The following is a 115,417-nucleotide window of genomic DNA, read 5'->3' as shown; positions in this document are numbered from 1 at the left end:
AAAACATTAAACAACCCTTTTGCAATTATGTAAGCACATAATGTAATCTGGAAACTGCTGCCCTGGTTAAAAAAACAACAAGGCAACGGATCTCAGCTGGGATTCTGTCTATAATGGAGTCCAATGGAAATTTTTGAGTGACCTCAGACTTTTGACCGTTAGTGTACATACACATCATCTTGATGGAGAGCTTTTATCCTCTTTTCCCATGCTTTCTCAAGATTATTGGCTAATTTCTATCTGAACAGCATTTCAGTCTTCAACCATCATCCATATTTATTAAATCAATCTCTGCTTCTAGCTTAACAAAAAACACACTGTTCACAATAAAAAGGACAGTAGAAAACAAAATGGAACTCATTTTCAATATCATTCAAACAACACATGGGACCGATCTGTTTATCTTCTTCTACATTAATATTTCATCCTGTTTCAACAGTCAAAGGTAAAACACCAGACACATAGAGTGTCTATGTTGTATACAACTATATATTATATTATATACTGTTATATACAGCATAGTTCTTTGTGCCATATTCTGGTTTTATCACCACAAAAATACGCAATTTTGGCTTAGCACATTTATCGTCAGCCCACTGCTTTTGGTCTTTAGCAAGCACAGATTCTATAAACAAACCAATATCAGTTTTTCATATTAAAAAAACATCTCATCAAACCCACAATTACAAAACAGTTTGCGTATATCTTTAGACCCAGGACCAAGAATGTGTTTATCCTAGAGAAATATTTTCCTCGTCAACCTGTTTGCGTCCATATCTAGTAAACGATTCCATAACTGGGCCACACCCACTGTATCTTCAATCGAGCCTCACATGATTCCCATCCCATGTCTCCCACTATTACCAATGTTGGAACACATTTCTTCACAACCAGGAAATATGTTACGGCACTATTTTACACAAATTCACAATTAGATGTATTTGTAACATAATTAGTCAAAGGGAGATCACCTGTGCTTAGTCAAGGGGGTTCAATTGAATGTAAATACACTGGGTCAGTATCTGGAACCTTTCTTTAGTCAGTACACAAGTGAGTGCAGAAAAGATCCAAGTCATTAACAAATAAAAAGTCACCAGGACACCTATGAAAATTCGGAATCTGGACACTGCAAATTCCCCCTGTTCTTCTTTTTTTAAGTTAAAAAAGAAAAACAGGGAGAAACCAGATGGTTACTATGGCATAGGGTTGTTTCTGAAATATATCTAAAAAATCTAAATATTGTTCCTTTTTAAAGTGTTTGCACTGGCTGTTGCATTTTTGTCGTCAGATTTTTACTCAGATCCCTGTATTATTTGTTTTTTACTCCTTGAACCACATTAAATCCCACTCTAGAGGAAGTTATAGTTAAAGTTTAGTGCAGTTGAGTGCAGGTGATGGAGACCGTAGGTACAAGAATATGACATGACCGCAGTGAGTATTTGATGATGCTACTGATTTCAATGAAATGCTTCTTTATTTTCCTCTGCTCCAGATAACACTCCCACTGAAATATTAGCAGTGTCCACCAATGCTAGTGACTTTCACCTGTCAAAAGAGGAGAGTGGGTACAACCTCATCATGCAGGATGAATCCAAAAACAGCACCAGTTTTGCCCTCCTGCAGCTGGAAAAAGTCTCCACTTAATGATAAAAAGCATTTAATGACATAAACAATCTGTTCACTTTTCTAATATTGATATAATGAAGCACCTTGCTTGGTAATGGCACACATTTAAATATAGTTAAACCTGTTAAGGTTAGAGATGCACACTTCTTTAAAGCTATATATCTATCTAAAGATCCCGGATTGGATCTCCAGCAGGAAAGTGAAAGATCAGCATTAGTTTGATGAACAGATGAAATGTATAATGAGAAAAGTTTAAAACCTTAGTCAAAGTATGTCCTTTTTAATATGTGAATTTGTTAACGTGTTTTTTTCTTTTCTAAAAAATAATCTGTAAAGTGTTGTAAAATGTGCTATGTGAATAAATGTAATTATAGTTAGTTATTTTAGAAGTACTATGTTCATGAGTCCTGTAGGATATTTTTGTTAAAATAAAATAAGAGGCCTTGGAGTTCATGAGATGACCTCAGCTTCTCTGGGTTAGGAGAGGCCATCTGGTCTTTCAATGTGATAAGCTATAATAAAGGGAGTGCATTTTGGCACCAGGTGAAGCAGACCCAACAATGTAGCCATGTGTGCAATAAGTTTAGCAAGAAATGGGGAATAAGATTCAATGCATGGGATGACCTCGCTCTAACAACCTCTGTGCCTGGAGAAAGATAAAACCCAGCACTTGTCTCAGTAATGTGAACAGTCATAAAGCGATTTGTAGCATATGTATATGTGATAAACAAAACTAAAGTTTAAAACATCCAAGTTATCATCATAACTTATCTGCAGCGTGTCCTGTGTATTGATTTCCTGATCTGCCAGCCAACAAACACTTACAACTTAAAGGGGGGAGGTGAAGTGACCAATTGGATCAAATAGAATCTGGCCACTGGGTTAGACCACGACCTGGTCTACGGTCATATTTTTAAACTTTTAGTACTTCCATTTGTTTTGCTGGATTTGGTTAAAAAATGACTACTGTTTCATGATTTCTAGACATTTTTTGGAAAGTGACTAGCTGTTTTATAATCTAACATGATCTGATTCCAATCCATAACTTTAATGAATTACTCCAAACCCATTTCTTTTCCCAACCAAAAAAACAAACAAACATTGTTACATAAGACCATACAGTGCACAACACAGTTTGTGGTCACAGATGATAATCCTGGCAGGATTTTAAATAATGTAAACACATAACAATTTAAATTAAACTGCAGTGTGTATTTCTCCCCTTGTTTTGTTATGTATGTATGTGTGTATGTATGTATGTATGTATGTATGTATGTATGTATGTATGTATGTATGTATGTATGTATGTATGTATGCATGCATGTATGTATGTATGGTATGCATGTATGTATTCTTGCGGGTACAGCAGTGAAAGGTGTGCATGTATTAACATTGTTGTTGCTCTCCTGACATGTTCTCTACTCAAGATTCAAGATTTCTTTATTTGTCATTCCACAGTACACTTTAGTCCAAAATACTTGCAAAGTTCACAGCACAGAAACACAGAAAAAAATTAAAACACCGTAGAAAAGTCAAGCTATTAGTTTTATACACGAAAATAAATAAATGCTTGAATGGGTGTGCAGAGCATGCACAGTGATAGATATAAATTTACCAAGTCTAAAAGAAACTGGAGAATATGTATATCTAGATATGTGCAATTGGGAGTATAAATACCCATATTTAAAATGGTGCATTAGTGAATAAGGTGCAGTAAGAACGGGCACTATGGTGCATTTAAACAAATAATTATGTACATGAATAGTAGTCAGATTGATTGGTCTGATTGATTGGTATATATATATATATATATATACACATATACATATATATTTATAGATTAGTCCTGGTATAATTTTCAGCAGGATTAGTCTTTGGGTAGGTGTGCAAAATTGGGTGCACTTCGGTACTTCCTCCATGTGCCAGTGGGGGCGCTGTCGGGCGCGTTTCGACAGACTGATCATATGACTGGCTGGCTGCGTCCCACTTCCCTTCCTCACTGGGAAAAACGCCACATCTGACTGACAGGGAGGGAGAAACACACACAACCACACAGGGGAGTGATACCACCGACGTAAAGATGTTGGCACTAATGAACCGGCTTCTGGACTGGTTCAAGTCTCTGTTTTGGAAGGAGGAGATGGAGCTGACGCTGGTCGGTCTCCAGTACTCGGGGAAAACAACATTTGTAAACGTGATCGCTGTAAGTCTTCAGCTGCTAGCCACCTTGTTGCAGTAGTGCTAATACTATTAGCGCTAATAATGGGATAAGAGTTACCAAGCTAACTAGGTCTTTGCTACACTGTCTGGTTTTTGGGTCAAAAAACGATGTGAAGTTACTCAGTTTGGACCGCAGCACCCATAAAAACAACCCTGAAACTGAGTCAGGTTGGTGGACTTGTGTCAAAAAGTCAGCTGAGCTAACTAGTTTGCTGCTGGTAGGTTCCATAGACTTTAGGCTACATAAAGAGGAGGTCCTCGTCGGCTAGTGTCGTACTGTTATGATTGTTTAGCATGCTAAACCCAAGCGTAGCGTTCATTCGAAACTTAAATCTGATCACTTCCAAACTGTGGGGTCATTTTACACTGAAAGCTGTCATTCACCAGGACGTTAACATAAAAATATGTTGACCATTACAACAACTGATCACACACAACCAATTTAACATAACAGCACACTGTGTACGTTTTGTACAGGTGTCCTGCAACAGGTGGAAACTGACCACTCCAAATAAGAATTGTTAAAATTATAGGAGCCTTTCATAAAGAGGTAAAACTAGAGCTAGCTCTCTGAAAATGGATGCAAATGGGGGCAGTTATGTTGTTTTTAAACTTGCATGAAATGTTTGGATATATTTACAAAATAAGTTGGTGTATAAAGTTGGCCATATACCTAGATGGCCAGTGGCATAAACATGTAGGCTATATAAGTTAAAATAAACGGAAGTTGAAGCTTTTTGCTGTAACCATCAGCTTCAGATGCAAATTGTGATAAAATAACACATACAGATTGCATCTTTGCTGTGACCTCCTGTGGCTGGAGTTTTTTTTTTTTTATTGTTGCATTTTTCTCTTGTGCAACTTTGTGTAACTATGTAGGGATTACCTAAAATGGGCAGTTTCTGGTGAAGCAGTTTTTCATTGGCAAATCACTAGACAGCAACTGAGTTTTCAGCAGCATATTGTGAAAAGCAAGTTTCATGGCTGTGTTTGGAGTTGTTCACCAGTTTGTGGTTGTCATAACTCTGATGGCTTTCACAACAGTTTGCACACATGGCTCTCTTCCATCAGCTCTTGCTGACAACCAATCAGATTCCTTATGAGACTGTTACAGTCTGTCCTGTTTTGTCCTGTTATGTTGATCTGTGCAATTTCTCTTTGTTTCACACATGTGTTGAAGTGGTTCTTTTAAAAACCTTTTAACTTGATTGACAGGGTTTTAGGCTTGGGTTTAGGCCTGCCTGATTTGGCGAAAAATAGGATATCAGGATTCTCTGCCACATTTTTTTTCTCACAAGGCGTAATGTGTATTGTAATTAATTGTAGCACTTTGAGATTTCTTTTTGAAATGTAAAGGGCATTATAAATAAAATGTATTATTATTATTATTGTACATGTACATGTCATGACAAAACAAAACAAATTGGCAGTACCAACCAAACATAGATTCATTTGGCACCTATAGCACATTGCTCATCACCATAAGCCTGCACACATAGAGACTTAAAGAAATAAAGAAAATAAAGTACATACTGGCCATTTAAGTACAGTAGGCTACCAAATATAGTGACAAGTAACACATTGGACTAAATATGGCCCTGATACAAGCTCTATCTGAACTCCTTGAACATGTCTTTACATAATCAAAACATGTTGATGTCAATTTAAAATGCTTTCGGTAAATGAATTGAAAAAAAAAAAAATCAGTCATTTATAAATTAAATCATGAACAGGGGTGAATCGAGATCGCGATTTTTTTATAACCATTTATCATACTGGTCTACTTGGGTTTATTGTGATACATATGTCCACTAGAAACACTTAATTGTTTCATTGATTAGCCAATTGATAGCAAAAAGAAACACTGCCAACAATTTTGTTAGTCAGTTATGTTTTCTATAAAAAAGGCAAACATTTAATGGTTTCCGCCTCTCATTTGTGAGGATTTTCTATGTTTCATATAATTATAAAGTGTACTATTACTACCCATGCTGATGTAAGGATGTGTTAAGCAGAAAGCAAATCAACAGTGCACTATTTATTGTGCCTTCACGTATGAAAGAAGACACTGTCTTTACAATGAAGTTCAGAATTTGTCAAACTGAATTAGTGTGCTGTTGGCATCAGGTGAGAGGGCTGGTGTTTGAGAAGGAAGTTGGGTTTGGAACATAACCCAGATTCTTTACACACTGAAGAGATGAAAAAATGCCCTGCCAGCCAGCGACACAAAAGACTGAGTAAATAGCTGTGTTGGAGGCGGTTCCTCCTTTTTCAGTCATAAGACCGCTGCACTCATTTCCACTTAGTTTCATCAGCTGACTCCGGCAAGTCATGTGCTGTGAAATTGTAGTCTTGCAAAGGAGGGCGGGCAGAAGGAAGAGACAGGGCCTGTGGGTTTTGTTGTTAAAGGGAAATGCTGCTGATTCTGAATGCTGAATTAGATTTCCCTCCTTACTTCAGTCTGCAATATTGAAAACATGTAGATACATAGTGTTTGGCTTGTTTATCATTTTGGTTTAAAATTATGAATTCTTTGTTTTTTTCTAGTCCATTTCTATTATTAAAAGCCAGTTATTTCATGGAACCAGGATACTATGCATCCTGATAAAGTTCCCTTGGCCTTTGGAATTAAAATAGCCCGACATCATCACATACCCATCACGTAGGTGATGATGTCGGGCTATTTCAATTCCAAAGGCCAAGGGAACTTTATCTGGATGCATCGTATCCTGGATCCATGAAATAACAGCCCTTTAAAAATAAAAAATGTGCCTGCCTCTATGGGAATTCAACATAGGGGTGTGTATATGTATGCCCCCCTGTATTTTAAGGAAGAACATTTTTTTCACAATACATTATTTGTTCATAAACAAAATTGGTGTCCTCAAAGGTTGAAATTTTCAGATTTCTTTTATTTAGGCATTAAGATCAATTTCCAAAAGAGCTTTTTTTAATTCCTCTTTTTAGTCAACTTGAGCATCGGTGTGTAAACTTATGCACGCCACTGTATGTATGTATGTATGTATGTATGTATGTATGTATGTATGTATGTATGTGTATGTATAATATTACACTTCAATCCAAGCTACAAATAGGATTTAAAATTGTAAAAGTATAAAAGATCCCATGCAGCATGTCATATTTATAATACATTTGATCAAACAATTACACATAGCTGCCCTTTTTTTTCCTAATAGTTTCCTTTCCTGTCAACAATCAAAAGTCAGACAGTTTCATAATAAATTACTTATACTAGTTGTATACTTCCTTTCAGTCTGGGCATTTCAGTGAAGACATGATTCCTACAGTTGGGTTCAATATGAGAAAGGTCACCAAAGGAAACGTCACTATCAAGGTATTTTAATTCTTTTGCTCTTATTACACTGTAACTGTAATTAATGAAATGAAAGCAGCACACAGGTTTTAAAAGGAGGCAACAATAATTGAAACAGGAATATCATACAATTCTGCAGATCTGGGATATAGGAGGGCAGCCCAGGTTCAGGAGCATGTGGGAGCGGTACTGTCGTGGAGTTAATTCAATTGTGTGAGTATCTGTTTCAATTTTCAAGTTTGTCTGAAAAACAAATGGGAGGAAATTTAACAAGCACTTGGTGATGAACTGGATGCACTGGAAATGTATGTAAAACACATCTAACTAAGACTTTCGGTGTTGCTCATTTTTAGGTACATGGTTGACGCAGCAGATCAAGAAAAGGTGGAGGCATCCAGAAACGAGCTTCATAATTTATTAGACAAACCTCAGTTGCAAGGAATTCCTGTAAGTCTTCTCCTGAAATCAATTTCAAGATCTGTGTCATTTCTGCGGAAGTCATGCAAAACTATGTGTGGGTTCTGTCAATTGTTAGTTTCTGCAGTTGCAGAGTTCAGTTGTAATGACATTTTTTTTTTTTGTAGGTTTTGGTACTCGGTAACAAAAGGGATCTTCCTAGTGCTCTAGATGAAAAGCAGCTCATTGAGAAAATGTAAGTATGAAAATTTGTGCAAAGTCCTTAAAGGGATATTTCACTGTTGGAAAGATTCATATTTCTTTAAATTTTAGTCACTTATGTAGTAGAAATGTGAAAATGTGTTTTTGGCTCATGTGGATGAAAGATACCAAATCCCAGAATGCACTTGCTTCATTGCTCAATCTACTCCCAAGCCACAGCTACCATTTACATACATACTGTACAGTACAGTACAGACATACTGACAGTGAGGCATTTAACTCAAGTGGGTTTTCCTTGTCATTTAAACATACACAAAACAATGTTTCACTGTGGCTCAAGTGGTGTTACACATTTTAAAATATAAAAAAACGACATTATACAAAAACAACATACAAAACGGCTACATTTACTGCACACACATTATAGGATCTGTAAAGTTCAGCTAACGCAATGGTAGCATTAGCGCTTGGAATGATGTAAACGTAGCCGTGAATATGCGTGGAATGTAGAATGGTAGCTGTAGTTGGATATAAGCACCACATTTCAGCACCGGTCCGTGTCCGTGTGGTAGTTTGAATGCACATAATTGCTGTAACTGATTACTACTGAAAAGAGAGAGCCTGTTAGCGTTAGCGTGTCAGATGGCTGACACTTGGCTGGCTTCGGCTTGTTTCAGGTAAAGAGTCCAACCCCCTATAGGCGAGTTGAAAACATGCGGAACTAGCTGGCTTGTAGTCCACAGCCGCTGGGCAAAAATGCTAGTTTTTTTCCCCCAGACACACAAGACAGAGTTCTCTCGTCTCAGGGGGACATTGGGGAAGGATGCACGGTCGTTCAAAAATACCACCTGGTTTCTACTGATACACAGCTTAAGGCTAAACAGTGAATAATCCCTTTAACATATTTATTTATATTAATTCAATTATAGTCCATTTCTATCATGCACAGACTTTTTGTCATGAAAATGTCCCTATCTATTACATCTTTTTCAGAAGTATAGAGAAAAAATGTAGGATTTAATATTAGAGTATTATTTTATACAGTCTTGTCTATCCATAATACAATTTTATTCCTATATATTTTATATAATCCTACATCAGTTGACGCTAAACATTTTTTTTTTTTTGTTAAAGCGTGACTTTCATTTATTTTTCGTTAAAACTAGACCTGTGTCAAGTTGTAGTCCACTGTAAGGAACTGTGGAGCTAGAACAACGAGAGTAAGTTTTGGCATCGAAAATAAAATTTGGCATTGAAAAAGGAAACACAATTGTGTGAAAAAGTTCCACTGATTTGAAAAACACAGGCTAAGGATATTTATTTGCATCCTGTGTTAGGGTCACCCCTGACCCTGAAGCTAGGCTTTGTAGCGGGTTGTGACTCCATACCACTGAAGTTCTTGCCTTAGTATGCATATTCATTAAATCAATTAAATCACGCTTTCCTTGCAGTTCTTGAAAAAGAACGGTCAGTGTAAAACAAACAAATTAAAAGAGTGACATGAAGAACAACTGAGAAGGTTGTCATTAAAAAATGCAAACAATATCAACATCAAATTGTATGCTTGGGTTTTATTTTTCATTGCCCGTTTCTTTATTTAATGTCACTGTTCTACAGGGAACTGGCTCCCTCTGCTGTCAAGTTAGAAACATGTGTTGAGAGTTGTGCTCATCCCTTAAACTATACCGCACAAGCACAACAAGATGAGTAAGATTGATCACCAGCATTAATGCCTTCTTTTCATATTTATTTGTTCATGCACCTTTTTCCCCTTCAAAGGAATCTGGCAGCTATTCAGGACAGAGAGATATGCTGCTACTCGATTTCCTGCAAAGAGAAAGACAACATTGGTGAGTTGCATGGCTCTATAGACTAAATGGAGCTCAAACTGTACAAAAAATGTATGCAAACCATATCGTGTGTTGCTACTGAGTTAGAAAGGCCTGAATCATTAACCGATTCTCAGACTGACGCAGCGTGTTTCCTTGATTCCAGACATCACACTTCAGTGGCTCATCCAGCACTCAAAATCCAGGAGGAGCTAAAGATGTAGGAGTTGTTTTCCAGCTGTTTTTGCCACTTTACTGTCATGCCACCCCCCCCCCCATCACTCTGCAATGATATAGAGTTGCATCTTCATCTCACAAGCTGCTCGGTTCTGCTTGTGACACATTTCCCCCCTTTTCACCTTGTGGTTCTTTCACAAACCCTCAGAATGCACTACTAAAAATGTGATTCTGATACCAAGTTTCATGATTTTTTCTTTCCTTTGGCATTATTCGTCCTGTAAAGCTGTACTTAAACTTAGTCGGAATCACATTTTGGATCTACATTTAGGCATTACCTGGTTGATCATGCCCAGTGGTTTAGAACACTAATCTTGGGTATCCAACTACACCCTCTTGAAGGAGGGTTGATTCTGTCCAACAGGCCTCATGTAACGAGCAATCTTCTTTACACAGTCAGCTGTGATGCCTGGAGATTACTGATGTGGACATGTATTGTTTTTGATGACTGTCACCCTCTGCTTGACAAGGTTTTCTTCTTTCAAGGACATGTCTATTGTTTTAGAAAACTCTGCATTTAAGCAAGTCCATTGATGCAGGTCTGTACAAATATCAAGCTAGTATGATTTTTACCGATGTGAGATGTGGGTGTATGAATATATGATTCTATTTAAAGTCTGAATGTGCTAAAAGTAAAGCTGTACGGGGTTGTGTGGTTCATATTGGCCTTTGTTTGTAAGTAGCCTCAGTGGAATGATGTGTCCGCGCTGCTTCGAAGCTGAGAGAGTGGCAGAATATAAGTGCCTTGTGCAATGTCTCTCACCTCTGAAGCAAAGCAGCATGCAAGGGGTGTCTACCTGGGAAGAGTAAAACAACACGTCTTCAATGTATTTAAGAATAAAAAGGCATGCTTTTTAATTTTGACATTGTACTGTTATTTGTACACCCAATGTTGTACCACAAAATGGGTGTATGAAGAAAGGATTGGCATGGTGCTGCAGAGCTATTCTTTCTTCTTGTTGCATGAGTTTTGAGAACAGCAAACCGTTTGTTCTAATCATTGTAAGTACAGTTTTAATGTATCCATATGGTCATATTTACAGTCATGTTGAAGTTGGTTGGTATGTTGGATCTATGCAGGATTACCTAACTTTACCTACCACTAATCGGTGCAACAAAGCTTACAGGAAAGTCAATACACACACCTGCACACTCCTGACAAGGTCTTATCAGCCAAAGTGAAAACACCTGTGCAGGTGTACCATGGCTCTTTAAAAAAAATCAGTAATCCTGATGTAATTTTTAACTGCATTTCTTACCAAAATGTAATTACACATTGTGTAGCCAGGTCCATTTTAATGACATGGTGATGCGTGTGTTTGAGATCTAACGACTTCACATATAGTGCTGTGCCTTTATAACTCCAATCTGCACAATGATAAATGTAGGGGTGTGCAGAAACATATTTGTTCACATTATTGCATCGATTCAAGCTTTACCAATTCAAAATCAATTCATAGAATTAAAAAATATATATTCATATTTTTTTTTTTTTTTTTAAATCATTTTGTAATGGCATTCATACTATTAATAGCTAGGCTGGATATTTATTGCAGATATTTGTAATTCAAATCTTCTTAGTCAACATTTCACTTCACATTGACACATTTTAAGGAACACACATATAAACATACAAAAACAGAAAGTGCCAGAGGATCAGAACATATCCGTTCACAAAAATGTTAAAGGGTACACGGATTCAGGGTTTAATAGCTTTCTTGTTTAAAGAATATAGGATTGATGTAAAGCTAATTTGGTTTATGATTAGAAAATGTTGATTCATGAATGTGAGTTTTTGAAGGTAATAAGATCAAATTGATGACAAATATTAATTTGCTTTGGTAGTGGGAAAAAATAACAAACAATATATTTTAATAGACATGAATCAAAAGGAACCATTTGACAAAGTTTTTTTCACTTGCATATGTTTGTAGAAATAGCTTGGAGGGATTAAAACGATAAATAATTTGACTTTCTTAACCTTATTTAGAAACATGCTCAGAACTGTGAGCACCATGTTAACTTCCAGCCCAGGTCTGACGTAGGCTTAGGATATTAGGAAACAGAATATGAACACAGACAATTTATTTTTGAAATAAAACACGTATCTCACAATTATTAATTATCTTTTTACAGTGGTAACAGGTCCCGACCACCACCAGTAACAAAAAGACCCAGTAGTAAAGTAAATTCACACAATACTGAGCTTATGAGAAGCACGAGAATTGACTGCATCTCACTAAAAAATATTGCTCTGGTGGTTTAGGTATGCCATGAAGTTCATGGCAACAACGCACAACTATAATTGGAGCTTCACACCTTACCCAACCATCACTTGCTATGTGCCCCTGAACGTCTCACTCCTGTGGCTGTTTTCTATTGGTGTAGAAGTTGATTCAGAATAATAAGACACGTCGGACCGGACTGCCACGAAAACGTAACCAGGAGATAGACAGCTCGGCGACCAATCGCAAGTCAAGCCTACTTCATTCTATTGCATGACGACACAAGAGTAAACCCAATCACAGCTCAGAATCTAGTAGGGGCTGGTCTGTTGACAGGAAGCGTGTAGGGCGGAATCACCACTATCTCTGTGCTTTTGTAGTTTAGCCTGACAAACATGATTTCACATTCATTCCTCGGACGTATATGGACCTAAAGTATGCGTTTTAAGACCGAGTCGTGGCAAAAATGCAATGGAGGTCAATAGTAGTTGGTCTGGTTGTATTGAGACTCTCCCTCAGCTGTGTGCTGTGGCTAGCTTTCGGACTCGGACCTAACGTTAGCTGGGGGTTCAACTTCCCACTCGGTTTCAGTTTACACAAATTAGACTTGTTATTCAGGGACGAAAAAGGGATCAATCCGAAGGGTAACTCGTGGTCTCAACGAATACACGGTCACATACATGAAGAGGCGGCGACCACCTGCGAAAATGTTGGAGAGGAGTCAACCAAGAGATCCTACCTGAGCTTCTTCGACGGCAACAAGGACGAGTACGTCCGGAGATACAGCTCCTTCCCGGACACGCTGAAAGCAAAAATGAAGGACATGGCCAAAGAAATGTTTTATTTCGGGTATGACAATTACATGAAATATGCCTTTCCCGAGGACGAGCTGAATCCCATTGACTGTAAAGGGAGGGGACCAGACGTGCTAAACCCGTGAGTCATAAGCTGTCCTGACTGTCTGCATCGACAGGTTAATGTTTTCTTTAATAAAAGTGTGTTAATGTTTGTGCTGTCAATGGTGGTGGTTTCAGCCGAGTGGCACCCTGACTTGGCAGTGACGACGGTTACATTTTAACTGTTCTCTGCACAGTGTAACATTACTATTTGCATGTACTTTGCAGCAGCTGTAGTAATCCTACTGATCTCAGTGCTGCCTAATGTTCAAACACCTTTTGCATCGAACAGTACATCTTCCGATCAAATCAAGGAACTGTTTAACGTCTTCATCGCTTAATTCATTTGAAATCAGGATTAAACCTTATAGAAAATGAAATTAAAGAAGGTAGAGAAAAGGTGCGGCAACTAACGATTATTTTATTATCAATAATTCTGATCTATATTTAATCCGTTCATTGTTTAGTCTATGAACGAGCCCTAGGTGACATTTTATAATTGCTTTTTTGGCACAACCAAAAGACCAAATCCTAAAGATAATCTGTTTATTATCACAAAAGTCTAAGAAAATCAGCACATTTTCAAATTTAAAAAGCAGGTAAATAAGACGTTTTTGTTAAAAAAGAAGACTTAAAATCAATTGAGGGATTAATTAACTAATAAATACAACTAATTATGGTTGATTCTTTGTTGATGAACTACTTTGTTAATTGAGCTCTCTCTGCACTTAAAAATATCACACTTAACCAAGGACAAAAAGAGAGAAGAAATCCAGCAAGCTTAAAAAATTTTACATGCCCAAATACCCAGTTTTTTAATGTTACTGTCAGGGGAGTCAAATCCACAGACACTTTACACCTTATTCAGTGTGCAAAAGCAGAGACTAGCTGAAACACCTGCATGTTCTTGCCCTGTGTTGAACATTGAAACAGAAAGACTCAAATTACTGTACAATAAGCCATCTAATGAGTAGTTTCACTCCCCATACTGTTATCTTAGACCTTCAGAGTAAACTGGTGTTCAGTTTGTATACAATACAGTATATACACAGTCATTGTGCAGTGTCTGTAACAAACACAAAGTAAAAGACATCTGAGGTTATGTTAAATAGGCTAGCAGTTTAACAGAACCAAATTTTAAATGACATATAAACAAGCCGGTCTGTATACACTTCTACAGTCCGGTTCATTCAAATTCCAGAAAAACATTTTCTGCTCAGCCATCATGGTAACTGGCCATGCAGGATGTAGACAAGTAACCAAACTCTTCTTTAGATGCAGCAGTGTACAGCAGTTGTGAGGGGTTTGGGGTTTACTAGAACACATGTTCAGTTAAATGTGTATTGGCATGTGCCTGACAAATAAAACATTTCTTACTATCTGCAGAGTCAACAGTGTTATCCACCAACATTCCTCTCAGTCACATAATGTGTAACAGGTTTTGTCTTCAGTGTGAATGAAGACAAACCCAAATCCAACTCGGTGAGCAAATTCCAATTGTGCTCTCGCGAGATCTCTGGATTTCCAGGGTAAAAAGACAATAGGTAAATCATCAGAAAATGTAGCATTAACTATTTTGATGATTCACGTTTCAAACAAATTCTTATAAGTCTTCTCATATTTAATAAAAAGCTTGAGAGATATTTGGGTTTGAACAGAACCCTCTAGTTAGTAGGGAGTTGTAATTTACAAATGACATGTTTTTTAATATGGCATTTCTGTTCTCTCCATCCCGTCGGCTAAGATAAGACTTTGCATACACATCTGAACGCTACGTTGTTGGATTTAAAAGATGCTCTGTTTTTGGTGTGTTTGAGTCTGTTTCACTGCTTTCATTTCAGTTCAAACATCAACATTAACGATGTCTTGGGGAACTACTCCCTTACGCTGATCGACACCTTAGACACCCTACTGGTAAGTTATACTGTGTCTTTATGTTAAACCACGTCCTGCAAAATCAGCAGTTTTTCTTTCTTACTAATCAGTGGTTAGTATTGCCATTTTGCATTAACTTTAAATACGAGATGGAAAGAAGCTTAATCCAGTCTGTGAGGTAGAAAATGGGAGTTTAACATCACCTGTTTTGCAAAAAACTGTTATTTTGTACTACTTGTCCCATAAAAGGTGCAGTGGTTAGCACTTCCTGAGTAGTTGTCTGTTTTTCTGCCACAGTCAAAAAATCCCTTGACATGGAATCGAGACGGAGCCAAGTTTCTAAACTCAACTTGTTACTGTATCAGCCCTAAACCTGATGGATCAGGGGCTCTCCTAAGTCAAATTCACATGCACTAGACTCCTTTTTGACTTGATGGCTCAAATTATTAATCAGAGGTTCTTTACAACAGTTGCCATCTATAATGATTAGAATAGAATTTTAACAAAGCACCTGGAAGCCATTTAGTAGTTATGCACCCAAATAGGCTTGTTAACACTGTGGTTACATAATGTGGTGTTTCTCTACAGGTGCTTGGCAATGTGACAGAATTCCACAAAGCTGTCAAGCTGGTTATAGATACTGTATCTTTTGACAAGGACTCAACAGTGCAAGTTTTTGAGGCAAACATCAGGTACAAATGTTGCTACTATTTTCATTCTGCTATAGTCGTAGATAAGAAAAAAACTGACCAGCTTGCTGAAGATACAAATCTTTCAACCAATAACACGTACAGCCATTGTGAAAGCAATAATATTGAATTTGATCATTGTAGGATTACTTCTGTAGCCACCTTATTGGACTTTTAAATTATTTCAGCAATTGTTTTATTTGTGACCATTTTAATTTGTCTGGCTGTTACCGTGAAAACCATAATGACAATCGATGTGACACGTACACAGATATCATGATATCAATACCAGACAAAAAGCTTGTAAGATTGTAATGATCTGTTCACGTAATGCTTCTGTGTGGAACCCCAGTGTCATATTTCTTTTTCCTGTAAAGGATCCTGGGCAGCCTTATCTCATCTCACATCCTGCTGACGGACCCGAAACATCCATTTGGCAAGGTCGGCTTTGACGATTACGATAACGAGCTGCTTCACATGGCTCATGACTTGGCTGTTCGCTTACTCCCGGCCTTTGAGAATACCAGCACAGGCATTCCTTACCCCCGGGTGAGTGAGACTGTTAAAAACTAGAGCTACTAATTTTATTGCTATTTTTACAAGATACATGCTCACAGACACCTCACTTCGTCAAAAGATCCTGTGAGGGGAAGTGGAATGACTTCATACATACGATACTGTAAAGACTGTCGTGTCACACAGCGTCTTCATTGGTTTGTAAAATGCAGGTGAATCTGAAGACTGGCGTTCCTCCTGATAGTATCAACGAGACTTGTACTGCAGGAGCTGGGTCCTTGCTGGTGGAGTTTGGGATTTTGAGCCGCTTGATTGGAGATTCCACATTTGAGTGGGTAGCCAGGCGAGCCGTCAGAGCTCTGTGGAACCTGAGGAGCAACGAAACGGGTCTTTTAGGTAAGTACAGCTGTGTATGTTGTCACGTAAATCCAAAAACCTATTTTTTTTTCTTCTTTTGTTTGGTTCTTTTTTAAGCCTTTATCCAGCATGGTTAAGTCTACAACATGTAAATATGGTGCCTACAATATCATATAACTTAAAGCATTTTTATGTGATTTCTATCTGTAATTCTTTAGGGAATGTAGTGAATATCCAAACAGGCCAGTGGGTTAGCAAGCAGAGCGGTCTGGGAGCCGGTATGGATTCCTTCTATGAGTATTTGCTGAAATCATACTTACTTTTTGGTGAAAAAGAGGACTACAGGATGTTCCAAGCTGCTTATGAGAGCATTCACAACCACATTAGGAGAGGGTGAGTCTTTAACTGCAAAAACATGACGCTGTGTACATTTGGGTGGGAGTGGTGCTTCACATCAGGTGGCATCTGAAATGGAACTCTCTCTGCTGTGTGAAGGAATCTCTGTCTAGGAATGGCCAAAACGAGCAAAATTAATGAAACTGCTTACAGGTTGTTTTTTTGAGAGATTTGGAATATGAATTCTGAGAGTTTAGGATGTCATGAGATGTCTGATGGGACATCTGTAATCACACAGTCACACAGAAACGTAACACTTTCCTCTTCCTTAGAAATCCCTGATATTTAGCACTTGGGCAGGTCAACAGCAGACGAATGACAGGGGCACTGTGGTTGCTTTAGTATTTGAATATACAGTACATACATTGTATTAGGATGTTGATACACGTACATACAATTTTTGTGAACCCTCTTCTGCCTCTGTGTTTTTCCAGGAGAGAGTCATGTAATGAAGGAGAGGGTGACCCACCTCTGTATGTTAATGTGAACATGTTCAGTGGTGAAATAATGAACACCTGGATCGACTCCCTTCAAGCCTTCTTTCCGGGGCTGCAGGTTAGTTCATGCACTTTCAGCTATGACAGGTCTTATATATAAGTGTAAAATATAGGGATGGACAGATACTGGTTAGTCAAGGCCGATATTGATACCAATTATTAGTAGTTGTTGAAACCGATAAACGATATTTGGAACCGATATGCATGTACAGTGAAAATGTAAATCTTTAAATCCAAATTAAGATATTGGAATGTCACAAACTCCAACAAAAAAACTTTGTTTAAATGCTTTAAGCAAGTATTTAATAAATTGGAAACTTTCAACGTAATATACATATTAAAGATGCTCTAAGCAATGTCACGCAATATTTAAGGCTATGTTTGTTGTCACATACAGCAAACATCTCCTCACTATCTGCAAGCTGCCTGTCCCCAGAACACACTGTAAAAAAAGGCAATCTTTGTAGACAGCCCAGGGTCTACAAACCGTGGGTAGGGGTTGGGGTTAGTGCGCAGAAGCACAGGAGGGAGGGGAGGGGATGAGGAGGAAGTAGGGGCAAGCTAGTCTTGTTTTGTTTGAAAATACTTCGAACTTCAACAAGATGTAACGTCACCCAATATCGCTTAGGGCACCTTTTAAAGGATAGTCATATATTGTAGTGGGTGGGACATAAAGTCAGACTTAGCGGTGAGTGAAACCGAAGCAGAGGGACAAATACAAATAATCTGCAAACTGCCAAACTGTTGTGTTGAGCTAAAGTAAAGTGTTGCCACTCTGTGTAAAAGGTGCTGAATGGTGATGTAGATAATGCAATTTGCCTGCACGCCTTCTACTATGCCATCTGGAAGCGCTTTGGGGCTTTGCCAGAGAGATACAACTGGCAGCTGAAGGCTCCTGATGTGCTCTTCTACCCTCTAAGACCCGAGCTGGTGGAGTCAACCTATCTGCTGTACCAGGTACGGACTTGTTGTTGTAACACAGCACTGGTGGTGGTGGTGGTGGTGGTATATTATCTTTATCTCCAAAGTTGTTTTTCTTTACTTCCCACAGGCGACCAAAAATCCTTTTTATTTGCATGTTGGAATGGATATTCTTCAGAGCCTTGAGAAAAATGCCAAAGTCAGGTATGGATTATGTAATATATGCCTTTTTTTTTCTACGGTGCTTTGATACTTTGAGCTGAACTGAGCTGTGTCGTTTGCAGATGTGGGTATGCCACTCTCCACCATGTCGTGGAAAAATCCAAAGAGGATCGCATGGAGAGTTTCTTCCTCAGTGAGACATGCAAATACCTTTACCTGGTAAGTTACAGTCTGAGTATGCCAGAGATGGAGCTGGTCTTTATGGTTAAAGAATGACATGAGAGCATACTGTGATGCTAGATATGTTGTAAAGTTTTGATAATTGTAGTAAGAGCTTTTGCAATATATATATATATATACATTATTATTTATTAAAACTCTTATAAGATTTTGGAGGTGTCACCCAGCCATTGTCAGAATACATTTAGCCCAACTTTTGGCTCAGCTGTCATATAAACAAAAATGTCTCTCTTGTATTGCAGCTGTTCGATGAGGACAACCCACTTCACAAATCCGACAACAAGTACATCTTCACTACGGAGGGCCATGTTGTGCCTATAGACAAGCGCTTCAGGGAGAAACAGTGGAATGACTTGTTTCCTTGTGAAGAAGGAGTGCTGGCAGAGCAAGAACCAAACAAGCGGCCACCACTGAGCAACACCAGCAATGTGAGGCCATCCTCCTCGCCCGCCCATCTCACTTATCACCGTTTTTAATGTGATGAGTAACTTACATCGTGATAGCATTCTGATTTCTTCATTTTCTCTCTCTAACAGTGCAACAGGATCCCAGAGGAGCGACGGTACACTCTGCCGTTAAAGAGTATCTACATGAAACAGATTGATGACATGGTGGGACTTTTCTGAGAATGAGGATGCATGTGGTGACATTGAGATGAACAAGCCTTCTGTACACGCCCCTCAGGTGCAGATGCACTGAGGTTAAAAAGGATCATCGTTGGTCAAAATCCTCGTCCCTTCTGCTCCGCTGCTCAGGGTCCAGACGGGAAACTGACACTAAAGGAAACCTGAGAAAGCAGATTGATCACTTGCTGTATTACTCAAAAGACTGCGCGTGGGTACTTTTGCTTTGGTGGGTGAGTATGCGGTCAACAAAGGTGAAGAACCTATGTGCTGGAAAATGAGGAGTCATTTCAAATGCTTCATTTTATGCCTAGTGACGAATTGAGATTGGGGAAGGGGATCTTAGAATTGCTGGTGTGTTTTTGTCCATTAAGGTGTTGGTTCAAGTGTGAGTGTGTATACATTGTGTATGTGTGATTGCGTGTGTGTTTGTATGCATAATTGAAAATTACTGCTGATCTGTGAATCATATTGTTTTTTTGGGAACAGTGCCATCTAGCCACACATATGTACAATGTAGATCCCATAAAAAGTGCTCACCTCTTAAACTTTCTCTCTAAACATAATTAGTGCCTCTTTCCAGTTGATTCACTTGATTAGGTCTGCACTTTTAAAAAAGGGCTGCACATTATCATACTGACAGTGAGAGAGAGGCTCAGGAGGACTCGCTGTTTTAAAGTGCCTTTTTAGTTTCTTGGTTTATCTGGATGTGTTGAAGTATTTGTCAAGAATTAGTTTGAGGCAACAAAGTTGATATTTGCACAATAGATGTCATTCCATATGTATGTTCAGTTTACACTGATTATGACATTAAGATCCTTTTTGTTTTTAAACATGACAAACAAGCCATAAAATGTATTTTTTAATGTTCATGAGCAAAAACTTTCTGTCAGACGTATTTAGTAAACAGACTCTTGTTCAGAGTAGATGGAAGTAGCCATTTGTGTTTCTGTTTCTCTGTCACATATTTGCACAGCATCATTACTTATTCATTGTCATTTGGGGAGATCTCAGGGTTGAAAGAAAAATCAATTAATGCTTTCATAAAAAAAATAAAACTTCCTTGAAATGTTGTTGCCTGAAATGTCTTAGGATAGTCTTAGTTACTTATATTGCAAATTTACAAACTTGGTTATCTGAGTTAAAAGAATAACGGCACTGAAGTACAGCCATACTGTGAATATTCATTATTGCTCCACGCAAACAGAACATGTGATGTCCTCTTAACTGGGATGTTTGATTCATGTACAGTACTACAAAGAAATCTCTACCGGATTGGTTTGATCTTATACCAAACATCCTGAGTGTCTGTAACACAGCAAAGAGCTTCAGGCTGCATGATTCGATTATGTCACAGCATCGGCATCTTCTTTGGCTTTGGGACACAGCTGTTCATATTCTCAAGTGTTCTTTTTTTTTAACCGCTCTAGGCCATAGCTGACGTCGCCTCAACCATTTTGTCTTAAATTATCTTCAAAGAAAAGTGACATTTTAGGAATTTTGCTTATTCACCGTCTTGCTGAGAGTTAGACTAAAAGGTTGATGCCACTTAAAACCGTTTTGGTGCCTGTTTCACAAATGTGATTTGTTAGCACAGCTTTCATGCAGATCTTTTATGCAAATGTCTCTCGCGCAGAAATTGCAGATAAATAAATCAAGTACTGCAGGACTCTGGCATGCTAATGGCTGGTCAGAAGTATGGTGTTAGGTTTGATTAGCACACATCCAAAATAATTGGATAGGAATTGACCTCTAAATGGGCTCCTGTATGGTAAATATGACGCTAACCCCAGCAGTCGGTTAGTTTATCTTAGCACAAAGACAGGAAATGGGGAAACAGCTATCTTAACTACGTACAAGATGTAGGGTGTTAATTTGTGAGCTTAAGAGATGCTACTAGGTGGTTTTTGGTACTTGGACAAAGCCAAGCTAGCTGTTAACCGCTGTTTCCAGTTTTTTGTGCTGGAAGCTAAGCCACAGCTTTCACCAGCAGCTGGCTGTAGCCTAAAATTTACCGTACAGGCATAAAACTAGTATGGATCTAGTCATTTAACCTTGGGCAAGAAAGCAAATAAGCGTATATCCCAAAAACTATTCTTCCGTTCTATCTGATCTTTTTTACCTTTTAAATAAAGTTAAAGGATGTTAACATTTTAAAGGAGTGTTTTTAGATTTGTGTTGCTAGAAAAGAAACAGACATTGAATAAATGACAGATTATGAACAAGACATTGCTGTGTTATTTTTTATTTGTGAAAGTGGGAAAGTACTCTGTTTTCTATAAGCTTTAATAGGTTAAGTCAAGGTTTACAATTGTTTACTGTACACGATACTTGGCTCACAGGCCTGTATACTTTACACAAGTATTTTTTATTTATTTATTTTTTATTGAAGTATATTACATCTATCACTTAACAGTGTTACAGATCCACATGGTATCATCACCCTTCATGAACCTTTGAATAAAAAATTGTTTAATTGTGGACTTAACTAAACAGGTCATTTTAACTATTTCACGTTCTATGCACTGATGAGGAGTTACTGGTGCATATCTCTCCAATAGATGATTTCAATAGACTCAAGAGAAAAGGTACCTAAACTAAAATTCAACTCATCTGAAATCTGCACAAGGATTTTCTGACTGAAGAGCTGTCTTCTGGACTTGGCCCAAAGTCTTGTCAAAGCTACAACTTCATTTGAACACAACAAATACATTTTTTACTTTTTTGCATTCGCCAATTTTTGGGGATAGTGACGGGTTTAGTTTTCATCCTCAGTCCTCAGTTTGAATTCAGAGAGGATTTGTGGAATGTGTAAGGGCTACAACATCACCCTGTAAAAAAGAAAAGAAACAAAAGTGACTCTGCTTATTAGCTGTGTATTAGTACCATTACAATACTGTGCAAACTTGTTCTCACCTTCATTGGGTTTCTCAGCATGACTTTTAAAAGAGACCACAATCTTTCAGGTTTTCTTTGATTATGATGTCGGTTACAGCGTCAAACACAAACTTCACGTTCTCTGTGTCTGTGGCACAGGTCATGTGAGAGTAGATTTCTTTGATGTCTCGGCGCAGGTTCAGGTCTAAGAACTGCAATTTGATGTAGTTACCAGCATCCTCATAAGTATTGGGACCTTAATGAAAATAAGATAAACAGGCACATTTAATGAGTTGGTCCCTTTTTAAAGTCTTTCAATAGGCTGCAATTTGTGTTTTGATAAACCTCACCATCGTATTCAGGGAAGCACATGCTGAGATGAGCTTTCTTGATCTTCTCAGTGAACACATCTTTCTTGTTGAGGAAGAGTACAATGGAGGTGGTGGCAAAGTAGCGGTGGTTGCAGATACTGTTGAACAAGTGCAGACTTTCATGCATTCGATTCTGAAAGAAAAGATATGTGTTTTTACCAAATCCCAATAAAGAGCCTTTCAAATGAACCAGCCGATTGTCCACAAAAAAGAAAATACACACAAAGTATAAAACATGAAGTGTGAACTATTACTGCCATCATACCACTTCATCATCCTCCACCAGCACCATGTCGTAGGCGCTCAGAGCAGCAATGAAGATGATACAAGTGACACCTTCAAAACAATGAATCCACTTCTTCCTCTCTGACCTCTGGCCACCCACATCAAACATTCTGCATGGAAACAGAAGCATGTTATCTGTATGATTGCAATCCAGCAAAGTGGAAAGCACTGATGAGGAGTTACTGGTGCCATCCTCTTCAGAAATACTGCACTGACTAACCTGAAATTGAGATCTTTCAAACCAAATGTAGTCTCGATGATGCCAGTTGTTTTCACTCTTGATCGCAGCACATCCTGCTCAGTGGGCACATAGCCTGGTTGGATCAGCCGCTCCAAGTCATTCAGGTAGCTGAGGGGAAATCAAATTCCTTCAACAACAAACACTAACATGTTCATTTTATAATTCAGCTTGGCTGATTTCTTACTATCCAGCTGAGTCATTGAGTTGGTACTCTGAGGCCCTTTCAAAGCACGCCTGAATGCCAGAGTCCTTCCATAGGCGCAAAATGATGTCTGACATCTCTTTAGGCATGGTTCCTTCCTCAATGGTGTCTGCAAGATGCATGAGTTTTCTGGCATCGTCCTGCAGGGTGGATGGAAGAGGACAGGGACACATACAATTGATGTTTAATAGTCTGCTAGAAATCCTAAAATCAACTCACCCGAATCCCAATAAAGTGTATCTCAGCTGTTACCTGCTGATCAGCATGGCCATAGTTCATATTTAATGTGGTCATGGCCTTCACTATGGCCATGATGGACTGCAGGGTGTTGCTGTAGATGATGACAATGAACTCCATGGATTCTTCAAGTGAGTAGCCATCTTGGTGAATAATTCTGATGAGAAAATACAGCATTAGTGTGTGACTTACAGTCAGTTAGAGAAAAAATTAGAGATCTCTTTGGCGCAGGAGTCAAATATCTTACTTCATCTGTTTGACGATGGTGCTTTTGCCAGATTCTCCAGCGCCTATATAAAGGTAAAAAAAACGTATTAAACGTAATTTTTCACATCAAATAATAAAACTATGCTTTTATTCCAAACTTGATCAAAACATTTATGAGGATTTGGAAGAAATTTGACTTCTTCTTAACCATAGTTTTCTGCTTTTATTTATGTTTTGGATTATATTAATGTGAGAGGAGAATGACATTAACTGCAGGTTCATCAGCCAGAGGATCCCAGCAAGTCATAATACTTCTTACTTCAGGTCTTATCTTATTCGATGCTTAGGTAAGGCAAAGTTCTTCCTGCTGCTGACCCACATTGTCACGAGGAGATGATTAAGCTGAGTGCAAAACTAAATCTGTAAGAAGCTGATAGATATTTAAAACAATACATGCCAGACTCAACCAATCTTGCAAATGATTTTGCTTTTAAATCCAACATTCTTATTCACAATATGGCCTGCAGGTTTTTTGATATATGGAACTTGTTGGTCCTTGAATTAAATTGCTAAAGTGACCATACTAAATTGCTCCTCACAATCCACAATTTACAAAATGCTGATATATTTGTGTTATTGCCTTTTGAATGCTGCAGCCACAAGCCCTGTTAGGGTTGGGTCAGGTGTATCTGTGTCCTTCAGGGTTAAGCCCTTTGTTTTGGAGGACCTGTTTTAGGATTAACAAGGGATTGGGTTGAGTGATTATTAAAGTGTCTAAGCAATTCACTGACACAGGTTATTAAGCCTTTCCTTTACGCAAACATGTTGTTTGTTTTCACACAGTTCAATTAGTCAATGTTAAGCAGTAAACATTTAAAGGCGATTCAGATCAATATTGTCTATCCATAACATAAAGTCAACAAGAAATGTCTGTGTGAATAACGTCAAGTCTTTGGAAGATTAAACCAAACTTTTTACACAAGACTAAGTAATACCCCAGCTCCAACTGTGTACCATAGACAGGTAACTGTTAACTCTTACTTTTGCAGGCTCAAGGGGTAAAAATATTTCCATCATGTAGCCTTATGGGGCCCTTAAATATGTGTTACCATGATGATAAAGTTTCCTGTTATAGCATCCAACTTGACTGTCTTTACCTAGCAGCAGCAGCTTGACAGTTCTTGCATCCCTTTCGGCATCCTCCTTCAGCTTCTTCTCCAGCCCTCTGGAGTGTTTCTCCTCGGCGCTCGCTCCAGCCCCCATTCTACTTTTCCCGGTTTTGGCCCCTCTGCTCAAAGCAAAGTGTCAGAAAAAAATGGGAGATGGTCCTAGCTGATTGCCTACTTTCTAACCAGTGCCGTCAACTATGCAGCTGATGCGTCACCTGCCTGCGGAAACAACTAGAGAAGGTTTGAGAATTTTCCTGTCTTAGGAGAGGATTTCGCATCCTCTGCCCATCTGACAGAGGAGGGCCAATGGAGCACAAGGACAGGAGTGTTTTAGGGCCGAGCCAAAGGTGTGAGGAGAGGCAGACATATATCAGTGTAGGAGTGATCTAACCTTTAGGGGGACTTTGCTGTGCTCAGCGGAAGATGAACATCGGCTCAAGTGCTTATCTCTCCATGACTTCTCTGGTTCTTTTAAAAGAGAAGTATGTAAAGATCAATAACTTGGTGTGTTGAGTGTGTCTATAGCTGGGTAACCAGATTTATCTCACATCAGGACCAAAATAAAAATGAAACCCGATGTCTTGAATGTATGCTGTTTTCAAGGAAGTCCAATAAAGGAATTAAAACAACTCTATTCCATACAGTACAACAACCAGCAAATATGGGTGACTGAAATAAATAACCAGATCTCCCCCCCACCTCATAGTCCAAACATAAAGAAAGGCCAACTGACATTTCTTGTAGGATACTGCAGACTGAAGGGTGAGCTCCGAAGTGCTTAAAGAGCTTTGCAGTTTCACCTGACAGATCTCATTGACCTCAATCTCAAGATGGTTAAGAATCCTAATCTACTCACTTTTAATCAGGTGTGCCAGGATGTACGTTATGCGTATGTACGAGCAATGTACAGAATTTCCCTAATTGGTTGTCTCTTTTTCTGTTGTAAAGCACTTGTGTGAATAAAGTTTACAATGATCACTTTAACTTTACAGAGCTCTTTTGTGGAGTCAACATTGCTCAAGCTCCAGATTCACTACTGCGAAGGACAACACTGCTACAATCAGCGGTGGTGGAACCTAACCAAGTACACTAACTCAAAGTACTTGTAACCTTTCTTGAATATATATGTCATATTTATGTCACTTTGTATTTAAATAAATATCGTCCATTTTATCCACTGCATTTATTTGACAGCTGTAGTTACCCCTGACTTTACAAATAGAAAACAGACGATAAGCTTAGAAAATGTGATAAAATAATTTAACAATGTATAAAATTATTAACACAAATACTCCACCTTAATCAACAACAATAGTTTATATTATTGCATAAAGTATAATCTAGTATGTGCAATAGTAGATCTCTCAAAGTGGACATTATTCTGCATTGTATACTTTTATCTTTGATAATTAAGTACATTTAGCTTGTAATACTTGCAAACTTTTATTTACAGTGGGTAACATTTTCAATGCAGACATTTTACTTGTGAGGGAGAATTTTACAGTGTGGTTTTGATATTTCTACTTAAGTAAAGGATTTGTATGCTTCCCCTTACGGAATGCGTATGCTACGGATCACATACATATTACACAACAGAGCCTGCAGACTATGTGCTCACCAATGGCAAACAGAACAAAGCCTCTGTTATTATAAAATATAGAGCTTTAATTTATTAGTCAGCAACATTGATGAGGAAGAAAAGATAGTAATTTTTGTACAGGTCATTACAACAACATCAACTGTGCATTATATCATACATTACTTTACCTCAAAGACCCAGAGCAAAATCTGCCAAACAGAGAAAAATTAAACAGATGCATGTTTGAAATATATGCACATTTTTGAGAATAGAGAAAAAAAGAAAGAAAAATAGAGACTAAGAGACATACACAGAGAGAGAGAGAGAGAGAGAGAGAGAGAGATTTAAAAAAAAAAATTCTGTACTTTCAGCATCTTTCTTTCTTGCACTGATAATATTTCCATATTCCCACAACGAGAAAGACATTCACTGACACCCACAGCAACATAGCATTTTAGACAAATAACATATACATTACACTGTACATGCCATGCACAATGAAAAGCCACCTCCTGAAGAGTTTGGTACATGTTCTCTTCAGGTATGGTGGTGATCAGCTTGGTAGTAGTTGTACTTGTGACATTGTGACATTTCTTTTCCCCACTGTATGGAAGTTTTATATTAAGTCTGTGGCAAACAGAGCAGCATGACACAGCATTGGACTAACAAAAAGTACAGCAGCTGTGGAAGCTGATACAAAAAGTACTCAATTCCAAAGCACTGCAATCAGCAACTTTATTATTGTGATCTAATAAAAGTCTGGATCTATTAAATGATAAATATTTACTTAGTGAAACCAATGTTTAGCATGAAACTGGCAGGAATGGATTCATTGAGAGCTAAAAACAAACCCCAGCCTTAAATCAATGAATATACTGCATATGCCACAGATACTTGTGAAGTGTTTACTGTTTTATCAAGATTACCAATTTGGTAACAGAAGGTGCTTATTTTGATATCACAAACTGTCACAAACTCACACATAGCTGCCTGCTGGAATTTCTTATCTCAAAAGAAAAAAGAGAAGACAATGTTATATTTTCAGCTTTTTTTGTCATTAAAAGACCCTTTCTCCCCAGCAAAAAACAGCTTATCAAAAAGATCACGTTTGTTAAGAATACAACATTGAGATGTGATATTCACATATAAACAAAAACAAACACTTGGCAGCTGCTGATTTTGGAAGAATTTGGGTGGGTGATGTAGCATCATTGCTTGAGGCCAGGCTGGACCACTAACATGAAAAGGAGAGACGTTTCACCTGCCAAAAGGGCCTTTCATTAAGATGCAACATGTTGTCACAGCCACAGTCTGTGGGCATTTCTTTCATCCTTGTGTGTCCCAAGAAATGCGATCATCATTCTGGCAACAGCTTGTATCTTTCAGTAAAAAACAAAAACAAAAAAACTGTTCCGGTGCTGAGTTCTGGGGAAGAAGTTAAGGAAAGTTCGAGAATTTCACTGAAGCAGCGACTCGACTTCCAGCTTGGACACTGAATACTGCCAGCAGTCACGGGATCCAACATGGTCGCCTGTGACAGTTAAATACATGTTCATCGATCGTCTTCCATGCGTGGATACTCCCAAAGTCCTGGGTTGTTGTTGCTGTTTCACAAAAACACCCAACATAGAGATGTTTTCAACATAATAATACATTTTAATAAACAATAACACTAACAATAATATAATAATAACAATATTTGCACAAATTTATCTATTCACAAAAAAAACATGTTTTCTAAATAGGTACAAAGAATCACTTTTTACAACCTACAATAAATATTGTGTATTTTTTCCAACAGTCACATAGAAACTGTTTGATGCTGTTGCTTTTGGTTGCAGTCTGTTATGATAATTAGATTTTTCTAACTGGAGTCATTCCCCTAAATGGAGGGTTTACAGTGTTGAGGAGGTGGTGTGAAAAGGTAGAACGGGGGAATATGATGAGGTGTATGTCTAGCTCCTCATGTCTCAGCTGGAGTTGTTTGCTCATCATGATGCCTACGGTTGCGAGGCTTCTTCTGTTCTTTCAGCTCCTTCAGGCTTTTGGCTTTGTTGTCACTGAGGATGCCGTCTCCAAGCTGCCAGTAATCCTGGCAGTACTGGTTGATCAGGCCCATCTCCGGCTGGCTAAGGATGGTCAGCAGGTCCTTATACTGACCAGCACTGGGAGTCCAGGCACTAGACTGGAGAGGAGGGAGGGCCGGGCTGCCTGTTTCCACCAACACGTTGTTGACCGTGCGACTGGAAAGGACTACAAGCTGCAGTTTGACAAGCGTGTGTTTGAAGTTTTTCTCGGTGGATGTGCACTGGTAGATGCCGCTGTCGGAGGACTGCAGTGAGCGGATCAGAAGACCTTGCTCTGTTTTTAGAATGCGGCCCTCTGAGCGAATCTGGAATGACGGACAATAAAGAGGACAATTAGGAAACATTTTTAAGATCTTACATGTGAAATTTAAGGACTTTATTAATTAATTCTTTTAAAACATAACTGTAACTGCTTTACAGTGAAAGTTTTGCTCACCTCTTTTTTCCTGTCACTGTTTTCCTTCTGCAGGTGCCACTTGAGAGACACATGCGGAGACCTGGCCTGACACTCCAAGAATGTAGTGCTGCCCTCTACACCATACTGAACCGTCTCCAGAGTGTTCTTGTTGGCTATAAAACAATACATATTTGATGCATATTCCTAAAAAATATGATGGTTAGCACTCAAGGAGGTAGGCAAGAAATACATTGGAATGACCAGCAAGAGTTAACATAATAGTTCAATATTATTCCTATTTCCATTTTAGTGGCATCTTTGGTTCCCAAATTGTCTGTATACTCTACAAAAGTTGTCCTGATACTCACTGTTAGAGTTATAACCTCTGCATTGGCGTATCGGGTTGCCATACTTTACATCCTGCCGACGGCTCCGTCTAGAGGGTTCAGATCAACAATCAAAAATAAAAAGCTTAACTTCAACATATTTTGAAAAAATTCCATGCCTGTGTATACAGTAAACTATATATATACTTAATCCTCACCTCTTCTGTGAGGATGAGTATCTGGAGCAGGATTTGCCGTCCCAGGCACAGTACGGGTCTCTGGCCAGACAGCAGTCAGCGCAGACCTCCCCGTACACATCACAGCGATGGAGAGCCAGGTGGGTCACCCCCAAAACTGATCCTACATACAGTTGTTGCTATTTGTAAAAAAAAAAAAGAAGATCAGAAAAGATCAGAAAAAATAATAACATAAAAAGATTTCTGAATACTACTTTATTATACAGTTCTGTAATGTCTTGATGATTTTGAGATATTACATTTCCTTAAAAGAACATAGACATTTATTATTTCATTTATTGTATCATTGGAAACATTTTCTAGGCCATATGTGTCTGGATAATTTCAAGATGTTTGCATATTTGGCTGTGCACTGACTTAAAAAATCCCGCCCTACTTCAATCTACAATTTGAACAACATTTTCCATAAAAAAGGCACCAAATTACATTGTACTTTTTAGGACCCCTACGGTTTATAGTTATCACTTCCTTTCTATGAAATGGTAAGACAACAATGGGAACTGTAAAGTTAAGCCAACCAAAATGTGTATAATTTTCTCAATGGAATCAATGACTGTACACAGGTATTTTTTCAGATGTCTGATTGTTGTGCTACTGTTTTCTTTAACTACTTGGTCTGAGCCACTTACCCGTTTTGATGAAATCTTCATGGTGGTTATTGCTGTGGGAACCTGCAGTGACAGAGTTAACAAAGCTTAAAATTATTACATTTACTCTTAGACAACAATCACAGTGTATATAAATGATGCGCGCGCGCGCACACACACACACACACACACACACACACACACACACACACACACACACACACACACACACACACACACACACACACAGGACAGAGACAGAAGAAGTAGTAAAGAGAATTAGGTCAGATAACTGACCTTGAAGACCTCCACTTCCTCTAAGACCAGCTCCTCTGTCTGCAAGTCGTCTCTAGGCAAGACAATTACTTTCTGGACTGTCCCCCGATCTACAAAACACAAGAGTGAAGCAACTTTAATCCCAAAACTCTTGACGTTTTGAGCCATCGACCCAAGCTTTGGCTGAACTCATTTCATCCATCCACCTATGTCTTATCTGTATTCTTTAAGAGAAAACTGCTTTGAGAATTTCCCCATAGGGGAACAATAAACAGAATTCAAAATGAAGAGACATAAGCAGATCCTTGTGTGTAAAGCTGCCAGACAGAGCCATGGCTTTATGTCCACAATAAACTTCAAACTTGACTATAATATTGCTGGACAATCATCCCATGTCAACTAAGGCTTTGGAGCACTGACCTGTGCCCAGGAAGAGCACCTCGTAGCTCCCGTCAGCAGCTGCCACTTGGTCGACTGCAATGGTGGTGAACTCATAGTCCACGTTGGTTCTGACCACCAGGGGGCGCTTGTGCACTGGGTATACAGCATTGTACATGGTGGGGTGGTTCCTCATGAAGTTGATAACCTCATCTGGGTAATCCTTTGTGGATTTCATGTTTGGGGTGAAAGTGCCTCCAGGACACTGTTGACAAAAAAAATAGATCTAACCGTGAAACCAGCAATTTACCAAATTCCTTTTGCAGTAAAAACATGTTCTTATAAAAAAGGATGACACACAATTTAGTTTGTAATGGGAGGAGTTGTGTATTCAGGATCGTTTCTTGTTTATAACTCACAGTGCCAGGTCGTGGGTAGGGAATCTTCCCTGTGTACGCCACCCACTGGTAGTTGGGCCCCTCCTTGTGGGCAAAAGGCCCGTTGAAGACCATACGGATGTCAGCCATGGAGTAGACGCACACTGCCGAGCCTTTAAACACGGCTCTGGAGGAGGGCAGGAGAAAAAAGGGTGAACACACAGAGACAGCAGCTAGAGGATTTGGATAAACTCTCTCCCTGAGATAATTACTTCAGGTTATCTTTGCGGCTGGTAGAATCTACTTCCTTCCCACGTACTCAGCCGGCCTCTCACAGGAACGCGCTAAAACATTATGACGCACAAACACACCCTCAAACTGACTCAACTAGAGTCAAGCTGTCTGACACACTGACATACAAACACCCACGTTCTGCAGAGAATCGCCAGAGCCCAGGCTCTCGCCGCTGTGTGGTGGGTGTACTATGTTTATAACTCCTGTCACGGGCCTCTATCATTAGCAACCCATGTGTTTTTATCAGCTAGGTTTAAACATGCCTAATGTCTAAGGATAGGATGGGAACAATAACAACAATTATAAGTATTGGTTTCTCAAATACATTAATCAAGACATGTTTATTATGACTTGGCGCACACCTCTCCCTGCATGTGCGCAGTCAGAATCTCAATTTTCATGTCTGGTTGGTTTCCTTGTATATGAATTCTGTGTGTTCAATGACAACTTGCTATCAGACCTATGAGAAACTATAGGCTCAGTCAGTCTCTCAGAGGAGCGCGCTCCCCCTCTGGGCTCCAGATTCACAGCCTGTGTTGTCTTTGTAGCCTGATTCTGACAGGCCCTATGCAACACAATTTTAATATCAGAGAGAGAGAATGACACTTTCAGGCTGACTGAAAGTGAACAAGAAACTGCAGGAGGGAAACCAAAATACACCTTCTATGAAAGTTAGAAAGTTTGAGAGACCTGTCAGTCACTCACCCTGAAACTGAGAAGACTCCATAGATGACAGGATTCTTTGTGTCTTGAGTTGGCTGGATATACACATCCCCTAAAAGATAAAGACATCAATTATAGTAATTAGTCACAGTCATAAACCATAATAAGCAGTGGTGGAAGAAATACTCAGGTCCTTAAGGGAAAATGCATTTAATCAGAAACAAAAAAAACTGAAAATACTCCTTTACAAGTAATCCTACCAGCCCTGCATTCAATGGACATTTTGGGTAATCTTTCCTGTTTTTGAGAAATATTGGTTGATTTGACCTTGTTGGGCCTCAAACAATTATTCAAATGATCTGTAAAGGTTTAAAGGGGAAATCACTATGAATTGTGTTTAACTAAGTTTTGTGTTCAATAAGCTTTTTATAGGTTTTGAATGTAAAATCTGGATCTGCAAAGTTAATACAGCTATCAAATACATTTCAGGGTTTCTTTTGGGATTTTTTTTGCAGTGGGGGCAGGTCTACCCTGCATATTGTCTCAATAAATTGCAAAGGGTGGCCGTCTGTCGGGACTTCTACGGTGGAATATTTTGGTAGGTTTGAGCCTACCCAAGGCATTCTGCCCATGCTCAAAATCCCATAATCTTGTAAATATTATCAGTTAAATTTCGCCAATGATGAATACAGACAGCTGGTCTACAAAAGCGCGATATCTGCCATGATGAATGGTCACACAAAGAGAACACGGTGTAAGTAAATATTAGTGAATATTAGTGTCCATGTCTCGTATCGAATCATTCCAAGGCTTTATTAGTTCCCAGATTCCACCTGGTTTCAACCCAAAGTAATTGTAATTGTGACATATGGAGACTTTTTTTTGCTTCCTTGGAGGGGGCGTTAAGGCAGACTTCCTCATGAATTGCGGTTTCCAGAGCCTCAATGAGATCCTGATTCCAAACTCTTCCAATGCTGAAACTACAGTTCCTTAGTCTCAGCAGGGAATATAAGTGAAATAGAGATCTCTGGTGAAACATGACGTTAATGGGAGCCATATGCATCCAATGACTGTGGGGCGAGGCAGTTGTGAACCCTGCATATCCTCTTGATGGCTTAATGAGAGAAAAGTGCAAGGAAAAACAATAAGGAAGAAAACTGGAATAAATTTCAAGTAGACAGGTTGAGTAGAATAACACTTCACCCGCAGTTGAAAACATAGAGTCCATTTAATGATATGCATCAACAGGAAACTAGTTTGTTTTAAATGGTCTTGAAAAGACAAGGACAACAATTACCTGTAGTCAAAAGTCTTTAGAAAACACCAATTACAATAAAGAGGCATGAAATCCTATCTTCTCTCTTTTATAACCTCAGATCTTTCCATTATTATCCGTGAAGCTAAAAGCAAGACATTAATCTGCCACTCCACAGTTTAACAATGTAGAGCTGTCCGCTCAGATTCATCTATCAAATATCACCTGAATGAATGTGAGAAGCAGCATGTGAAAGAGCAAAATGTTAAGCCACAATTATTCATGTGAAATTGAGGGAGATATGTATAACAACACATGTCTTGATCCTTGATCTAGTCTGCACAAAATAAACACAATGGAGCTTAAATTCACATGGCTTGTGCCAAAACATCATCTCTGACTCTGCAAAGTTGCAAAATAAACATACTCCTTTGATCACAAGTTTGAATAGTGTAATACCGTACATGCCATGATGGGAAAACGGCAGGTAATGGCTGCACACTAAAGCAAAAATTAACTTTTGGCAGACAAAGTAGAAATTCATAACCCATCTGACGCCAGTTTGACAGACCTGGCTGCACAATGAATGCTGTGAAAGAGAAAAGAAATAAATCAACAGAGAAATAGAACAAGTTGCGTCAATGAAACTTTTGTTTCTGATGTGTTATAAGAAAGATTCCTTGAGGCGCTCTTAGCGTCACATTAGCAGAGAAACATCTCTGATTTGCTGTAAGAATAAAAAGAACACAAAGAGAGGGAAAAGACGTTTTAAAAGTAAAAATAAGAGAAAGTCTGTTTCACTCAGTGAATAGTCACTGGATGTAGGAGGGACTGTCAAATGACTACATATAATATATCATTAGCTCCGTGATACCCACTCTAAAGGATGTGCAGCTAAAATATGTTGTTGAAATGTTCACTTAGAATAATTACAGAGAAAACTGAAAAACAAACAAAAAGCAAAAAAAGACCTATGTCTTCACGTACAGTAAAGAGTTTTGAGGATTTGTAAACTACAGTAAAAGAAAAAAATAACTCAATGAACAACCAAAGATCCCCTCCATAATTACATCTCAGAAAAGGCAATAAAACTTTATCGCCCACGCATTCATTCTCATTTTTGTCTGGCAGACATTTTCATCTCTCTTGCATGTATGTGTCTCTTCCCATCCGTCTTTATATTCCTCCTCTCCCTCGGTACAACACTGAATGCTTTCTCTTCTGTTACCCCGACTGAGCTTTGCCATCTGAATCTACTCCACTCTCTCCCCCGAGTCTTCATCCAACCACTCCGATGCCTCTGCTGGGCTCCATCAGGACCAGAAGGACTGGAGACAGAATACACATCTACCAGACTGTCTGTGGTTGTGGGGAGACTGACCAGAAAGCTGTGGGATGTTACACTGTACCTCCCAATGACCTCACCACAACTGAGACTACAACTGACCTGCTGTGCTGTGGAGAGATGACTAAAAAATGCAGCTACATTGACAGAAGAGCGCTTTTCTGCCACTAACAGAGTGCTCTTGATGCAGAACATACATTTGCAACACATCACAGCAGGAATAAGAGATGCTACTCTACATTTAGCTCATTGCTGCGCTTGAAGGGTGAATTATTTAATACTGTCACAATATGTGGGCAAAATCTGAATGAGAGACATATGTGTATCTCTCTATCTATCTATCTATCTATCTATCTATCTATCTATCTATCTATCTATCTATCTATCTATCTATCTATCTATCTATCTATCTATCTATCTGTCTATCTGTCTATCTATAACAGTTTAATAGGCTTAATACAAAAAGAACAATGTGCAAATTCTGTAAAAATCAAACAAGTATGCTAATTCGGTGAGGGGTTGAGGGATGGCCCTATATGATTGACTATGTATTTAATCATAAAGAGCCTTTCTCAGAGAGCGATTCAAATAGTGAGTACAATGGATGGAAGGGATCACTTGCTGTGTCAGGAGCTTTCTTTTTGCCATCCAGTACGTGCCTGCTGCTTAGTTGCATCTACAAACTAGTTGCATCTGTGGTTTCCCTTTCCATTTGAAACGCAAGTATCCGTACCATGCGGCCAGGTTAAAAGACAAGATGCTTTCCAGATTCTTGTGCAACAACAATATTCTGGCTCACCCTGAACTCATCAAGTGTCCTGAGTTGGAATTACCTCTCTATAGCTTAAAAAAAAAAAATCTGATTTACATTTTTGAGACAGAAAACATTTTTTTCTTTGATTTAGAAAAGTTGAATTATATTGTCTTAATTATAATGTCTTTTTATCATTAAATTGGATTTTATTCCCCGCAAAAGCACATTTCCCCACTAAAACTGACAAAAAACAGTGAAAAAAGTATTGAAAGATTTGCTGCTCATCCCACCAGTCATAATTTTAAGGATACTACAAATCCCTTGTTAATCCTGTCAGTCATGTGAATGACGCACAGGCCGGGACAATCCACGGGGGTTGAACTGAGGACAGCAGCTCATTACTTTGATTACTCTGTATGCGTGTGTGTATTTGCTTTTCAATCTCTTGTTTTTTTTATTTCTTTAAGTACAAATTCTCCGCAAAACGTGTTGCTGGTGCCCAAAAGCAGAACAGTCACAGTCTGGTGACGGTGTTACCTTTCAGGATGTTGCTGTGTTGATGTTCAAAGGAATAGAAATGTCAAGCTTACCATGCGAGTCAGTGATACCTTAATCTAAAGCTGCAGCTTCCCTGGGATTCTTCCCAGCATTGCTGTTCATAAGCAGACACATGCTGCTGTAAATGCTGCCTTGCCAGGTGTGTGTTCTTCCAGTACAGTGAGCTTTTGGCTCACACACTGCAGCAAAGCTCTGAGTAGACGCTAATGCTGAAGGCCTTAAAACTGTAACAACATGGTAAAAGTATGCAAAGCAAATGGAGGGCAAAATGTGAAGAGAACTGTACAAATGAGGACATTTGTTGATACTGAATCTGTCAACGAGAGGTCCATCTGGAGATCCTTGATTTAAGTTAAATTTACATGGTCACGTAAGATTTCTCACTTTCCATCTGCCACATATTCATTATGTGCTTCACACCAACTCTAAGCTGATGCATTAAATGTTCCCTGAGTTGTGGAATATGGTCTGTAAAAAGTATTTCATTTAAAATTTGGTTTTGCAGTTAAGTTTTAGGTCAAGAACACTGACTAAATGATGTGTGGTGGACACAGGACACACCTGGCGGTGAGGGGCCGGGGTGTATACATGAGATGAAAGAGAGACTTTGAAAGGGTCAGCAATGAAGGGAGATAATTTAACAGGCAAATGGCAAATTATACTCACTTAGTTCATCAAAGTGTGTCTCGATGCCGTCAGCTCCAGGAACTGAGCAGATGAGTCGAGCTTTCAGGAACGTGCTCCATTTGTTGACCAGACAGCAGTGTCCACCATCATCATTCTGTAGGGAAAAGACAGTAGTCATCCAGCCACCTCTACAGAAAGAGTCTGACGAATGTCTGACTTGCAGCTGTTTGAAACAACCGTCCAAACTGCACTAGGTCTGATGTTATTGGGCGTGTGTGAATAAAGATCAGCTCTGTGTTTCAGCTTGGCCCATCTGCACAGGAGGTCGGCCAACTTCTATTACTGAGGTACCGATTCAAGGCCTTGGGGAGATGATTCATGGGCTGGAACTTAACACATTTTACAGAGTTCAAATGAGTTACAGAGCTGGAAGATATACATTTGGTGTCTTTTAAAAAAAAAAAATCTACCGTAACATCATGTAGGGAAGTCTTTTTGAAGTTTTGTGTGGTAAAAAAGGGTATCCTGTTTCAATATTTTCCAGTAACAGATGGAAATGTTTTACATTGTTATTATTAACCATTCTAATAAGGATGGCAATGTTTGGTGATCTTTTAGAGCCATAAGCAAGTCTAACTTTTATTAGACTGGAGTGCCTTGGTAGCCAAGCGGTTATAGCGCATCTCACATAACCGCAACGTAGCTGGTTTGACTCCAGTCCGGGAACTTTCTTGCATGTCAAACCCCCCTTTCTCCCCTGTTTCTTATCTAGCCCTTCACTGCCAAACTGTCCAATATAGGCTAAAATGGCACAAACTAAATCCTTATAAAAACATCTACTTGATGGATTAGCACCAAATTTTGTACAAATATTCTTGGTTCTCAGACAATGAGACCAAATGACTTTGGTAATCCACTGATGTTTCCTCTAGCGTCGGCATGAGGTTGACATTTTCCTGTTTTATTGAAATAACAAGTCCGATGGACTGTTGTAAAATTTGGCACAGAAATTCATGGTCCCCAAATGAAGAGTTGTAAAAATCTTGAATCCCCTTATCTTTCATCTAGTGCCAACATCAGGTCAAAAATGTCTGTTTGCCCAACACTGGATTATGGCCTAAACTACAACGGTAAACATGGTCAACACTACATCTTCTAAAGATCCCTGCTTAAGCGTTGTTATTGTGAGCATGGTAGCATGCTGATGAAGCCCGAGTCTAGAGTCCCAAGCATGGCTGTAGAGTCTTGTTTAATACATTTATTGTAAATTGCATTCTTGAGGGATGCATCTGGCAAACACGTGGAATGTATTGAGATACATTTTTCTGAAGTCCATGTACACATGGTTTGGAAGTTTTGGATGCTGTGCAATTATTTGTCCGTCTTCAGTGAAAATCAAATCTCCGGGCCAAAGCACTACATTACTGAGAAAGCACAGCTCTGGCTTTGTATGGATGTATATGCATGTATACAGATGTGGACTAAATTAAACTCGGCTGCGCAAACATTTCGTGCAAGGAATCAAAATAACTTTGCTTTCCAAAACTAAGCTGTTGAGGCAAACAGCAAATATTTCGTTTTCTGACTGGTAATTGGAGTGTGTTACGATTTCGTGCTCAGCAATTACTGATGATCATGGGGAACTTTCTTTATGGGCCTCTAAAAGACTAGGAAACAGGCAACATGCTATAACTAACCATTACAGAGACATATAAACCTTTCAGTTGTGATGACCAACATGAGGTTTGCTGACTGGTGTGATAACTCACCAGGCAGATCCGCCCTATCCTGGACTGGGTCATGGGACTCTGACCCATCTCAGAGGCTTTCTCGCGGAAAAAGAAGTAGAGCTTGTCATCATTCTTCTCAGCGCTGTCTGGTATAAGGTGTGCATGGACAAATGTCGGATCTGTAGAAAATAGAGAGAAAACAATTCAGACCAGCTTTAATGTGATGATCCTCAGCTAGGGCTTTGGTGTGAATATAATAAGTTATCTATTAAAGTAATCAAAGTTGTATATCAACGTCAACCTCTGTCCAATTTTATCTATCTGGATGAGTTCACATCTTTTAAAGTCTGTTTAAAAACAATACTTACATGCCCATATGTACACTACAACAATTTTTGGGTAGCTGCAATAATTCCTTCTGCACATACTGATCCCGTCCTTCCATTCTTCCATTGCTGATTACAGAGTACGAAATTCTTGTTCAGTTCAAAAAAGTACTCTAAAGTTCAGCTGAAGCTAATATGAGGCAGTCTGCCTCAGATATATCAAATTCATGTCCTCCAAAGTTAGTCTTTTTAGCGTTGATATTCACTCATAAATAGTGTTTTCACTAAAAAGTACATTTGTTCATTTCACACAGAATAAGGCCTGTGGATTGTGTCCCCTATCACTAACTTGAATGGCCTTTATGATCAGAAGAAATTATTGTAGCAATATAATATAGCATTCAATTACTATTGTATTAAGTTAGAAAGTGAACCTATCCTTTAACTGTCCCTGAAAGCAGTAGACTCTGAAGAGAAATACTATGAGACAGTCATCCATGAAAACACGTGAGGCATAATTACTGTTTCGGAGCACATTTAAGCCTTAGCCTCACTAACATATGACAGTGAACATGTCATAGTATGTATAAAGGACCCACAGAGAAACTAGATGAGCCGGATGTCTATAGAGAATGATTGCTGCTGTAACCTAAATAATAGTAGCCCGGAGCCCAGAATAGCACTTTAACTGTCCTAAACCCACCCCTTTATTTCTTCCTAGTGACAATGCTTAATATGGAATCACAGCGCAGTCCCACTGGCTGAGTTACTGGGTCAGAGCTGGGTGCCCCTCCCCACTGTGACTGACCAGGGTCCCAAATGAGGACAAACCAAAACCAGAAGGAGGGAGGGTAACCAGGAACCATGTAATGGGGGGAGGGGGAATATCCGAGGGATTCCACGTGGCTGATTAGCAGGACTCAGGTGTCCCAATTCAGTGTGCCACTACCATGGGACTGTTGTCAGGGAAACAGGGTCAGAGGAAAATTTCGGAGCCAGCTACTCTGGGGGAGACCGTGTTTGATTTGGCAACATCAACTGAATGCTCCCGACCAGCATTTATAATGCTGTGACAATCGTGGTTCTTTAGAGAGCGGAGCCTACTGTGACTCATTATTGACATTCAGTCATTTCTCCTTGCTACTACACTACTGACCTTGCGGTCAGGCTCTGTAGGCACGTGGTCAACAATTAGCGTAGTGCATTTTAGGCTTTGAGTCAATGATCATGTGGTCATGTGGAGCAGGCTGGAGAGATCAACAATCTCTTTCCTAGACGACGCAGCTCTAGGAACAGATGATGTGCAGGGCGATGTTGAAGCTATGAGACGTTGCATGAAACATTACAGTAGGATAGTACAGGAGCTGGGGAATTAATAAAAAAAAAAAAAAAAAACGTCTGGAAAGAGATGAGTGAAAGAAATATGGATGGCTGTAGAACAAGCCATGAGTTTAGAACTTACCGTTTAACCATCTGGAGTTGTACTGATCCGTCCTCATGGCTGTCTGCTTCCCCAGTGTACGGAAGATAGCTGAGTCCGTTCCCATGAAATCAATGTAGACTCCTGAATACAGCTCTCCATCTGTCAGTCACAGAGAAAGAAGCAAGAGTGTGTGCAGAGGTGAAATCATGACAGATGAACATTTTTCAAGTTAATGTACGGAGAACAATTCTCTCTCTACCACGTCTGATTGAAACTTCATTAAAATAGCCTAATCCCTCGCGGTTTCATCAAAATCCGAATAGTGGCACATACAATACTGCAGCTGTGTCCATTCAAATTTATAAGTATTTACTTTGAATGATGATGATTATGTTGCCTTTAAAACCCACAGGACAGTGCTAAAATACATCATACTTTGGAAATCTGATCAAACCTGGTGAGGCAGTGCCAGAAATGTCATGTCTGAGTTAAAAATGTTGACCTCCCAGTTATATTGCAATCATTCCTATATCACGCGCATATGGTTATTCAGTGTAATTCCAAATGTAGTTTAATAAAATGACAGCTGGATTTACACAATTTCATCACGTCTGACATTGGACCTCAGTGTGGTATGCTAATTATTTTCTTGGTGGTACAGGTGTGTTCAGGTCTGCTGGAATTGAGCTTACATTTCACGTGTGACCTTTTTCTTTCTTCTTGCGCTCACACTCGCTCACACGCTCACACACACACACACACACACACACACACACACACACACACACACACACACACACACACACACACACACACACACACACACACACACACACACACACACACACACACACACACACACACACAGGGCAGGAGGTCATTGATCAACAGCCATGTCTGACCACCTGTTAGCTGCTCACAACAAGAGACCACCCACTGGCATGAGCACACACATCATTCTAAACAAGGGAACATTTGCTGTACTGCCAAAAAACATCTGGTTGCAGATTCCTAAATGTGAGGATTTGCTGATTTCTTCTTCCTTTTCTCCTGTAAAGTGTGTGTCTTTGGGTTTTTGGACTGATAAGCAAAAACATACCATATACATATCATTTTCATTTCATATACAAAATGATTAAATGATTAATGGAGAAATGGGCAGATTAATTATGTATAATGAAATAGGTTTCAGCCCCAAACTGAACATTGATGCAATCTGATGCACAATAAGAACATTTAGTCTCCCATAATCAGAAGAGTTTATTAACTTTGAACAGACTAAGAAGTAAATAATCAAAAACTGAAAGTTTATTTTAACTCAATAATGTAGAGTTTTACAGAATTCATGCAATCCTTTTAAAGCATGTACAGACTAAAACCAAAGACTATTCTGCTATATTGCAAAAAAAATCTTGGTTTTCCACAGAAAGCTATTCAAAGCTGCCTATACACGTTGGATGGAGGAAAAAACAAAACAAGGAGGCACTTACTGATCAAAGCTGAGACGCTGTTCAGTTTGGGGTCATAAGGACATTTTCCTTTCCCAGAATCCACTTTACCAGGTTCAAGTCGGAAAATGTATTCCTATGGATGGTAAATAATCACATCATCAATAATTTTGTCGTTTTCCTGTCTCATTTGATAACAGATTTAATGTGTTTAAGGAATCATTTGTTTTTGTTTGTGTGTGTGTGTGTTTGTGGGAGGGGGGGGGGGGGGGGGGGGGGGGGGGGGGTATTCTTTTAATGCAGCAGGTGAAAGGCACTTTGAAGTATACTTAGATGTTAAAAGAAGTTTTTAATAGCATCAATCTAATAATGTGAATTACAATGACGAGGTGCGAGCTGTGACCCTACGGGGGCTGAAAAACAGACTCTCTCACAGTATTATGGGATCTGCTGAGGGGAACAAAAAGCATACAAAGCCAGTTATCTGTGAGATGAAGAGGTGGCGGAAAATGCTGAGAGCAATCCAAAACTCTTCCACCATGCTTCTGATGTTAGTGGCTCAAACAAGAATTCATTATTTCACAGTGCAAGAGGACATCTTGAACATCTGTGTCAACACTGGTTATGTGTCTACATGGATTATTTGTCAGGTATTTCAAAAGCTGGCTAATGATGTCTGACGGGTAGGAAATATATAAGGAAAAGCTGAAATAATGCCAAAACTGCAAGTTGTTTATACCCGGTCTTGGATATGCGTTTAAGTAACAAGATAAAACATGATTTAAAAATATGTGCGTAGAAATAAAAAAATCAATAAATCAAGTTCTTTGTTGGAATTGTTTTGATATGGGTAGAAAATGTTGCGTTTATTGTTGGAGCCAATCGCTCATTGTAACAATCTGATGATGTTTTTAGGACCTTTAAAGGCTCCAGTGGCATGAGAACAGTACATTTACAAAGCATTCTTTTGTGTCCGGTGCTGTTAGAGGGAAGCAAGTTTTCTATATTTACAAATAAATATATTCAAATTAATATTTTGGTATATTTTTTGCGATTCAGCAGTTTGGCTAGCTGTTTCTGTTGCGTCAAGATCTGTAAAAAAAATCTGTTATCCCTACTACTCCAACTGAGGCTGAAAAAGTATTCCAGGTGGGCACCAAACTTAAGCCTTTACAAAACTTCCTTCAGCCCACCTTCGCCTCCAAAGGCTCTGATGTAGTGCTGTAGTCTGCTGCCCGACTTGTTCTCCCTCCAGATTGGGGTGCCTGTAGGTAGTGGAACCCCTAAAACAGAGACATGGCACAGTGGGCCATCTCATTACGACATTGGACACCTCGGAACAAAGTGAATGTAACTTGATGATTACCATGACACATACAGAAGAGGAAAATAGTGCAAAAACGAAGGACCGGGAAAAACATGTAGACTTGACTCCACAAAGTGGAGGTCAAAGTAGATTGAAGAGAGCCTGGTGGGTGACATTCATTATTTAGTAATCATGTTGGATTAGACTTAGTGTCAACCAAACACAGCTGCAAACTCCATGCATAAACCATGCAGTGCCAGGAAAGAAAAGGAAAAGAAAATGCAAGAAAATGAGACACCAACAATTGAAAAATACACATTACATCTAGCAGGATCAGATACAGTGGAAAGAATGGAACAAGATTATAAGCATCTTTTAACACAAAACTAAGTCTAGCTTAGATTTTTTTGTAGTCTTTTCTCAAAATGCATGGGTTTTTTCTTGTAGAACTCGACAGGTTGACACAAACTCTGAAACACTCTGAAAGGAGCTCTGAAAAGCAATAAAAAAACAGAGAGGGATGCAGTTAAAAGGAGAAAAAGTTTGCAGCTAAGGGAAAAGGTTTGCAGTTAACGGAGGACTGTAAATGTGTAAAGCCCTCCATGTGAAAAGCGGAAGAATTTCGGAAACAACTGGTTTCTGTTTACATCTACTCTTGCTGGAGAAAATCTTTACAGTGTGAAGTAACATAGCATTTGGGCCTTCAGGGAGAAGTTGAATGACAAGAGGCTGGACTGACCTTTACATTGAAATCTGAACTCTCTCTTTGAACAGTGAGACTAAACAGGCAGAGTGGTAAATGTAAGTGTGCAGACTGTAGCCCGGGCTGGCAGCTGCTGCAGATCTGCGAGGCCGTTGTGCTGGAGTGAGGGAGGGATGGATGGATGGAGGGATGGACGGCGGGAGGATGGGGTGAACTACAAGTCTGATGATGGATGAGCGGCTCCATCAGTAATGAAGGCCTTTCAGAGGCTCTCAGCCAGATAGAAAGACAGGCCACAGGCTCTGCTGTGTATAAACTTGTAAGGGGGTACCACGGATGGATAGAAAGGGTATTTGCTACATATACTGTCAACATGCTATTCCCAGTGGCAAGAGAAGATTGGTGCCTCAGCGTTAGGACTGGTCCTGAGTTTTTTTTTTCTTTGAATCTCCCTACTGTGAAACAGCACAAATCAATGAAAAGTAAGAGGCACAATATGCTGGAAGCGAAGCAGAACCCATGAAATCGAGGAGCAAGAGCAGAAGGAGGTTCTCTGACCCAGATACGTTTCTTAAAAGAAGCAGAGAGTAAAGGTCAAAATGTCTCCACGGCTGCCTGGATGCGCCTTTGGTTACCTGTGACCGGCGTCCTCGGTCCACATAGGTGCAGATGGGGTTGTACGCGCCTGTACCACACACATACAGGTGGGTCCGGTTCCACGGCTCAATCAGACGGATGAAGTTTCCACATTCTCCCTGTGGGAGAGCAAAAACAAAACGGAAGGAGAAAAGGATTAGAGACTTGGGTTAAAAAAAACAAGTCCGATCATTAAAGTGCCATTGAAAAAAAGAGTTACATTATACACAATGTCCCACTGATGTTTTATAACCCCTCTGCCTGGCTTAAAACCATTGCATCTTTCATTTTCGCTGTTGGCTGGCTTTTGTTTGGCAGATCTGTTCCCTGGCTCTGTGTGTCGGCCTGGCCCAGGCTTCACATCAGACCACACCATCATAGGGAATAGTTTCCAAACACCATATAACTGTGTGGCAGAAACCAAGAAAAGCAGTGCCTCTCAGCTGTGACGAGTGCTTGCTATGGGGATTGAGTGTAGATACAGTTCAATGTTCTGTCAGACTTGAACTGAAAAACCTTTAGGTTTGACCAAACGATTTTTTTTTTAGAAGAGACTTATGAGCTTTAATCTCAACACTGATGTGGTTTATTTCTAATTTTAAATATCTAAGAGGTAAGAATCTAGACAACACTTTTTTTTGGAGTAAACAGCTCTGTGCTTTCGAGGTCTGCAGATTCCTAATCTCTATTTGTCCAACCAGCTGCCTGCCTTCCTGGTCTCAATCCACCCAAATCAAAACTTCCAACTACAGAAATGTAGAAGCTGGTGATATCTCTTCAGATTTTTCTGTCTTGTCTGCTGCTAGTGACAGCTGGTGAAAAAGACAGGATGGCATAAACCAAGGGTAAAAAAAATATTGTATGTAGGATGGGGGTTGAGCCATTTTGGCAGATCTTAGCAACACAACAGATGCACAAGTCAGAGGTTTGAGAGGATGTGTTTTTGTGCGTGTGTGTGTTTACGCATGTGGACCTGTGTGTATTATTCAGCGCACAGTTGTGCTCCCCCACAGACAGCACAGTAGGGATGATTGCCTTTGACCTCCTGCCTGAACAGACATCCTGCTCTGAATTGCTTTTGAATTGTCATCATCTGTCATTCCCTAAAGAGCGGGCCAGGATTGCCAAGATGTCTCCTGGTAGCCAATTTTATTTCTTATTTTAGTTACGAAATTTCAAACCCACCACACACACACACACACACAAACACACACACACACACAGACACACACGCACGCACACACACACACACACACACACAAACACACACACACACACACACACAAAGACGCACAAACACAAAATGTAGCCAGAGGCGGTGAGTGGCACGGGTCACCAAACACGCATAAATGAACATTCCAGTTAGATAAACATCAGCCTGCGCTCTCTACCAGCAGGGGAGAGCAGGGTTATTAGCCAGAGCCTCATCACCCTGCCACCGTTCGCCCCTAAGATGGTTGAGACGAGTGTGTACGTGTGTGTTTTCGGGGCAGAAACAAAATCAAAAGAGAAGGATCTGCTTTTAATATGAATTCAAATGATGCCTTTTTTTCTTGTGGGGGCTGCACCGGCTGTGGCTGTGTTTGAACGTGTAAATCGTATTAACACTTCAGACAGGCCTATACCTTCCGGTGGCTGATTTATTTTGTCTGCCTGCCTGGACAACACAGGGTAAACGTAATTATTGTGCAAAAATAAAATTAGATTATGTGAAAAAAATGAATTTGAAAATCTCTAATAAGTATACAATATGTAAGGGGGTGCATGGAATATGTTTTCAGCTCTCAGCGGAAACGAGTGAAGGTCGCAACTTCCAAGTTCCTGCTGGAGCTTAATTGGTGGCAGCTGTATGCAATCAGCAATCAGGGAGGCAGAGACAGTCGATAAGAGCTTCACAACGTGTCACACGCTGGACGTAGCTTTAAAGTGTCCTCCACGGACCCCAGTGCTACATTCAAATATTTAATGTCGCCAAAAAGACACACTGAAACCACACTTGTGATTTTTACACAAATGGATTACCAGATGATGTTTAGTGATGAGTGTGTGTGCAGCAGGTCAAAAGGGAAGGTGAAGGTTTAGAGCTGTGCTTGTTCCTGCTGGTACATTTGGGGTTAATGATCACAGCATGATCGGTGCAAATTACAGCTGAAACTCCTGATTGCCTTTTTTATTCATTAATCTGTCCAAGTTTTTTTTGTGATTAATCATTTAGTCCATAAAATGTTAAAAAAACGTTTTTTTAAAAGTGAGCACAATCTCCAAGAGCCCCTTGTGACATTTTTACAATGTTCTTTTTCTCCGACCAGCAGTCTAAAATCTCAAATACAACTACTTAACAATAATATACAAGAAAATAGAACCAGTAAATCCTTATATTTGAGGCATTTTTGCTTAATAAACATCAGAATTATTGTTAGTGGACTGATTAATTAAAAAAACGTATTATGTATTGTATTATTATCATGCAACTTAAATACTTACATTGGTGTCTTTCCCTGACAGGACACATTCAGTCTTCCTCTGGAGGGCAACAGGCCAGTGGATCTGACAAGGAAACATCAACAAGTTGGTTAGATGTAAACCGGAGAGCACGGCCAGGATTTTTGTCAGTGGGACATTTCTTACTATGAGCGGCTCCTTGTTGATGTCATGCAGGTCCAGAGAGAGGATATAATCTTTGCTGCCCACATACATGCGGTCGTGGTCCTCATCCATGCGAAGGATCCGATAGTCGGTTGAGTTCAGCAAAAATGAGAAGTGGTGAGCGGTGCCGGTAGACTTTAACTCTATAAAGAGGGAAACAATTTGAGGAATACATTTTTAGCTGTGTAGTAGAAAAACGTTTAAAAAAAAAACAATCGGAAATCACAAACCACAGACATGGTCACAAGAGAAGTGTGTAGGCTGCTCATTTTTGGCACAGAGAGGCCCTTTGGTTTGCCAAAGTCATTTCATTCTTTCTGTACTTAGAGGTGATCTTCTCTCTATTTCCTTTACAAATCTAAACCACACGCGCCTACACAAACGGTATGCAAATACTGATGTCATTATAGTATGCTAATGGTGTGCCAAATCTTCCCTTAGACTCTCTTAAATTAGTTTCCAGAAGCTGTTTGTTCTCTTTTTCCATCCAGTACTACAATTACATCCTGCCATTATGGGGTGATGGACAGTCTAAATCTGGTTATGGCAGGTCTGACAAAAACAAGATGCATACAGTAAATCTCACAAAAGCCAGAACTGAATGGCAACTGGCAAACAATAAACTGATGTATGGCAGCATTAAGGTGTCAAGAAAACATGGCCATTATTTTGGCCAGTGCTGTTTTTTTTACACTGCATAACTCTATGCTTCATTGCCATTGGTATCCACAATATGGCTTCCATTAGAAAAAGCCACATCGCAGATAATGCTCAGAACCTGGCAGTCTGACCCTGTCTTTCCTTCAAAATTTTAAGTGGAAATGATGGCCTTCACTATAATCTCCTCTTGTTAATTCTTATTTCCATCTGCAGCAGAGAAGGTGCCGTCCACTCCAGGGCTTAGTCCCACAGCATATCATACATTACATTGCTGCATCCTTTCTTCCATACCACTGTTAAAACTATTCTAACATTAAACTTTTCTCAAACGGCTTACATACTGCTCAGGGCAGATCACTGGAGTGTGAGTTTAAGTTACACTCGGGGTGTGAGGGGAGATAAGTGGAGATCCGGTGTATGGAAAGCAGCTTTTTCTCCCTGTCCTCCCATTACCTCCCGAGCTGTTAGAGAATCTGATAGGAGGTCTCTCTGTTTCTCTTGCGCTTATTCAAAACTAACCTTGGGAAAATGGATCCTGCATGTGCTGTTCCATTTGCAGAGACAACTAGAGGACCACATAGTGGACCTGTTCATATTCCACTTTAATAAGACCAGACAAACGCCCCTACTGTTCTCCTTAGCCAAGTCTGAGACTCTCTGATGCTGAGAAAGACTCCCTAAAACAGCTTTTCTTGACTAGGAGGAAGCAGAATGTCTTATTACTTTACTGGGAATAAAATGCAACATGATGTTTTCCACCTGCACAAGACATTTTAAAATACTGACATGAATCCTTTGCCAGAAAGCTTCTCAGCTGCTGGTGTTCTGAGCTCTTTCAGGAACTGTGAAATTCTGTAGTCACGCTGCAGCATCACAGCACGCAATGGGTTGGATAAAGTAGTAAATAGGAATAGACATGGCTGTCACCCGTGAAATTGTTGTAAGATGCCTACAAACACACACCCATGCTTTAATTCTCACCTCCCCTCTCATGGACACTGAATTATAGGAGGCCTTGGTGTTTTTTGGACATTAAGGGGAAACACATGTGGTGATATGAATATATCAGTGTATTGTTTTAGAGAATTCTGTACAACCAATACAAATTAATGATTCAAAGCCATGGGAAGCCATAGTCCATCATTCCAATGCAGGATTTATATTGCTCATAATTGCCTACACTAAACAATGCTTACATGCATGCAGGATTACTGTTCATAATCTTATGTCATTAATATTAGCTGCAATGTTTACAGTTCAATTTCTTTGTACCATGTAAATGTGCTGTATTTATATAGCGCTTTTCCAGTCTTAACAACTGTAGCTTTTACATCTACAGGAAACATTCACCATTCACACACTGTGGCCGGGGCTGCCGTACAAGGTGCCACCTGCTCATCAGATAAACATTCACACACATTCACACTCCGATGCGCAGCACCGGGGGCAACTCGGGGTTCAGTGTCTTGCCCAAGGACACTTCGACAATGACTGCAGGGGCGGGGATCAAACCACCAACCTTCCGATTGGCAGGCAACCGCTCTACCACTGAGCCACAGCCGCCCCATGTCAGATCTATATTACGTTACTGCTGCTAGTTTACAAGAAATGCATTCAACTGGTAAAACACGGGGTTGCTTGTATTGTGAAGAAATGCACAAAAATGAAATGTACTGTATTTGCCATGGAGGTTAACACTACAGTCTGCCTTAGTAGCAAACCGCCTTGTGGGGTGTTGCAAAATTAACTAGAACTGAAATTTTAAGGATTATAACTTTAGTTGATACTGATTTCAACCATATCACCCAGCCCTATATCAGAGGAGCACATGCATAAGTAGCCTACAGTAAAATAGGAAACGGGTGCAGGCGGTGACAGCAACATGATGATGAATCACAGCCACACTGAATGTCCTATGTTAAACTTCTATACTTGTGCAAAAACAGCGCACACACACACACACACACACACACACACACACACACACACACACACACACACACACACACACACACACACACACACACACACACTTCTTGTCTGTTTGTCAACCACACACACACACACACTCGGCCAGCTAGCTGCTCTGACAGGCCCAGCGCTTCAACTATACGGGAGCTTCAGGGACACCAGATGTCCCCAGCTGACATCCCACATTTATCACCTCTGCACTCAGAATCGCACTCAGGGGCATCTGAATGGGAGCCTGCTGGCTGTTACAAGTTTGACAGTGGTTAGGTCACCGAAACGTTCAATGAGAGTGGAGAGACAGAAAGACAAGACAGGCTAGACAGGCAGACAGATGACCTACTGCATTACGAATAAACATTCATCAAATCACATTATCAGTTAGCAGTGACTGGCTTTGAATGTCTGACAGCCTGTTAGCTTTCTCTCTCTCGTCTTTTGGAGCAGACCTAATTTCATTCTGGCAAAGATGACTTGAATGATCCACATTTCATTAAAAAAATAAACCCTGGCAGAAATCGAGGGCCAAACTCAACACTTTATACTCTAAAGCTAACAAACACATAGTAAAATAAATATTTTTTATATTTGGGAAATGATACTGTAGTAGTGATATTACCTGATTAAACCTTTCTTGGCAACACAATACAACAATAATAATAATTTAGTTTAAACTATGTGAAACACTTTTATACTAAAATACTTATCTTGTTCCTATAAATTTGAATAACAATTATGTATTATATATGCATATTTGTGGTTTGTCTAACTGTTAATCATTCAACAACCACATAAAAACACACTTTTCTTACCAAATTTGTCTAAATCTAACTGCTATAGACAGACCACTGATACATGATGAAAAAGAAAATGTTTGGCTGTGTTTGAAAAAAATTTGGCCTAGATCAAAAGGAAATACATCTTTTCATAGAGATCTGTTTATCTCTCATGATTGATGACTAATTGTAATGTACTATCACTCTAAAGAGCAAAGACTGGCCAAAGTGTAAAAACATTCAGTGGGTGATGTGTGTATACACATGCTTAGCTTCATCACAGCTCCCTTTTTTATATGCAGCACCATACTTTAACATTATAAAATTGCATTGTATGAGAGGATAATGCATGGGACTCATTCCAAAGCACATTAAAAGCCTTCATAAATTGCATCTCCCTTTAGCTGAAATAAAATGAGTCTATTATAGTTACACTGTACATTAACTCTATTCGTTTTACTATTTTAATCTGTGATGATAAAGTGGCAGTCTTGCACTCAGGGGAAATGCCACATCTTTGCGAGATGAGACATGCTAAAACACATTTTCTTTGAAATATTGCCTGTGGCGAGATAAGGAGTAAGGCATAACAGTCCACCTCAAAGCGCTCATATGCTCTATTGTCAGCACACACTGATGTTCTCAGAAACATTCCTGTGTGTTGCAGCTCAGCCTAATTTGGGCATGCCTCTGTAGCCAAGAAAAATTTTACAAAGCGAAACACAGCCTTGACATGGCGTTAAACGGTTGAATTTACAACCAGCTGGTGAATTCAGCAATGATAGGCTACAAGTGTCTGTCTCCAAAGACCACATGATCTGGTGTAAAGCAATGAGTTTTTCAGCAAAAAGGTCTTTCTAATTACTGCCATACACAGCCATAATTATCTTCTCTGTCTTTTTTTCTGTGCTTGTGGAATTGCCTTTGTTTTGTTGAAGTTCTTTAATGTTGGGTAAAACCCAATCTCTTCCTACCACTGCCCAAGAATATGAACGACATCTGCTGGTAATCTGAGCTTGTAGTCTGTCCACCTGTCGATGTGATCTGCCACTGCTTTTAATGCCATTATCAGCCTTGCAGATCTTTGCTTTTCCGTCATTGTGTGTGTGTATGTGTGTGTGTGTGTGATACGGGTAAAGAGAAGGGGGTTCTAAGAAAACAGGCTGCAGAAAAACCCACATACCTGCCCAGGCATCCCAGGCATGTTGTCTGAATTTCTCAATCTACTCATGTTCACATTCTCATAAAGTAGAGGTGTGGCCCCACCTTGCTGCAGCTTGTCTGCAGCCATGCGTACAGTAATGTTTCCCTAATTAGATTTTCTTCATCAAGTGAGGGACACACACAGCTTCCATATCAGCACTGTCCTCAACAGAATAAAGAATAAAATAACCTCAACAATTAACCTCATAGTTCAAGTAATGCCTTGATTATTTGTCCATGGCAAATGCAGAGGTAACATGATGTTATATTATTGCAAAACTTCTTAAGGAAGTTGGGATGGATAGTTAGGTCAGGAAAGCGCATGACTTTGACATAGTTGACTACGGTCTCATATCCTTCTATCAGTCAAACCTAGTTTCTTTTAACCATGATAGCAATGTTGTCTAAATCTTGAAGAAATAGTTCAACATTTTGGTAAACATGCTTATTTCACTTATTTTTGCTAAGACTTTGACTAAAAGATACCACTCTCATGTCTGTGCATTACGTATGGAGCTAAATTAACGTAATGATTTGAAGCAGGGAGAAACAAATAGCCTTGATCTCTTCCTAAGTAAAAAATACACCTACCATCCCCTCTAAAGCTCACCAATTAACTAATTGTTAACTATTGTATATCATGTGTGTAATCTGTATGTGTGTGCTTTAGAGGTGCTAGTAGGCACATTTTTTTAAACTTTGTACAGAGGCAGGCCAGCTGTTTCTGGCTCCTGTTATACTAAGCTAAGCCAATAGCTTCTATCTCCATGCCATAACGCACAGACAGAGTGGTATTGATCTTCTCATCTAACTCTTGGCAAGAAAGTCAATAAGCAGATTTTCCTAACATATCAAAGTGTTACTTTGACCATAATCAAAATACTTGTCTATACCATATCCAAGAATGTATAGGTGTCTAAACCCAAGTAGACCTTACCTTGGATTTTCAGGTATGAGGACTTTTGGATCCATCTGTGTATTGTGAATGCATACAATCAAGGATCAAAAGTTTGGGTGTGGTTACTGCAAATCCCAAGTGCCTACTGAGTGTCTGATGTTAGTGTATCTTTGTAGGTGTAAGCACACAGGACGGAGAGGTCATTGCAGATATCAGAGAGGCTGAAAAGCACTGGGAAGCCTTATCAGCTCAACCTGTCACAGCTATGTGTTTGCCTCCGTTCAGCAACTCATAATCAGCCTCTCACCACCCACTGGGGCCAGGACTATTGACTGAGAACACATGTCACTGGAGCTGATTGCTGCTTACCTGTGCCTGTCAAGGACAAATAATTGGCACCAGATTACGTCTTATCTCTAAGCTTCCGGATGCTGTCACTCAGATGCTCTTCACGCTCATTTGCCACCGACTCACTCTGTGTGTGTGTGTGTGTGTGTGTGTTTTTTTTACATAGAAATAGAAGTAGAGCCCTCTGATCCTCACATCAAATCAGGGACACCTGTCTTCCACAGCACAACTCAAGAAGAGAGAAAGATTGATTTAAGTAGTGAGTTTGCTTCCTGAGTGGCAATGAGAGATTATAAAAAATCTATTTTTGCTGTTTTAGATGACAGGAAAGGTTAATTAAAGCATGAGGGAGCAGAGCAGGAATTCTTCAACTGACAGGAAAGGTCATTTACTTTCTCTTTCTGACTGTGTGTGTTATACTGCATTTATTCATCAAAAGTGAATACAGTGGGATTACATGCAAAGAGGGGTAATACAAGGCACGCAATTCCAAATCTGACACCAATTACACAAAAGGATGGACTATAATAAATAATTATTATTGCTATTAATAATATTTAGTAATAATATTAATTATTTTAACAGTCACTACATTTTTTTTAACTCGGGTACTAACTCGGGTAAGCTTACATTTGCTTTGAATGTTGATCAGTGTACATTGTCCCCTTTTCAAATAAACAAATAAATGAAAATAAATATTTTGTCCATGTTTCTTTAGTACATTTAGTAAAGACCCAGCCAAACCAATGCAGTGTGGCTGCTAAAAGCCTGCAATGTCTCATATATTAACTACCACTTCTTCTCCCCTAACACACACACTGCCACAGACAGCTGCCCCCCACAGCCCTGCAGGGCCGTAGGTGAAAGGTTAAAGGACAGGAGGGGTTTGGGGTGAAAGCTTTTCTCTGGCCTCCTTACACACTTCAGCATAATCCGGATTATCTCTGGGGGGGTCAGGCTGGATGCCTGCTGCATCCTGGGTCAGGAGGGAGGATGGTGGTCATGATACTGGGAATACTGGGGTGGGATAGTTTGAGTAGAGGAGGACAGCAAGGAGAGATTGGGAAACATACACCTCATAAGTCATGTTTGATGGGGGGAAGGACACTGTTGTAAGTGTTAAAAGAAATAGAAAGTACAATTACTTGAGATGCAGTGCTGTACTGTCTTTGCTTCCCAGAGTGAGAAAAACCTTTCATCTAGTTTTTTTATTCATGTTTTCTGCTTGGTTACACATAAAGAAGTATAGTGGGATACATTCAAGCAGCATGATACCATTACATTTCACAGATTAAAAAACTTGAGGTGGCAAGAAAAATTGCAAATCCATATTCATGCCGATCAGTAAGTATTATGAAGCCAAGCCTTTCAGAAAACAGAGTGCAGGTCTGTCTACCCTTACAACACTAATCTCTGGATTTTGAAGATCATCAAACACTGGTTGGTTTCTTACTTTGTTTATGAAATGCCCTATCCCAAGGCTCTGTCTGACCCAAGGCTGCTCACTGCACAAGTATTTGTGAGTTTGGGATGGGGTGACGCAGATGCTGCAAGCCGCTGTAATGATGATGAAGCTGTGTTTGTTGTTGTAGCTGTGCTGTCGCTTGCAGCAGGCTGGTCGGGGCAGCAGCAGTGGTCAGCAGTGACAACACAGGCCAGAAGGATTATGGAAAGGGCTGAATAATGGGACAGCGCTGGTGTGAATGAGTGAAAGACCCTTCCCTCCCTGGCTAACCTCTGACCTGGTACTCAGAACAAATACTCTCCCTCTTTTTCAGCTGCACCAACACACACCCAGATGCATATGATCTCAGATGGGTCTGTTCATTCTTATATATGGATTTCTCCTAATCCTCTATTCAATTAAAATTTGCATAGCTCATAAGCCAAAGACGTCAAAATATCAGTTCTCAGCCCACTGATTTTAACCAGAACTGAACAAAGAATAATTTTAAGCATGCCCTCTTGCTTCCTCGTGAATCAAGGTCACGGCCAGTGTGTTGCTAGCTGGGGGCAATAAGAGGGGGTAATTAGGAGGTAAATTTAGAGAGACCATTAGCAGCAAGTGTTGATTCATGGTCCACTGGGGACAACAGCCACCTCTACCCTCTTTGGGTGTTCCACTCTCCAGTCCAGGACTGAGACTCCGCTATATTCCCTGAGGTCATTTTTCACCCACAACAGCAAATGGCGTGGTAGAGGAGTGAAAATGGAGGGAGGAGTCCCGAGGGGAAAGGAGCCTGACAGCGAACCTAAGAACTTTCATTTATCAATGCAGGCAGCAGAGAGCCATGGAAACTCTGAGTCAAACTCTCAGAGAGCTCCTCTGTGCAGCCAACACAGAGAGGCTGAGATCCCCTTTACTGCTGCTGAAGGGGCAAAAACACAGCTCACAAAGGCCCAGAGAGGCTCTCCAATGTGTATTATAATCATGAGTTGGACAGAGGACAAAACACCCTGATTGCGTGCCCAAATAGACAACAACACTGATTGAGAGCTCAGCTGCCAGCTTAGGTAGAGGGCATGAGTAAAAAGAGAGGAGAGAGTAGCTTTAAAAAGTCATGATTACCCCAGAGAAGAGAAGGGCGGCAGAAATAATGAGGAAGCCAGATTTGGCGATCAAGCCCTAACATATTGTATATACAGACTGTGAAATTCACATGGTAATCAGACTGCATATACCATCATTTAAAAATTTCACAACATGCATTATAGGGCAAATGAGCAAACAACACTATTCTATAAGACACACAAGATGATTGCTATTGACTCTATATTTTTGTAAATGCAATAGAGAGCAGCAGAGTTTGGAGCTAGTAGGTCAGAAGAAATTGTTCAGATCCAGCCTGTTAAAAGTGATGATGATAATAAAGGGAAGTGTTGAGGACTCTTTGGCCTTTGGAAAGAACCGTGACCTGGTGGTTATGCTTCAGATGCTCTGAAAACCTTTTTCCTGATGGAATGTGGACAAATAGTCCAATGCTTGGTGGGAGGAGGTGTGATAGTTGTGCTAGTTGAATGCTGATTTAGCATTTATGGTGGACTCCCTGGACAGAATATCTTGCTAGCAAATGCCCCAACACCAGCCATGGGCATTATGACCCCAAGAAAAGAGAGTTATGATATGTTGTTATAAAACTACAAAGCATGCAGAGGGAGGCAGTCAAGGTGGATGGACAAAATGTTGGACTTTGACACAAGAGAATGCTGTTCTTTTCGGGTTTTTTCTAGACAGTCAATGTCTTTAAACCATGACCAAGATTTTTACCTCAGTCTAACCGGGTCTTTTTTTTGTGCCTAAACTTTACCAACCCCTAACCATGGCACTATCAGATTAGAAAACCCAACAGTAATTTGGAATGCACCAATAAATATCGTCCCAATCAAGAAGCATGTTTGTGCTGTTCGGATGATCATGCAAAAAAAGCTTGTTTTTTTGAATGAGTTGCAGTATGAGTGCACTTCCTATTCCAGACAGTGATGCAGCTCATTAGGATAATCTCTGCGGTCCATTATAAGGGTGAAGATGGAGTGGAGGACACTATAGGTAAGTAGGGACACCACTGTGCTTTTATGTGTAATTATTCAATCTTCCAAGCAGTCCAGATAAGGTCTGATTCGGAGTTGTGACTCCAGTTAAAACCCATGCTCTTTTTCATTTAACAATATGTTTTTGCATTTTTCAATCAACCATTTCTTTGGATGGTTTTCAATTTAAAGCAGGTGATAGCCAATGTCAGATAACCAATATGCTGCTTCCTCTAATTGAATAAATAAAACAGAATTATCTCTTAGTGAGATCAACAATCATTCATCACTTTCCGGTCCTGCATCAACCTCTTCAGATTGTTTGAGCATTTCCGCCAGACCTGCACACCATCCACAACATTGCACGGATTCTTTAAAGATGTTGTCACGCATGCAGCTCTTCCAAAAACTTAGCATCCCCATCTAGCTCAAATCTCCCTCTCTATTCCTGGTTAATGCCTTTTTATTTAATCAGCAAGGTTCCTCTGACACCTTTTCTTTTCCTCAGCTTGTCTGGTCCTGCCAGCATCCACTAGCCCCTGTCTGCATACCAACCTATTGAGATAGCAAACACATTTATTTATTTTACACCCAGCATGCCACAGGTGGAAGAAGCAGGGGGATGGGGGAAATGCGTAAATAATGTGTTTAGTGATGATGTATTTTTCTATGACTGTCAGGCTTGTGATTCACACATTAAAAGTATTTAGCTCCAGCATGAAGAAAGAGATGGATATGAAAGAGTCACATCTAATGAGATTTAACAGTTATGCTTCCATCGACATGTGCAAGTTTTACGAAAATTTCTCAAAAGTTGATTAAATAATATGTATGTGGTTATGTGGTTCCATCTGCTAATGTGCAAAATTACTCAAGAGCATGTGACACAATGACATATTCAAACACGGAGCAATACGGCTGACATTTCATTGCCGTTTCCCAGCTAAGATGGCTTTTATGTTATTTTAATGAATGACTTTGTCTCATCTGTCCACACACACACACACCATGTGGCGATTTTCTGCTACCCTGGAGACCGCGACAGGAGGACAAGCAACAAAGGCCACTGTCTACAGCTGAATTTAGGATGTTTTGTAGTATATGTCTTCAACTAACAGGACACATGGAGAGTCAGGAGAGAGACAATTTTTTTTTCTTAGACAAGGGACCAAATGCTTTTTTGGAAACATGCATTAAAACAATTGGATGGAAACACAGTCAATAAACTTAGCTGGCTCATTGGATTAAGTGTGCCGATGGAAAATGTGGTATCCTTTGTTAAACGTGCTGCATTGCTCAAGGCATGCTGTGTATTTATCCAATATTGGCCGTGAAATGAGATGAACAATTAAGGTTTGTGATGCGAATATAAACCTGCCCTCAATCCCAAATGGCCAGCCAGGTCAGCTAGTTGAGCTTCGGGGTCACCAGCATCTGTGGAGTTATCATACTACAAGCTACTAATGGGCAAGTGCCAGAAGCCCATCTGCCTCTGCACGGTTGACATAATACCGCCTGCTCTGCTGCTGCATACATCCACTTGACCCAACGTGGCTGCTAGACAAAGGCAGGGTCACCCCCAACCAGGTATGCGTCAGTACAGATCCAGGGCCGGGTCTCATGCACTAATGCAATATGACAGGCAGGAGACAACCAAATAATGTTTAACAATCAGGCGGCTGGTTGTTGAACAGTGTGGCAAGATCCTCAGATGGGGTGTTGGAGTCTGAGCCTGCAGTGAAGATTTTCTTATTTGTCTGACAGGCTTTGTGCTCAGTTAACAGAGAGTGGGAGTTTTGCCACAAAGACTTAGGCGGGCATGCATAAAACCAGCTGTACGTTGGTTAGTGCACAACTTTAATAAAGACAGAGCTACAAAGTTGAAGTTCTCTCACAGGAAAAAATAAAGTTCCTTAAATTCTATATATTGACGATTATTCGATGGATTCCCATGACATTTGGTCCTGACATTCATGGTCCCAAGAGGATGAATCGTAAGAAACTTTGGTTGATACCACCTCCGGGTCAAAGTTTTCACTTACCCTGTGATAAATCTATACATCTACTAGATGGATTAGCAAAGCATTTTGTGCAGACAGTTAAGATTCACAAATGAACACAACGTGAGGTTCACATTTGTGGGTTTTAGAGAAATGGCCCAAGAACTACCCCCACATTTCCTTCACACATTCATGTTCCCTTCAGGAAGAATTGTAATTACTTTGTGTATCCCTTAACTTTCCTTCTAGCCCCATCATTAGGTAAAAATGTTGATTATTTGGCTTATGACATAGTAAAATAACAAAATATAAATATTTAGTTGGGTCTCTGCCACTTACAAGAACATAGAAGGTCAAGATTCGTCCAAACACACTCCATAAAGAGAAGTTATTTTTAAACTAATCAAACATAACATTCATCTAGTAATCCATACCATTAGTGCACTGGTGAACCAACAGATCAATATGGCATTGACCTCAGCAATAATTCTGAAGGTAATCACACTCCAAGCACAAACTCTGCCTTTCCAGTCTCTTAAGCTTTGCAACCACAAGCTTGCCTAAGAAAAATAAATGTACAGCAACATACTCAGATGCTTCGTAAATATATTCTCAAAAAAAACTAACAGATATTCCCTGACAGGCTATCACACGTAACTCCTGAGCTGTTATTACTTGGGAAAAGCCCAGAAATACTATTATGTTTTTTTCCGTGGCCTGGGTGAGAGCAGCTTTAGCTCCATAAATGTGATATGTTATTTGCTAGTGTTTCCCTTGAGCCCAACACAGCCCCACATGCTTACAATAAGTATCGTCTATCACTTATTCCTTCAAAAGGACAAGCAGCCGCTTTATCTGTATGTCTTTGAGTCTGCCCTTTAGTAATTTCTTAGTTGCATAATGATTTTCATGGTCAAGCGTGCAAGAACTGCATCCCTGCCTCTTTTCATCAAAACTCTCTTTTGTATGTGCCTCCTTTAACAGTAACTGATTATATTTTGGTACATTTACAGGCATGCCATGTGATACCAATACACAAACAAAAAGACCCATGCACACACACACAAACACACAGATGTTTTATCTAAACATTCGATGAAACACAACAGGAAAATTGTGTGAGGGCTATGGGAAAAAAACAAACGTAGGGAGACCAACTGGTGAGAATAAGCTGAGTGGATGCTGTGAGTGACACAGAGTCCAGGTTAACTTGTTCATTTGCTGTGTGTCTGTCTATCTTTCTGTTTGGCATAAATGGAAGCAGAGGAGGGGAAAAAACAAAGTGGGGATGACAAGGGCATTCATCTTTTCTAAGTGGAAAAGTGGCTGTACGATGCGAGATGATGGAAGTGGGAATGGAGGGAGTTGGAGCAAAATGAGAAGGGGCTGAAGTGGGGTAAGACATGGCCGAAAGGAATCCAGACAGTAGGAATGCTATTGAACATTGTTATGGAAATAGTTGGGTTTGGGAACATATTCTATTGCAGAATTGGTTAGCACTGTGACCTCACAGCAACAATGTCCCATGTTCGAACCCTTGTCTGCGTGTTTTCTCCGGGTGCTCTGGTTTGCCCCACCAATAAAAACATTTTTCGCTCCCTCTCTACCAGGCTGATGTGTGGTGAACAGCTGCCCTGCATCATCCAGCTGGGTGCTACACATTGGTGGTGGTAGAGAGTAGTGGTTTGGGTGTCTATGATAAAGCGCTTATGTAATGAATAATAATAATAATAATAATAATAATAATTAATTTGTGTTATTATTATTATTATATTCAAACTGTAATGACTGCAGTTGAAATTCTTGTTGCAATGATGCATTTATCTTCAAGCTTTTGCAAGATGCCAAATATTTAATGGGCTGCTTTTACTTTTGCAATTCCTCATCATGTGCCACATGTCTTGCTTCTAGGTCAGATGGTCTCTGTGATAATTTGACAAGGCAATAGCTAGGATTATCAGAGGTGTAAAGGTAGACAAACATTACACAGTTGCAGAAAACAGCAAACAGGTGCAGTATTTAAATCCAATCTCACAGGGCAGCAGTCAACTTAGACTACCATCCGCATTGGAGTTTGTTCAAGTATCCCCTAAAAAGGAAGCACTGACATTAGTACCAGAAGAATGTATGCATATCTTGGTCTTTACCAGCAGGAATGGCATGCATCACTCAAAAATGAGGGGGCTTCACAGAAAAAAACAATTACAGACTAAAACTTCAATTTACATTCCAATAGGTTAAATATGTGCTTTGAAAGCAAAACAATGTCATTCAAGATAAAACATGTTGGCAGCCATTACAACTTAAATGGATAATGTGAATTGTCTGCTAAACGCGGGCCCCGTTCTCTCATCGCAGCCTGCAATTAAAGCAAAGCCACCGAAGGTCAGGCTGACTGACAGGCTGACAGACCTATAGATTACTGTCTGTCTGTGTAATCCCTGGCCTTTTTACTCCCTACGTTGAGTGACGCTCTCACCCCTCCCATTTAAAAAAAAAACAGCGCCTGTTGAGTTTGGTGCTTTCATGTTTGATGGACAGATGGGACATCCTACTCCGTGACCCTGCCACCTTCTTCTCACCCGTGACAATAGGGGTCGGTGAGTGTGACTGCTTAGGGGCAGTTGGGAGAGGATATTTCAATGGTTGTAGTTAGCAAGAAATTCATATCTACATAAGTATATGTTTCCCCAATTTGAATTGTGGCGTTGAACAGTGAGGTTTGGCAGTCAAAGGAGACACAAGTTGCAAAACTGTGAAGGCTTGAAAAAAAAGCAGGAAAAGAGTAAAAAAGCAAATACAAGATAACCTGTCTGCCCTGAACAAATCACATCAAGGCCTCTGGTTCTAGTAAATCCTTAATGTCAATACTACTCAGCAATTACTACACACCAAGCATGAAATGGGCAACTGAGATTGTCCCCTGTTCACATTAGTAGCTATGCACCTATAAACCTACAAACATTGAATCAGAAAATGGCAGTGATTTCTCTGGCATGTTATTGTTGGCAGTTCTGCTCGGTGAGATTTAGTATGCACACAAATGGAGAGAGATAAGAAATGTTGAAATTACCTTTCCAACAGTTGAACAGTCATGATGCAACACATTCAAAACCATAGCGGTAGTGTCTTATAACAATATTTTTACAGTAGGATCCAGTAAGTCATGAAAGCAACATGTCTGAACTTCCAAGTGGAAGATGCACAGACAATTTTGACAAGTACCTGTTTTGATTAGAGAAGGAGAGAGATGACAAGATTTAAAGAAAAAACACAGAGTAGGACAAGAGTCTCATCCACTAGGAGGTAACATGCACAACAGAGGGAAATCAAAGTCACAGTCCCTCCTTCCATCCTCACATGGAGTGTTGAAGGAGGCCAGTGATTGCACGGACACATGGAGGCTAAAAACCCTCTTATCTTACACATCATACCTTCTCATGAATCTGTGCAACCAAAACCAGACTGACTGATCCACAACAGGAAGAGAGAGACACTTTTTTTGTTTATGATTGGCATTTCTCGCTCTCTCTCACACACCCTTCTTCTATCTTCGTTATCTCTTTTTCAATCATCCGATGTGAACAGAAGACAAGTTTTCTTCTGCTTGGGGCTTGTTTGTTTGTAGCTTGTACCTTTTACAGCAGTCTGGTTATAATCATCTGAAGCACTATTGTATCATTCTCAATATTCCCACAAAAAAAAGTTGGGAGTGCTGACACATTGTCTCTCAGTTATCCCACAATCAGGTCCTTTAATAAAAAAAAAATCCAGTGTAATGGCTTTTATTTAAACTGAAGTACAGCAACAGGAAAGTGTCAAGGACTGCCCATCTCATGTTACAAAACGGTGGTCCGATGATGGCATTTCTCTGGTAGACCAACCCAGAGGTTATCTCCACAGCTGCTCGCTTATCTTTATAGTTTATGTCGTTTTGTGGATTAATGAGGAAAATATATCTATGTTTATTAAATAAATGTATGATATTCAGCGAGATAACCTTTACAAACCACTGCTGGGTTCAATAGTTTTAAAGGAACAATCTAATTTTTGGAGAAACATATTGTCTATCTTATCTAGAGCTGAATTATCAAAGACTGAATCACACACAGCAATGTGGGAACTTGACACAAAACCAGATGCAACAGAACCTATACAGCTTTCCAACAACTCCACACTGTATTAATTTGTTGTACCTAAAGTATATATGTATACAACAATGAAACATTTAAGTTTCATGAGCAGTTACATGTAGGGTTGGGCGATTGGACAAATATATCAGCTATTGGCGATTAGATGAGTACATCAGTTTTTTTCGAGGCAAAATGTGTCACTTTACTTCGCCGGTTGTTTGGGCTGACAGAGGCCGGAAAATGTTAACACACCACCCAACCTTAGTTTAGAAGTACAGCTTACTATTAGCAAAAACACCTGATGTGACTAAAAATGCTGTGATGCTGGGGGCATGAATGTATTGTTAAACTACAACAGCACAAGTACAATTTGTAAAAAGCTAATGTAAGGATGTTAAACTTGAGCAATCATCACTACAGTTTTTATATAAAATATCTTTGCAACTACTGAAACCATATGGCTTTTACATTGTTACAGAGACAAATCCTGTTAAACAACACAGCACACAGTGCGGTGTAGTTCCTGTTGTTTTCATGATCTAATTTGCTCAAAATGCATTGCAATAGTTTGTTGCTAATTAATCATGCATGGAGGGTTTAAGAGGACAGAGTAATTTGGCCATGGTGGTGAAAAGGTAAATTTCACGCTGTGCACCATTTTTTATGCGAGTGACATGCGAGTATAATCAAAAGCCACAAACTAATGAATTCAAGGCTTTTTATTCTTTCTAAATGCGATTACACTTGAACAAAGCATCATTTAGGTTGGAGATCTTCCTAATGCCAAAAGGAACTTTTTGTTTCCTCTATGTGATTCTCAGCTGATTCGATCACATTAAAACTCAATCTGTCAGCCGTGGTAAAAGTTTGTGTCTCAGTGTTTGTGCCAGGAGGTGCTGCTTCCTATAAGCCCTCAAAGGGGCCGTCTGTGGTTTTCCATCATTGTAGTGCAGCGGAGCACATGGTCCAGAGGAGAACATCAATTCATCTAACATGAAATCCAACAGAACATGAAAGCCCAGGATCACAGCCAAGCTTTGAGCAATGACTGTTTCAGTATTTGTGCCAAGAGGAGGAAAAGTGAGAGACGAGAATGATGAGAGACAGACAGAGAGAGCGAACAAAGGGAGGAAGAGGATGGACAGAGATGCTTTGAGTGTTAAGGCTGCGCAAGTGTTGTATGCCACTCCCCCTCCGCTTCCCCAGGGACATGACTGAAGTAAATGAATGATGGACCCAGCCCACATAAACGCCCCTTTTCTATTGAGACCAAGCAGTCCATTCACGGGGATGAGTGAGGCGTCGACACCAACAACAACAAAAACAACAGCAACATAGGAGGCCCTTGCTCCTATTTCTCATCCACACATATGTATGCAGTCACACAGATACACACACATGGCACAGATACCATTGACAACACTGCCAACATACCATTAGGGACACCTAGAAAGAGTTCCTGAGAACAGGGCTGACTAACAAAGCGTGAAGGCAAAGAGGAGTGAACGGGGCAGGTCTGGAAAAAATCTTGGCATCTCGTCAATGCAACCACCACAATGATCAGGGATGCGAGGCCATTCTCTCCTTTCCACAATCAGCACATTATCAGGAAGCCCATCAGTGCATGGACCCAGAAAATAAGGCCCGGAAACTTCATGTTCCACCACATTCTGCCCATTCCTCCTCAGCTAGGCTCTTCTGTGGGATGGGCTCAGGGGGTTCTCGCCCACACAGGGGTGATCTCATTCAGAGGTCTGACCTTCAAACTCAGGCATTACTTGCCTGAAGCCACACCAGCTAATAGAACATGTGGAACATAAATCTGATTGAAGTGAGATCAATCTGAAAAGCAAGGCGTTGCTATTTACAAAGCATTTACATCTCAAACCTTGAACGTGGGTTTTGTAATGATGTTAGCATCTGACTGAGTGTTCAGTTTCGCAAATTATGCATCCTGCAGAGAGAAGGTATGTAGAGTGTGTGAAAGCCGGAGAGGGCTAAAGCTAAGAGATGAATTACAGCTCTGACAAGAGCAGGAGGAGAAAGAGGAACGCTCTGGCTTTTTAAATCCAATAGTGAGACACCACTACTGCAGCCGCCCACAGGATCATGGTCAGGCTCAACCACAGGCCTAATTTCTTCCATAATCACATAGACAGCTACTTGGTCTTCCTCCAACATACATTGTACACACAGAGAGGCTTGATAGCCTATTAGTCTAAATCTCCCAAACCTGAAACATTTCACAAGGTTGCGGGTGTTTGAGTTTGCCCAGCTTCTGCCTAAAAAGTACTCTAACCTTTCATTTTTGAAAGGAAGCAATTCCCACAAAACTTTGCCAAAGTGGCACAGAACAAGCTTCTTTTATAATACAAATGCTCTGCAAATGAAATATTTGTACTTTGGCTCCACATCATTTTGTAATGTCAATGAATAGATATGTGGTTCAGAATGCACTTTGGGCTTTAGTCCAAATCTTCCCAGGTGCCAAGAACACTTCTTCTAAGACAATATGCATGACAATAAGATTAATTTAAGTGTACAGTCAGCACTTTTTATTGACTCGAACATCAAACCTTGCAAGGCGAGGTTGTTGCTGGGGAATTGGCACGGAGTTGAGTGGTCCGATGCAGTCTCCAGCTGAGGTAAACCATCTCAACCGACACTCATACACCGCTAATGGGAAGCAGACACACAATTTGTCCTGAGTATGCCTTTGCGCACCCACACTCCTCTCCTCATTCTCACATCCCTCCATCTATCCACGCTCTGGCTGAGATAGCAAACCTGACACTGATGCCCTGTAGTCCATTAGCACTCTCAGAGAGCCACGTCGGAGTCTGCTCTATTGCTCCCTTCACATTTTCCTCCACTCACCTTATCTTCCTGACAGACTCTTACACTCCTTATCTGACTCTCTCTGTCTTTCTGCCTCTCTGTCTCTTAACCTTCCTCCTTTCCTCCTGGATGATGTCTGAGCTGGAACAAGACATGCTCCTTGAGTTCAACTTGTCAGTTTGGGTCCATATGGAGGAGAACTCATGTCAAATTCAGATAACATTAATGTAATGGGGCTGCCGAAAAATCTCCTTAAGGCCATAACACACCAATCCGATTATCGGCCGTTGCCAAGTCTTGTGAAGTCAGTGACTCAAGTCTGTTCAGTGTGTTCCGTGCTGTGGTCAGCTGGAGGAGCCATTTGCCTTCATTTGGGCTAATGTGATATGTTGAATTAGGTGGCGGGCAATCAGACTCAATGACCAATATGATTGGTGGAATGCTAACCCAGAATTCCCATCCGATTTGTTGCATGTTGCATGGCCTATTTCTCGCTGCAAGTGTTTTATAACATATAATATTTTCATGAAAAAATATGAGATCAAATTCCAAATGAGCCGCCATGATGGTCTGGCTGTGAAATTCCAGAGAAGCCAGACCCACGTAACACGTTCTTCCAATCAGCTGCCAGTAATTTTTGGGGCGACAATACAGATTAGCTCAACCTGCTGTTATGGAAACAAATTATGTCTTGCGCACACGCAGAATGTACGCGCAAGTCAAGATCGCTTTGATGTGTTCTAAGGCACTTTTTTGAGCAACTCTGAGAGACTGTTCAGTCCAACTTCCTTTTCTGCCGACGGTCGGCTGTCGGGTTGGTGTGTGAGAACCTTTAGACACAACAGCTGCACAGATATCCCTCCTCCAGCCTGTCTCCTCTAACGTAACGTCGGACACACCTGTTATCACTGATATGATGGCCAAACAGTTGCCTTTTCCCACAGTGTGAACTCTCTACCTCCAACATTTACTCCCTGTCTAGTCTATATCCACAACCCTCCAATTGCTCTGTTGCCACCGGAATTCTTCTGCATGTCCTTCTTTTTGGCCGGATGTCTGTTGACTTACATTTTCTTTGTGATGGAATTTTAAACTCTGGTGGATTTATGAGGACTATGGTTAACTGCTCCTTAGATCTCTGCAGGACAAATCGAGACGGCTAGACTATCTGTCCAATCTTAGTTTTCTGTTGCGAGACTAAAACAATCTTTAAATGTACACATGTTCCACTATAACAAGCTCTTCCCGAGGCTATTTTGCATCATCACCGTGGCTCTGTCCGGCAATTAGCACTGCCCATGATGACTGTAATGGGTTTAAAGACATGCCAATAAACCAGAGCACGTTTCTTTCCCATCCTGGAATGCTGTGTGGACCAGCCAGACCCTCTTTTGACAAACCACTTTGAGAAACAATGAATACACTATCAAAAAAAGTGACCGACAAAGCAACTTATCAACTTATTGTTTTTGCAAAAACTCAAATTTTGCAGTGCTCTATGAGAATACTACTATACTATAAATGTATTAGGGTTGCAACAAGTGAGTATTCAATTATTAATTATTCTATTAAATATTTGTTAACAAGTTGATCTGCGGTCCACATATGTGTTAAAGCAACTGAATATAAACTCACAATACACAAGACGTTTTGTTCACAATATTCACCATATAAATGAGGTCAATGGCACTGCAGTAACCTGATCCCACCACTGACAGACAAATGATAATGAATGATAGCTGTCTCAGTAAACAAGTGGAGAGGTGCCCTTGACCCGCTGTCTCCTCAATTCCAGTCCGGGCTACTCGCAGATTGCTCCCACACTTTGGTCACATCTGGAGAGCACGGCCCGTTGGCCTTTACACAGACAATCCAATCCTTCAGGTATTTACTCAATAAACTCTCCAACCTTACCCAACACTTTCACCAGACAAGACTGCAGCCTTATACGTCTATTGTTTTAGCAAAGTTGTTTTCTCGTTTGTCTTAAACAAGCCTTGAAGCCTCCAAAAGGATTTACTTCAGGATTTCCTGAGAGCAGACAAGACAGCAGACATCAGGGGAAATAAGCACAATGCTGTGATTACATCCCGCCTCTCCTCTTTGGAAAACATAATTTGAACCCGATTTGGTTTGTGAAGAGTGACAGGTAGGAGCTGCTATGGCAACCAAACCAAAGCAGTGTCATATAAAGCTCTTTAGAGAAAGCTCTGCAAGCATGTGAGCGCATGCATGCACACAAACAATGCAGACATAACACATGGACTTGACATGAACATTACGACTCTTTCTCTGTCACTTTGAATCTTGAGAGATAAAAGTAAGAAAGTAAAAGCCATTGCTCGCTCTCTAACTCTGGCTTTAACCACAAATGTTGTCCTCTTCCCCCCCCTCATCCCCCTCATGCTCCTCGTCTGCAGGTGGTGAGGTTAATCACAGCCTGCATAATAATCTGCCTCTAATAATGATTAAAATCACACCTTTAGAAATATGGGCTCTGTAAAGTGCTCTGAAGCCAGAAATAAAACAATTACAATGAGTCCATTAATCACTTAAACTACACCAGCAAATCAAGTTCCTCAAACATGACAAATCGGTCTGATGTACCACTGTGGCTTTTGCCTATTGTCTGCCACATTTCAATCTAAAAACACTGGCTGCAGCAGGAAACCAAGAGACACAAACACCCACCAAGTTGTGTACACACACACACACACACGCGCGCGCGCACGCACGCACGCACGCACGCACGCACGCACGCACGCACAAACACACGTGTGGCTGTCTTTCACCTCCTGCTGAGTGTTGCTCCCCTTTACACGGCAGACAGAACTGTAAGTGCTATTTATCAAACCTGCCAAAGCATCCCCTATGAAACAGTCACTATCATTTACAAAAAGAAGAACATAAAACATAAAACTATCAACATGAATGTTTTCAAAGTAACTGGCCTGATCAACATTGTTAGGGGAATGAGGGTAGTTGGAGCACCTTCAAGGCATGGACATTAAACTCTGTATTCACTAGAATTTTCATTCAAAAATTTCTAGTCCTTTGATCAAAAGTTTAAGGTGCAACTCCGCGTACATGATAAGGACTAGGTCCAGCAGTTCAGTTAGATCCATGCTATCAGCAAGTTCAAAATTTAGTTATGCAAGATAATAATAGCAAATAAAATCTAATGATTGTAGTCCAGAAACCTGATGAAACATTCAGCAGTTTAAATTGGTGTATTTTTAGATTCTGCATCAATGTCAGATGTAATCAGCAACTACGGCAAAGTGTTTTATTCTCCAGTTGAAATGATGAACCCGCTTGTTCTCTGTAACAACACTGACTCATGCTCATGGATACTGTAGTAGTATTATTTCTGATAAACAAAGTTGAAACAATTTAAATTGACAGCCATACTTTATGATAAACGGTATGATGTGACCTTTATTTTGGTACATTATCCAGATGTACTACAGTGTAGAGGAACATTGATGTTGTTATTAAATTAAAAAAAAGTTGAAATGCAAACAGTGAAATATGTGAATGTAGAGAAGTTAAGGAGTTACAACTGTTACAACAGTTACAACAGTTAACCTCATGTTGTCTTTTGGCAGCTCCCATTATTACATTACAGTATGCCATTTTTACTACACTCTTAAAAAAGGTTAAAGTTTCAGCTCCAGTCCTGAACCAAACGTCAAACTACCTTGAGCATTAAAAATATACAGCCATTGTGCTTCACAGCATCTCACCGAAGAAGACAAGCTTTTCCTGAGGAGGCTAGATGAGTGGATCTGCTTCGCAGTACAAATAATTAAATCTATGATTAAAATGCCTAAAGACTGGAATAATAAATAGCAGAGTAATTACGGTTTCATTTGGATGTTGTGCATTTTTATCACCACAGGCGGAGATTCCAGCATTAATAAGTGCTTAGGCAAGGGCTCTGCTTGTCAGCTCTGAGGAAACATTCAAATTGCAGCAAACTGTTTTCAATCTAGAGCTTTTCAACGGGAGCAGTGATTTGTAAGTGTATTTCTCTCTGTGACAACATTACAGGGTAGGGAGCCAGCAATTTATTGAGTGAAAATTACTCAAAAGAGCTATACAATATTGACACATTTTTTCCTTTCAAGCCTGCAATCGTAGTTAGCACTGCACTTACTTCACGCTAGGCTAGCTTGTATGCAGAACTTTTCTGTGCATATATATACCCACTCCACCTTTTTGTATTCCCCTGCCTTCTCACCGTTGTGCCTTCATCTCAAGGAAGGTCTGGACACTTTAGAGAGCCTGCCGCCTTTTGAGTGTAATAAAACAGTGTTCTCCTGCGGTGGGCGGCCTATGAGGTGCTCTCCTCTCTTACCTCACACTGCCAACCTCTCATCAACAAGCAAATAGAGAGGGGGTGAGTGTAGAGTAAAGGCAGAGAAGGAGGACGACGAGGCAGAGGGAGATAAAAAAAAGAGAAGGAAACAGACAGAAAGGACACTATATTTAGCACTGGAGCTGTCACCTTCTGTTTTTCTCTCCTGAATAATCATAGTTTGACAGCATGTATCCTGCAAAGCAGAGGTTGCTGGGATGCACTACCCCCCTCCCCTCTTCGTCCCCCACCAGCAGCATCTCTAGAGAGAAAGTAGCAAGTATTGTAATAATTGCAGCAGGCTCGCGTGCCACAGACACTACACATCACTCTTTGGAAAAATTTTCAGTGCCCTGACATTTTCTAATAGAGATAATAGGGAAGCGAGGCAGCATTGGACTACTTTGCCAACAGGTACAATGTTGCATAATGTGACGCATACCAAGAGAGCAAACTGCATCAAGTACTGTATGCATGAGCAGCAACGTGACCAAAAGACTGCCATCCATAATTTCTAAGAATCCGAATGAATGTAGGAGAGGGACAGTAAAAGACTGTGACAATCTTGTTACCCTCATATACCGCGGATGATTATCTGCTGGGAAAGAAGTAAACAAGCACAGCTGGTAGGATGTGAATTAGTTAATGCTGAGTGTGAGTGGTTTGAATGGAGCAAAATGGACTTAAACAAGGCCTAAAAGCTTGTTTGCATTTGTGGAAAAACTATCAAACCAGTGTTGCTGTTGGTATCTGCTTGTTTCTCAGAAATAAACATTGAAAGCAATGTTGCTTCTGCACGTTATTTATTTCCTAAAACTTTAACTTGTTACACTACTTTTCTTTCATGGCCCCAACATTGCTTGTTGTTGTTAGTTGTCTCTTTATTTTTCAAACTCCTGAACATTAAAAAAAAAAATTAACACATTAACAAAAACAAAATTCTCATTTAAACCATTATGTGTGAGATAAATCCACAAACAATATGTCTCTTTTCTACTCTGTTGACCACTTCTATATTCTACATTATATTATATGATATTATACATTAAAATATTCATTAGGCATAGCAAAACCATGAGCCCTTAAGACTGTGAATAATTATTATTATCATTGCATATTAAAAATAAATGAATCATTACATTGAGGCAATCTGCTAAGGATATTCCACTGTGCAATGCATGTTGCATAATGTTAAACATCTCTGATGATGCATGCAATATAATGCACTGTAATGTGTAATGTGAGTAATGAATGACATTACTTTTGTAGCTAAAAAGCAGGAGGGTTTCTGGGTTATGAGAATAAACAAATCCTAATGCAGCTGCAACCTTATGTAGCCAATTACAGTAGCTGGTTACACACACCTTTGTTTGAAGGAGACAGATCAAGGCAATTAGGAGATGGGTGTCTAAATGACTTAAGGTGATTTTGTATGTTTCTTTTTCTACAGCTGTGGGATTGTTGCAGGCGAAGAACTTTTCTGTCATGTTTGTCTGAACACCACTGGCCAGACTAAAGATCAATCCAGGGTAGCCAGGGGTCAGATGGTTGCAGACAGGTTAGCTTTGGATAAGCCAAGTCTCAGCATCCAATTGATTGCTGAGACTTGGTTGAAGCAAAGCCTGGCTGAGGCACTTTGCTCTGTCTCCAGTGTCACAATTATAAATATAATACGGAGTGAGGAGGCTTGGCAAGGTACAAGGAAAAACATTGCTTTGGTATCCACAATCTGAAGAAAGGTGTAATATCTCATGATAAGACAAAGGTGATTATGACTAAAATACGTTCTCTTTCACCAGTGAAGGCAAAATGACACCAGCAGTACAGACCATCAACATAGAGACACGTCACGTGGATGTAACTTGAGGAAGACAAAGGGCATTTCTCATGTACTATATACACACATAAATCTGCCTATAGAACATAATATATGGAAGATGAAGTCTATTGTTGTATGAATCAAGCTGTAAAGTTCAAACTCAGTAGCAGCTCCTAATTATTCAGAGAGGCGGAGGACATCTCGCAATTTCTGATCTTAACCCTGAAAGCAGTCGGGGGAGATGTGCCGATAGTGAAGTCTTTGTTCAGGCGCAAGAATCATCGATGCATTACGTGGGACAAAAAGACTGCCGGAGAAAGTGCAGAGGAAGGAGTAACCTTAAGATTGTCCCTGAAAATTACAGCACTGCCTGGCTTTGTCTGTCTTTCTTCCGAGAGCTAACCTTGCACCCAGGTGTTCCACAAGGACCAAAGAGGCCAAAGAAAAACAAAGTTAAACACTTTCAAATGGGCCAGAGGATTAGCGTAACAAGCTATTACTTGTTAATATGGTGCCATTCTCCCACAGTTTGAGGGCAGTTAACCTCTGGTGTGACTGGCTTCTGTTTGCAGGGTCACAACCTCGCAAAGCTCCACGCACTAAAATAGCATGTGATTATAGACCTTGTTTAAAAGTAAATATAGGAGTTCCCAGCAGCTGATCTAAGCCAGCCTCGTTCAGTCTTTTATGAGAGATAGTACACCTGTGACCTCTTGTTTATGTGATATAATCCATACATCTAACAACTAGGTTATTTGCTAATGTTATTTACATGACCTCAACTACACTTTTGAATTAATCAAATAATTTATTTTAAAAACTTACAGGAGCAAAATACAGCATGCTGTTCAATTGTACTTTTTTGGAAAAGAAATGTTTAATTTCAGTGATTCATTGCAGCCCTGTGTTGTGTTGTGTGTGTTTGTGTGTGTGTGTGTGTGTGTGTGTGTGTGTGTGTGTGTGTGTGTGTGTGTGTGTGTCTCAGATTGGTGATCTATCCTACGTGCTTTGAATGGACATTCCTAGGGTCTTAGTGTCTGTTTGCTTCCTTGGTCCTTATCACAGTTATTAACTCAGCTTGCACAACATACACTCAATAGCTACTTTGGAAACCTCTGATCAAATAATCAGCATAGGTTGCTTAAGGTATACCTTAGTTTTAAGTAATCTGATGGTAATGTGGTGGTATCTTGTATTTATTTTTTATTTTGGGATGCTTCGGACATGGAGCTTAAATGTTGAACAAGAATTAACATACTACAAGTTCATCAAATTCACCAGAATATTCCATTTTGTTTCTTGAACAAAGAAATGATTAAATAATTCATATTAATAGAAAAAGAAGTGTGCAGGATTTTCTTCAGGAATTAAACTTAAGATGCTATGTCACTGTGATGATACATGTGATCTGGTTTGTTCAGATCCTTAAGCTTTCAGTTATGCAGACTTCCAGGAAAACTATACAAACAGTAAGAAATAGACACAACTGAAACGTAGTGATTAATAAAAGTGCATGGAGAATGGAAATTCAAGGCAAGTGTTTATAGCAGATGGTCACACTGAAAAGCAGAAATAATACTGTATACTCTATATTTCATACAAAATATTATCAATTTTGTTAAGATATGTGTGTTTATCTTATGCATGTGTATAACCCGTTGGCTGTTGCTTTGACAGAGTGCAACAATTTGAAAAGCAAAGACAAAGTCTTTTGGATTGCAGCCAAAATCAGCAACATCGTCTCCACCAACAATATGAAATGTAAATAATCAGTGGGAAGTGATACTGTGTAACCTTTGTGGATAAACATGTGAAGATAGGTCACAGACAGAAGCAAACTCAACAACAGTGGGGGGGGGGAAACGGTTCTATCAGCTGCTACAGTTACTACAAACAATAATACTACATGTGTGGCTCATCTCCTTGTTTTGTTTTATAATAAAAATGGAAATTCCATTTAAAAATCAGCTTGGATGATGTTATCAGAAGGAGCTTATTACAACAGATCTGTATGCCAACACTAAACGTATATCATGAAACCTAAAGCCAATTATTTAGTTAAGTACACTGGCATATAAAAAATGAAGAAAAACACATTACGGAGCTATTCCCAGCAGTACGGTGCAAAACCAATACAATTAGGGAATGAACAGCTAAGGGGGCATTTCCAGTCTCCAGCTATCTGACGTTGCTCTGTGAAGCATAAAGTATCTTCCAAAACTAATTAAAAACAAAAATGGAAGTCAATTAAAAGAAGTAGAAAATAAATGAACTCCAGTTCATCAGCGGAGGGTGAAATCCAACTTGATTAGAGACAGAGAAATAGACATGGGATGGTGAGAGAGGTAAGCAAAATATCTGAAAAAAGGGATAAACTGGGAAAGGGTAAATCTTTATTTACAAAGCCCTTTAATTCAAAGCTTTAAATAGTATTGCAAAAGAGCAACAAACGTATTAAAGCAAATAAGTCACGTCTTAAAATTTAGAAAAATGAATGATCATAGATGTTGAAAGAAAAATAAAACAGGATTTTCCACAACTCCACAATTCAATGCCATGATTAGCAGAGAAACCATCAGTTCCCATTTAGTGTTGAAACTGGACACAGAGTCCAGATCTGAAATGTGGTGACCTCATGACAGATACTTATCAAAGTCTTCTTCAGAGGCAGAGGTCCTATAAAACCTTAAGAGCTTTACATGGACATGATGGCTAAGCCGGTGCTGGAATGACAAAGCACAAGAGACTGCACCGCTGAGACCTATTTTAACAGGACAGTTCAACACACACAGGGTCTCATGTGGCACTGGCAAACATTCATAACATGCTGGATCTGCGCCCTGAGTGTGTGCCCGGCCAAGTGTTAAATCTGACTTGATTTAAGAAGGGAGCTGAGGTCGCACAAAGGCCTGTTTGGGGAACTAATGGCAGCCAGGCGGTTAAATGAAGACATATTCTTTGGTCCTGAATAGTCAGGATAATCAGCAGCACATCTCCTCATCCCTCTCATCACGCCTCTCTCACACCGACACACAATCAAACTCTCTGTTAGGCAGTAAAGGAATACACAGGCCTGCCAAGCTCTGAATTCAGCTAGTGCCAATAGTTTACCCACAACAAAACCAAGACCTAAAAGACTGATGACAGAAGCGACCAGAAGCGGTGATGTAAATGTGTGTAGAAAAACACAGAACTTAACAGTGGGTCACAGACACAGCAAGTATTCTGAGTGTCTTACCTTTGAAGGACAGGAAGATCCTGGGAGCAGAGAGGGGCTCATTGGAGGCGGGCAGCGCCCCAGATGATAAGGCCAGCAGGGCCAGTAGCCAGCACAGTTTGTCCCACAACATTGTCCCTCTGTTTGTTAACAGAGGAGAAGGAGAGTCCAGGAGCTGAGGGACAGAGAAGGATGAGCGTCAGACAATAAGCCTGCACTCCCATTTCACAAACCAACTGCAGCAACCAATTCTCAGTCACTGAGCTGCATAGTGTAGTCTTTTTGGTCCTGAATTCATGCACTGACAACACAGAACATCAAGCAGAGGATAAGACACATCTGTCATGTAGCCTTCCACATATGGCCTTTTATGTACAGCCTTCTATGTCTGAGGTGCATTGGCTGTTGGTCTTATTAAGGACACTTAAAATCTTGCCCAGGTAATTTTAATAGGATGTGCAATATTGACCAAGTAACTTAACCCAAAACCACAAAACCTGAGGGTTGACAGAGTCTGGAAAGAAACTCTGCTGGTTCAGCACAGATGAATCTCTCATTGTAATGTTCCTTTCCTAACCGCCCACATTTATTCTAGCGTGCGTTTGCTTCTGTGTGCTGTGAGGGCAACAGTGTGAACGGACGTCTCCTTTCAGCTGGGAGAGCCAGAAGGAGCCCGCACCTCGCCACTCAATGCCGATCCTCACTTTAATACATACGGAAACAAAACGTGTGAATGCGGAAAAAGCATGGTCAAGAAATAGTATCACTATAACACATTAAGAGCTTAATTTCACCAGCACTAGCCCACAGGGAGTTGGTCGTTAAGCCTGGCGAGCAATATCACAAAGCGCATCAACATGCTGTTTCTAGCCACAAAGGGAGCTGAAGTTAATAATATCCACCACAAAAGGATCTGAAGACGCTCCAAGTTATCAGCGTGCGTACAAAAAAAACAAAACGTGTGGGCACGTACAAGGAATTGATTGTGACTGTGTGTTTTGGAGACAATAAAACAATTATAGCGAGCGTGTTTTGCTGTAATTATCCATGCATGGCACTGATCTACTCGTAGACGTGGATCTGAGTCTGAGGTCGAACTGTCAGTTAAGGGTATAAGATCAAGTTCCACACTGAGCCCTGAAAGCGCAACTCCAAAGCAGACCGTAAACGAAAATAAAGCGTGACTGGGCTTTGAGTTATGAGGATATGAACATGAACCTCGTGTCATTTATAACAGGATTTTATAATTGTAAAACGTAGCGCTGAGGACCAGTTACATAAACTTGATCACTGAATATCAGATTATAAAGATACAATACCACAAAAAAAACTTTCAACACACACACACACACACACACACACACACACACACACGCACACACACACACACACACACAGCACTTTGCTCTAGCGTAATTCATAATTTTGAATTTGGTATTTGTTTGAGTAGAACTAGTACTACTCATGCTGCTCATTTAAAACTACCTCCCACGCGCCAGAGAAGACACACCAAACATGATAACGGCAACTTGACATAGCACAAACTTAAAATACTCTAAGCCTATTCCAAATATTTAGGACAAAATTATTTGACAAAACTTTTAAAATAAATACATACACATACATATATATATATATATATATATATATATGTATATTTTCATTAGAGCCCTCATCTTGCTCGACTCCACCAAATGCCTTCCAACAGATTTATAAGCACATTTGTATCAATACAAATAACGGATTCGACTTGCAAAACAACAACACTTGTATTATAACCTACCTTCTAGTGCCTTCCAGTAAATATAGTGATAAAGCTGGTCAACATTTAAAACCATCCAGCCCAGATCCTTTGAGCTCTTCTATCCCCGCACGCAGCAGTCTCAGTGTATCCGCCGCAGATCCTGCACGATTATCCCCAGAGCCAAACAAAAGCTTAGATTTAAATTAACTTGACGCGGCCGCCTTAACTTAAAGTGATCTCTAAATCGCACCAACAGATTCTTTTTTTTTTTCCACAAAAGGAGGTTAGAAACAAAGAGTTGTTCCTGGAGAAGGGTGGCAGAGAGGAGCGCAGCGACGCTCAAGTGTGTGAGTGCAGGAAAGCGTCTTCTGCAGGTGGATACACTCACTGAGGTCTCCCGGCAGTGGACACACCCATGGGGGAGGAAACCTACCTTAGCATCCCTGCGCTCCGCCCCGCCCCAACATTTAGCACCAAACAATGCTGCCCTGCATTTTCACACACTCAAGCAAGGCTGCAGGTAAACTGGTAAATGATTAAGAACACACTACAGGCTACATGGGGTAAAGGGCAGGAGGAGATGTCACCTTCCCTTCAACATTAGGGGGGGTTGTCCAAAATGTTCTGCTAAAATCCATCCCTTAAAAAAAAGAAAAGATTTATTTCTACCTCTGTCAGTCTGACTGTGTGTGTGTGTTTGTCTGTCTGCAGAATTACAGTAAAACTACTCTCCCAAATTTCATGAAACTTGTTGGAAGGGTGTAACATGGGCCAAAGACCAAGAATTCCGATCCGATTTATGGAGCGGATACACAAATTATTTTGTATGCACATTAGTGGCGTGACTTTTCCTCTAGGTGGGGCTACGGCTAGAGTGTATTTTCCCCATCTTTGTTATGTTTACGTGCTACAGACACTTTACGTTTAGACGGTGAGTTTAAGTTTGTGTGATTAATTCTCATGTTTTAGTATTCTGCTGACTTTAACCTACTGTCTTTTACATGTTGTAGCAAGCTCAGTTTTAAAGCTAGAGTGAAGGTATCGGTATCATGTCATGCTAGCTTGTCAGAAAGGGGGCTAAATAAAGGAAACACTGGTTCTTAAAGCTGTGGAAATATATTCAGGCAAATATGGTTGAGGTTTCATAGTTGCATGTCATAGAAGACTGGACTAATGTAGCTCAGCGTAAAATCTTTCAGGGAGACCTAACTTTTAATCGGTGCACTCCTAAATCCATTCAGATGTTATTCTAATAAATGTACTTTTTGCAGCGTATAACTGTTGGATATATGCAACTAGTTTCTCCTGATTTAAATATAGCTAAAGAAGAAAGGAAGACTTAATTTTACCAATGCTCTCTTCCTAAATGGAATCAGTTGGTAGAGGTGTTCACCTTCCTGCTTAACCAATCAAAATTGAACACAAATTGTAAGGGCCAATCAGAGAGTCCCGATCCTGCTTTAAAATCTGTTACTCCCTTTGCTATCAGCTGTCGTTGCAGGCAAAGAGTGCTACCCTCCACATTCCATTGGGGGTCTGATGGAATATGGTCTATATAGATATGCGAAATAATCGTATCTCAAGAGAGTCTAATCGCCAAAGATTTTGCACATTTTATTGAGCTGTACAATAAACCTTATTTGCAAATCTGCAAACACGTCTCTCCTTAATGAATTGGCTTTGGCGAAGGTCTGTGCTCTCTGACTGCTCTTTTAGTTTAAATCTATTTTTAATTACTTAAAAAGTGTCCTCCGTGTCTTCCCACTGACCCTCATCATATCATAATTTTCCATTTATTCAGATTTGAAATGTGGGTTTTTATATTTTTCCTATAAAGTATGGGCACACAGTTGCATTAATCTACTTCTGCACTTATATGTCAGTGTGATCTGTTCCCCTAAGGTTGATTCACAGAATTGACAAAAAAACCTAAAAGCCTTTATGATTCAAGTATGCAGTTTGTTTTAACTTTCCATTAGCAAATATCTTTGTCACCAAAAGGTCACAAAAATATCAAGGTTAATATAAAGATAGATTAAGATAAAATAAGTAAAGAAACACATTTTTTTGGATCTCTCAAATAGTGAAACATTTTCAATTACAATTTGCAAAATCACTGTAACACATGGCCACTTGGGTTAATGTGAAGTAGGCTTTATTTTTCCTAAGAAAAGCAATATTTAGTTGTGACAAATTCACAGCAACCTGTGTCCAAACTGCATGAAAGAACAAGGTCTTAAACACTGAACTCAGATGTTTCAGTTTTATTGGTGATGCTTTTTTAAAAGGGTGAGATGTCTTTTTTTAATCTCCAGAGGAAGCTTGAGTATCGAAATAGGACTGATGTCATTTAACAATTTGGTAAGCCTGCGATGGCCAGGTACTGATTTTTATTCGCTGACTTGTGCCAACATCGAGTTGTGCTGAGGAGCTCTCAGATGCCAGGGCTGAGCCAAACAACTGCTCAGTTGGTATTGTCAGTCTTGTAGTATGAAAATGTTTATTTCTTTAATGAGACATTTATCACTTACTGTCTAGGAGAAGGAAGAATACCAGAGCCAACAATAATTCCAGATGACAAGAAACATTTTATATTTGTTGCAAACAGCTGCTGCATAACTCTGTTCAGCACAAGAGGAATCTGGCTGTGTGTTCACATAAGAAACCGCTGAAAAGTGGCCAGATGGAGATAAGGTAGATTTATTCCAACACCTCGATGACCTGACAGAGGATCACTAGCTCTCGCCTCAGATAGGCATCAGATATTCATGGGCAAATGGAGCCTTAAATCTTTTAATCTCACTCGATCCCTCCCCTGATCACACTGGCTTATTTTGCTTCTTATCCAGTCAATGCACAACACAGCTGCCGCCCATGTGTGCGTGCCTATTATTGCATAAATGATAAATACAGTAGCATAGGTTTCATGCATGTTGTGTGGATGTTACTATTGCAGGAATGTATATAATCAAATTGGAATTTGGAGAATACGATCACTGTCTTTCATTAAATTATGGCTGTGGAGCTGGTCCCTTTGTGTCGGTTCACAGGAAGTGTAATGTTACAGTGAAACAAAACCAAACCTGCAAAACTGACCGGGTGGTTATTTCCATAAAACTTACTTGGAGTGCTGCATTTGAAGTAACCAGTTTGATGATGAATGACTTTACATGTTTATTTGATCATTTATTTTGTCAAACAGGTGAATACTTTGCTTCTTTTGCTACGCTTTTGTGTCATGTAGAATAAATTGGATTCATGACAAAGAGACATGTTAAACACGTTTATCTAAATAGGAACAAAAAGATACCAGATCCCTGGCTGTGACTTTGAGTTTTCTGTCCTTTGAAATATGTCCCTTGAAATATATGGAAAGATAATCATAACATTAGTGTATGCAAAAGGGGCTTCACGGGGTGACTCCAGGCTTTGATGCTCATAGCCGAGAAAGGAAAAGAGCTCAGCATCAGCATTTGCCATTTAAAGTGTTGAATTTCTCTCTGGAAAACAATAACCCCCACGCTGACAAGCTCACACACACACACACACACACACACAAGGTGGAAGATATTGATACGTTTCAATCCATCTGAATCTCGGACGATGTGTAAAAATCATTAGAGTCTCTTAACGTATGGAGGTGGGCGTGTCTAAAATGTAGTCTGAGCACAATACACTACACAGCCAAATAAATAACAACTTTCAAAAATATGTGGAACACAACTCCCAATCCCTCAGGACACACCAAGAATAAATCTGTCAAACAATAAAATCTCTTTCCCTAAACTTCACATATCAGCAGTTTAAACAATCTCCAATCCAAATGTGTGTGGCCCAGCCAAGTTAAATTGTTTCAGTACCAATATTCACTTTGTTTCCCAGCTTTATCTATTGTTATTTCTCTGTTTTCTTTTGTGTCCTCCCTCCTCTGTCTCGTTGCCAACATCTGCATGTTGTTCCCTATATTTCTTTTTAATCAACAATATTGTTCCCATCTTCAGGCCTCTGGTGGCCTCACCATCTGTCACTTGCGTGAGACAAGAGGAAAGCAATTATTGAATCCTGGCTTTGAGGAGCTGCAGCCTTCATAAAAGTCTCTCATGCTTTCCAGTTTTTCCTCTAGTGTTGCCTTCTCTAGCAAGATATCTGTGGAGGACAATGTGAAAGATAATGTTGAAACCAAAGATCATCATTGGGGGCCAGACCACAGAGGCAACACATTCTGCGAAAAAGTGACGTCTTTTGGTTCTGCGGAGAAGATGCCAGGTTTCTAAATCTCAGTTTGAATACTGCTGGTGGGATCCTTAATCCTTCTTTCTCTTCAGGAGTTTAATGTTGGTTACAGATATTACGTCACTTTACTTAGAATGCTTCGCTTTTACCAGGCAGAATAAACCTGCCAGTTTTAGGTTTTGACTCCAGGTTGAACATATTTGAAAAGGTTGTATTTTTCCCGGAGGACATGAATGCAACGTTGCATATCATTCTCACTCATTCTCTGAGGATTGCTCATGAGAAGCACTGCAACTCTACACAAGGCAACAATGCACTGCCTTAACATTTACTCACTGCATCAACTATGGGTGGGAATATTTCGCACCTCACAATTAGATTCTAAACCGATTATCAATGCACCTCAATGCAACAGTTTTTTGTTGTTGTGCGTGATTTATAAAAAATATACATATAGTTTGTTAGATTTTGACACATGCAGTATTTGTCACGCACAAGTTTTAATGAAATGTTTTGTCTGAGGTTTTTATCTTGTAGTCATTCCATGCTTAAGCCTTCAACATGCTTGTGAAAGTCACCTTCTCTCACAGTAATCTTCCATGTCAGAGGCTCAGTCATATTTAAAAGTTCTTGGAACATGAAACATGAGGTGGTCAGATGTAATGCGGTAAAGTAGATGAACAGCCTAAATGTGTCTTATTAAATCATGTACTGTATGTATTTATATATTCAAATATATTCAAAATCTTTTTTCTTCTTCTTCCTTTTGGCCATTTTTGTGCACTCACACATTTTTCCTGCACTCTTGCCTAAACTCTAGTCTAGTCTTGTCTATTACACCATCCTCTTTCAGTCACTCTGTTTTCTGATATGTACATGTGGTACAGGTGCCAGAGGGGAATACAAATCTAGGAGTTTCATTACATTCAATGAATTTTCCTCTAACCTTTTGCCTTCAATGACCCTACTTGCAAACAGCAAGTCAATTTTAACAGGTTGTGACAATCAACAAAACTCCACCACATGATGGGATGGAAATTAACAACTGTTCATTACTGATGAGGTGAAGAAAGATGTGCACCCGCACACTGCGGTGCACATCTGCATGTATGCACACATCTACATGACACCGGCAGATGTGAGTGCACACAATTGACCATGCACATTACACCAGCAACACACACACAGCTAAGGATGCCGTGACACACAGAATGGCCCTCAGTGCTCTCTGAGGGACACATCGTTTGTGTAAAATTTAATGAGGGAACATGTACTCATCCCTCTACCTCAACGGGAGAGCTGTTACCTTTTGGTGTGATAAGATATTAAAAATTCACACTGTTTCTTCAGCGCTTTGACTAGTACGGCAGCATGCTCATTAGCATTTAAATGGGAAAATGATAACGCTGCACTTCACAGAGTCATACCTCCATGACAAAGCTGGCAAACAGGAAAAAACTTGAATGAGGCCCTGAAAACTTTGGTTGTCTTTAACACTGGAAAGTAGAAATAGTTACATATAATTATTAGCGTTGTGTCATTGTCTTTTTTTTTTTTTTTTTTACTTTTCTCTACATAATGTGTAATATAACTGTCAGTACATCTAAATTTAGACATCCATTTCAGACACTATTTGTTTTCAAAGGAAGCCTAAACCATCAACGCTGGAGAAGCTTTAAAATCCCACTTCAAATTTTCCTGTGAATACAGCAACATTTGTCTATTTTTGTTGAAGTACATGCTTGCAGGAGAGACATTCCCACTGTTTGGAGATTCCCATTGAGATCCCAGTTTGTGAGTGATCCCAAACTAGATTTGTGTTACTTTTGGCAGCATGCCGTAATGCTGGCAATGTTGACTTTAACAATTAAATAGCCAAGAAACTGTAAAGCTAAAAAAACAATAGTATCTATGTAATGTAAAGGACAATGTTATTGCTTGCTAATCAAGCAGTAATTAGCCAAATTCACACGCAGTTTAGCGCATACCTTTCTTTCTTTGATTGCTTGCACATGACATAACTTTAGAGCAGCACTCTTTAGATTAGTGGAACTCTTTTCTTTACACATACTTCTTGTCATTCAGATCTCACTGTGTTTGGCATGATGGTCCTTTTTCTGCTTGTATTTGTCTCTCAGTCATTTGTCATAGAAGCTGACTGTGACTCAGCTGGAGCTTTGCAGGGCTAAAAATGGGACAGCTGCCTTTTTTTTTAAATGTCACAAGTTTGTCTCATTGTATCTGGCTCACATGTCTCTTGCCTGGGAATGGGAAATGGAGGGAGGAGGGCAGCTGTGGTAGGATGATTTGGTATGAATTAAAGCTGTTTCCTAACAGGCTCCACAGGGTCTGATCCTCTCCCCTACTTGTCTGGTGGATTCCCCCCACCAGTATCAACCAGAGGAGAGCATGTATTACATTACATCAAGTCTTTTCCCACTCTGCTTTGTTCCTCACAACTGCAAACAATAACAAAGGTTTTATATTTAGCATGACTTTGTGGTTGAAGGTGCCCCGGCCATGCTACCTATGGTTGGTTGAGAGGGGTTTGTGTAATAGTTTTCCCATGAAGCATTGATGTCGTGGGACTCCTGAAGGTCCGGGCTGTCGGTGTCATTCTGCATCGGCATCCAGCCGCAGATCTCTGGCCAGAGAGGGAGACTGAAGACAGCAAGAGGAAATGACTGGTCTTTTTGTTCTACGCTGTACTCAAAAGTGGCCAACTTTTGTAGTTGAACTCAATATAATATAGTCTGTGGTCTGATAGGGGAATACATGGGACTTTTGCGTTTTTCGCCATATTTTTTACAGTCTGTGTTAAAAACCTCAATAGTTTGTTGCTTATTTTCCTACATTATGTCCGATTTCAGCTATTGAAAGTCTGAAAAAAGTGTTGGCTTACAAGACAACACTTTTCTGTTTGCTACACTACATAACAGAGCCTTCTCCTTTCCCTTCTTCTGCTTCTTCTTTACCCTTCACTGTTTTCAGTATGTTTCAGTATGTCACTCCTTTCTATCATGGCTCTAGGTATGGCAGTGTTGGTCTTTTGGTCCAACTTTGGTCCATCACTTTGGTCTAAAAAACTAAAATATCGTAACAACTGCTGGATGGATTGACATTCATGCTTCCCAGAGGATTAACCCTAATAGGAGACAACACTACCCTGTCAAAATGTGTGCTGTACACAAGAGACTGTATAGTGTACACAGTGTACGACATGTACAGTATGTGTACACAGGGAAGCATCCAAACTGAGACACACCTCAAGACAACATGGTTTAGACCTTCATCAGCAACATTAATATTAACATTTTCAATGTGCGCATGCTAGCATACTGATGTTGGCACTTAGTTCAAAGCACTGCTGGGCCTAAGTAGCCTACAACCTCACAGAACTATGGAACGGCTGCAGAATTTTCATCTTGTTTTCAGTCTACCTTCGATAAGGACAGGAATGTGTGTGTTTATATGGGGTAGACGGTTGTAGTATATAGGGATTTATAAATATACATTTACAATGCCTGTCTTTAATTTAACCTCCCTTTGCCTTGCAACAACTCTAGCTGGACTATGCCGAGTCCCTTGTCCTTCACCCTTCCCCTCTCTCCCCATCTCATCCTCCTGTCATCACTTGCTCTGATGAGGGTGTAAAACAGGTGGCTTGAGAATTCAAAATGACGGAGGGATGGAGACCAAATAGTTGTGTGTGTGTGAGAGAGAAACAGAGAAAGATTTTGTGTCTGTATGTCTGTGTTCATGAAAGAGGGAAGAAAGGAAGAGGCTACCCAGCAAGAATAATAACAAAGACGATACAAAGTTGGTTACTTGGTGTTTTTGATGATAATGCTTGCAGAGCCTGCAACCACATTTCTTTTAGTTCTTTCTTTTGGAGTTATATTACATTCCCCTCTCTACCTAGACTGTCAGCCTTTCGCCAGAACACACTTTAATTAAAAAGTTAATGCAGTCCATCTTTATTCAAACCCTGGACTCTAAAGTAACACAGATGAAGTTCTTGAATAGTGACAGATTGTACGGTTTATACAATACAAAAGCATTCATGACTGTGGCACTGTACAGTTCAGATGAAACAGATAGAGACTTAATATAGAGCACTTTCTATGTTACAAGAAAAATCTTACAATGGACTGGAAAAATAAATTCTGCAGCTTTGCAGAAAGAGAGCATATCTCCCTGGACATCTGTTCCCAGAATTTCCAGCAGCAGTTGTGTTGTAAAAGATCCTGTAGTAAGTTGTCTGGAGACAGTATGGCACATCAAGCGCATATTCTAAACTATGTCTTACTCTGTGGCTTAGTTCTCAATTTAATTAACTGTGTAATGTTGTAGGGGGGACATCACAACTGTCAGGGGCTCCTCAGTCAATCCCAGAAGAAAGTCCCCCAGTCTTATCACTGTCTGATTTCCCATCAGCCCTCCCTCCTCCCAACACTCGGGGTGGTGATCAGTCCCACACATTTTGTAAAAATTCTGTTTGCATGTTTGATGTATTGTTAGTCAGTCATGTTCGAATTATGGTTTTGCTTGTATGTCAGCTGTGGCTCATTTAGATTTTTGGCAAAACTGAATTTTTTTTCCCAATTTGTAAATATAGTCAGTTGTGTCAATTGCTTCAATTGCTGAAGTAAAAAATGCCAAAACTTTTGAAATATAGTAGTTGCTTCACTAACATTACATCCATTAAACAACGCATTGACAGTTTAATCAACAAGTCAATCACTGGGGACAGTGTCCTACCTCAAACAGCTGCCAGGAAGTAGCACATCTGGCTCACAATTTTGTACTAAGAAGCAGAGCCTTCCGTTGAACCAGTTTCGTCAGCAATCACCAGCCAAAGTAAGCTAACCTCATCTTATTCTCTGTGTGAAGTTGACAGTGAGATAATATGCATCTGTATTTTCAGACCTGCTGCTGTTGTCCAAAGTAATAAGGTCGTCTACAACTGTATTTATGTGCAGTGTGTACACATTTGTAATTTTTGGAATGGAGATTTCTTCACTTTGTTGTTGTAACTCACACAGAGGAGACAGATATTCTATTGTCCAAGACCCCATAGATACCAGCTTTCAAGTTGTGTAACAATTACTAAAACAAATTGGGCAATGCCGGAGGAGCCTGGATCCCAGATCCCATGAATCACTCCTCTCCTGTTAGCAAGTATAGATGGAAGTATTTTATTGATTCTGTCTCAGTCTCTCTAAAACTGAGCATTTAAAAAAAAGAAGTGTGACAGAGGTTGCACAACCTCCCAGCAAGATGTGTTTCTGATACAAACCAACAGGCTTTTACAGATCAGCCAAGGCTTAGATGCTCTAGCAGTTTTCTTCTGGGCGTATGATGGATGTTGGCCTGTGCACATGAATTCCACATTAGCACTCTAAAGCGAGGTTGACAGATTCAACTGTTGAATAAATACCATCGGCGCCACAAACGTGGGGCACATTTTTGTTACGGCTAGTTCCTAGTTTCGACCCCGGTAGCAGATTCTGACACAAACTCAATGGTTTAGTTGTAAGTGATTTTATTGCATCTCTGTTGTTGCAAGTCCGAGAGTGAAAGAAAGGTGGTGAGGTGACAGTCCTGATGGAAATAGATAGTTACACGTGGTGTGGGATTTGTGTCAGATAACAGCAGTGGATCAGCTTTGACAGGTGTTGCAGATGAGATAGACACAGGTGAAGTTAGATTCAGTAGTACAACAAAATCCAAAGTAAAGTTTCTCATTAGAGAATGAGATACTGGAGAATAATGCCTGAGGAGTTATCACATAGTGACCAGAAACAATTTGGCGATGAGTGACTGGAGAGCTGGGATTCTTGTACTGAGCTTGATTGTAAATGGAAGCCAGGTGTGCTTGGTAATGCCTGTAGAGCCACACCCGTGGAGATGAAGTCACACACATACACACACACACACACACACACACACACACACACACACACACACACACACACACACACACACACAGGAGAGGGACACAGAGAAAGACAAACAGAAAACACAAGGGATCCAGAGGTCACAGACCGAGCTGTGACAATTTGTACTATTACACAATGTACACTGTTCAGCATCTCTAGTCTGTGAGTGAGATTTTGTACGGGATGTAAAGACATGAAGATGGGGTGTTATACAATGTTGACAAGTTAATTTTCAAAGTAAATAAGCTGAAACTGAAAACTGTATTCAAAGGCTGGTGGCTGACAGAAGCAGTTGACAGGCCTGTGTTGAGATTGACATGTTCATTCAGTTTTTGTTGGTTTAACATCACTTACGTTTCAAGACATTTTACCAGGCATACTAAGCAGCAAACACACATTTTCCTTAGACACATAGACACACAGTCACAGTATGTACATAAAGCAGCAACACATGTAGTCAAGCAATCTGATTGGGCCAGAGGAGGCGATCAGACAGACAGCCCACGGAGAGGTGGCGCCTGTCATGTGGAATGGATCTCATTAAAAGTGTGCCCCAGGTCACACTTTGATGGACAGGGAGCCGTCAGTTTTTTGCCAACTAGATTAGCAGGGACAGAAGCCCCCCGTCCTTCCTCTCTGCCCCTTGAGAGCCCACAGCATACTAAGTGGGTGCAAGCAGACTCTTATGTGTGCCCCGCGGCCTTCGTCAAAACTCTCACCTCTGGCTTGCCAATCACAAAAAAGACACACACATCCACCTCAAACCCGACTGAAAAAACCCCACCTGCTGTGTCAAAAAGGTAGGTGGGAACAGACCTTTTCTTTTCCACCTTTTCCCCAGTGTATCAGGTTGTTCCACTGTCTCAAAGCCCAAGTCTTCTCTGCTCCTTACGGCTATATTTGCATGAGACAAACAAAACAATCTAAACACTGCTGAGAGTTGAAAATGCTTTTTTCAAACACCTGATATCAAAATTCACATACTGCACTACTGAAATCTAAAATTTCCTTTTCCAAGGTTCACTGAATTGAGGTAGTGCTGTGACCTGCTACATGCTTGTGCATAGTCTCTATTACTGAAATAAAGTACAACCTGTTCAATTCCTATTCTACTCTGTACACTAAGCATGAAAAACATGGTTGAACAAATAAAGGAAAGATCAACCCCAACTGCAACCCACGTTTTTTCATAACTTCAATACTTGTAGTTGGAGCCAGTAGCCAGTTAGCTTATTTTAGCATACTGTAGCATAAGGACTGAAAACAGGGAAATGGCTATCTTTGATATGCACTACTACTATTAATGATTATAACAACAATTAGTTGATTTACAATGGGCTATGTTACGTTTCTTGGCTAGACGCAATGAATTCCTGGAGTCTCTACTAAATCCACTTATTCAAATACTGGCTGCTAGTTGTAGCTTCATATCAGTGTTTTAAATCTTCTCATCTAACTCTTGGCAAGAAAACACATTTTTCCTTAAATGTTGAACTATTCCTTTAAAGAGGTCTGGAATGCATTTAGCACATGCAGATTCAAAGCAATATAACCGTGAATATGCAAATCATTGCTGGGATTATTTGAATTAAAACTTGCTCTAACAAACATGTTTTTATCTTAACCAGTTTTGTAAGCTGTATAGTTTTACTTCATAAGAAAATGATTGGATTCTAGGCAAACACTGATTGATTGAAATATACTGAATACATTTGACGTAAATGCCATTAACTAGCAGTATACTTCTACTGATTTTCTCCTTGTTCAGTCTCTTCCTTCTTGTTATCTTGGAGAAAAAAGAATGTGCACTGTAATCATACAGTGTCTTACTGTTTATCCCAACATTCCCAAGAGTTCATGTCTCCAGCAATAGACCTGTGGCATGAAGCCCAGGACACCGGCCATGGATGGCTCACTTTGACAAGCATGCAGTCAAGGCTGTGCTAGCTTCACTCAAAGCAGATCAGGACTCCCAGAAATCTCTGACACGCTGGCTGACGTAATGCAAAGTCCATTTGAATTACATCTAACTCTGGGGCCGGTAAAATTGAGAAATAGTTTTGGCAAAAGATAGAAATAATTTGCGCTATTTACAGAGCTGAGGATGGGTTCTAGGAAATGTGTCAGTGTTTAATAACCCCAATCAGCATTTTGATTTGTGACAACCCAGAGAGATATATGAAGTATCCCACATTTAATCCATGCTAGAGTCTGACTGGTATGCAGCGTCTCATGCTTGATGCATCCGTAGTGATAAAGGCCAAAGGTAGTCAAGAGAGATATGAGGCAATGTCATCTGCATGCTCTATGTCCAGGAGCTTCTGTAGTTTCTGTAGCTTCTTAGCTCCACTTTTGAGCATATACTAGTGCAGGCAAAAGTGAACAAACAAATGTTCTCTACTGAAACATTTTCTAGGTCTGAACTGGTGCATACTGAGTCAGGAAGTAGTCATAGCCTCGCAATCTGAGTCTATCAAGACAAAAGGTAATCTTGTGTCTATTCTGCTTTTATATATTACCAATCTAACTGCCAGTGAGCAAAATGTAAGCATTGCAACCCTATACAATGTTCTCACTTTCTCATTCAGCAGTACAAACTCGTATGCTTGACTCATGTGGATACTAACCCTGGCAGCCAGTGGAGTTTGACGAGACTTCTTTTAGGGCATGTAAGTGTTAAAAATTGTCTTCAGGTAACAACAAACATAAAAGTTTTTGTTTATTTGCTGGGAAAATAATGCACTAATAGCATCAACACAACTGTCAAACTTCCCGGCACTAGCATGACAATTTTCATCCGTCCAAATTACAACTATGGATGACTGCTTATTTTTCATTTTATGAGAATCAGCAGATATGTTTTTCGCATGCACTAAGAGGTCACTGGGGGAAAATAAAGGCCTTGAAGTCTTTGTCAAATTGACTGAGAGGGTCTAAGGGGTTTAGGAGTGGATGTGATAGTTGCCTTCTTATCTTAAAGGATTGTGACATTTAGACGTCTTTGCAACTCGAGCTACCCCGGAACACCATGCTGGGACTTCTCTCCTGAGATACCCAGGACCTGGGTCATGAGGTCTGACACGGCCCCTCACCTCTCCAGTACTCACTTGGTACTAACCAATGTTATGTAAACTGATATGTATGGGAAATGTTAAGCGGTGTGCATGATTTGTGGTTTCTCCTTTGAAATGTCTCGAAGATTGGGTGGGCATTTTAATTTGTGTAGAACATGTTACTTAATTAGTTGAGGTTATTAGTATAATGTGGATTAAATTCAAATGAGAGGCTTCAAGGGCTAAGATGCCTGAGGAATGGCAGACCTTGGTGCATGTGTGCAACAAGAGATACTGAGGCGAGGTTGAACACAATGCAGCAGTAAACACAATACATTTACTAATCCCTTCCTGAAAACAGTAGGGGAAAACCCCACATGCAGCTCTCCCTGAGGCACCAAGACTATGAACAGCCACATTTATTCGGTCCCCCACGCTGACATGCCAGCAATAAGGTTTGGTTAGGGGAAGGAGGGTGGTGGTGGAAATGATTTACTTATCATACAAACAATGACTATCATACTTTTTGACAGACTGAAAGAGAGAAGGGGTGGGGGGTGGGATGCTTTTAGTGAACCAACAAAGTAGCCAACCTCATACTGCATTCAGTTTTGGAGTGTGTTCTGCAGGTTTTCACAGACTCCATATAGAAAGGCGACTGTGGGAATTTAATGCGAGAAAATTAGTAAGATTATGCTGTGATGGTGCCCTTAAAGAAATAGGCAAACATTATCAGCAATTTAGACAATGATGATACATTACATGATAACATTGTGCAGTTTGAGTTACTGCATTTTTATAAGATATGCCATACTTAAATGTCAAATGCAAATAATAAAATCCCAACAACAAAAAGCTACAAGTCTATAAATGGCACAGTCTTCTGATTCCTCTGAGGTGTTAAGTGTTGTTTTCTTCACTGAATAGAGAACAACACAGTTTTAGGTATAGCAGTGAATTAAACAGCATGATAATGCCAAATTTATTCAACGTGCAAATCTTTTTTCCCCGCGCTAATAGATACTCAGCTGGATTATCTGCATCTACATCTTTTTCTCATTAAAAATGGCTGGGGAGCCTGCATGTATTCACAGCAGCCACAGAGAGTGAGCGATCAAGTAATCAAGCTCCTGCCTCTTGCAGGTTGTTGCCTTACTCGCATTTTCCTCATTTGACTGTCACTCAGCGAGATACCACTTTCTGTCTCCCCCTTTAATCACCTGTCATACCTGCTGATGCAAAGCGACTGCCAGGGCCACGTAGGAAATCAGCCACATCTTTAGTGTCACTTCTCATTAACATAGAAAGTCAGGTAAGAGAGAAGGACACTAATTTACTGTATATCCACATGGACTTGGCTAAACCTCTGATAGTGAATTTCTCTAATTCAATAAAAATAAAAAAATAACTGCATTTATGGGTATTTCCTGTTTTATGGCATTTAAAATAGGTCCAAGATATGACAGTTGGTGCCTTTGGCTGTTCAGTAATTGGACAGCTTTCTTGACACTTCCTGCACCTTCACTGGACCTTTGCTATCCCCAGTTCTCACAGCTCTTTGCAGATCTTTGTCTCTGTTCACACATCAGGAGGAGCTCTCCGCCTCCCCCACATTGCGCTCTCAGGCTCGACTGTTTCTACTGCCTGCTGTTGGGTTTAATTTTTAATATTAATGAAGCTTCAGTAGATTTGAGCCTGACACTCACCTGCGGTGCAGCGTGCTGTGGGAGCGAGAGGAAGGGAGGCAGGCCTCGTTCATGTCTGACAGCCCACCATGGAGAGAGAGTTGCTGATAAACTGACGTTTTAAGTCTCTCCCCAATCCTCCCTGTGTATGTCATCCCTTGGTGCAGTAGCATAAAGCCCCTGCATTATAGAGCATCAGAGCCCATCCGGGGAGTGTTCACCTGCTATACATGCCTGGCCATTTTTGTTTTCCCTCCAGTCCCAACTGAGTTCTGTTAGCATGGCGATGTAAACCGTACAACATTCTTGCATCTCTTGCAACAAGTCTACAGGCACAGCGAGACTGCACCAATGCATGGGCTCAATACTGAGAAAGCATGTATCTGAAGTGAATTCAAAATAGCTATAGCTGCAGAAACGGTTTCCCACAGGCTTTTGTTACTAAAGATATTTTGACATGGTAATGGCTGAATTCAATTTAGCTGCTTCAGCTGGTATTGGCTCACTGTCATTGCTTACTGGGACACTTAGAACAGAGCCATCGTTAATGTTATTAGTAACACTTATGCCTTTCTTACTATGACATGTCGAAAGGTCTGCTGTAAAAAAAGTTACCCAGGAAGTCCTTTAACAACAAAAAAATGAAGTACCATTTAAAACAACACATCATTTATTAGAGCTTTTTATGATGTTACAGTGTGTGGTTAATATTTAGTAAGGTCTAGGCAAAAACACGACTTAGTTAACATCAGATAAAGATCATGATTGGGATTAGAATAAATGCTTTGTTAAGGTTAGGCAAACATTGTAGTTTTTGGTTAAAATTACCACTTCATTAAGACTTGAGGATCTTTGAAGCAGTGGTTACAATAATAACCATGTGGTCAGGTTAGGAAATGGCTGTGGTCATGGTTAAAAGAAAACAAAGTTGATTGTGGGAAGGAGAAGGGAAACAAACCAACGGTCTCCCATTTTGTTGATTCATCCATCCACTCCAAACTCCTCTCACCATCATCCCCTGACTTCCTCCATTCTCCCGAGTTATATTCCTTTGGCCATTAGAGAGCAATTGTCACTTGAACTTATATGTTATTTTGCGGTCTTTGCCAAAACAAGTGATTCTATATTTTCCTTGGGAGGACAGTCTCACATTAGCCAAGAGTTTCAGTCAACATCTCTAACCTTTGCAGCACTTTTGCACCAAGTGAACGTTTTTTTTTCTAAACTATAGCTAGCATGATGAACTCTGACCCTGCACCCCCACTGCACGCCATGCCTTTTTACCTTCAACCCACAGGCATGACAGTCAGGCTGCCCTACATATTAAACTGGTCATGCTCTGAATTGGGGTTATCCCTGCACCCACTCCAGCATACCACCCTCTGGTTGTTTCTCCTTGTGTGCACAAACAATCCTATCTGCTGTGGTAACAAGGTTATTTACAAAGGGGTTCAGCTAATCCACTGTGAATCCATCCCTGCTGTCATGGCATGAAGAGGAAATGCCACACTTTCTATCGTTTCTTTACATCCGAGTATCTATATGGCTGATTACACTGACTGCTACTGGCTTGACTTTCACTCTTAGGCATTAGCAAATTGTAACCAGTCCACCTCATGGTTGTGCGTGAGCTCATCATGATATAATGATGATCCTGTTATAATTTAACCCAAACACTGAATTAACTGCAAAAATCTTGATGCATTTTGGTTTGTATACTGGTGACATACTGGTTGTATACTCATCTTTTGCATATAAAATGAATGAAGTAAACTCTATCTATATAACACTATAAGACCCATCTTTTTTCCTTACATTAGCCTTTTGATAGTTAGACATGACAAGTCACGCCTTTTGTGTTTTTATAATTTGATTCAAAATAATTGATAATTATGCTTTTAAATCATTGTATTGATTTTCATAATTCTGAATTTTTTTTCTTTATTGTCTTACATCTCTGTAAAACACTAACATTTAATGTTTTTAAATGTCCTCCATACATGAACTGACTTGACTTGAATATATATTTAGAATAATAACTGGCAGAATTAGTAGATTATTATTAGAAGATCATCATATGGTAGTTCAAGCATAGATAATCTCATTGTCCTCTGGCATCTCCGGCGATATCATTTCCTAGGGAACAGCTGTATAAGACGATAGATAATACAGCCAAGTTCCTGTGTGTTGAATTTATTCAGAGGTGTGTGTTGATTAGGTTCTGTGAAGATGAGTTACCTCCAGCACAAGGTTGACACTGGCCGGAGGCACCTGGCATGTCCTGTCACTGTGACCTGGCACTGTCATGCCTTTCCAGACACAGCTAAGCGCACAGCCAAAGTTTTACAATTCACAGCCAACACCGGAAGCACAACTTACACACACACACACACACACACACACACACACACACACATACACACACATACACACACACACACACACACATACACACCGACACACACACACAGACACACACACACAGACACACACACACACACACACACACACACACACACACACACACACACACACACACACACACACACACACACACACACACACACACACACACACACACACACACACACACACACACACACACACACGTTAGCAGGATGGTAGCCTGTCCCCCAAACCTTCCCCCTTTGGAATACTGTCACCTGTTTAGTGTTTCCATGGAGACCTAGCACACTAATGAGGTAGGGTGTGTGTTTCTGTCTGTGAATTTGTGTTTGTGTGTGTGTGTGTGTGTGTTTACATACAAGGGAGGAAAGGTGTCATTAGGTAGGGGCAGGTGATGAGAAGCAGCTTGGGTTATTAGAGCTGTGTTTGACCTGACAGGAACACTTTCTGCAGAAAGGACACAAGAAAAGTAAAATATTTATTACACCACAATGTTGCCTGTCTGTTAGTTCACTAAAAAAGTAAGATATTTGTAAACCGATTGATAACTTATATTCCTTACCTCCATTTGTGACAGCAGACCTAGTGAACCATAAATCCATGATCACTGGGTCTGTCCAGTGGGGCGTGATAAAGGAAGAAAACTGCAGCCAATTAACAGAGGAAAAAAGCAGATGGCTCGTTTGGCTGCTAAAACAGGATTTTCACTGACTTCCATGACCTTGAAGACTCGCTGCCTTGTCAACAAGCAAACAACTCAAACTTTTGATTGGTCACTGGAAATGTCTATAAGAATGCATAGTATGCCATAAATACATATACATAATTGGTACACTAACAATGATAATAATGATGCAGAGTTTATATTGTGTGCCTTTTAAATCCCTCAGTGATATGTGTTTGCATTGATGCGCCGATAAGGGCGTGAGTTTGTCACCTAGTGGTGTTGACATTGACATGTGGGAGTGGATTGGTGGAGCGGCTCACTTGAATAAGGGAACACAAGTGAATCTAGTGGCCTCCAAAGTTGTGAGAGAACAGCCCAGTAGGTCAACAACAAAGTTAGTCATCGGGTCTGAGATTCTCACTGTTGTCGGTTCATACGATCTAACTCTGCAGAAAGAAACACTGGTGAGGCATCTCTGATATAAAAAGTCCTTTACTTTAGAAAACAATGAAGACGTCATTATTTACTGACACCTCAGCAGACAATGCTGCATGCAACGTAGTGATGAAATGCTTAAAGATGCCAGTTTCATCTTCACTGAACCACATTTTCCACTTACTGTCATAATATTGAATTAATTGTGTAGAGAAAATTGTTTTCTTGTTTTTTTACAGCTGCACATTGTCAGAGAGGCTGTTTTTCTCATTCCACACCTTCCTCAAGCCCTGAAACCAGGTCATGTAATCAACAACCCAGTGCAGAAAGCTCAAGGCCCACATCAGATTTGCCATCTGTGAAATGTAGGCCCTCATCCAGATTAAGATGACAGACTTCAAATGCAATGGCCACAACATAAAAAATATTTTTTCTTGTGTTTGTGAATAAGAAGCAATGTCCTGTGTGTGTGTGTGTGTGTGTGTGTGTGTGTGTGTGTGTGTGTGTGTGTGGGAAGGAGCTATCCATTTTTCAGTCAGTCAGACACCCATAGGATTTGTGCTCAATACACTCTCTGCCCTTTGCACCTTAAAGGAAGTCCATCTGCTCTGGAGAGTGTTGAGCAGCCTCCAGGCTGCTTGTGAGATGCGTGCATATTGTACGGTTCACCACTGACGACTGATTTCCACTTCCTAAGCGGCACGTTCTTCCTTTCCAGATCCACTCAGGCTCTGTGACATGTTTAGCATTGCCTGTAATTAATGTCTGAGGTGCTGCAACAAGAAGCTTCAGGTAAAGGTCATAAAACTCTGAGGGGAGCAAGCAATGGCTGTGGAAAATGATTGACCTCATCTACATCTGTTAAACTACTTTAGACCCTACTTTTTTTTTTAAATGTAACAATAAAAAGTCCCATAATTCTTTTATTGTTTGAAATGTTCGTATATTATAAATGTTTTATTTACTACAGTTACTACAGGTCATCACAATTTCTTATTTTCTTTCAAACTTTCTTTTTATTTCTTTTATTTATGTTTGTAGATACTTCCACCGTTTATTGCACAGCAGACTGCAGGGAACAAGTGTGAGCAATTATTGCTTCACATGGGATATGTATGCCAAGTTAGAGCCACACAGGAAATGTAGACAGCTTAGCGTGTCAATCAACATGATGACATTTTTCTTGGTCCTCCAAGCATCCCATAATCCCTCTGGATTGTTCAACACACAGCCTGGTATGGTGGAAGAGTAGCAAGGGAGTTGGTGTAGGGATACCGGAGCTTGTCATTGTTCGTTTACTGTACATTCAATACTAAAATATGTTAAGTATCACTTACCTCAGAGCTACCAAATGTTAAAAATGACACTAATACATGGGTTAGGGTTATATCCTATCAGGAACATGACCTGTCCCTCTCACAATGACTTAAAACTCAAAAATTCATACAATTCACATTGTGTTAAATGTACTGTATATTGTATTCAGGCTGCTGTGATACAAGCGAGGACGGTGACTAAATTAAACTGCTGTCACTGTAGATCTGCTACTCTTTTCTTCCTCTGTCCCAAAGCGAGTAACACCATAAATCAAAGCCTGATGAGCTGCCTAATGCATTTAAGGAGTTCACCAATGGCATTGTTCCACTATTTACTCTCTTTGGTCTGGGTGTCACAGAACAAAAGATTAATGGGATTACCCAGAGTATGTCTCCCTGGGTGCTATTGAGAACAAAATGACCTGTCCACTCTACACAAACTCCAACTGGAGGTTTGGAGCTAGTAATTGGCTGGCTGTTGATGTCTGTCAGCCTTTTGAATAACTTCTACAATGTAGAGCAGTTTGGGCTTTTTCCTGCAGCTCTTTATGACCTGTAGTGCAGTTTAAAATGTTACCTAATCCAAAGAATAACAACCATAACTAGTCAAAAATGTTTAGGTATAAGACCTGGCTAATGAACAGACTCTGGATGTTGTCTAAAGTCTAGTAAGCCTTGATGTATCAACATTTGATTCAGAAATTGACTTTTTGTCCCTTTATTGGATGGATGTTTTCATTGTGCCTGTGCCCCATAATTCCACAGTGTCATGTTTAGGTTGATCAATCAAAATAATATAAAATAAAAAAATATAATGGTGCATCCCGTGTGTATTTGCAAAACACGTGATGCCTTCATTCTATTGTAGGTGATTCTTTTGAAGCTGTTCTCAATTTTGTGACTATTAGTTGTTAAAAATTAATTCGTTTTTTTTACTTGTGTTAAAATAACCAAGATCCACGCTGTTTTGATAGTGGAAAAGCACCCGGTATTCTCAGTTTGGCCTGTCTTTATTATTTAAGCTCCTGACTACAACCACACAAGCTGTTTCAGTGCAGTTCTGACGGATTAGGAGAGACAGAACTGCTTCACAGTTATCAAGCTAAAAGGATACTTTCACAGGGGAAAGGTGACCAGTTTAACTGCTCTCCAACCCCCTGCACATGTGTGGTAAAATACATCACTGCTGCAAAAGAACTGTCAACCTGTGTCAGAATTAATCAACCTTAGAAACACAGACCCAGGCACCTACACACATAAATCTGCACATGCATGAAATCCAAACAAATACCTTTTCACTAAGTGTTGGTGGAGCTCCTTGTATGGGACCTATTATGTGTAATGTAAGAAAGCAGGACTTAAAAATGAGAAAACTGAGGATAGCAACACAAACAGTAGCTCATATGCATTTAAATGTGAAAGTTTATTGAAAGCATGTTTAAAACCAGCTCTACCAGAGGGGCAGCAATGTTTACTGTCGCCCTTTTAATGCACTGGCAGGAGTCTAAAGGAGAGGGATATTCTTCGGAAGTGTTTACAGCTTCCTGACTACTCCCCCTGCGCACTGAGGGGCTCTATTTCAGAGTCCTTCGCATACTGTCCATGCTTACCCCTCACGCCTCAAACATGATGCTCCATGCAGACAGTGTCTGCGAGCTGAAAGAATAGCAGCCACAGCTGTTGCAGTGTCATCAGAGGCTCATCCAACAGCATGAGGTCAAAGGTCAAATGCAGCTGAGTTCATATTTGTGTGGACATGCCAAATATTCAGATTGACATTATACAAGGGAAAATATAATTGTGCAATATTTAATTACCATAGCAACACATAATGAGTTTGAGGTAGCCCTCTTTTCTGTTGCAACTCAACCATTTTAACTGAGCTCAACCCCAGCCAACTACAGTGCAAGCCATACTAGGCCATGTAGTGTAGGCTCTATCACCATAACGCACTATAACGTGATGAGTCACTATTTAAAGAATATTGAGATAAAGCAATGTTCCATATTTTTGTTAACAAATGCCATTAAAAAGCAAAACCAACAATGCAATTGTCCATCTCAGACCCAAGCCCGTTTGTTGCGTTATCATTTCCTAAAACAGCTGGGCATTGTAGTTTCTAGCAAATCTCACTCAAACAGGGGTAAATACTATTTATTGGGGATTATTTTCAGCTGCAGACTTGGTGCTTTAGTGCCCACATTCATCGTAATGACGGAACATGTCAGCCAGTGCAACTGTGTAGCTAACTGAATTTTCTTTACCAGTGTTTGGACAAAGATTAAAGTCTATGGCAAAGAAAAATATGCTGCATTAGGCTTTGGCTAAACAGATACCTGTTAAGATCAATTCATGGGATTTAAAAAAACAAACAGAAAATAGAATACAACCACACTCATCTTTTATAGGATAGGGAATCACCCAGTGAACATGTAAAGAAACTATGTAGCCACAAAAATATCAAATTGTCAGGTATGTGTGATTGGTTGGGTGGAGTGATAACCTCTCTGTGGGGGAGTCAAGCGGAAAAACACGGCTGATTCGACAGATCCTCATTGATGCCGGGTCATGCATTCCTGACAAAAGTCTGTCCAACAAAGTTGCTCTAAAGACCCTGGAGTATTCTCTCATAATGAAAAACATGTCTCTCTTGAACTTTGACTCTCTGCTGGGTCTAGTTGTGATTGTTTTGCCTCTGTTGGAGTATGATTACATAAGACCCTTGATTTTAACAGGCCTCCACTTTCTGTTCAGACACACATGCTGGGGAAGAGGTGATGAAGTGAGGGAATGTTAAACCTCAGGAGAAAACCTCTTTTGCAGATCCCTTTCTAACCATTGCACTTAGGTCTGTTTTGGCATAACAACAAAATAAGAGTGTTCATGATAATGTACTGCAGCCGGGTCAGAATTTGTAATCTGAGGGAGCTTTATGACATTAGATTGTTTTTGCAAAACTGTAGTGGTTTGCAGAATGCAAATGAAAGGAAAATGTCTGGTAAAACCCCATCGCTTGCCCTTTGAAAATAAAGTTAGGGCAATTAGATTAAAACAATGAAGCCAATAGAGCAGCCTTTTAACTATTCAATTACGAGGCTGCGGGGATAAGATCCTGCCTTGGGCCAATCCACGTCAAATGTCAGCTTCATAGAAATGGCTGGGTGTTCCCTCAATTAGATACATGTTCAAATATTTTTAGCAAGTTGACACAGAGGTGAGGTCAGGAATTCAACATTCTCAAAGTAATTTACCATACACACGTTTCCTATTTTTTCGGGAATCATTGCCCTTAACCCAGTTAACACATCAAAACCAAGCATTTGATGTTGATAATTGACGTAAAAATATCACAACACCTCCATTAATTTAAAGAAACTACATATTTGCAATGGAAAAATATGTACAAGTCTTGTCTTCTTGGTCTACAAGATGGAAGTTATGACTTTTTAAACGTTAAAATCTTTAGAGACACGTAATTTAAAACCATGGCTCCACCATTATGGAATTTTGTTTTTATACCTCTTGCAACAAAATCACATGGTCTTCAGTAAATCAGCTGTGATCTTCATGTGCTCACTTGCACAAATTCTGAGCTATCTCCAGTTTCCCGAGCAGAAGGTGATCCTGTGTGTGTACGTGCCTGACCTCTGATCCCTGCTGTAAACAGACTTATTGGGTTATGTCTTTTCCTCCAACATGTAAAGAGGTCTTGGATTCTACGGTCGCCACTGGCGAGACGGGAAGGGGTCAGGAGAGGACTGGGGGGTGGGAGGTACTAACAACAAGAGAGATAGTGGTTTTGACTGAGATTGGATTTAAGAAACAAATGCATCTATCTGAGGTAATAAATAGATTGATCCCGCTATGGTCAACCAAAAAGAAGCATGCCATAGAGCTTGGACCTCTTAAGCAACCACTTGCTCTGCAGCCAAATTTAGCCAGTCAGCGATGTCATGCGATTGCTTCACATTTTGCATAACAGTGTCTCTGAGTATTTACTCCTTTTATGAGGGTTTGCGAGTGGGGTCTGCTCACCATTGATGTTGCGTGCTCCTCCAGATGACGGGGCTGCCATTAAACAAATAGACCCCGCTCCACAGCGAGTGGAGAGGCATTTGTTGGAGTAGAGTTAACAGCAGTTCATTAGCCTTGGAAGACCGGCTAAATTCTCTTTTGTTTTGAGTATACAGCTGGACTAATTGGATCATCAAACCAGTGGGATTGGATAACATTTCACTTTCAGATTTCCAAAGATGGATCAAGGTCATGCTGCAGCTCATGTGACATCCAAATATTTAGTTGCTATTGTAGTTATTTAGTTTTTAACTACAGTGCTGCTGTGACTCAAGAGGTGGAGGGGGGGGGGGGTCGTCCTTCAACCACCAGTTTGACGGTCTGTTCCCCAGCTTCTCCTGTCCTATGTCGAAGAGTACTTGAGCAAGACACTGAACCCTGAAGTTGCTCCTGATCACAGGCTAGTGCCTCACATGCCAGCTCCGCCACTATCGGTGTATCAATGTGTGTGTGAATGGCTGAATAAGAGGCTATAGATAAATGGCAATGTAACTGCAAACCATTTACCATTTGGTAAAATAATGAGTTTCTTAATTGCGGCTCAATACATTCAGGTATTTTAGAGCTCCAGTAAGAGCACCAGTCCTTCCTCACCATCCTTCGGCTCTTTCAACTTGGCATCCCCAGGGGAGCCTTCAGCCCATGTCTACACTAATTGCTCACTGATACAGATTGTGATTATCTTTGCATACAGGGTAATTATGTAGTGTCAGAGTCACTAAATCAAGGTTGGAATGAGGCTATCACAGTGTTGGCTCTCCGGGATTAGGGGGGTTATGTCTGGGCTTCTGCGTTATCTCGATTCCTCTTCTGTCCTTATCTCTAGAGCGTGAGCCTGGAGAGAAACAACAGCCGGGCCACAGCCAAAGCAGACAGATAGTTGGAGTGCCAGGCATGCAATGCAAAGACACAGAGTGAGAGAATGATCCACATAAAACACACACACACACACACACACAGGGCTCATTTTGTTGCTTTTGTGTACCATTGAGTGTTCCATTTCACACTAAAGGATTAAAAATTCCCTGTGAAAGAAAATAACAATTTAATTAAAAATTGGCTGTGAATTCGGCTACAGCATCTTGTCAGCCTTGTTCTTTTTTTATTTGTTTCACCGAGCTTTTGTACGGAGCCCAGAATTTATAGATCCAACAAATACTGACTAAACTGGTGGTCGACCATTTTATGGCTGGGTGTTTTGACATCACATTATGTGGTATTATATCCAGACTGTGCAGGCGCAAAACTGGGCCAAGGCTGACCGAGTGCCACAATTGTCTTAGGCCTCATTTGTTAAACTCAATGAGAGCCCACAGCACAAGACAACACCAGCACAATGGCCGCATAGAAAAACATTACGCCTAACTTAAAAGTTACTTTGTCCATTTATAAAGGGAAAGACACAATGACCCACATTTTCACTTTGTGACCTGTTTATGAAGAATGAACAACACTTCCATTACAACATCCTCTTTGTATCCTCTGACTCTGTGTGTTGCATTGGCTCTACCAGTTCACTGTCTGCAGGGATGCTTGTCGCTCAGAGTAAGTGAGCCTAGCCTCTACACATAAATTACCTGTAATAATTGTTCAGGGGGAAACATTGTGCCTGCCTCTAATCTAATTTCCCATCCGGCTTTTCATATAAAATAAGGGTATTTTGTCAGGTTTCAATACAATCTCTGTTACTTCTAGTGTCGGTAGATCATTTCTCTCTAAATGTTGATAAGCTAGTTCCACATCCGCATAATACTCTACAAATAAGGACTCACCACTGTTAGTGTCATCCATCATGCACTGATTTGCATAATTCTTCACATTTACTTCTTTCTTCATGTGAGAACAAAGAATAAAAGTAGAATCTTGATACATTACAAGAAGTTCATTTTTTTATCTGTGAGGTATACATGGTGGGACATTGATACGTTTTGATTGTGCCCATGTTTTCAATGATGTAAATGCCATGTGAAAGTTTTTGAAAAATTGCAGTTTTAGGTGATAAAATATCCAAATCATGTCATCTTTTCCCCTCTTGGATCTGTGGCTGACCATGTAATGGTGAATCCTCTCAACACTTTGCAATACTGACATAAGAACAATTGATTATACTTGGCAATTTAGGACTGTACTGCTCCATCACCAGACAAAAACATTGATATTGCAGTATGTTGTAAAACCTCAAATAAAATCAAAGATTTTTTTTCATTCAATGCCAACGTTTTTATTTATATATTTTTTACGTCTATTTTCATGGCAACCTCAGTATCAGAGAAAGATCATAGATATGACAAATTAACTCTGTTCGCTAGGGCTGGCCAACTAAAACACCTAGTTAATGTTTTTAGAGATTGTGGCTACTGTTAATTGATTTTTACACCCTTAATTCTTGCTTCTCTACATAATGTGCACACCACTTCCTACATTGTCATCTAAACATTCAACGTATATTATGAGGTGACAAATCGTCCAAAATGGATGTGATTCCCAGAATACCTAACAATGACAGCATAAAATAAGGAGCCATGTCTTGCAAGTTGGAAATATACCATTCAGTCAGAGTTGTGCATCCCTGCCATTGTAAAAAATTACATTGATAAATAATATGGATTCCATATGTCAAAAGTTCTTTCAAACAAAGTCAGACTGTTTCTCATCAAAACAGTGACATTTTGACAACAGGGAAAGTTTTGTAGAAAAATAGTACTCAAGACTGAGACTATTTCTCTGTAAGCCCTTGAACATTTCTGTTTCTGCATCTGTACAATGTAACAGATACAATTTCTCACGACAACTTTCCAGTTCCAAAGTATCTGCTATTCTGACAGAAACTTCCCACGACCCTGCATCCAATCTTCAAATACTCTCTTCCTCTTTCTCCTCTCTGCAGGTCCTCCTTCTTTCATTATTGAGCTTTTTCTTGTCTCTGGCAGCCGTTGTTCAGCTTTAATGGGGATCTTGAGAACTGGATAACATTGTGGAAACTATAATGTCATTTGGAGCACAGTTACTGGCACTTGTGTCTTACTATTGGAACATAGTACTCAGCTGCAGCACTAACAATAAAAACAAGTGATTTACTCCTGATTTGCATAAATCATTGTACGGCAAAGATGTGAACAACTGCTCTATGTTTTCAGAATGAGTTTCTGTTTTAACTTTTAAAGGAGTTTAAAAGTTGCAATTTTATGGGGGTGGGGGGAGATGTGCTGGACTATTTATTGGCCTGGAGCAGTGACTTCTGCTGTACATTCCACTTGATACCTTCACTACTAGATATACCGATATAGCTCTTACAACATAAGGTTAGTAAACAGTAGAAAGCAGCAGGCCAGGGAAAATGTCACTGTAGTTGCTTTAAATAAAAAAACAATCTGTTACATTCAGTCCCTCTTTCAAACTCAGTTTCAACTAATTTGTAACAATGTCAAGCGCTGCTAGGACAGAGACTGACGGAATTTGTGGCTGAGGTGATGTGCACGTCATATCATCTTGGCAGGAAAATCCATCATAGCCGATCGGCGCTGGCGCAAATAATAACTGCAACTCCTGCAAAGTAATTTTTCCCGGAAATAAATGCCAGTTGTAAATTTTCCCACTAAGGAAAAATGCCTGTTAGTGGGTTTTTTTTTACCAGTGGGAAAGAGGTATAATTAACATGTTAGGCCTTAACCTTCCAGCTCTCCGTACAGCCCTAAAAACAAATACTATACTACACTGATAACTCATGTTAGGGTTGGTTGTCAGTGACCCAAGTTTCCTCACAGAAGTAGTAAATAAAGGCTTGTATGCCTTTACTGCTCTACTCTAGCTACTCTTTCTGTATTTAGATTTTGATAATGGCTCTGTCTCATATGTTTGATTTGAACCTCTGTTTGTTGTGAGGAACATGCCCTTGCTGCTTTGTTATTGCTTTGCACGCTATTTGCTTCATGGGTATTGCTGAACTTTCATCCTTTTTCCTTCCCCATGTGCCTTTCTTATCTCCCACTTCAAACAAAAGTCACTCTCCCACCCAAAAAAACTAAATTGTCTAACAGCCGCTAAAGAGGCTCCTTCTGTTTTCAACTCACTTGGAGATTCCCCCCCTCTCCCTTTTACTGTCAATGCACGAAATACAGATAATCAGCAGAGCATCCCTTTGTTGTTGCAGGGAGGGGATGGGGGTATTTGAGTTAGATCTCCTGGATAACATTCGGAGCACCCAGATTTCATTTCACGCAAGGTTCATTCAGGCTGAAAGAGCTGTTCATACTGGGATGCTGATATGGTTATCATTATTTTTGGGAACATTTAAAGTTAAACCTTAAACTCACCAACATCAATGTGGTACTCTTATGTAAAAGGAAAGCTTGCAATAGTACGACAAAACAAATGTGTGAATGTAGTTCATGTTTTCTCTTCTTCAGGCTCCAAAGCTGTCTGCCTTCCCATGTGTTTGCTGAGATTGTTCACTTGAAGAGGAACTAGGATGGCAGACTCTTGCCGAGGCAGCTCAGTGAAGTTGCGTTTTTATGGCATGATGGACTGGCCTTATCAGTGGCCATTCTAGCAATGCTGACAGATTGAAGGGGGCGATCTGATCTGTTGTTTTGTTTTGATCTCCTCAGACTTCTTATCTCCAAGTGAGTTGGTACGAATCCAGCCGCAGACATAACCTCCAGAGAGAAGATGACACGCAATGGTTACAGGTAACATGTCTGCCCAGACATGCGCGACCCACCTTGGCACTAATTCTTTCAACCGTTGTAGTGGTTAGCTCTCCAAACTGCATGCTAAAGAAGCATTTTATTTTGTTAAGTCTCTTTATTTACGGTTGATTTTTTGGGTTATGACTTCCTTTCCTTTTATTCTTGATTCCTAATCAGCACATAACTGTCAGTTGACCATTCAAGGGAATGGTTCAACATTTTGGAAAATACGCTTCTTCACATTCCTGCATAGAATTAGATGAGAAGATCCATACCACTCTCATGTTTGTAGAGTAAATATACAGCTACATACAGAAGCCAGTGAGAACATCACATACTGTAACAAGTGAGAATTTCATTTACTTTTACTATAAGGCATGAGGTGATGTATAAATAATGTGAATTTATCAAACTTTCAATACACCAAGAAATGCTCACAGCATGTATTCAGAAATAGTGGCTTTTAATGAGCGGTCAGTACTTTGATTGTGATGTCACAACATGTATACAATACATGCAATGATATATACATATATATATATATATATATATATATATATATATATATATATATATATATATATATGTATATATGTGCATTAAGTGCAGAGAGTGCATGATGCTAACTTAAAATTTAACGTGTTAAATGTGTTGACGGTGGGCAATTTTAAATAAATTTTAAAACAACAAGTTACAGTTCTTGTCAAAGGAGACAGATGAATTAAGGGCAAGTCTGTGTTTTTTAAAGCTTTGGTAAATCACAGACAGGTTTTTAACAGTTATCTTAAATTGTGCTCACTCAGGTGGCACAGTCTAGTGTAAGGCATGTGAATGGAAAGTAAACAAAATGAGATGGTCGGCACAGGAGGCAGAAACAAATACTTTGTTTGGATGATAATACATCGCCTGGACAGTGACAGTTTGAGGTTCTTATGTCTGCAGCATTCAGAGGTCCACATAACCAGCCTCAAATTGCATAAACCAATATTTCTCACCTCCATGTGTAAACCTTTTTAAAGCAATATTTACACATCCAAACCATATCTCCCATTGAGGATCATTTATTTTGGATTACTTTAAAGAGTGTTACCCAGGCTTCCTGTCAGTGATGCTGTCATACATGAGAAGATAGTTTACAAGAACAAAGTAGCCTCTTCAGAGCTATATACGGCATCTGTGAAAGCATTTGTCTTCAGATAAAACTATTTATAGACCAAATTATTACATCTTCCTTATCTTCTTGTTAAAATGAGTAGTGGTCCTTTGGGTGCCTGGTACAACTGATAACATGATGCACCCTAATAAAACAAGATGTGTCTTAAAAGAAATGTCAGAACACACTTTATCTCTGGTTTAAGGTCTGGTTCAAGGAATGTCCATATCTATTCCAGCTTTCCATGAGAAGACCATGAGGGTCATTTCTCAAAGTGGAGAAGACTTATCCTCACACTTAAAACAGAGCTCATCTATCTGCTGCTATCAGGAGATGCCTCGCTGAGGCGCAAAAACAAAACAGTTTGTAGCCATTCCGAAGGAGCTCATATACTGTGAAGCATCATGGGAATACTTATTTCAAAACAAAACCAGTCTCTGGGAGTGTGGCTCGGGCAGAGTGTCTCGTCAGCTTTTCCCTCTATGGGCCACAAATGAGTTTCATGGAGAAGTCATCACACTCAACACATGCATTGCTGATAAAACTAATTTATTCCCATGACGAGGATTCCCATAAATTGATTTGGAGATTTTAAATCCTACCTCCTGTATTTTCTAGATGATTGATGTGCCCTGACACAAGCAATCTCACTTTTTCACTTTGCATTTATGATGTTTTTAAAAGGCCACTGCAAACATAGTTAGTGCTTTTATTTCATTATACCAAGTCACCCATGGAGATATGACTCTTTAGGACAGCTCTTGTGCCAGTGCCAGATGGCACCTCTTGTCTCTCCCTTTCATTGAGGGTTATAGGTTGACAATGAGTTCTACTGTATTCGCCTGCCATTTTCATCCAGCCACAACATGCAGATAGGTTTTATCATTACCATTCATCTGAAGAGATAAACCTAGCTTGCTTTGACCTGTGACAAATTAATAGGATTGAGTCAGAGGGTTTTAGAGGGAGGAGATACAATTTCAATCTTAGTAAAATAGCCCATACTACACTGCCACAGTACACACGGAGAGACAGTTACAGTTACATGCATAGATAAGGGAAGCAACAGAAGTGTCCTCCTCTTACAAGTGGCAATGTCCTCCTCTCTTTCTCCAGGGCATTCCACACACACCAGATCCAGGGAGCGGCCCACGTCAGACGATCATCTTTCTGCTTCACACACTGCCGACAGAGCTGTCGTCAGAGGGCTTTACCAGCGGTGTCTGTGAAACCTGAGAGTTGCTGGACAGGCTTCACACTGGGGGGCAAGAGGTGAGGGAGAGATGGGTTAGTACCATGGAAGAGGTAATGCACACCTCAAGTAGTAGGGAAACCGTGGCTTGGGGACTAGCCATAGGGCTCCATGAGTGTGAGGAAAGCCAACCCGCGGCCTCTAAGAGGATCAGATTTCCTCACAACTTGTTGCCCAATGCTATATAAACTCTGGCATGCGGTCCTGACACCTGATCTGGACTAAAAGTGCCGCTGAAGAGCTTCTTTGCACCCACCGTGTCACCTACTCTTTCAAGTCCACTGGCCCCCTCCTTCAGCCCAGACCATCCGACTGGCATGGTCACTCTCACTGGGGCCACAAGTGGACCTTCACAATCACCCCGCAGCTATCACTCAGTCATTACTGCTCTGCTAATGAGACGCTCAAGGGACAGTCTGCCACCACTAAAGGGACACTGTGGGACCAGGGAATTCCCTTTAACTACTAAGGGAACCTCCCTCATCAACTTTAATGAGTCCCTGATGTGTGACAGCTGTCCATCTGCCTGCCAAAACACTCCAATGTGAACCGAGATGTGATATCATGTTTGACAGGCCCACACACAATCACAGAAGTTGAGTATGATCTGAATTGGAGATTTAAAGGGCCAGTCCATCAATTTACTCGTCATGGGGAGTACTGCTCATTGTGTGACAACAGTTGTGTAGTGTTTTCTGGGGCTCTGCAGGTAGAGACTCAAAGTTTGCACTGGTGATGTCATTAGCGTTATTGAAGACGACCTTTGAACAAAAAGCTTGTGTTACATGTTTGCGATATGAATCTTGAAAAAGTCTAATTAAAGATGCTGTCAAATCTCATTGTACTATGGCAAACGTAGAGACTTTTTGGAACTTGTCTCACACTAAGAATTTAGTAAGTCAGAATACCTCAGCATCTGCTGGATCAATGTCTTGAAAGTCCCCCAACGCATGCAAGCACATATCTAAATACCTAAAGGTGACACTCATACTTCCACAGTACATAAGTGGTCATGTTTAATACAAAATGCATATTTCTCCATGTACATTAATGCCTTCATATTATGTCATTAATTCATTGCATTAAGGTATTTTTCAATAGAGTTGCTCCAATGTTATCTGATCACTTTTGCGTTTGAATTCTGTCTTCCACAAGAGAAAACACTCACCTTTCTAAGGTGATCTTTATAAATAACAATATACAATAAACTTACACTGATTGATGTGCACCATGGTATTGTAGCTGATAAGCATGTCACTACAATAATTTGACAACTGTTATTCGTGAAAACCGGGAATGGTGGAGGTTATCTTCATCATCTTGCAAATAAACAGTATACATGACACCAGTGGAAACAAGCAGCTGAATTAACCAAAGCCATTAAAGACCTTGATCACCAATAAATCAATAAACAACTCAAGGTTGGCAGTTGAAAGAGCCATGAATGAAGTAATCAGTGCTACAGGAATAAATTATTTAACTTGAGCAGGATATGAGTTTGTACTCTTCTTACTTGACTGACCTGATGAGCTGGCAGCCTCGGGGCAATGTCCACAGTCCGACATAAATTTATCATAGAAGAAATCTAGCAGTCAATACCATGTACTTCTGTGAAAATTAAGCTAATGCAGATGGTTGACTGAGTGTTGTTGGCTTGGAGGGATGGACCAGGGAGAAGAGATTGAGTGTGAAGTGGGAACAAAGGAAAAATGGCGGTTTTAAGGGGGTCAAGAAGGGCCAGCGCCCCAGTAATATTGAGCCTGGACCCCTAAACTAGACTGACTTTAAGAGGCCAATTTAAGGCTATAGTGAAGATATTGGTCGCACACTGGATGATCTAAGATTCCATTGGCACCAACTAAGTCATGCTAGCTAAATGACTAAACGCTCCAAAGTTAGGCAACATTTTGGTGGGGAAAAACTGGTACTCTATGATAATCCTATGCAGGTTGGGGCGAAAACCATGTGTTATTTTTGCCTATTTTAAAATGAAGAAATTTTATAATCTGCATTCTAGGGCCTTAGACATTCTTGGAAATGCATCAATTGGATATTACTGGTAAGCCAAGACCTTGCAGATTCAACAAGCCCAATTTCATTCATGTGTGACGATGTTAGCCACCATGGTAGCCATTTCATTGTAAACTTGATCTCACAATATAACGTGACGTATAGTGACGTCCAGGATAATCTTGGCCCCATGAAACTTTACAACCACAAACTAGAGACATAGGGCATTCAAATGATGTATGGTTTTAGGTATATTAATATTAAGGAGGTGGGGGGAACATAAATTTCAAAGAAGCAGCAATAATAATATTTTTTTAGAAGATTCCTATGCGTAAACAGGCTTTAAATGAACTAATGTGCCTTAACATTTGAAATGGTTTTCTTACAATTGTGCATGAGCAACTTTAGTTTAAAAACACACTGCTATAGGCTGCGTAGGCCTCTGGTTGTTGTGTCAGTGTCAGCTTGAACAATCCTGCCTGTGACCTGCGAGATGCCTTAAGCTCTTTGGAGAGTCACTTTAGATGAGGATTAGGACGGGTAAGAAGAATTCAGCAACAGGAGACAGCTTTGTTTGTGTGAGCGAGTGGGGAAATGGAAAACTACCACATATTTCTGCAGAAGCAGCAAAAAAGCAGAGCAAGAGGTAAAAAGAGAGATTAAAACACCAGAGGGCCTCTCTTTCCTCACTCTGGATGTTGTTTATCTTGTTGACAGGCCTTTTAACCTCCCTAAGCTCATTCTGTGAGGTCTCTTTGGGAGCTCACTTTGGGTTTGATGCCCTTGGAGTCTCCATTCAGCCTGTATCCAGTCAAGCAGTTGCATTATTTATGAGTGCTGTGGCTGTTATTCTGACTCCCTTATTGAGTTTGTTGATACCTCATCATGGAACAAAAATAATGAGGGCACAATAAATTGAAGTGCTGTCATCAGCCACTTGAGTGAACAACATGTCAAGTTTGTCTCCCCCAGATCCTGATGACATCAGACTTCTCTGCATGTGATATGTTTTCCTTTTGGACATGTCCGACCGATTGGCCTCAAGGCCCATTTCACACTGGATTAGTTTCGTTTTCAAGCCCCAGCCCAACCCCCACCTCCTAAATTGGAGACATGAACTAAGGTTAAATCCCCAGAAAGTCTTTTTCATCTTTGGTCATGGGTTTAAAAGCATTGTGACAGAAGTTTGCTTTTGGGGCATACATTTTGTTGGGTTAGGCAAAAACAGACTGTAATCCAATTGTTTGAAATGGATCAAAAATGGGATTATAAATCCCAGTGTTGTGCTGAAATGTTGAATAAACTAGGAGAAGATGCTAAGCCTTGACTGCCTGCATGCTGGTAACAATACTCAGAAGACCACCAACGGGCAGGACATTCCTCTCTTCTCTCTCATCAATGCACTTCTTGTCTCCCACACAGTATATACACAGGTAAACAAGTGTGTTAATGCACATGCCAAAAGATGCACAGACATTGCAAACATTGGAGAATATACACACACAAGCACACACCTGCCTTGACGTGCGGACAGACTTACAGCGTACAGAGCATTTCTCGTAAGGGAAGTGTTTTAAGTGGAAAGCTGTCCATAAGCCATCAGCTTCTCATCAGCAAGTGTACTTCCAGATGTGAACACAAATCAGTCACTCAGAGTAGCCTCACTCTCCATCTCCTCACGCATGCACAGAACAAAATGGGTGTTTGTATCAGGGGAAATCAAAACAGGAAAGGACCAAAGCGGGAGAGTCATTCCAGCCGAGAGAATGTTCCTGCTCAGACTCTAGACAGACACCTCATTACCATCTGTCTCTGTAGCATCTGTACATGACAGAGAATCAGCACACTCAACCAGTCATCTGAACGTAGTTTCGCAGCGTTGACATTTCTCCAACACCGAAAAAGGCATGGACATTTCAAAGCATTTGTTGCCATTAATCTTACACAAACCCTTCTATACTGTAATCATATTCTATCATCAGGTAGCTCAATTAGTTACTTAATCAGTATTAAGTCTTGTAACACATCATCACAATAAACTTCCAGTCACACTACACTGCCCGTACCTCAATGAGGCCAGGTTTGGGAGAAAAACCACTCCTCTGACCCTTTCCAGTTCATGCATCCCTCACATTCTCTCACTTTTTTTCTCCGGTGCATGCTAATGGACCAGAAAGTGATATGAAACACTGAACTCTGACATAGATGAGGCATGTGTTTTTCATATCAGATGTGATTATTTACATCCTTGATTACAAGTTTAAGAATGTTGATTCAAAAATGTTGATTTATTTTCAGTTACATGGCATGCATAAATATTAGTGGATCACATTGTACTGTTTGTTGAAACGTCAACAGAACACCGGTGGGTCAGTCAGTACAAACTGAAGCTGTGCTGCCAAATGTTGTTTAAACCAATCGATTTGTATTTTAACTTTTAGTGGGGATCCAAATGTTTCCAAAGACACCTCTGTTGTTGTGATCACAATCAGTCTGAAGGAAGTAAGAACTGAGGGGGCTCATTTCTAACATTTCGATTTTGGTTTTGCTCTGGGGCTGTCCGTGCTGTTGCCTGCAGGAGCTTGGTAACAACCATGAGGACCCTCAGATGTCCAGCTCTCCAGCAGAGTGGCGTGTGGATGACTCTGCTACAAAAACCCAAGGGGTCCTGCTGGCCAGCCTGGCTTCATTAGCAGAGTTAACCTTCAAAACGTGCCGCTGCCTTCTGCTTTGCCCTAGGGTGTGTTATGGCTGAGAGGAAGTTGAAGCAAGACTTGTGTCAAATATACTGTCAACGCGCTAAACAGGAACAGCTTGGACACAGCCAGGTGGCAGTCAAGAGTCCTGCTGGGGAGAGAAAGGTTTTCTAAACACCGCAGGAAGTGAAATACCTACGACATAAAATGTCTTAGTTTCAAGCTTCAACTTTTATTTTTTTATTTGATAACACTAGGGAACTATCTGAATGAGGACCCAACTCACCAGTAGTAGAATTTAGACGTGGCCAAAACATATTCTTTGTATGGGGCATCTCTGTAAGGTAATTTTCCAGCAGTCTCTGATCATGGTTTCACCATGCAATTTTTGGATTAGCGGTCACTGGATCCAAAGACCATTTGCAATGTGGCATGGATGATATCACTGCATGAAAGAACAAAACAGTTGTCCGATATGTATTAAGTATACTCAGTAATCATGGCCATCTTGCACTGGTTTACCTTTCTCAGGAGACGAGACTCTCACTCTGAAATATGGGAAGTATTATGTGACCCAAAACTAACTCAAAGAAGCTGTGGAATATGTCAAAATGGATATGTATTGATGTCAAATGATAGGGGCTGGTCTGAATCAGTGTTGTGGAGTCTAAATTCATTAAATAAAACGAAGACCGGCGCTGAATAAAAGTCTGTCCTATTTCAACGCATAATGTTGTAACTTAAATGTACTCCAGATAACTCTTTTATTAATGTACTGTACACACTGCTTTTATTTCAAAGCTATGTCTTTGACTTTGAGATGAGTCGCTGCTCATCTGGACAAACTTATACAGAAAATGATGTGAGACCTAAGGTGAAGATGTCTCACCCAGATGTCACACCTTTGTTTCCTTAATTTCCTCTGCAGAGTGGCCTTGTGCTCTGTATGTGGCTCTTTCACACCTCCCCCTCTTCTGGTTGGAGGCCTGATGAGATCCAGATGTGGTCCAGATGAGGCCGCTGTCTGATGCACAGACCTGAGAGGAGCTGTAGACTCCGGGGGCTCATCAAACTGCTGTTCTGCTCAGATTGATGTCTGACATAAAGGTGCATGTTCTAGCATAGATTCAGTGCTTTTATGTACAGTATTTTCATAAAAAGGGATTGTTTGCACCATACATGATAACCAAACCTTTTATATTCAATTTTAAACCTTTTGCAGTTTTCAATAATCCATTAATTTCATAAAATGGACATTAACTATAAATGCTCACTCTGATCACGCACTTCGGACCCTACTCTTTCTGTACATGCTCAGAGAGATGAATCATGCAATTACTCTAATTAGATGCAACATTTTCAAAAGTTTTCCGGCCATGGAGTGATGGATTTATTGTTTAAAATGTCAGAACAATTTTTCAAATGATTTCCTCAATAACGTTGGTGCTGATTTGGGATTTGTTTTTATAAGTAATTAGATAGATTTCATGTGAAAGAAACAATGGATCTTATGTAAGTGCAGTATGTCAGTCTGCTTGTGTGTTTATAGCAATGTTAGCTTTCAGCCATTTAGACACAGACGGCAGTAAACCCAAGAAGGATGTTTTGCCATTTAATTCATGTAATAAATCAAGCATTGGTATGCTTGGTGTCTGGCACTTCATGTAGTGATGGGGAGAAAATGTAAGTGTGTGTGTGTGTGTGCATGCACATGTGTATGATGATGTTAGCATGATGTTAGCATGTGTAAACTGGGACTATGGTACAGTGCAGGCAAAGCTTATTCCTAGCAGGAAGGGCTCCCCATGAGCAACAGCTGCATGATGTCAGATGTTGAGCGGAGATTGGACAGATGTGGTGAGTAGGAGATTATGCTTGCAGTCTACAGAGAAATCAGAAATGTTAAGCGAGTGTGCGGGAGGACAACAATATAATTTAGGTGCTTCCATTTTTAAAGCTCAATAGGAAGATAAAGGATGAAAAACAAATTGACAAAAAAAGGTTTAGAGAAAACATGCATGGAAGCACTGTTTACAGTTTCAGGCAATACAAGATGTATTTCTATGGAATTAATTTACACAATGTGTTTGGCAAAGATTTTTTTGCCTTATTAACTACTTGGGACATTTGTTATGGTTCATTTCGGTCAGTAAATCTTTACAGGAAATAATCATGTGTCTTTGAACAGTCTATTGAACAGGATTAGAGACCTGAAGTTATGCCCAATTGCCCACAATTCCTGTGTGCTGATCACACGTGTCTCAAGCTGTTGCATCAGCGAGACACATCCCATCACAAAAACATTTTACAGACCTGAGGATTATCTAATGCTGCAGGGAGAAATGAAGACTGATTTATCCAATTGTCTTCTCTTTGTTGATATATTTCTCATAAGCCTCGGGTTAAAACAGTGGGACAAAAGGACTGTAATAGCTTTTTTTAATTTTGGTCTTTGCAGGAAATTGTGAAAACACATAAAGAGTTGAGTCATTAGAACGTCAAATTTACAATTTTTCTCACTAGTGCCTTTTAGCTCTACATCTGTTTTTATTTTGCCCAGGTTTTCAAACATCCCCATCTGGGATTGTTGCTGACACGCTAATATACTGTAATAGAGCTGGATGGAATTGAATTTATGGTGCTTTAACCATTGAACAATTGCATTCCAAAACTCAACAGCAGTGTGTCTTTCCTGAAACAATGTCTTACTAACTCAGCGCAAACCACAGACCACACTTTTCATTGGTACTTCTTTCTACTGAAGAAACAATCCCAATGAAAATTAGCTCTGCTGTGGTTACTTTAAATAAAATAAAATCCATTGTAACTAATTTAATTTGTACTTTTGAACTTTAGCGCGTGTGACGATCATCTGAAATGGCAAAATATACGTATTAAATGAGCCTGTGTTAAACAAAGTGTTTTCAGTGTCACTTTGTTGATGCTGGAGTGGGATTGTGACCAGTGAACTGTGTTGGAAAAGCTCCCTCACTGACCAACACATTCAAGAACAGATCTTTGGCCAAGGTGATCACATGACCCTAATATTTCTCTCTGTCTTGTGTTCGATGTGAAAATTAGTTTTGTGTCTACGGTTCAAAAAGCTGTCCAAGTAATAATGAGCAAGACTGTGAAGGAGCAGATGGAGCGGGCTAACAGTATTTTAAGGGGATTTATTTTGGTTTCTATCCCAGTGATGGACAATTACCTTGAATCTGGTGAGAGGGGTGATTAAATATTCAGGCATTTGCTCCTTTTACTTGTTTTTCAAGTGAAAGCAATTAACCAACTATTAATAAGTGTTGAACTTTAAACAATGTGACCACATGAATTTATGGGCATGAAGATAAGCTGTTGTTTCACATTAAATTGTAGGGTACGGAAGGTTATGCATTTTGCCTTCACAGGGAGATTATACAGTGGGTACGGAAAGTATTCAGACCCCTTTAAATTTTTCACTCTTTGTTTCATTGCAGCCTTTTTCCAA

General features: G+C 40.1%; 5 protein-coding genes across 8 annotated transcripts in view; 3 read left to right on the top strand and 2 right to left on the bottom strand.

The window, feature by feature from the left end:
- Positions 1-2,367, top strand: part of LOC117942998 (tumor necrosis factor receptor superfamily member 5-like) — a 5,108-nt gene extending 2,741 nt beyond the window's left edge. The window contains exon 6 of the mRNA XM_034868852.1: positions 1,493-2,367. Coding sequence (XP_034724743.1) covers positions 1,493-1,644 — 152 coding nt within the window. The 3' untranslated portion in view covers positions 1,645-2,367. The remainder of the gene's footprint in view (positions 1-1,492) is intronic.
- Positions 2,368-3,570: 1,203 nt separating this feature from the next.
- arl8ba (ADP-ribosylation factor-like 8Ba) lies at positions 3,571-10,726 on the top strand. The gene is made up of 7 exons (XM_034868859.1): positions 3,571-3,829; positions 7,121-7,201; positions 7,320-7,393; positions 7,534-7,627; positions 7,765-7,832; positions 9,578-9,648; positions 9,794-10,726. Exons 1-7 carry the CDS (start codon positions 3,707-3,709, stop codon positions 9,841-9,843), a joined length of 561 nt encoding a protein of 186 aa, XP_034724750.1. The 5' UTR covers positions 3,571-3,706; the 3' UTR covers positions 9,844-10,726.
- A 1,676-nt stretch (positions 10,727-12,402) lies between these two features.
- edem1 (ER degradation enhancer, mannosidase alpha-like 1) lies at positions 12,403-20,289 on the top strand. The gene is made up of 12 exons (XM_034868810.1): positions 12,403-13,025; positions 14,827-14,899; positions 15,449-15,552; positions 15,927-16,098; positions 16,278-16,461; positions 16,641-16,815; positions 17,253-17,373; positions 18,102-18,272; positions 18,367-18,440; positions 18,521-18,617; positions 18,881-19,066; positions 19,175-20,289. The coding sequence occupies exons 1-12, from the start codon at positions 12,556-12,558 to the stop codon at positions 19,262-19,264; spliced, it is 1,917 nt and encodes a 638-aa protein (XP_034724701.1). The 5' UTR covers positions 12,403-12,555; the 3' UTR covers positions 19,265-20,289.
- A 1,692-nt stretch (positions 20,290-21,981) lies between these two features.
- gnat1 (guanine nucleotide binding protein (G protein), alpha transducing activity polypeptide 1) lies at positions 21,982-25,148 on the bottom strand. The gene is made up of 9 exons (XM_034868839.1): positions 24,839-25,148; positions 23,722-23,764; positions 23,490-23,631; positions 23,220-23,377; positions 23,015-23,143; positions 22,775-22,904; positions 22,489-22,642; positions 22,178-22,394; positions 21,982-22,092 (listed from the first exon to the last, which is right to left on the bottom strand). The coding sequence occupies exons 1-8, from the start codon at positions 24,942-24,944 to the stop codon at positions 22,204-22,206; spliced, it is 1,053 nt and encodes a 350-aa protein (XP_034724730.1). The 5' UTR covers positions 24,945-25,148; the 3' UTR covers positions 21,982-22,092; positions 22,178-22,203.
- A 1,346-nt stretch (positions 25,149-26,494) lies between these two features.
- sema3fa (sema domain, immunoglobulin domain (Ig), short basic domain, secreted, (semaphorin) 3Fa) lies at positions 26,495-76,800 on the bottom strand. Of its 4 annotated transcripts, none has more exons than XM_034868801.1 (19): positions 76,360-76,799; positions 74,598-74,751; positions 46,811-46,971; positions 46,667-46,729; positions 44,182-44,301; positions 42,731-42,820; positions 41,580-41,673; positions 40,129-40,248; positions 38,380-38,519; positions 36,650-36,764; positions 32,114-32,183; positions 31,157-31,301; positions 30,780-31,002; positions 30,381-30,469; positions 30,126-30,167; positions 29,458-29,615; positions 29,282-29,364; positions 28,953-29,086; positions 26,495-28,821 (listed from the first exon to the last, which is right to left on the bottom strand). In XM_034868801.1, exons 2-19 carry the CDS (start codon positions 74,707-74,709, stop codon positions 28,393-28,395), a joined length of 2,388 nt encoding a protein of 795 aa, XP_034724692.1. In that variant the 5' UTR covers positions 74,710-74,751; positions 76,360-76,799; the 3' UTR covers positions 26,495-28,392. The 4 variants fall into 4 exon arrangements, with proteins under 4 accessions (XP_034724692.1, XP_034724693.1, XP_034724694.1 ...); XM_034868802.1 differs by having other exon boundaries at positions 29,282-29,349; positions 76,360-76,795; XM_034868803.1 differs by lacking the exon at positions 42,731-42,820 and having other exon boundaries at positions 76,360-76,800.
- Between the last annotated feature and the right edge of the window lie 38,617 nt (positions 76,801-115,417).

Source organism: Etheostoma cragini, chromosome 4 (assembly GCF_013103735.1).
Source record: "Etheostoma cragini isolate CJK2018 chromosome 4, CSU_Ecrag_1.0, whole genome shotgun sequence".
In the NCBI taxonomy this organism is placed as follows: Eukaryota; Metazoa; Chordata; class Actinopteri; order Perciformes; family Percidae; genus Etheostoma; species Etheostoma cragini.
The sequence above is the reverse complement of the archived record's forward strand: the minus strand, read 5'-3'. Positions and strand labels throughout refer to the sequence as shown.

Coding starts and splice junctions, on each gene's coding strand:
- arl8ba (XM_034868859.1), top strand. CDS start 3,707: ATGTTGGCACTAATGAACCGGCTTCTGGACTGGTTCAAGTCTCTGTTT. Junction 7,394..7,533: donor CGTGGAGTTAATTCAATTGT/GTGAGTATCTGT, acceptor GCTCATTTTTAG/GTACATGGTTGACGCAGCAG. Junction 7,833..9,577: donor AAGCAGCTCATTGAGAAAAT/GTAAGTATGAAA, acceptor TCCCCTTCAAAG/GAATCTGGCAGCTATTCAGG.
- edem1 (XM_034868810.1), top strand. CDS start 12,556: ATGCAATGGAGGTCAATAGTAGTTGGTCTGGTTGTATTGAGACTCTCC. Junction 14,900..15,448: donor ACACCTTAGACACCCTACTG/GTAAGTTATACT, acceptor GTTTCTCTACAG/GTGCTTGGCAATGTGACAGA. Junction 15,553..15,926: donor GTTTTTGAGGCAAACATCAG/GTACAAATGTTG, acceptor TTTCCTGTAAAG/GATCCTGGGCAGCCTTATCT.
- sema3fa (XM_034868801.1), bottom strand. CDS start 74,709: ATGTTGTGGGACAAACTGTGCTGGCTACTGGCCCTGCTGGCCTTATCA. Junction 32,184..36,649: donor GACACACTTTGATGAACTAA/GTGAGTATAATT, acceptor TTTATCTTTTAG/GGGATGTGTATATCCAGCCA. Junction 31,003..31,156: donor CCTACCCACGACCTGGCACT/GTGAGTTATAAA, acceptor TTTTGTCAACAG/TGTCCTGGAGGCACTTTCAC.
- gnat1 (XM_034868839.1), bottom strand. CDS start 24,944: ATGGGGGCTGGAGCGAGCGCCGAGGAGAAACACTCCAGAGGGCTGGAG. Junction 23,765..24,838: donor TGTCAAGCTGCTGCTGCTAG/GTAAAGACAGTC, acceptor ACCTTTATATAG/GCGCTGGAGAATCTGGCAAA. Junction 23,378..23,489: donor ATGGCCATGCTGATCAGCAG/GTAACAGCTGAG, acceptor TCCACCCTGCAG/GACGATGCCAGAAAACTCAT.